The sequence below is a fragment of the Pangasianodon hypophthalmus genome, chromosome 5 (assembly GCF_027358585.1).
Source record: "Pangasianodon hypophthalmus isolate fPanHyp1 chromosome 5, fPanHyp1.pri, whole genome shotgun sequence".
Lineage (NCBI taxonomy): Eukaryota > Metazoa > Chordata > Actinopteri > Siluriformes > Pangasiidae > Pangasianodon > Pangasianodon hypophthalmus.
In genome coordinates this window covers 9,443,339-9,548,019 of record NC_069714.1, presented here as the reverse complement: position 1 = coordinate 9,548,019, position 104,681 = coordinate 9,443,339, and the positions used below count along the sequence as shown (strand labels likewise).

The 104,681-nt window shown below is 39.0% G+C and overlaps 4 protein-coding genes and 1 long non-coding RNA gene across 11 annotated transcripts; 2 read left to right on the top strand and 3 right to left on the bottom strand.

Annotated features, from left to right (window-relative positions):
- Positions 1 to 946: 946 nt before the first annotated feature.
- On the bottom strand, positions 947 to 4,394 carry hpxa (hemopexin a). The gene is made up of 10 exons (XM_026912493.3): positions 4,259 to 4,394; positions 3,948 to 3,970; positions 3,430 to 3,702; positions 3,010 to 3,164; positions 2,720 to 2,873; positions 2,380 to 2,592; positions 2,190 to 2,291; positions 1,906 to 2,030; positions 1,625 to 1,784; positions 947 to 1,525 (listed from the first exon to the last, which is right to left on the bottom strand). Exons 1-10 carry the CDS (start codon positions 4,321 to 4,323, stop codon positions 1,293 to 1,295), a joined length of 1,503 nt encoding a protein of 500 aa, XP_026768294.1. The 5' UTR covers positions 4,324 to 4,394; the 3' UTR covers positions 947 to 1,292.
- Positions 4,395 to 12,217: 7,823 nt separating this feature from the next.
- On the bottom strand, positions 12,218 to 21,029 carry LOC128318401 (uncharacterized). The gene is made up of 3 exons (XR_008301787.1): positions 20,910 to 21,029; positions 18,359 to 18,458; positions 12,218 to 14,024 (listed from the first exon to the last, which is right to left on the bottom strand). It is a non-coding gene; the product is annotated as an uncharacterized LOC128318401 (long non-coding RNA).
- A 369-nt stretch (positions 21,030 to 21,398) lies between these two features.
- Positions 21,399 to 37,056, top strand: ankrd50l (ankyrin repeat domain 50-like). Of its 4 annotated transcripts, none has more exons than XM_034304425.2 (6): positions 21,399 to 21,533; positions 22,654 to 22,893; positions 23,200 to 23,908; positions 29,430 to 29,677; positions 30,890 to 34,492; positions 34,664 to 37,056. In XM_034304425.2, the coding sequence occupies exons 3-5, from the start codon at positions 23,475 to 23,477 to the stop codon at positions 34,489 to 34,491; spliced, it is 4,284 nt and encodes a 1,427-aa protein (XP_034160316.2). In that variant the 5' UTR covers positions 21,399 to 21,533; positions 22,654 to 22,893; positions 23,200 to 23,474; the 3' UTR covers position 34,492; positions 34,664 to 37,056. The 4 variants fall into 4 exon arrangements, with proteins under 4 accessions (XP_034160316.2, XP_026768291.3, XP_034160315.2 ...); XM_026912490.3 differs by lacking the exon at positions 21,399 to 21,533 and adding an exon at positions 21,541 to 21,677; XM_034304424.2 differs by lacking the exon at positions 21,399 to 21,533 and adding an exon at positions 21,593 to 22,160.
- A 14,751-nt stretch (positions 37,057 to 51,807) lies between these two features.
- On the bottom strand, positions 51,808 to 84,230 carry fhip1b (FHF complex subunit HOOK interacting protein 1B). 4 transcript variants are annotated; one of them, XM_034304461.2, is made up of 14 exons: positions 83,896 to 84,230; positions 75,565 to 75,716; positions 68,141 to 68,605; positions 66,354 to 66,489; positions 65,764 to 66,026; positions 64,845 to 65,075; positions 62,387 to 62,632; positions 62,004 to 62,171; positions 61,742 to 61,821; positions 61,471 to 61,640; positions 57,639 to 58,997; positions 57,341 to 57,519; positions 56,069 to 56,231; positions 51,808 to 55,898 (listed from the first exon to the last, which is right to left on the bottom strand). In XM_034304461.2, the coding sequence occupies exons 3-14, from the start codon at positions 68,267 to 68,269 to the stop codon at positions 55,585 to 55,587; spliced, it is 3,438 nt and encodes a 1,145-aa protein (XP_034160352.2). In that variant the 5' UTR covers positions 68,270 to 68,605; positions 75,565 to 75,716; positions 83,896 to 84,230; the 3' UTR covers positions 51,808 to 55,584. The 4 variants fall into 4 exon arrangements, with proteins under 4 accessions (XP_034160352.2, XP_034160353.2, XP_034160354.2 ...); XM_034304462.2 differs by having other exon boundaries at positions 75,565 to 75,712; XM_034304463.2 differs by lacking the exon at positions 75,565 to 75,716.
- Positions 84,231 to 86,645: 2,415 nt separating this feature from the next.
- cnga4 (cyclic nucleotide gated channel subunit alpha 4) lies at positions 86,646 to 94,649 on the top strand. The gene is made up of 7 exons (XM_026913104.3): positions 86,646 to 86,906; positions 88,397 to 88,498; positions 88,746 to 88,852; positions 89,299 to 89,968; positions 90,092 to 90,251; positions 90,336 to 90,501; positions 92,773 to 94,649. The coding sequence occupies exons 1-7, from the start codon at positions 86,791 to 86,793 to the stop codon at positions 93,285 to 93,287; spliced, it is 1,836 nt and encodes a 611-aa protein (XP_026768905.1). The 5' UTR covers positions 86,646 to 86,790; the 3' UTR covers positions 93,288 to 94,649.
- Positions 94,650 to 104,681: the final 10,032 nt, after the last annotated feature.

Sequence of the window (104,681 nt, the reverse complement as noted above, 5' to 3'; positions counted from 1 at the left end):
TTCAAGAAGCTCCTTACCCTTCACCATGATTGCATTTTTTTTATACTCCAGTTTGTACTCTTTCCACCTCACAGCAATTTAGCATGGTGGTGCACAAAATTATACATATTCCAGTAATTTTCTTCTGCAATTTCCCTATAGCAGACACAGCATTTTACTCCCCTCATTCATTCATTCATTCATTCATAACCACTTCATAGCACTTCAACCAATTCATAACTTCATCCTAATCATGGTCATGGTGGATTCAACCTTTCCCAGGGTCAAACATTGGACCCAGGACCTGTGAGGTGTCAAAGCTACCCAGCTATGCCACCATGCCACCCTTCACCACTGTATACTGTACATTATTGTTACTGTGTAACAAGTCATATTTTATAGGCTCTAATCTACTCAATATTGGTGGATCCCAGCTGAGACAAATTTGCATTGATGGCAAAATAATGTGGTATCATGACTATAGGCCTTGTCAACAGTGTATTGTCAATATTCACTACATGGCCAAAATTATGTGGACACCTGACCATCACTTCCATATGTAGTTCTTCCCCAAACTGTTGTCACAAAGTTGGAAGCACACAAATGTCTAGAATATCTTTGTATGCTGTAGAATTACAGTTTCCCTTCACTGGAACTAAGAGGCCCAAACATTTTCCAGCATGACAATTCCCCTGTGCACAAACCGAGCTCCATGAAAACATGGTGTACCAAACTTATTTGAGTTACTCATTAGTCTAAACCTTTTTTAATTGTATTGCAGTCATCAGTGTAGTTCACTGTAAACTACTATCTGTTTCATCCTTCATCCTTCTAATTTTTAACACAGTTCTTCATATGTAGAACCTTCACCACACATCTATCTTTTGAAGCTAAGTTGCCATCTGTGTACAGCCCAAAGTCAAAACCTTTGGCATGTTATGTGGAATAAATAGTCAATAAAATGTACTTTATGGTTTTACTTTAGTTTATTCATCAGCCACAAAGTGCACAGGTGGTTTTCTATGTTTACAGATAGCACTGACAGACATAATAGCCTTGTTGTAGAGATATAGCTATTTGAAATAGCACACTTCACAGTGGCAAAAAAGAGGCATAGCTTAATTTGCAGTTTGTGGAATAAAGGCCAGGCTTAGTTAAACAGAGCACCAGAGGTAGGAAAATACATTTGAGGCCAGAGTGATAAAAGTGAGAGGAACACCACTACAGCCTGTTTAGTTTTTAACTTTGCATTATTCAGAGGATGGAAGGTGTGTGGTCCTCCTTTAGATGTGGTGCTATCTTCTCTCTGTCCCTCACACATGATGGTCACAGCCAAGCAGATCTTTGGCCACATCATGCTTCTCAGGCAGGATCCTGGCAGTAACGAATGTAGTAGGGCTCTCATAGTGGTAGTAATGGTCATCAATCACTACTGACACTCCATCTGCACCACACAATGCAGTATCAACATGCTTAAATGGGATAGGTTGTGCCTCTGTATGGGTAGGTGGGGTGGCGTCCAAGTTCACACCATATATTTTATCACCTGCAAATCAAAGACAACAGGGTTATGTCTAAATTATCAGACACATGGAAAACTACAAAATCATTTGATATTAGCATTGTATTGTTGTTGCTTTATTACCTTGGATGACATGAGCATTGTGCTCCTTAGGACAAATAAAGGCAGCATCTATATGACCCTCAAGGCCCAGTGCCTCTTTCACACTTTTGGGGTAACCATCTCGGAGTGTGTGAGCCTCTCCAGGTGTGTGTGATATATTGTAGATGTACACTTTGTCCCCCTGCAAGGAAACCAGCACATACCAAAAGGTAATTATCCCTACATTTTCTCTTTTTTCATACCAGTTACAAGCATGTTGGTTAGACAGCATGCTGTGAATGTCTGGTTTTATTAGCACTAACCTTGACTATGTGGATGTGATTTTCGTGGGAAAAGGCAGCATCGATATCATCATGTAGCTCTTTAAAGGCACTCTCAATAGTGCCAGCATGATATTTTCCATCAATTTTACTGAGATAGTGGTGGCCTGGTGAACAAGAATGAGAAAAGAATTTGAGAAAGCTTAAACCAGAATGTGGTTTTGTTCAGTTGTCTGGGGTTTGTTTCTGTTGAAGCCTGACTGAAACACAATAGTTTGAGATTTGTACCCATGTTATAAGTATTGCTGTGTACTGCACCCACTAACCTCTGAAAGCAAACACATCATGATCATCATCCTCAGTAATGGCATCCAGGTGCACATGGCTGCACTGCTCTCTCTCAATGTGTTGTTCCTCAGTCTTCTCGCCTAATACACAAGAGTATCATGCAATCAAAAACACCTTGAAATACAGTGCTTAGACACTGACTCTTTCATCCTCACGCTGTTCACTTACCATAATGGGGACAACTCATGAAGTATTCACGGGCCTCCTTTGGATATTTTCCATGAACCTCCCCGGTATTGGGGTTGAACTTGGAGAAATCGTGGCCATGGAGACAGTAATAGTGTCCCGTATAGCGGAAGGCAGCAGAGCAGTTGGGCATGCTTTTGAATTCTTTTTCATCGACTTTCTTGGTGTCAATGTCAAAGTGGTAGATTTCATGACCTGGTGTAAAAAGAAAGAGTATAGGTAATGGGTCATGGATTATAAATCAATTTAAATGTATCATTTAACAGGCTAATCCATTTAAAAACCTTTTAAAATTGTTTTATAATGCAGTTAAATGTCATACCCTTGAAAAAGACCACAGTGTTAGTGGGACAGTCAGGCTTGTGGCACTCAACTGCAGCATCCAAATGGTCCGGAATACCAGGGAATACCTCAGAGATGGTTTTTGGATATCCCTCTTCCAGCTTGTGATTTTCATAGCTGTAAACCTTGTCATCCTACAGAGACACAGAAAGTTTAATTTAAATAGCTTAAATATTGAAACTCAGTAAACCAAAGGGACAGATGGCACATATAAGAACCAATAGTTAGTACAACTGTACTAATATGCAAGTGAAAGTCAGTATAAAATACCAGGAAGAAATACAGGTGCTCATGGTGGTCAGGACTGTCCTCAGATGGCATGCGGAATGCTGCATCAACATGTCCCTGGAGATGGTCATCCAGCTCAGGGAAGGTCTTATTTGTAAGCTCACCGTCACCATGGAACCCCTTAAACACATGATCATCTGACAGCAAGCATCAGTGATCAAGGGTTAGCCATTCGCAGAGACCAAAAAAAGTTAAATTGTTATTGGTTTACAGTTGACAGCAATCACCATTTATATTAAAAAAAAACAAGAAGACATTACAAGCCATATTATATAACATCTTAAACATCAACATTCATATTAAATGTTTAGTATCCAAAAAAATTACCTCTGACAACCTATGGAGCTCTATTTGTTTTATTACAAAGGTCTCTCTGACATATTTTGATTATTTTTTACTCACCCTTAAAGAAGTAATGAACTCCTTCCTTGTTCTCAATTGCAGCATCAAACACCAATTCCTTGCAGCGATCAAAATGATGGTGGTCATCGCCATGTCCATTGTTGGAATGGGCGTGTCCATTGTTGGAATGGGCGGGTCCATTGTTGGAATGGGCATGTCCATTGTTAGAATGGGCGTGTCCATTGTTAGAATGGGCGTGTCCATTGTTGGAATGGGCGTGGTCATTGCCAGAATCGGCATCGTCATGGGCTTGGGCCCCAATTACCTTTTCATCTGAATCAAACAACAGTCTCTTATTTAATATTATATATTAATAAAACAATATTTTGCATATTTTATAGCAAATTTTAGCATATTTTATAATAATGCTTGTTTGTTGCTCTTGCGTTTGTACAATTAGTACATAGTATTAGTATTAATATGTAGACATAGAATTTCTACTGCAAAGCATACTGGGAATAACAAATTCTTTTCAGAAGTTTTCCCTGTGTGGCTGACTTGCTGAAACATTAACTCACCTTTAACCTGGTCATGATGATGCCTGGATACCAAGGATCAGAAGGAACAGGAAAGAAGGGAGAGGAGAAGGATGTTAGGTTATTCATGGTTAAAAAGTATGTGATATTTGAAATCTCAGTGGTTTTAATGCCAGTTTTCATTCAGGGACTATGTCAGCCATAAGCAGAAATTCAAAATGAGAAAGAATAATGCTGCAAATACAGATATTTACTGAATAAGAAAACAAAATGGCTGGCAAAAAGAAGAGAGATTCACATAGATGAGTTGAATAGCAAAAGAAGCTCTGGAGTGTACAGCAAGCAGCACTTACGAGGGAGCTGCCAGGCAGAGAGAGAGAGCCAGGCAGATGGTGAAGGTCTGGATGAGTAGTCTCATGGTTAAGAGGATCCTCGGGTTCCACTGCAGACACAGCTCAGCTGGAGGAGGTACCAAAGAACCTGCTACCCTCTAGCTTTTATAGCCAGTGTGAGAGAGGGCTGTCAGACGGGCAACTGTTTGCATTAATCAAACAGACGCCCACAGTTTGTACAGAGACTCCCCCATGCTCATGTAAGCACACACCTGATGTTCACTCCCATGTTCAGAAGTTGGTCAAGGTACACTGGATAGAGAGGAAGGAGGGTCAACATCATGAATTGAGCAATGTACTGTATATGCATATATGAGGGTTAGTGACTCGTCTCAGACTTGCTCTGCAATTCTGTATCTGCATGTTTTAGTTACTGATGAGATGCATAACATCAAACTTAAGAATTAATTCATCTCCATTAGTAATTATCAGTATGCACTGCCATTTGCAAGTTATATGCAAATATAGACAATATTTGTTTTAGTTTTTGAATGATGGGAGTTATGTTTTATTACAGTTTAATCACTATTAACAGGCCAAACAAAATGATACAGTTTAGCAATTAAGTAAGGAAAACTAAATCTTTGTGGAACTTATTAACTGCTTGCTCTCACATCCTAATGAGGTTCTAAATGAGTGTTTTAGTAAAGACAGTTGCACTTGGAGGGTTAACCTGTTAAGCCTATAGATAAAAGATTCACAATGCTAGTAATGCTGAAAATCATAAATATGTTGTGTGCTACAAGAACCTAATTAGAGTGATTTCAGCCTATTTCAAATAGAGTAGATCCAGTTCCAGTAAAATAAAGTAATTTCTCAATTTACTAAACATTAAATAATAAGCCATTCTTGAGTCATTTAAATGTATTCTTTGTTTAGATTTTCAAATTTTAGAGCATTTAAAATTAGGTTATTTAAACATTAATATAACTTCAGTGGTGGAACACTGGGTTCAAGGTGGGAATATACCTTCAATGGGACACCATTCCATAGCAAAGCACCATGCACATGCACATTCACTGGAGAACCCAGAGGAAACCCACACAGCTGTATGGAGAACATGCGAAACTTCACTCCAAACTCCACAAAGACAGTAACCTGAGTCCAGGATCAAACTGGGGGACTCTGGAGCTGTGAACTGGCAATGCTACCCACTGCATCACCATTCTACCTGTCATTTATATAAAATTATTATGATATGGAATGTTTAAAAAGTGGATTTGTATATACTAATCAGTTTTGATATTTGGTATATGTACCTTGTATCTACACTCATTTGCCAATAATTTAATTTCCCAATTATTTGCCAGGCTCATTATAAAGCACAATTGCCATGCTGTTAGTTGCATAGTTACTAACGTTGGCCTGTTGGGGTGACAAACTGCTTAGCATCAGGAAGTAATTGGGGGCAGTCGTGGCCTAATGGTTAGAGACTCAGACTTGCAACCCGAAGGTGAACCTGAAGGTTGTGGGTTCAGGTCTCAGGTCTGGCAGGGATTGTAGGTGGGGGGAGTGAATGACCAGCGCTCTCTCCCACCCTCAATACCACGACTGAGGTGAGACCCTTGAGCAAGGCACCGAACCCCCAAACTGCTCCCCGGGCACCGCAGCAAAAGGCTGCCCACTGCTCCGGGTGTGTGTTCACGGTGTGTGTGTGTTCACTACTGTGTGTGCACTTGGATGGGTTAAATACAGAGCACAAATTCCTAGTATGGGTCACCATACTTGGCCACACTTCACTTCACTTCACTTACATCTATGAGGTAGGGTTTTACCTGATAAAAGCCTTAATTCTTGTAGATACAAGATGGGTGCTCCTAATTAACTAGCATGAAATAAGTAGCTTTACATGCTTTGTTTTTTGGCTGATATACTAATAAGTGTGAAATTTGGGGTAAGGCCTCATGCTAAGAGATGTTGACTGGGTTAAAATAGGTTCTGGGATAAAAGTTATTTAACAAAAATCTTGCTGTGATTCATATTACATGTTCTTAGCTTTCTAAGTCTAAAATCAGTTATTGTATCATGATTTTTGTGATACAGTAACTATGATACAATATCTGTACTATGATACAATTGTGATACAATAACTGTTAGTCTAAGAACTGAAAAATGTAATGCACTTACGTACAATATCTTTGTGAACTGCATCTATAAATGGAAATAATAAAAATGTATTACAGATGATATTATCCAACTGGTATGGTTCAGAGTATTCAGAAGATATTGCTCTTTAGTGCTGAGATAGTTACATAGCGTATCGCTAAAGAAAGAAAGAAAGACTGCTGATTCTGGTAATGATCAACAGATTAAATAGAGAGTATTCTCTGGTATTCTGTTTGGTTAATTTTTTTCCCCTCTTTTTCTCCTCATATGAAGGCTCATCATGTAATAATTTAATGAATCATTTTAAACATTTTTCTCTCTGTAGCATATAATATGACATTTGGCATAACATGCACAACTTAGGGCTGACAAAAGCATAATGTTGCATTCAAAGTTGGTAATTATTTTTAATTATATATTATGAATGCATTTTTCCTTTTTATTGTTGTTATTCTATAAATATACACAAAGCTCAAAAGTAATGGAGATACCTTCGCCCCAAATCCTGCAGATTGGATTATTTAAACTTTTACAGTCTTTCTTATTAATTTTTAAGCTACTTTTTGCTTTTTTTTCCAAGGGGTTAGCTTTTGTTCAGACTACTCTCTGTAGCACTTTATTATTCACCATGTATTATATGGGTAAAGCTTGCCATCTGTCTCTTCTAATACAGATCCTTGTTAAGAAATACTTTTGTTACAGGCTCAACCCCTAGTTTTTCTAGCAGAATAGTAATTTTAGGAGCACTTTAAGTGCACATTTTGGGAGTAGAGCATGAATAAACCATGATGACTATGACTCCTTACTAAATTTAGAACTTCTAAAGCATATTACTTTAGGAATAATATAGAGATTCATCTGATAAGTGAACATATCATTAGTCCTAAGGTCAACATGGTTAATGTCTTCTCTGTGAAGCTCAAAAAATCTTCTATTTTCTCATTGGTCAGCTCTTCACAAATGGGGATTTTTTTCATTGCATGCAATGATTAGGCAGCAGTGCTTTTCTCTGCCTGAATGCAACAGGACCAGCACAGAGCATTTCCAGTGTGGAGTCCAGGTGGACAGTTTGGCATGATAATGCACAATATAAAAATAAATAAATGTACAGTTTAATAAATTAATTACACAAGATTATACACCTAAATTAGTGTATATGGTTGAAATAGCTTATTATAACAATTATAGGCTCATAGCTAAGACCATACACAGGACAGAGCACTTCTCTCTAAAGACTCAATTTGATTATGCAAACTATTTCAACTTCTTAAACATGGCTTATCTTAAGATTGCCTTATTTTAATTTTAGTTCTTTCTTGACTATGACAAAATTGTAACCACATCTGCTAATGTGGATTATTGAGATTTAAAACATTGAATGGATCCATCCATTCATTTTCCAATACCACTTATCCTATATAGGGTTGCAGGGGAGCCTGGAGCCTATCTCAGGGAAATCAGGGCACAAGGTGGGGAACACCCCGTATGGAGTGCCAACCCATCGCAGGGCACAATCGCACACATTCACTCACTACAAACAATTTGGAAATGCCAATCAGCCTACAATGGGGGAGGAAACCAGAGTACCTGGAGGAAACTCCTGAAGCATAGGGATAACATGCAAACTCCATGCACACAGGGCGGAGATGGGATTCGAACCCCCAACCCCCCAGGTGCGAGGCAACAGTACTAGCCACTTAGCCACTGTGCTCCTGAATGGATCCATAAAAGCATAAAATTCTGCTAATAATGCTATTTTAAAAAAAAAGCAGAAAAAGACTTTGCTGAGATTGAAAATATACTGTTAAAGTGATTAATCATAAAGTATACATTTAATAATTTCATTCATTATAAGGTATACATTTAATAATTTAAAGGCCATACATTGAATATGACCAGCATACATCATCAGCTGCAAAAGAATGCTTGGACATCACTTTTATTGAATTTAATGGCAGTAAGCACACATTTAATTGAAGCATCTTCCAACTTCAGGCAAGAAACTTTATCATTTTTAACTTACAAAAGAATTGGATTTACATTACATTTACTATGCTTTGAAAGTACAGTGGAAGAAAATGAAGATCAATTTAAGAAAAAAAAATATGTGAAGGGACTGGTTATTACAATTCATGAAAATAAGGTGAAGTTGAATTAAAAACAAATATCCTGCAAATAGAATTATACATGAAGATAAGGGGGAGAGATGCAATTGCCAGTGCAACCTTCATTAAAAAATACTATTTTTTTGTTATAGCTGCTTCTGCAATATCTAAAAGATTTATTTCTAAATATGTACTTATTTACTTATTGCATGTGATTCAAAATCCTGATGTTTCAACTGTAGGGACATCTGGATGATCTTCCTCCATTATTGGTGAATCTGGGCAAATTTTTCATGCTCTTCCTGGAATGCATCTTTCAAACAGCAAACATTCGCTGTGAATGTGAGCCTGACTGGAGCGTTGTTCTTCAGGGGTTGCTGGTTGTAAGTATGGTGTGAACAAAAAGTTCTACTGAACATACTACCTTAAGGTTATGAGCGCTTGAAGACAAGGTCTTTGGGTGATGACCCAGATGAAGGTTTGTGCTCTAAAATTATTATTAAATGAGCATTTGTCTAGCTGATGATGCCCAAAATTTCTCAGTGACGTAGTGCATCCATGCCTCTTGTTTGGCAAACAACATTGAACGTAAATATTTAATTTAAATTATGAGATGTTACCCTAGATTAGTCAAAATCTAGGACCGCATCTATCACTGACTCAAAAAGTGATTTAGTGTTTGTCTAGTTAAAATGGCATTTAAATATATGACTGTCCGAGCTGAACTTTTACGTCATTCCTTTAGATCATTCATAACCCTGTTGTTGCTAAGTCTAGCTACTTTTTTCATGTTTGAAAATGGGATCGAACTCAAGCAAATAGACTTCTGACAGACTGACAGGTAGTTAAGGTAATTAATATTTACAGCATGCATCAAGTTACACAATTAAAAAAGTGCTAAAATAAATAATAAGTACAGCAGTGGCAGAATCAGTCACAGTCCTGAACACCACAGTAAAAAAAATAAATAAATAAAAATAAAAAAACAAGAAAAAAGCAAGCTATATATGTACATTGTCTATTTAAAATATCAGGCTACTTTGCAAACATTTGCTTCTTAGCTAGGCTAACATTACCTAGCCTTGCATAGCTATAGCTCCAGTTTAATCTTGTTGCACTTACCCTGCTTCTCTAAAATAATTGAAGCTATGCTATTTTTTCAAAACAAAATAATGGAATAAATGAAAGATGGAAAAATTAGCCAGACATGATTCCTTTGCTGCTTCAGGTAAATGCTTTTGGAGCCTAGTATTACAATAAAGTTAATGATTTACTGTGATATTACAGTATAGTCACCTCAGTGTTACTGCGTTATACAGTGAGGTCTTTTGATACAGTATAATCAGATAGTTCTGTAAATATGTTCCCAGAATACACTCGGGTTACAGTATCAAAATGTAAACAGATTTAAACCATTTATTTTATTAATGAAATGTAATAAATTCTTTACAGTGTACATATAATCATGAACCCTATTTGAGCACTGACTATCTGAGGAATTGGAAACCTTCCAATGTAATGGAAAACATTACAAAGTCTTCTAAGGTGAAAAACCTTTTTCAGATTAGAAAGCTAAACAAAAGAATAAAAAGAATTGCAATGAAAATCAGAGGAAATGCATGACTGTGCATGTCCTGTTCATGCCAGGACAATGTAATTAATGTTTCTGGCTTGATGATACGACTTCATTTTAATTGCTGCAAAAATATTTGCAATATGAGTATGAACAAAATGATTACATGCAAATGCACACTACATTACACACCATCATTTGTGTTATCCTTTGCACTGTAAATCAGCTAATATTTTAGATGAACCTTTTAGCTATTAATATCTCATTTATACATGTTTACATTTTCTGAAAATAATCTCTCTAACCTTAACTAAGAATAAATATGGGTATGGCTTTAGAAGATGAGTTTATGATATGAACTCACTTTGAGTCAGTGACCGTGCGGACCCCTCCTGAGGAGAAGCCAAGGCCACACACCTGCTGCCAGATCTACTGGCCTATGAACCCTGCCTTCTGTGCAACAACGCAATATTCGGAGCAGTGTCAGGTCCCCAACAGCTGCATACCTCATGAACCTAACTTTAAGATAAAAAAAAAAAAGAGGTCATTCTTGCTTCAGTTCACTTTGCCTTTTACAGATGTTTTATTTTGCAACTCTTTCCTCTATAAATATTGAAGCTGATAATTTCCTGCACAGTTGTATGAATTAAGATTGAGCTGATTCATTGCATACCTGCATTATTATCAGTGTTCTATTATTAATTAATTAAATAATAATAAAATATTTCTTATTATTATGTTTTTTATATTTCCATTCCAAGGTTTTTTAACAGTGCAAAATGCATGACTGGAATAATTAACACATATTACTTCATGGAAATGCAATAAGAGTTTCATTAAATGTTGTACTGACTGCTTATCTTGGCATACATATCTGTACCCTTCATCTGCTTGCATAGGATTGCACAATATTTTTTGTTGCAACAAGCGAAGAACCGCTAATGAACACTACATAGGACTAGTTATATATTAGACTAGGTTGTCTTTGTCTGTCATTCCCCGGAGAACCCTTTACCCCAATCCCGTCCTATGCAAGGTCACCAGACGTATGCTTAGGTTCTGTTTTTTTAATGATGTTTTTTAAAAATCATTTTCTCAGGCATTGCAATATTTAATTATATTGTGTTCTTCTATTTGCAAGACAGATTTTTTGCCTCTTAAAATTCTATCCATGCAAACTGCTCATGAGTGCACACAATAGAAAGATTATAAGAGGCTAGGGTAAGAGAAGATATAAAAGAGATTATATAAAAGAGGATTCATTTATTTCAAATGCATTTATGTTGCAGGGAACAGTTAACTAATATGTTCCTGACTATTAGAAATGTGTGCAGGCTCTGTAACTGGTGGGAACAGACCCATTGCTGCAAAATATTTGAGCTAATCAATGTGGAGTTCATATTAAAAGAGAGGCAGATATAGTGATGGTAAGCATATATGTTAAGTTTGTGACCCAAATGTAAACAAAACTAAACAGAAAAGCAGAAACCAGGCTTACTAATAAGGTAAGACAAGGATTGGATAATAAACTGAATCTGATAGATAGATAGATAGATAGATAGATAGATAGATAGATAGATTTTTTACTTTGATGTATATGTGACACCTTCTGTCAGGTTACAAATTATGTAAAATATTTGGGTTAGTCAGGTCTTTTATTATTCAATACTAGTAGTAGCCATGTATCCGCTCTCTTGTACAAAACCTCAGATTAATTGTTTAAAGATGATGCTCTCAGGTTTTCTGTATAGGAAACATCTAATGCTTGGGTGTAACTCTAATCTCACAATAATTCCGACCTTCATTCTTTCCTAAGTTGTTTCAGAATTTTAACGCCCTCTTACACTATTAGATGGAGACTTTTAACTGCTTCCTTTGCTAATCAGTCAGAAATTACTAAGCTATTAGATCTCTCTGAAGATTTTAATCTGGAGAACTTCCACTATTAAAGGAAGATATTATACCCTGTTTTCTCATGTATTGATTGCTCTACAGGTATTAGGACAGTGTCTGACCAATTAGTGTGACTATCCACCCTCCCTATAATGCTTTTCAGCAGACCTGGGCGGCTAAACTGATCTGATAAGCAGTCCTCAATAGGTGAACCTGGATTACTTCTCATTTACCTAAAGAAAGGGTAAGTGGGAGCTAATAAGGGGTTAATGGGGACATTACTGTGGAAAAAAAACAACATTTATTCAAAATAATGAAGGAGTCCTATCAAGGCTTATACTCCTCAGAATTCCTTTTTAAGATGTAAGAAGGTATTTCATAAACAAAGTGCAACTTCCTATCTTATACAGAGTCTTAATGGATAAAATGTTCTCCATGAGTCCAGGACATTTGACATGCCTAGATTCAGCCAGCCTATCATTGGCAGTCATACAAGATGATTAAACAGAGTGAATGTTGCTAATTTAAGCATTTATTTCTTGAAAGAATCAGAATTATTAGATAATTGGTATTATTAACCTTATCTACCAATAGAATAAGACTGGTTTGAAATTAGCTTGAAATTAGTAAAAAAAAAAAAAAAAAAAAACTAGAAATAGGTTTAATAATCTTATATTTGGTTTATTGTAATCATTTATTGAATAGGAAATATTAGATAAATATGATTATATTCAATAGGGTTTGAATATGCTAAGATGTCATTTTTTGCAGTGTGAGCTTGTTAGACAGTATGTGCCTTTTACTTGTGAGGACTGTACACAGATGATAATCTGTTGTGCCTTTTAATGAAATGTGCCTTTTAGTGCCAAAGTCTGGCTCAATTTAACCTACAAAATCCTCTTTGATAAATCTAAATCCATGCTATCAGGCAAAGTTTACATTGTCACACTAACAAAATTTGCATTTTAAATGGTCTAAGATGGATTAAAATACCAATTAATCTCAACAAATTCTGAACACTGAACTGCATCCATGATCAATAGTGTGAAAAGAGACCTTAAAATCTGGAACGACCTTCCACTCTTACTGCATGGCAGCATAGATTTTTAAGTGTATTCTTCCTGACTCTTCTATCTTCTTTATATGCTATCTCTTTGGCTGTGCAAAAAAAAAAATGGAAAAAAAATGCTGCAGATATAGAGCATTGATAGCGATCCCTATCAATGTTCAGTGGCAGAAAACCCAAAGAGACCTTGCAGACACTGTTTGTTGTGGGAGGGAATCTTGCTGTGCCAAATATTCTATTTGTTAATAGGGTCTGGTGATATTCCATGTGATAGATAAGACACTTGGGACTGAACTTTCAATGTATTATAGTTCAGAGGAGGAAAATTCCACTTGACTACACACTGTAAAAATGTGCAAAGGAAAAATTCGAGAAAGAGGAAAAACGTCAGCAAAAATCACCAGCTTAAAAAATAATTAAAAGCAGGGAAAGACTAGCAAGCTGTTATTGGTGACTTAGACATTTATTTCATAATTATTATCTGTGTGCAATATTATTATTTGATACGTAACATTTTCTTGCAAATCTTTTGGCTTGAGAATTTTTTGTGCACAAAATTATCTACACAAAATTCTCATATCTCTTTCCTCCACTCACCTATTTGTCTACAAGTTTATATTTAAATTTAGATTTAATTCCATTAGGGTTCTAAAGGCCTGAATGTTCTGGTAAAGTGTGTCAGGGTTACTGGTGTCTGATTTTGGAGGCAAAATAGACGCAGTATCTAAAGATGCTGAAGGCTTAACCACTTTGGGTGATCCATAAAACCCAATCCACAAGTGGTTACCTGCCATTTATATGGATATGATTTAATTCAGATCACACAGAAATGTGTCCAACTGTGACTGTGTGTTTCTCACCGCACTCTCATGTTTGCTTGTCACACCAGAGTCTCCATGGTGATCTAGCACAAGGACCACGATGAAACATTGCTGCCTTCTACTGGCCAATAGGTGAAATGGCACTGGGATCACTAGCAACATTCTACTGGGCAATCATAGAATTACTGAATCAGAGAGAGAGAGAGAGAGAGAGAGAGAGAGCATGCCTTGAACATGGTTACTGCATCTCACTATAATTTACCCTGTTACTAGGAAACACAAAATATACACAAAAGGCATGACAAATAAATTCATTTATGAAAATAAACTGACTCTGATAAGAATAAACTTTTGAGTAGAATAGCATACAAGAAATATCATAATAATTCTGAGATATCAGAGAATGGACCTATAGATGGCACCATGACCACTATGTAAACATTCTCCTACATTTACACCGTTCTTTATGCTAATGATACACAGAATTTAATTATGACAGTGAATAATTGCACCGAATAATGACAATTAATGGCTTATGCACTCAGTCGTGCTCTGCATATGACACAGACAAATAAACCTTACAAAATTAGCTCATATATCCTCCCAAAAATACAGGTGCCCAGGAGGGTTTAGTAGTCTGTTACCTGCAGAATAAAACCATTTGAAATATGTCTAATCAAACTATGATGGTCAAAAATGGAAGCTTATGCAACTTATCAGATAAGTTAGTATTTCCACCATTTTATAAAGTGGTTTGGTCTACTGTGCTGTCACAGTAACACTCACTGTAACTTCAGTTCAAAGCTATTTACAGATATTGCTATTATACATGGTGTATGAGCGTATGTATATGTTGTATGTGTGTGTGTATATATATATACACACACACACACACACATACATACTTACATACATACATACATACATACATACATTTGTATCATTACCCAGTTAGAGAACTCATTACAGTCAGCTAGTGACCGATGGGAGGTGTTTGTATGTTTCCAGGGTGTAGCCTTACACCTATTAAATGTCAAAATCTATAGACACTACAAAGATTAAAAATTAACATAAAACATATTCTGGTTTAAAAAGAGAGTTGGTAGAATATGTTTTAGCTATAATCACAGCCTATAGATGAAAAAAAGATTAATTAAAAATTGCATTTACTTTAATGCAATTAGCAGGTAGCAGACTTGAAAATGTCTGTTGGAGTGCTATTGTGAATACTTCGTGAGGGAGCTGTGAGATAGAGTCAGACAGATGGTCTGGGTGAACAGGCTCGCCCAGGCTCACACAGTCAGAAGGATCATTTGGAAGGACAACTAATCTATATACAGAAGCACTATTCCTTTTATACACACTTCCAGACCATATAAAGTGTGTGTGGGCAAAGGGGACACATATCAGCCTGTGCATATGGTAATGGAAACATTTGAGCATGACACACACAAGTAACATATACAGTAAATAACCTTCAATACACAATACACATATTGTGGACAGGAATAGCAACAAATTGCATTTTCTGTGTGTGTGTGTGTGTGTGTGTATACACTACTGTGCAAAGGTCTTAGGCACATGCAAAGAAATGCTGTAGAGCAAAGATGCCTTCAAAAAGAATGAAATTAAATGTTTCTACATTAAAAAAATACTATAAAGAGCAGTAAACAGTAATAAACAATCAATATTTGGCTTGACGACCCTTTGCTTTAAAAAAGAATTAGTAGTCTCAGGTATAATTTGTGCAGTTTTATAAGGAAATTAGCTGGTAGGTTTTACTGAGCATCTTGCAGAACCAGCCACAGCTCTTCTGGAGACTTTAACTGTCACACTTGCTTCTATTTTTGCAGCAAAACCCAGAAGGCTTCACGTAATATGCTGCTTTCTTTACTGACATAAAAACATTCTTCTGTAACATTTAATTTTGTGCTGGAAAATTAATGTTTGGAAATCTAAAATGTTTTTGCACTGACTCGATAATGTAGAAGTCATAAAATAAAAATATGTAACATAATTTGTAAAGACTTTTGCATAGTACTGTATACTGTATTTATAACACACACACACACACACACATAGATATATACACAGTGCAATCGGAAAGTATTCACAGCGCTTCACTTTTTCCACATTTTGTTATGTTACAGCCTTATTCCAAAATGGATTAAATTCATTATTTTCCTCAAAATTCTACAAGCAATACCCCATAATGACAATGTGAAAGAAGTTTGTTTAAAATCTTTGCAAATTTATTAAAAATAAAAAAAGCCAAAAAAAAAACCCTTGTACGTAAGTATTCACAGCCTTTGCCATGACACTCAAAATTGAGCTCAGGTGCATCCTGTTTCCACTGATCATCCTTGAGATGTTTCTGCAACTTGATTGGAGTCCACCTGTAGTAAATTCAGTTGATTGGACATGATTTGGAAAGGCACACACCTGTCTATATAAGGTCCCACAGGTTAACAGTGCATGTCAGAGCACAAACCAAGCCAGGAAGTCCAAGGAATTGTCTGTAGACCTCCGAGACAGGATTGTATCGAGGCACAGATCTGGGGAAGGGTACAGAAAAATTTCTGCAGCATTGAAGGTCCCAATGAGCACAGTGGCCTACATCAACCGTACACCTACTGTTCCTAGAGTGGGCTGCCCGGCCAAACTGAGCGATCGGGGAGAAAGGCCTTAGTCAGGGAGGTGACCAAGAACCCGATGGTCACTCTGACAGAGCTCCAGCAGAACAACCATCTCTGCAGTACTCCACCAAACAGGCCTGTATGGTAGGGTGGCCAGACAGAAGCCACTCCTCAGTAAAAGGCACACGGTGGCTGCCTGGAGTTTGCCAAAAGGCACCTGAAGGACTCTCAGACCATGAAACGAAATTCTCTGGTCTGATGAAACAAAGATTGAACTCTTTGGCCTGAATAGCAAGCGTCATGTCTGGAGGAAACCAGGCACCGCTCATCACCTGGCCAATACCATCCCTACAGTGAAGCATGGTGGTGGCAGCATCATGCTGTGGGGATGTTTTTCAGCGGCAGGAACTGGGAGACTAGTCAGGATTGAGGGAAAGATGAATGCAGCAATGTACAGAGACATCCTTGATGAAAACCTGCTCCGCTCTGGACCTCAGACTGGGGCGAAGGTTCATCTTCGAACAGGACAACAACCCTAAGCACACAGCCAAGATAACAAAGGAGTGGCTACAGTACAACTCTGTGAATGTCCTTGAGTGGCCCAGCCAGAGCTCAGACTTGAACCCGATTGAACATCTCTGGAGAGATCTGAAAATGGCTGTGCACCGACGCTCCTCATCCAACCTGATGGAGCTTGAGAGGTCCTGCAAAGAAGAATGGGAGAAACTGCCCAAAAATAGGTGTGCCAAGCTTGTAGCATCATACTCAAAAAGACTTGAGGCTGTTATTGCTGCCAAAGGTGCTTCAACAAAGTATTGAGCAAAGGCTGTGAATACTTATGTACAAGGGGTTTTTTGTGTTTTTTATTTTTAATACATTTGCAAAGATTTCAAACAAACTTCTTTCACGTTGTCATTATGGGGTATTGTTTGTAGAATTTTGAGGAAAATAATGAATTTAATCCATTTTGGAATAAGGCTGTAACATAACAAAATGTGGAAAAAGTGAAGCGCTGTGAATACTTTCCGGATGCACAAACCTACCAGCAGGGGTTATGGAGGTTTCATTGTCTAACACTTATTAATCCAATGGGAGGTTTTGCAGAAAATAAAACCAACCAGTAGGGAGACAGTTGGCAGAGGCAGCCAGTGATTACAGCCATAATTATGCTTACATTATTCTTAAATTACCTTTCAGTACCATTTTTATGACCAGGAGGACTAGGCAGTATAAAGAGATAAAGAGTATGTAAAACGCCCACACAGGAAATCACAACACTTCAGTTATAAAGTATATCTAACTAATCAACCACTTTATTATCCTAATGTACAGACTTCACTGAGTAGTCTTTGTGATCTGCATTTATGTAGTGCTCATTTGTTTCTTTTTAAAATTATAATTCTGAAATAATATGAAAACAATCATCTGAAAAAAATGCAGTAATTTCTTACTCAAATGATATAGTATCTAACCTTAATACAATATAAACATACAAATAAATTAGTGAAGGACATACTATTAGATTACTATTACTATTAGGTGCTACTGAATTATTCGAAAGTAGTGCTTGTTTCTCACAGCTCTTGCAGCATGATTGCACCAATCAGCATTCACTCACAACAGCAACCTTTTCATGTTTGATAAACTTTGGATCCACTGTATTTACACAGCCTTGTGTTTCACAGTGAGACCACAGAGACTGACTCTCTCCCTCCATAACAGGCTGGTATGATTAAAATTTTACCAGCAACAGGTAATAAAATGTTAAGCAAACCAGAACAGCAATGAAAACTTCAACTGTATCTACCATAAAACTGCAAATAAAAATAATATAATTAGAGGTTAGACATGAGCTACTGACCTGCTGCATTAGCAGGTGAGTTTGTTGTCAGGAAGCCGGAAGCCAAATGCTATTAGGTTTTCCCTGCATTAGCTTATTCATTGAGTTCCTGTCGCAAGTGCTGCAGACACACAGACACAGAGGATTTCCCTCCAAACAGGACAAAGCCATTGTTAGAATTTTGTTGCTATCACATATGCAAAATCTTTTTAGGATTTTTAAGACTAAGCAATCAGATAACCAGTCAAACCACATACTGCTCAGTTTGTTTCGCTGATTGCCCTCACAATTACTATGCTGTAATGGACATATACTGAAGATATCATGATTCTTGTATTCTTCAACTGGCATCGTCAGTTCTGAATGATAGGAAACATTCAAAAATCCATCTTTTCATTACCTACTATACAGCTCTCTAAAATCATCTAATGTATTATGGATCATTTAACAGACATTTAACTAAACTCCATTATTTTAAATGCTCCCCCGAGACCTGTGATTATATGTCATTTGTGACTAAATGTCAACACTCTTCTTATGGTGTAGCCCAGTCTCAACCTATGACATATTGTGTGTTCTGTGATGCTTTTCTGCTCAGAATGGTTGTAAAGAGTTATTTTGTTACCACAGACCTCCTGTCAGCTCAAACCAGTCTGGCCATTCTCCTCTCACCTTTATCATCAACAAGGCATTCCACCTGCAGTATTACAACTCACCAGATTTTCCCTCCACACCATTCTATGTAAATGCTAGAGACTGTTGTGTGTGAAAATCCCAGAAGTTTCTGAAGTAACAGTCACCGAGATCACAATATTCCCCATTCTGATGTTTGTGACATTAACTGAAGTTCTTGACATGTTTCTGCATGAGTTGATAGATAGATAGATAGATAGATAGATAGATAGATAGATAGATAGATAGATAGATACTTTTGTGAACTTTGCTCACCCAGTACATTTTAAATCAGCATTCTTTATATTCTAATCCAAAATTTTTTCAAGTCATAAGTGATGTAGTTTTGCAATATGGCTTAAAGTAATCAATTAAAACTTCTTCAACAAATCTAAACTCTAACAGATCTGACAACAAGAATGTGGAGGTGAATGATCCCTTGATGAATTTAATTATAAAAGTATACATTTTGTGGCTGTTTGTAGGTCTATGCAATCACAATGTCTTGCACCCAAAAGGAGGGGAAAACCCATAAGCTCTTGTTGTTCAAAAACTGACACTGAAACATAAAAACATATGACCTATCTATCACCACAAATAACTATCTGTTATTATATGTTTTGTATTTGGTCATAATGTATGGTAGCTGGCTATTAGCATGCAAGCTATCATCAGATCTATTACCTGCCATTAGTTAGCTTTAGTTAATGCCACCCCTAATTTACCAACAAAAAGCAAAATCAGTATGTGGTTTAAAGTACAACTTTCTTTCTTATAGTAAGTAGGTAAGTTTTATTTAGAAAGCACATTTAAAACAACTTTCATTGACCAAAGTGATTTACATTGAATAAAATGATGAAAGACATAAAATACAGTACATTGCTTTCATCTATTTTTGTCTTACCTGTCCAAGTAAAGCACCTGGTGCCTGTTTCGAGGTCTCTCTCTACTTTCAAAGCTTTCCATTGATCAAATGTAATAGTTTTTCTTTCTGAGGCATTGCACCTCTTTTTAGAAGTACTGAACTGAGGCACCCATCACCCGAACCCCAATAATCCCTACCTGGTAATTCCACACCAATATTGATAATTATACACATTTCCTAAATGGTCACTGGTCAACGTCTACTGACACATTATTCCTTGAAGAAAATGCAATACAGTCATGTCTGAGGTCAGATTATACCAATCCAGTCACAATAATATATTCAAGATAGACAGACAGACAGACAGACACACACAAACACTTCCAGAATTATCTACTCAATTTATTGTTCTTATTTGTTCCTAATTCTGTTTGCTGTCCCAGTCCTGCTGTCCCACTGTCACAGTCAATGAAACAAAACATCGTATAAACAACTAAATAACCTGGATAGAGTATTCCTAGAAAGAAAAGGAAAGAATATAATGATTATTTAATAACAACTAATTACTAGATGGATTGCTCGTGAATAACCAAACATTGACTCAAACACAGATTTAATAAATAAATATATTAAAAAAAAATAAATAAAATTAATATATTGCACTCACTGGCCAACAGGACATTTGTACTATCTCAAAGAAAAAGGGCAGGGATTAAGAAAAAGTAAAGTGTGAAGAAAAACGTAAATGTTTATGATCCATGGTTTTTTGTTGATGATGTGACTGCAACAGCAAGATGAATTCTATGTACCAGAAGCATTATGACTGCTCAACCAAATGACAAACCCAAAGGACAATCATTTATAGACAGGTAACTATTTTGTTGAGGAACTAAACAGTGTGCATGTTGATGAGAGAGATCAGAGGAGAATGCTCAGTCTGGTTCGATTGAACAGGACGTCTACAGTAACTCAAATAACCACTCTTTACAGCTGTGGTGAACTGAAAAACATGTCAAAATGTACAACACATCAAACCTTGAGGAAGACGGTCTATATCAGCAGAAGACCACATCAGGTTCCACAGGAATCTGAGGCTACAGTGGGCACAGGCTCACTGAAACTGGACAGGTGAAGATCAGGTGATGTTTTCCCATTGTTCTTCCAGTGTATCTGCATGATTTTATGCATTGACTGGATAACTGCATGAACGAGGAGGGTAACTGGTTATTTAAGTGGCCAGTGAGTGTATATACTGTCCTGAAGCTGTACAACCATCCTTAGAAAAAAAAATTACAGTGGCTGAATGGAGAACTCTATTATTGGGTTATTATAAGAAAACAAGATCCGTTTATTCTAGGGGGTTTCGCCATTTGAGATGTTGCCGCCTGAATATTGGGGTATGAGCAGCTCTATAAATAAATGGAGAATTGGTCTGAGAAATCAAAGTTAGTCGATGGAGCACTACTGGGTGATCTGATCTCGGACGGTGCATAGGTGCGAGCGGTCATAGTCAATGCGGAAGCACCAGTGTCGGCGGTGTGATGAACGCGTGGGAAACTTTGGAGGATGGATTATATACATATATATATAACAATTCGCTTCAACCTGCTGGACTGATGCGGATTCCTCGAGTTGACGGAAGCACGAGGTGGAGTTAAGGTGAAAGCTTGGAGAGATAAAAATGCAAACGCGCTTTCATATACGGCAATAACCCAATCTGGTGACTGTAATAAGCGGAACAAGACATGGACCGAAAAGCAGGGCGAGACCGCCGGCGATTCCTAGCGGCGCATTGTGATGACGGTACAATGTTTCATTCACACAGCGTCACGATCAAGCGTTTTAATTTTATGAATGATTTCAAGCAGCCAGTTCATGTCGATCTGATTGAGTTCTCCAGTTTGTGCTTGTGTGTTTATGTGCATGGCTGGTAGCTCGTGTAATCCGCCAGGGTCCAGTGTATCTGGATATGGATCAGCCAGTGGTGGAAAGCAGAAAAATTAGAGGATGAACGCTTCCACGTGTCTTTCCTCTAACTTAAAAGTGGAGAACGTTTAGTCGTTTCGTTTATACTAGATAAACTGTATCACTGGTATGTCAGTTTATCCTATTTGTATCCCGATGTTGAATTTTTAGTTGTAAAGATAAGGATGTGGAAAATGAAATGTAAATACTTGTAGCTCTTGCACATTGTGTCGGATTAGTGATGGTAAATGACGTGTCTGGTGGGCGTGGTTACGACGCACGTGCAGGTATTGCGGATAGGTGCGTCTGGATCCAGGAAGCGTGCGTTTACATTTTTTTTTCTTTGATATGTACCTACAGCTGTTGTTGCCTGTGAGCAAATTTATAATTTACGTTACATAGTTCTTGAGTAATGTAACCCTTATTTTTTGTAAATGAGCAGCATATAGACTGCGTGATTTAGGCATGTGTAGTAGCCTGTGCTTGAGTGTGAGAGCAGGCTTTCAATAGTTGCAGCAAGGAATCTGCTTGGCTGTTCAGTGGAAACACCTTTCTGTTTTATGGCCTCTGGTGAATTGTAAGCATGTGAGATATATTTAGAGCAAAGATTTGCAGGCCTTCCTCGCTTCCTCTTCTGATGCAAGCGGGAGAAAAAGGGAAAGATGGAAGCTATGCCCTGCCTATCTGAAGAAACTTTGACCCCAAAACAAGTCTCTCTCTCTCTCTCTCTCTCTCTCTCTCTCTCTCTCTCTCTCTGTCTCTGTCTCTCTCTCTCTCTCTCTCGCCCATGCTTCTTCATGTCCTGACATGCCAGGAACTGGAGGGGAGGAGATACAGGAGAACAAGAAAAACCGGTGAGCAGCTGTGAGGCAGAGAGAGTGTGTGAAAGGAGAAGAGTCCAGTCATGTCAGCATAACCCCAGAGACCTGGTAGGAGGAAAGAAGGAGACCTGCTGACCTGGTGGAAACCAGTTTAAAAAAAAAGAAATTGGAAACTGCTTGGAGCACATTAAAAAGGAAGGGAAAATGGATGCTTAGACAGTATCTGTGATCAAGTAAGAGCTTGTGCCTTCTTTCATTTTTTTAAATTCTCGTTCATTCTCTTAGTTCATTTCATTTCTTAGTTCAGTTCAAGCCAGCTTAATTGATGTGACTATTTCAAGGTAATCCTTTCTTGTTGATCGTGTGGAGGTTTCAGCTTGGAGTGAGACATTACTTTGATTCATCTTTAGAAAATGAAACTATTTTCATATATCTGAGAAATGGAGACAGCTGTAATAATCTAATATGAAGGAAGCAGGCTACTGTACAAGGCCATCAAGATTTATTTGTCTTTTTGTCTATTTTTATCCTTTTAACAGGAACCATGACAAACTGAGCCCTAACTAAAGCAGAATTCAAATGCACCTGCAGCCAGACACCATCTGAGGACACATTTTCAAATCTTCATTCCTGGAAAAAAAATTTCACTATATGAGTTCAACACAATTCAACACTGTGTGATCATCGATACAAATGACAAAAAGATGAACTGAGATATGTTTGGATTTTTTTTCCTTTGGACTATCCATTGTGCAGTGTGTTGTAGTATGGAGAAAGGTCCATCCACAGGCCTGACACCTTTTTACTGGGCCAGATGAGGGGCTGCAGGCCAAGTTTGCTGCAGGGCCGGCGATTCCACTGTCGGGAATGGGCCCTGGAGAAGGTGAAGAGATACCTGGAGGCAAGAAATCAGGTCAAAGGGGTGCAGGACTCATCCCATCCCCCATTGGGTGTCTTGGTGATAGGGGGGCCTGGAACAGGTAAGACTGCCTTCTGCACAGAGCTGGTCTGGCCCCAATCAGAAGCAGGAAGAGCATTTGGGCTGGCATCACGGTGTCTGGCTTGGCACTATTGTCAACGGGAAGATGCAGACAGTCTAGAGGTTTGGAGGTTTGTGCTGGGCCTGGTGGAGCAGCTGCGTAAGAGTCCTCTACTGCCAAACTATGGCAACCTGTTGGCCAACCCTGCTATTGCTACCAGCCTAGAGCCTCTTCACTGCCAACGTGACCCAGATGACACCTTTAAAAGGTGAGTGCTTCAAATCTGTGTTCTGTATCTCTTTCATAGTGCTTCAGGTATAGATGTAGAAATGGAAAAATGACACAAAATCCATCACTTATTTGAAGCCTGTATCAATGGAGAAATTAGCTTCTTTAGGTTTGTGTATTTTGTAAGCACATGAAACTTTCATGGAGTCATCCACTTTTATTACACATTACATATTGACATTTTTTACTTTGAAGCTCTGATACCTCTTTTTTTACTCTGCATTTCATGTTGGCCATGTTGTCTGCTTTTTGAAGATCCTTTACTATTTTCTGTGTGCTGTTCTTTTATGTGTTGCTCTCTCCTCTAACAAGCCCTGTCATTTCTCTTGCTCCATCTGACATGCAGTGCCTGTTAGCCATGCCAATGAAATCGCACTTTAAAGACCTCCTTAATATTACTTAATTGTAACCAGACAGTTTGTCATGTCCACATACAGATCATAGTCTGCTTTAGTCGTTATCAAGGTTTTAGATTTTTGCTTAAAAAGCATGCGAGTTTTTTTAGTAGATATTTCATTTATTGGTGATTTGATCAAACTTTAGTTGCATTAGTCTTAAACCACACCTGCTAGGTCTCAGTGACATGTTTCTTTAATTTTCACATTTCACAAAGAAATTAAATCTTGATTCTTATTTGCATCTTGACAGCTGTTTTTGTTTTCGCTGAAGTGCAATGAAGCACTATCCTATTCTGTGGCAATTTGTCAGTGCATCTGGGCTTAATCCTGATTGTACTCCCTTTTTCCCTTGTCTCTTCTCTGGCACCAAGCCATTATGTGATACCCCGTTGAATGGCATTCTTTATGTCAAAGACAGGAAAGGGGTGATTGTTCTGCTTCTGTGGCACTTACATTTATTTGTTTATTCCCTTTAAAGTAATAATGCTGTCTATTCACAGCCGTCACAATAGGCTTTGGAAGGCATGAATGGCAGTTGCTTTTTACGACCCTTTTAGGGGGAAAACATAAGACTGAAAAAATGTGTCCCTACTGTGTCAAGTTGGGTCTAGTTGGTGAGGTCGCCACCGCCATGGGTCTGTCACTTTTCTTCTATTCTTTCACTCTGTTTCTTGCTTGGTATTTAGCAAGCTTTTGCACGTTGCTACAATTAGATTTCCCTGTTTGCTGATGTCAGAGCTGAGGTTCTCACATTCTACACACTCCTCACACCACCATTTACAAACTGCTGAGGTATTTTTTGTAGCACATAAACATGAGTGTGTGTGTGTGTACATATAAATGTAGAAAGAGAATAGTTCAGTGGAGAACTATCTGAAGGTGTGTAAACTGGGCTTCCTGGGGGTGTAGCTACTAACCCTGTTAATATAGATTTCAAAAACACTTGGAGTGTTCCATACCAGAAACAGAGATCAGAGTGACTCTAGGCCAGTTACTGTGGCAAGTTACGATGTGAGCTAACCTGCTAGGTGGCAAGTTTACTTAAAATAAACCAGGTTTTAATCTTCAGAAATCGGCTCAACTTGCACTTAACAGTTGTCAGAAAGGGCATGCCCTTTAATGTAGAGGATTCAGTTGACATTGATGCTTCGATTATTCAGAGTTTTTTACGCCTATTAGACCTGATTAGTTATTCTCATTTAAGAACTAATATTTTAAATGCCTTCATTTATTTAAATAAAATTACTTTTCGTCACCCTCATATTCATTACATGCATTTACTGACACTGGAAAAATGTTTTCTTATATTGGTAATGTTAAGCATAGTTTTTTTTTTTTGTTTTTTTTTTTGCAAATCAGCTGTTGGACAATATTAAACATGCTATGCACTCGAACAGTTTCTGTATTTATTTTTTTAATTATTTCCACACTGAATCATGGGTTTGTTAAATAAAAAAATATATGTAAAGTCTTCAGTCAGTGAGTAATTTAATATCATTTATAATCATGCCATATTTCAGGATTTTCAAATGTAAACAAGGGACATTATGTAAATCTAAACACAGCATTAACATGTAGGTAATAATAAATTATTAGATTTTATATAGTGAAATATAGTGCAGTTCTACTATTCCTGACTTAATAGGGATGGGTAACAATATGTGAGCTCACCCATGTCATTAATAACGTTGAAGGCAAATGGCCAAGCTCAATCCATGATCATGGATTTGACTTAAAGAATTATACTGGGTCCATATTGTGCAATACATTTCAAAGTCTATCTTAATGTAAAGTAAAAGGTTTCCCCCCATGTATGTACAATGTAGTAAAAAAATTTAATTTGCTTCTTTCTTAGAAACAGAGTGAATTCTGTTTGCCTTCTGTGATGATCCCTCCCTTGAACCTGAACCTGCCCCACTGCAGGACTAGAGTTAGTGTTGAGTGGCTAAAATCAGTTCATGTTACAAATAAAGACTGAAGATTTCAATCTTGGTTCGGGATTTTGGTTCAAGACATGATAAGCAGCTAGGAAGAGGTTAAACCTGAGGTTCAAAAAGCCTATAGTAATTCTGTCCTCTGATGCAGCCAGCACAGTCCTCTTACCTTCATCCTATAATGAAAATACATAATATATTATGTGGGCTGCTTAAAGTCATTGGATAAAATCAAGGCAAAAATAACAAATCTGGTAGGGTCCAATGTGGCAAGCAGTTTCACGCAGGCAATGACACCATCACTGTGGAAGGATGGTGGTTAGATTTTGCCCAGGTAGATTATTTGTTCTAGTAGTTTTACTTACTGGGCGTCTAAGCTCTGAATCCCTTCAGTTCAACAATGGCAAAGATTGCATGTACCTCCTGGGAGGTGGTTGGTCATCAGTGAAAGGATATCCACTGCTTTATGACCATGCTAGCTACTCTGCTTATGCAATGGTGTGATGACACCCCCACGAATATCAGGGCCTTATTTTTCTTGCTGTTGTCTACAGATGGAAATAAAGATTAACATAGGCCTGCTATTAGGTTCCAATTAGGGAAATGGTGCAACTGTATCTTCATAAAATGTGGATTCAGCTATTTTATCTGCATTTTTCATTTTTAATTTGCTGTTAAATTCTTTTATAATTCTCTTGGACTGTTAAATGTGTTGTTGCAAAACATTAGTTTAGGCCATTAGGTCATATACACTCACTGAGCACTTTATTAAGAACACCTGTACACCTACTTTCATGCAATTATTGATAATTGAGTCTGTTTTGAGAGCAAAGGGAGGCCCTACCCAGTATTACTATGGTGTTCCTAATAAAGTGCTCAGTGGGTGTAATTGTATTAAATGCTGAATTAGGTTTATACAACTTTATAAACATTCACTTGCTCGGCATTTCTTTACTACTCAACAAAACATGATGGTTTCATAGTCTGCATATTCAGACCTCAGTATTTTACACTCTGGGTAGCTTTTAATTTGGCAAATGGTGGCCTAACATTCAGACATTTCTGAAACTTTGTGTCTACATAGGTTAGAACCAATGTATGAAAAATCAATGATGTGAACAAGAAAACCTCTAATATTAATTATATTAGTATATGTATGGACTCTTACTATGCTGTTTTCCAGGTTACATAGGTTTAAGATATAAAGATAAAGGTGTGTTTAAGAGGTTTGGCCACGTTGACTGTAAACTACATTCAAACTGCAGGCAAAATTGATGAGATCTGAAATTTTCAAATGAATGTTCCGTTTTTCCTTTATTCTCCTTTATCAGTTAAGGTATGCAAGATCTCTCCTAAACACTGCACATTGGCTGATTAAGCCAGTCTTTAGCCCCTGCTGAACCAATGCCCAGATGGTCATCCTCTTGAGGAGTGCACCTGATCCTTACAAGGATCAAGGTTCACCCATGTTCCAGTGTCCTCAGCCATGTGTAACCTCATCATCAAAGTGCACACCCTAGTGATAAGCACTTGCCAAGCTCTTTGAATGAGAGCATCAGTTTTTTTTTATCATAACTTGTCAATTATTGTGCACAATGTAAACTTGAAAGCATTTTGGACCAAACAAAAGTTCTAGTGTCCTGTCAGATCTGCATATAACTCTATTATGGTATAGCAATTCAGTATAGTGTAAACTGTTTTTAGGAGATAAACCCATCCTAGCCTAGTTTGTTCCTCCCCAGCAGCTTGTGAAGATGAATGGCAAGGATTGACTGGAGTGAACCCACATGATTGCAAGGATTTCACTGAATGGTAATTATTATGATTCAGCAGCACATTTGTTAATTTTGCCAAGTAATTTGTGATAACTCATGAATTACTCAAATTAAAGGCTGACATCTTTAAATGTGCTTGTAATTCAGTAGTTTAAGTATGTCAGAGTTAGTTGTGTGATTAAGAGCGCTGCTGTATATGAGAATATTGAACTTTGATCGAAGTGTCTGCTGTCTAGTTTAAGAGCAGCATGCTCATGGGTGCTGTGCCAACATCTTACAATCCTCTAGTATGCATGAAGACACAGGAAATCTCTGAGCTTCCATAGCACTGACTCACCATGCCACATGAGCCACACCTCAGGCCAGAAAAGAGGAGGATGAGACAAGTGTGGGGAGTGTGAAAGAAAGAGGCGGATGTGGACTGAGAAATGGTGTTAAAGTGAAAGGAAGGCTGTTTTCCCAGTTCAGTTCCTGGTGGTTCTCTTCCTGCCCTGACATGATTTTCATTCTCGTATAGTGGCATATCTTTTATTTGTTCCTGTTCTTGTAATCATTAAAAGCACTTTTCTTGGTTTTTTCCCCCCCTCCCTTGCTTCATTACCCACTCTGTCTCTGTTTTTGTCCCTTCCCTTGTTTTCCCCTGATGCTTCCATTTCCTCCCCTGCTTTATTTCCTCCCCTGCTTATGCTGTGTTCCAAAATCGGATGTGGGAAGTTGATATGTCTGACTTACTGATTACAAAAGGTTCCAGTGCTTGCATCTTGAAAAGATAATATATAGACTGTGAAAATGGCTGAGGTTGAGAAGCTAGTTTTTCTTCTGCAGCTAGGTTTCATGATTCACGTGTCTCCTGAACCATTACAGGTTATATTATCATTAACTTTGCCTCAAACAAATGCATTTTATTAAGCTGAAATTACCTTAAGACAAGGGTTTAACATTAATGATGTACCTCTTCCTGCCTGCCATAATGGTAATGTGATGTCACATCATCTCTTGTTGAATTCAAGGTTGTTTAAGTTAACAAGGTTAATAATTTGCACTTTTCCTTGCAGGTGGTTGAAAATTCCTAATTTCCAAGTGGCAAAGAATGCAGCATTAGGCCTCCACTTCCTTCTCACTCTTTGTTCTCTCTTCTCCAATTTTTTTTTTTTTTTTTTTTTTCAACACCCACATTCTTAATTAAATACAAATGTGTTATGTGAGATTACTAAAGATGCAGTAAACAATTCAGGACTTACATGAGGGATTGGTTTGTGGCTCAGCATAAGAGTAATAAAAATGCAGTAAATGTAAGCAGTGTCTGTATATATGGAAACAATTAATTAAAAAAGATTAGAAAAATTAGAAAATTCTATATTTTTATATGCCCCCCCTTCTCTTGTTTCTATCAGGGCAGTTTTGGAGACCCTGCTCTCCTTACCATCTCCATCTCAGAGTGTTTACATAGTGGTAGATTCTCTCGATTCTGGCTATGGTGGGACTGTTGGAGTTGCTGAAGGTCTGACAACAGGGACTACGGGTACTCAGAGTACATCTATAGCGGAGCTTCTCCTCAGGCACCACCAGTATTTGCCACCCTGGATTCTCCTGGTCTGTTCTGCCCGCAGACAGAATAAGGCTGTGTGCAAGATGTTCTCAGGTATGCACACCTGTACACACTTGGTAGTATCATAGCAATTTTCAAACAGACAGTGAGGCATGGCATGGCAGTAACTAAGTACGAGTGCTGAATTTGGTAACCCTTCTCGCCCAGATATCATGAGAGTCAAGCTAGGACATATGGATGGAGCTAAAAAAAAATTGAGCAGAACATCAAGTGGTCGAACCCAATCGACCAATCGAGTGACAAGTGACTTTCTAACAAAGTTTCATTCTCATTTGAAATATTCTTTTGTTGGAAGAAACATTTGAACTTTATTATACTCTTTAATGTTTCTGAATTATTTTGTTTATTTTTCAACAGTAATATTTTGTGGTGTTCTATTCTAACTTGATTTTACATATGTCCTACCCATAATCTCAGTAAAGTCTGCCATTTTGTGCCATGCATACATAGTCTGAAATGACATTTGAAATTCAGCCATATAAAATGCATTACTTCTTATAATTTTATTGTATTTTAACCGCATCTGATAAAGTTTGCACTTTTATTTTCAGTTAATGTTACAGTATTGGCACACTGGTTTATATTGTTTGGGTGTGCATGCTATTGCCATTAAAACAAACTTTCTGTGTCTAATGCTTGTTGTATAAAAGACCCATAGCAATGTCATGCATATTTTAAATTAAAATAAATTTTGAAGTTACTTCAACATCCATTTTTGTATTTTATATTTTAAGTAGTATTTTACTGAACATATCTGTCACACCACCATTTGATAACAGACAGCTCCTCCAAATTTCATGGGTATTTTTATGTGATGGGAAACCCACACATACACGCAGACAGGATACGAAGTGTCCTAGGCTGGTCTTTGTTGGCAAACCACACTGGGCCACAATGTTCAATGGAAAAGTGCGATTTGTGTTTTTACTGGTTTAAAAAACCAATTAGCTGAAAATGCATAATACTGCACTACTTTGTTTTGCTCCTCCCAGCGCAACCTACATATGTCTTTATGTACATTTCTTCTTTGCTGGCATATTCCATCCTTATCTGAACCATGCATTTATTAAAACAGGCATTTCTTTAGTAATTAAGCATGGACTTTACATTCGTAGTAATTCTGTCACAGAAAGAACTGTAAGAAAACACAGCATGTAGCCTGGAAATCTTTCATCATTCATCTGTCCACATCTTCTCTTTGTCCTTTTTCCATCACATCAAATCTATCTCATCTTTGCTGTGCAGGGTTTCGAAAGCTGTGTCTAGATGACTTGCGGAAACCTGTGGCTGTACGGGATGTTCAGCATTATATTCTGCGGAGGCTAGATCAGGAGGGGACACTGCGGCGGCAGCTCACACCAGAGACAGCTGACATGCTTAACTTGCTGCATATCAAGAGTGGTGGCTGCTTTCTCTTCCTTGAGCGAGTGCTGGATGGTGTAGCAAGTGGTTTAGTAGGGCTCAGAGAAATCCGGGACATTCCAGGTACACTTAACGGCCTCTATCTATGGCTCTGTCAGCGGCTTTTCCCCCGTAGACTCTTTGTCCATGTTAGGCCCTTGCTTAACATTATTCTTGCCTCCCCACAACCCCTAAATCTTGAGGAACTCTTCACTGCTGCAAGAACTAGGGATGCTTGCCTGGTACATGAGGACTTTCAGTCACAAATGCATGCTCTGACACCACTGATAGTAGATGGGCCAGAGGGGAGTAAGCTCTTGTTCCATGGTAGTTTTGCAGAGTGGTTAACTGATGTGAAGTACTGTACACAGAAGTTTCTGTGCAGTACTAAAGATGGTCATCTTTCACTTGCCATGTCCCTGTCATTGAGATCTAAAAGCCTTAACACAGAAGGGGTATGCCAAATGGGCCACCACCTCCTCAGCAGTGGAATACATTCAGGTGAGCCAGCACTGCTGGCACTATGGATGCTTTGGACTGGGGTTCCCACTCTTGGCAGTGGTAGGAGGTTCACTTCTGCTGCTGTATCTCAACCTCCTTTTCCTCCGCAAACACCTGTGCTGGTTCAACAGGATGTGTTACAGCTTCTGATGAAAAGTGGTGTGTACCCCCCCACCTGTTCCCCAGAGAATGGTCCTAATGTGGGTGTACATTGTGTGGGTAAAGGGAGAGCAATAGTGAGAAGGGCACTGCAAAGAGAGGACTCTGTACGAGCACTTTTGGATAGTGGGGTTAATGTAAACAGGACAGATCCATCAGATGGACGAACTCTGCTTTCTACTGCAGCCCACACAGGGCTTGTAGATATAACTGCACTACTACTGTGTCGTGGAGCAGACCCTTCTCTAAGTGACAACCAGGGACAGACACCACTAACACTTGCAGCCAGGCAGGGCCATGTGGGAGTACTTCAGGTTCTGCTGGACTGGATTCAGGAACAAGGGTGTGAAACTGTTCGAACATTGCTGGAGCATGCAGACAGTGAAGGATGGACTGCTCTGAGAGCAGCCTCATGGGGTGGTCATAAGGAAGCAGTGAGGATGCTTCTAGAGGCAGGAGCAGAGGTAGATGGTTGTGATCCAGAAGGGCGTACTGCTTTACGAGCTGCTGCCTGGGGGGGTCATGAGGAGATCTTGCTGATTCTCCTTGGCCATGGTGCTAAAGTTGATAGCATGGACCATGAAGGCCGTACTCCACTCATCGCTGCTGCCTACATGGGGCATAAGGAGGCAGTAGAGATATTGCTGGATGCTGGAGCAGAAGTGGATCTGGCAGATGGGGATGGACGTACTGCACTCTCAGTGGCTGCGATGTGTGTGCCATCAGCAGCAGGCGGGACAGGACATGGAGAGGTTGTGAGCCTGTTGCTGGAAAGGGGTGCTGATCCAGAGCATAAGGACAAAGATGGGATGACACCTTTACTCCTTGCCTCCTATGAGGGACATGAGGAAGTGGTAGAGCTCCTCTTGGAGGCTGGGGCTGATGTGGATGAGAGTGCTGGAACTTACCCTTCTGCTATCACACCTCTTCTTGCAGCTGCAGCCATGGGCCATGCAGGCACAGTGAACCGCTTGCTATTTTGGGGGGCCGCCGTAGATGGTATTGATGGGGAGGGCCGCACAGCACTCTGCTTAGCTGCCGCTAAGGGCAACGTAGAAGTTGTGCGAGCCCTGTTGGACCGGGGCCTGGATGAGAATCACAAAGATGATTTGGGCTGGACACCCCTTCACACAGCTGCCTGTGAGGGCCACAAGAGTATTTGTATTGTACTCACAGAGCAAGGTAGTATGGCTAGAGTTGGTGAACTGGACGTGGAGGGCCGGACTCCACTCATTCTGGCAGCACAGGAAGGTCACTGCAGTACGGTTAGACTCCTGCTTGACCGTAAATCACCTATTGATCATCGAGGGTATGATGGACACTCTGCCCTCAGTGCAGCTGCCCTGCAAGGGCATGGGGAGGTGGTGGAACTGCTCTTGAGACGGGGAGCTGACAGTGATGTTCGAGATGCAGAAGGAAGACCTCTTCTGTACTTACTAATTCTGGAAGGCTGTTTGGATATAGCCACCTTACTCATAGAGAAAGGGGGTGTTCCACTAGAATCAAGAGATGTAGAGGGCCGTACAGCACTACATGTAGCAGCTTGGCAAGGTGACATAGATGGTATTGAGCTGTTGCTCAAACATGGTGCAGACCCTAATGCATTGGACACAGAGGGTCGACCACCACTGCACTCTGTGGCATGGAGAGGGCACATGGGTGCTGGCAAATTGCTCCTCAGAGCTAGGGGCATAAAAGTTGATCTGGCTTGCAAAAAGCAAGGTGCCACAGCACTCAGTATTGCAGCTCAGGAAGGACACACTGAAATTGTGGCCATGCTTTTGGAAAATGGTGCTCAACCAGACCTTGTGGATCACTATGGCCGCAGTCCAATAAAAGTTGCAGGAAAGAGAGGTAATTTCAGCATTGTTCGCCTACTAGAGAGCTATGGTGCAAAGCCATTCCTTGGACTCCTACCTTCACTCTGTGAAACGCCAGGCTCCTCCCATTCCTCCATACTGAAAACTCAGGTTTCCATCTGCTCTGCAGAGGGGTCTGGAAATGGTGGCCCCGCCACTTCCTCCACCTCATCAAACTCTTTGTCAGCCTCTTGCTCACCTGCTTCTACAGCTGAGAGATTCCATTCAGTGCCTGGTTCTCAGACATCTTCCTCCACATGTCACTCTCTGGCCACGGTGCAGACTGTGCCTGCAGACACCTTAAGCTTCACACAGCAGATTCAGCAGCACTCACTACCCCGCTGCCGCAGTCGGCCATCCACCTTACCTCTACATGGCTCAAACCCTTCTAGCCTACAGAGAAGTACTGCAAGAAACAAGCAGAAAGCAGTTTCCAAAGATAACCCTACCCATGCACAATGCATGATCCTTGGACTACAGGACACACATGTTCCCCTTAAAGGCCTTGGGGCTCTACAAACTGCTGACTACATCTTGAAGCCCAAAACCCCTCACTTAATTGAGAATGAGCTAGATAACAGTCCCCTGAAATTTGGAAGTTGCAAGTGGAACTCAGTAATGTTGTCCCTAGGGTTGACACCAAACCAAGAGGGGGCTATTAGACAGCCAATAAATAGAGACAGTCCACCTTTGGGCTATCCCCCCCTTCATCTTCAGTCCCATGCACAAAAAGAGAGTTGGGATGGCTTTAAAAAAACAATTTCCCCAACCTTTGACCTCTCAACCATCTCTCCACATGGTGCCTTACTAGAGGAATCTGTGTTCATCACAACCACAGACCCTCAGCTTAACCTCAAACAGGCCATTAAATTGCAGTTTGAGGGGCCAACCAGTGCAGCACTTTACAAGCGGGAAACACCACTCTAAGGTAAGGGCATGTGTTAGTTTTTATATGAGTTTATAAAGATAATTTTAATGTGAATGTGAAAGATTAACAGATTCAGAGTAATTACTAAGTAAAGCGTAAGAGACACTTTGCTCTCCACAGTCTACTAGGAGAGAATGTCTGGAATGCTAATGACAACTTTGTCTGTTGTAGGCAACCCGTGATAATTAGGAGCTCAAGGAGGAGAGGGTGCTATGGAGAATTGCTGCATATAAGTCACTCAGGGTAGTGGAGAACCGTATATGAGATGAGGCCAGCAGACCAACCACACAATATTGTTTGACTTCCTTAAAAATATTGTGAGGTGGGGTTAAGGAGCAGCAAAGGAGAGGCAAAGAACTAATGGACTTCAAAAGGTCTGTGCTGTGTACTTTCTGGATATTTTTATGGCTAGTCACAATGGACAACTGCTAGCTCCCCCTCACTCAACCACACAATTACAGGAAATATTCTTACAAAGAAACACAAAATGGGAATATGGCTGCTTGCAGGAAAATGTTATTACATATGTGATCAAAGAACACCATAAAACGGAAGGCATGCCTCATATACAGTAAAGATTTTTTTTTATTTGCACACATACAGAAGGGAGTTAAATAGTGGATGTCAAGTGGCCCAAGGCAGAGCTTGCATAGCATATTCATAGTATATTCATAGTACAGTGTGTCTCATAGGTCCAGCATCATAGGGGTCATTTTTAGAAAACATGATATATCTGAACATGGAAGAACAATTACTCATAGCAAATCAAAGATAATATATTGGGACAGTTCTATAATTAAAAGCATTGGTTAGCTGTTTTTTGTATTTTTTCTATGATGCTGGACGCATGAGACACCCTGTATAACAAAGCACCTTTTAAAGCATTCTTTTTTTCCCCTTTTTGCAAAATAATGTGCACAGTGACAGAGAAGACCATTCATTCATCTAGAATGCAGCCCAGCATTCTGGTAGTCAAAAGAACACTTGCAAAAAAAAAAAAAAAAAAAAAAAAAAAAAAACCAACAAAAAACCCTCACGCATCAACACTTCAACAAAAATACCATAACCATTTTTAACTGTCCCTGTGAGTATTTTGCATCCTTCTTAGGAAATGTTTAGGTCATCAGTGATAGTTGTGTCTTAAGCCTGATGTTACCATGCTATGTTTTAGTATATTTATGTTTGTTTCATTGTACTCATTGTGATTGATATTCTTTTTTGTGTAAACAGTGAATCAACAGACTGCTCAGCCAATAATTTTGCAATATTTAAAAGCAGGTTGTATTACATGGATTAAAAGAAATGATGGATTTAGGGAGATATTACAATTGGAAAGAGAAGGAAAAGGGGAAAGGTGCCAAAAATCTGGATAATGGCAGGAGTCATGAATATATGAGAGAGAAGTTCCAAGAAAAAATAAAGGATTTTAAACTTTGCTAGATGTAATATACTTTGTTTTTATTATGTCACAGCGTAAATAGATTCTTTATTTAATATTACAACTTTCATTATTCATCTTAATGGCTAATGCTAATAATTGTTTATAAGGATTTACTTTTTAGTGACATTCCATCACAGACTTTGTTATGCACTGTGACAAACTTGCAGCTAAAGAGCAAGAACTTCTTTATGTCTCTCTCTCACACATACACGCAAACACAACGGGGTCAGTTGTTTTTTTTTTTTTTTTTTTTTTTGGTCAGTTCAAAATTGGGGTCAGTACAAAAATGTTTTGTCACTTAAAATGTGCACAAAAAAGTGTCTTATGTGTCTTATGTCCTAATATTCTGTAGTGCCTCTATGTGTACATAAAAGCCTTTACTATAAATTTTAGCTTTAACTGTGCAAAACTTTTCAATGTTTGCTTAGTTTTTCTTCTGTGTCCCTGTATTCTTTTTCAGTATGTGTGAAAATTTCATACATTCTTCCGAGAGCTTTTATTTTTGTTTGAAGATACATTGTGACACATTCTCTTAACTCGGTGAAGACTGTTTTATTGCCTCTCCAAAGCTTGTTACTTCAAAAAAAAATCCCCTAAAGCAAATAGGGCAAACAAGTCAAAATGCCACCTACACACACGTCAAGACATATACAGCTTAGAAACAGATGTCCACAGATATATGCAAATTGTACACAAACTTTTAACTATGTGTTATAACTATTATACTTCTGGTCCACTAATTTGATTGGATGAGCAGTGTTCCAAGATTAAGCCTATATTTAGTATAACTGGGAAGTATCACACATTGCATCATTCTGCTCGTCTGTGTTTGCCACATAAAATTCCAATTCTAGCAACACTGAAACTGTTATTACATTAGAGGTAGCTACATCAGCAGACATAGCAAACAATACAATTTTCATGAAATATAATTTTTGATTTAAAATATGAATGCCCTTCTGATGAAGATGATAAGGAAGAAAGGAAGCCATTTTCACCAGAAGCACCTTTAATGAAATGTACTAATCAATGTGAACTAGCTAGCTAATGGGCCATAAAGTAAGTGTAGCTTCTTTGGGATCTATTTCTGCTAGTGGAGCAAAAATAAACAAAACATTTGTCATATTGTGTCCAAAATGTCGGTTACTCTATTTTAATTTCTTGTTTACATAACTGTTGTATAAAAGCAATATTGCACTCACAATCATGTAGTTATATTGAATATCAGCACAGCTATGATTAGCTATGGCACTCAGCCTGCAGCCTTGTACCTACGGCCAAATCACAGTCATGACGATATTAAGTATGACTGCACACTTGCTCGTGTGATATTGCTTAAATTTAATACAAAACACCCACAGCATCCACTGTTTCAAAGACACATTCATTGTTTGACAAAACTCCTCCTTTCTATACAGTGTATTAAGTATATAAATATACTAAAAGAATTTAAGACAGTACAAACACACATAAAAACAACTGCCATCTCACATGTCCCAAAAATGCATATTTTTAAGGCAGATAATTGCAGACCATATTGGTCTTGCTATGAGCATTCGTCTTTAATCAAAATTAAGTTGCACTATGGGTACTGTAATGCAATTGGAAATTCCTGCATAGGACACTTTTTTGAAATAATTTTATGTGCATTAGGTAACCGATCTATACAAAAATTTGGGAAATTTGCTATATGCATATTCATTGAATTTTTAAAAAATGATTTTAATTTGTTTAGTCAACGAGGTCTGTGTAGCATCTTGTCTAGTTGCTGGCCACTGTCTTCCCTTGCTTAGCTGAATACATGTAACTTTGTCTATGCAACAAACTTGCAATTATCATAATGCAGACAATTGTTTGTCTGAATGCCACTTTTCACAACATTATTATAGAAGTAATTAAGTTGGTTTATAGCTATAAGGGTTTAGCAGCCCAGGAATATTATCATGGCATTTTATATAGTATATTGAAGTGTTGCTGTGGGCAATTTGTCAGCTCACCTCTAACAGCTCTATCAGTGGAAAGTGGCCACCATAAAACCAAAGCTAACCGGATATTATTTGGCCACTCTCAGCACAGTCTCACACTGACAGTGTAGGTGCATAGTATTATGTGTGGTGTTGGTATGAGTATATCAAACTCAGCAACATTTCTGTTTTTTTTGTTTTGTTTTTTTTTAACAAACAAAAACACCTGAACTCCTGCGTTGCGATACTGTCCACCAACGAAAATATTCGTCTAACAGTAGTCCTGTAAACAGAAATTGACAACCACTAATGAAGAAATAGAGGACATGCACTGTAATGAGCTTTTCTCTTCTGTCAAGTATATTTAACTTCCCAAAACAATTCAAGGTAGAACAGGATAATCTGGTTTCTGTGCAGCCTTTGTCCACAAGCTAACAGTTTTCTATGGGAGAGTTCATCTACCTGTATTTTCTCACACTTACACCCTTATCTCAAATAGTGTGAAAGCCTCTCTAATACACTGTGAACCTGGTATTTGTTTGGGATAGGTAACTGTGTGAAACTGACATTTCTGTTAAAGGTCAGTACACAGGAGGTGAGAGAAATTGTAGAAACATGAGTTGGATTAAACTGAATTTTAAAGTACAACACTAAAAGTAAACTATAATGGAGATATTGCTTTATTTTAAAAAACTTAAGAAATTACTACAAATATTTTAGCACAGGCAAATGGATCTAATTGCTTTGTCACTGGTAGTCACTGTGTATTTGTTGTCACAAATCATTAGATATGTCATTTTCAATAAAGCTTCCACCCTTCCTGCTTTAATGGGAACTTGCAAGACTAAAAAGTCTACGTCTAAATGCATAAAATGCATCAGAGAAACAGCAGTGTGTATATATGTGTGTGAGAGTGTCTGTATGCTGGTTAGTCATCATCTCCTGCTCTCAGTAGGAGGTTTTCAGTTTTTCAGCAAAACTAATATTCTACAGCTTGCAGGGAAACATTCCAGAGTAGTTTGAGACCTAGCTGAGGTTTTGGAGACACTTCTCAAGATTCCACAATCCTTCCTAAGAGTGTCATAGATTACGAAGACTCACCCATGACAAACTACATTCCTGTAATTGTGCAAACCTGACAGACAGAGAATATTAAACACTCCATGTTGTTGTCAAATTCCTTTTTTTCAGACTGTAACTAAATGTGCTCGTACACCATCACCATCACCACCCACCCCACCCCCACACTTCCTGAAGAATGTGTCTGTTTTTTATTGAGGAGAATTGCTTATGTTGCACTGCCCCATTAAAACACCACATCAATAAACAATTTTCCTCCCACCCCAATGCACTGTTACCTTATGTTTTAACACTGTTTGAGGAACTCTGTCGGAGGTGATCAAAGATCAAAAGGGGGGGGACATCTATAAAGATTTTAAAAGACCAAATAAAGCATAACTATAGCAAATGATATTCTACCACATCATAAATTACACCATTTATGACCAGACTTACATTTATCAATTTATTTAATAATTATATAATAATCATGCATAATGAAAGAAAATTTAACACAATAAAATACAGTTGAAACAATTTGAACTTTTAGTTGAAAGTGAAATAAACTTAGATTTCAATCTAAATTCTAGCTACAAAAGCAAGATAATATATTGGAATGATATTTACACTTACGCAGTACACGCAACAACTTGTAATCAGTTTGTACAACAGTGTAAGTGAAACAATGTGGATGGAAACAGAGGAAGTTGGGCAGCTGTACAGCTTGTACAGCTCAATAAAAACATTTTTCTTTTGTGTGTATATATGGGTATCATTACAAACACTATGTCATGCAAGGACAGATCGCAAGTTATGGCATCTTTGTAGAATATGAGTTTAAATAAAGTTCACAGTGTATAGAATGTGCAGTTGTGTGGTTTCATTGAAGTTTATGTATCACTTACAGGCATGAGTGGGGAAAAAACAATGATGGTGTGTAAAACAGTATTTAGGCTGCATAGCCTTGTGCGTTGCTGTATGATTTCCCAATGTAATATTATTTTAAAAAATGACAACATATATACAGTTAAATGTCAGTCAGAATTATTTTTAACACAATAAACTTAGTAGCCAGGGCCTTTTATTTGGTTTGAAGTAATTATTTATTTGTAATGATATATCTTGATGCAGTGGTGCATGCTGTCTGACACCACTAAGAACCCACTGGGTAGCAAGGCAAGCCCTCGGGGGCTGTTTAGTCCCTCAGTAACCATTATTCTGCCGATCCCTTCAGGTGGGTATAGCACCACACGATGCTGCTCTGCCCAATCTGCTACTAGCACTGCTCCATTGCTGTCAATGCAGAGTCCCCAGGGGCTGGTGAGGACAGGTCCCATGCTAGAACAAACTCCAAGGATGCGTAGCATATTCCAGTCAGGTCCCAAAACCTTCACACAGGGCTCTCGACCTGTCTCACTGCCCCGCTCAGACACTGCCACAAGACCAGTGTGTAGACACGCGGTCACTAGGTAAGGTCTGTGGAATCCAGTTACTACTGTTCGCTCCAACCTTGAGCCAGTTTTTGGCTCAAGTCTCAGGGAAGTTAATGTGCCTTTACGAATATCTGCAACAAGGAACTCATCCTTTTGTGTTACTGTCACTCCCCTGGGTGCTTCCAGCTCATCTCGTGGCACCCCTGCAATATAAGGTCCCCCTCCAAAGGTTTGGAGGAGGCGTCCATGTCGATTAAAGATGAGGAGGGCTCGTTCGGCTGCACAGCTCAGGGCAATGAGACCTTTGGAATTAACAGCCACATCAAAGTAATTGCGGCAGCATCTTGATGAGCCTCCAAGGTCATTACTTGGGGAAGTCACTTGCTGAAAAACATTGCCATACTGATCAATTACCTGAACACGGGCATTCCCACAATCCACCACAAAAAGCTGACCCTGAGGTGTAGCATGGACACCACTTGGCAGAGTAAAGTCTGCACGTCCTGAGCCCTGTTTACCAAATTGTCGAACAAGACACATTTCCTCTGCTGCCAATTTCTGAGCACCCTCCTCAAATTCCGGTAGGGCTGGTTCACTTCTATCTCCCCAGAGCCTGACCCCATCCTTGCGCTTCGGCCCACTGTGCCGGTTTAGCCTATCTTGAGAGGACCCATCAATGACTGACATAGACAGCGAACGTGAAACTCCCCAAGAACGGCTTTTATGTTGCGGGTGTTCTTTTTGTGAATGGTTTCCATGACTGGGGCAAAATTTAGTCTGTGATGCTGAGGACTGCTGGTGCCTACTGACCTTCCACTTGCTTGATTGGTCTTTTCGATTGATGAGTGGAGAAGAAAGCTCACCACTGGATCTAAAGAGTCTATGATTTGCAGTGGTATGGTTTCTAGGAGAGCTGACAATGAAAGTGTATCCAGAATCAACACTCTCAGCAGGAGAAAGAGCACGGTTGCATCCATGGTCATCTAAGGATGTAGTAAGGTGAGACAAAGGACAGTCATGTGACAGCAGATCCTGGCAACTGTGGCTAGATTTGGGATCTCTATGGCTCCTGGTGTATGGCATTGAGCAATAGCTAATTTGAGATCTTCCCTTGAAGGAGTTTTGGTGCTGCCTATCTGTCTTTGGATCTTCACAATGAAAATTGCATAAGAATGGACCTCTCTGTTGCTTATAGTCTCTTTCTGGGGATGGAGATTCCAGCTGATTCCTTGCTGCTTCTGAAGCAAGAGGTTGAATTGATCCATTTTGCTGATACACAAATTCTTCTCCTTCTGACTCCATGTTGCTAAGCAATGCTGGTACAGCCAGGAAAAGCTCATCTCCTTTGGATTCAGATGTGGGTGATTCACATTCTTCCTCCTGTGATGATTCATGCTCACTGGGGACCAGCTTTGGGTGCCTGTGGCCCATATGTACTGACAGTGGTTTCACATCTTCACCCGATTCTTCATCACTTTGGGCTGACAGTTTGATTTTTCGGACAGATCTCTGGCTCCTACAACTATTTGAGGAAATAAGGACTTGACTATGTCCAGGCCCTGCTCCATCAGGCATGCTCCTACCTCCTTTTCCTGGCTCTGTCCATTTATCACACTGCCCTCCTGAAGCATGAAGGGAACACATCTGTCCCTGTAACCCACAGGCACCAACAGGGAAATTAACAGCGTGGTCCTGAACACTGATCTCACCAAATGTGACAGCTTTTGGTTGGGCACTGGGCTTGAAAGACACACGTTTCAAAGCAAGTGAAATCTCCCATGGCTGAAGAAGCTCTGCAACACTCTTAAGAAGCAAATCATGCTTCTGGTCTACTTCACTCCCACCTTTGTCTCCAATTGCATTTTTTTCATTACTTTTTTTTATTTGATCTCGTAACAGACAGATTTTGTGCAGGCGCTGATCTATAAGTGCTTGTCCAACTCGGATAGCTGCTGCATTGTCCCTTTGCAGCTGCTCCAGTCTGCGCTGTAGATCCCGATGATCCTGCTCCACTCTCTCCAGCAGGCGACGTTCCTCCCTTTGTGCTCCCAGCAGAGCACGTTCTACTCCTCGGCCCACTACCTCGGCCTCAGCTGCCTGCCTCTCTCGAAGCCGCCTGAGCTCTGTCTCACTAACTGCTAAATCACAGAGGGCCTGTGTAGCCCAACAGGGCAAGGGGAGGGAGGACACCATGGTACAATGTTTTTGGTTCTCTGGACTTTCTGAATCTGACTGTTCCACTGGGCTAAGCAAGGATAGTAGAGAGGTACTAGGGGAAGCCTTGCTGCTTAATGGATACACAGGAAACATCACTGCACCGAATTCAGAAGGACATTTGTGACTGTGAGACTGTGATGTGTGATGTGATGGCTTCTAATTAGAAGGCATTCTTTCCTCAGGGACCTGCATAAAATATCAAGGGAAAAGGGCATTAAGTTATAAATTCCATAATTATATAAAAAAGAGTTTAATACATAATACATACAATATTAAATCTGTTCTGGCACCTAGGTAGTGGAATGAACTTCCACTAGATGTCTGAACAGCTGAGTCATTGGCATTCTTCAAACAACATCAAAAGATCTACCTCTTCTTGAATTACTTAAATTAGCACTTTAAAAAAATTGTGTTTTCTGTGTGCTTTTCTTACTATATTACTGCCCCAACAGAGTTTTTTTAGACTGATAGTATTCTTAGTCTGTGACCTAGTGAACCATTATCAGGATGTTTTTTGATAGAGATGTCAAAGCACTTCAGAAAGTCGTCTACCAAATGCCGTAAATGTAAATGTAAATGTAAACGAAAAAATGGCAGAAAACTTCTACTATACTACATATCATCTTACCACTTCAGTCTAGTGTCAGTAAAACAGTGACAAATGACATTAAGAGCTACACTACATTGTTGTTTGTGGACACCCGACCATCAATCCCATATGTGAGCCTTCCCCAAACTGTTGCAACAAAGTTGGAAGCATACAATTGCATAGGATATCTTTACAATTTCTTTACAATTTTACAATTTCCCATCACAGAAACTAAGAGGTCCAAACCTGTTCCAGTATGACAATGCCCATGTGCACAAAGTAAAGTCCATGAAGACATGGTTTGCCAAGGTTGAAGTGGAAGAACTTGAATGGACTGCACAGAGCCCTGACCTCAACCCCACTGAACACCTTTGGGATGAACTAGAACACCAACTGCGCAGCAGGCCTCCTTGCCCAACAATAGTGCCACACCTCACTAATGCTCTTGAGGCTGAATGGGCAAAATCCTCACAGTCACGCTCCAAAATCTAGTGGAAAGCATTCCCAGAAGATTGGAGAATATTATAACAGCAAAGGGGGACTAAATCTGGAATGTTCAAAAAGCACATATGAGTGTTATGTTCGCGTGTCCACAAACCTTTGGCCATATAGCGTATATAGTGGATGTTAAACCTGCATTCTCCTATGTGCGGCATTGGACTTAGCTTAACTCTGAATATAAACTGCATATTTTAATAATACAGTTGTTCACATGATCCCATTAATATTTATCTAGGACCATATTTGACAGAACTATGCCCAAGCATTTCAGAAACACAATATATTTTTAGTTACTTCTATCTTTTTCAAAGTGGTGCTCTCGGAAGTTGATAGCTAATTAATGCTAAGTACATTCCCAACACCTCCATCCCCATTTTTGTCTTATAGATAGTAACGCAAATGAGCAAATCATCTACTGATGGTGTTGCTTGTTGCCATACAATACACTGATAATGAAAATTCTAGAATAGTCTACCTCTGAAATTTAATTCAGCGTGGAGAGCATATGCTAGTCATGGCACACAACTGAGGAACAAACAGTAGGAAGGGGTACTGATGGACTGACAGATGGTTAGCTGAGTATAAGACACGGATAATGTGACACACTGTGATAGAGTTCATTTCAAACAGAGATGGAGAAACAAGGAGAGGGAATATAAGATATAGTCACAGTATTTAAAAAGCACTGAATATTTTATTAGCATTTCAAATGAAGAGATGCAGGAGAAGGAGGTAGTGATGGGTATATCAGAGAGAGAGAGAGAGAGAGAGAGAGTGTGTAGGAGGAGGAGAACGAAAAGTCAACCTGTCATTTCAAAACACACACACACACACCTCCTGATATCACCCATCAGTATGGAAATCTTGTATTAATATATTGTAATGAAAAACACAGCTTAAGGAAAGTTATGACCACAAAGAAAAGTTTTCTATATCTTTGGGAAATGTCATGCAATATTCAGGCAATTTAAAATGCTTTTAATTCCACCAATTACAAGTGCATGTAATCTTTAACGGGTGTATTATTGGTATTTTAATGAGATTGTACTGACACATTTGAATTGATAACATATTTTTCATTTACATTGTATCATTGTATGTCATAATCCTAACTGTCCATATTGCACTCTAATTTAAATAATTAATTTAAGTGCTTCTAAATAAATGCTTTTCTACTGTTTATTTGTGTAATCATTTAAAATATAAGCTAACGTATTGTTGATGAACAATCATAAATTGATCAACAATTGTGACCCAGACCAAGGCCTAACTGTACCAAAACCATGCAATTTGTGTATTTTATTACAATGTCTTATGTGTCTGTATTTGTAGTCACATGTATATCAGTCCTGAATCGACAGTGTGTTGAATTTCCATTAGATATACCTTACATTCTAAATTATACAAAAGGAGATCAAGTATCCATTACATTTTAAATTATACATGAGAGGTTAATACTGTTACAGTTGTAAATAAGCCTTCAGCATTTTAGGAGGAGAACATAGTCTATGTTACCAGAAAGAAACATGCATACTTAAAGTGTCATGAAAGAAAAGCAAGTGACTGACAAAAAATTCTGAAAGTTCTCAAATTCTTTGCTGCTAGCACGTAAGCAGGAGTAAAACATTTAACAACACTAAATTTGTTATCACCATACCAATAATATATTACCTCATGGAATGCATAACAGTGTACTGTGAATGAGCTCCTACATTTTGTTACATAACAATAATAGAAAACAAAACATGTAAGTTTACTTCTCAGTTAAAAGTTTTATTTCAATATGTTTTGATTATTTAATTTATAAGCACATGTTTTTTTAAAGAATATACAGTAGTGCTGAAGCACATTGTTTTGTAAATTTATAAAGAGAAAATTAAATTTCTCTTACCTGTGTTTGTAGGTACCTGTGCATCTCTCTCTCTCTCTCTCTCTCTCACTCACTCACTCACTCTCTCTCCTTTAGCATTCTGGGCATCCTGCTGTTGCTAAGAGACTAAAAAAAATTGAGCTCTAATTTGACATGAAAAACTCAAGGCCAGCTGCCAGTAGATCACATTTTTTGGAAGGAAAATAGGCTATACAGCATTTTTTTTCTTTGCCAAAACAGATTTGGTTGGTTTGTACTAATTGTGCTGTATGTAGTTAATGATTATACTGGTATTTAATACAAAATTTTCATATTCTTCTTTCAACTATTTAAATAGCATGTAAATAGTGAAAGGTGAGCAGCTAAACCTAATTTAATAACCTAATGGGATATTATGTGATCATGCACTAGAGGGTTAATCGAGTATCAAGTACAAGTATCACAGATGTTACTTTTGATCAGAAAAATGGTCTAATACTGCATGTGTAGATATGAAGAAAAAAATAAAATTTGTATCAGTTCTAATGTCACCCATTTGTGTCCTCTGAACAGCTTTTAGTTTCACAGTTATAATATTATCCCATCCATTCTTCCTGACATTTATGCTAGATCACTGGGTAATTTTTTTTGACCCCTCTCTTGGATCTCTCTGTTATATATCATACCCTATTTTCTTCTTTTTAAAAAAAATCTATTAATTTTACCCTATGTGTAATATAATGTTGGAGTATACACCTAAATTTCATTTATAATTTCTTGGAAGGGTGGTGCGGTGGCTCAGCAGGTAGTGTTGCCACCTCACAGGTCCAGGGCTCGATTCTGAGCTTGGGTTACTGTCTGAGTGTCATGTTCGGGTGTTACTGTCTGAGTGTCATGTTCTTGTGTTGTCAACATGGGTCTCCTCCCATAAAATATAGGTATTTTTCTTTTTTCCCCCACATTCAGAAACCCTGAGGGATGTAAACTATAAGTTTCCTGGAGAGGTCTTTTATCAGCTGGTGTCTACTTTTGTTCTTGATGATGAAGTACAGTGGAAAGAAACAGCACAGAATCCACTGACATTATAAAAGCTTTACTGCTGCTGATTATCTTTCCCACAGTAAGAGAAGCCACTTTTACTTACCTACCCAAATCTTGCTTACATACTGCAAGCAGGTAGAAAGTGCAGTGGCAGACTGAGATGCTGTTAGTCATGACTAGTACTAGTACTATCAGCCAAGACAGCCTGAAACAGCTTGAAACAGCTGAAAACATTTGGCAATGTGAATGGAACAAGGTGAGGGTTCGACTGAAAAACAAGGTGAGAGTTCGATTGAATTTACCAGCTACCGTCAGGTCCATAAGTATTTGGACAGTGACACAGTTTTCGTAATGTTGCCTCTGTACATCACCACAGTGGATTTGAAATGAAGCAATCAAGATGTGATTGAAGTGTAGACTTTCAGCTTTAATTCAAGGGGGTTAACAAAATATTGCATTAACCGTTTAGGAATTTCAGCATTTTTTAGAGATTCCTTTTTTTTCACAGGCTCAAAAGCAATTGGAGAAACTAACAATCATAAATATTATGATTATTTTTTAATACTTTAAATCCTTTGCAGTAAATGACTCCCTGAAGTCTGGAAACCATGGACATCACCAAATGCTGAGTTTCCTCCCTTGAGATGCTTTGCCATGCCTTTACTGCAGCTGCCTTCAGTTGCTGCTTGTTTGTGGGTCTTTCTGCCTTAGTTTTGTCTTCAGTAAGTGAAAAGCAGCTCTATTGGGTTGTGGTCAGGTGACTGACTCGGCCATTTAAGAACATTCCATTTCCAAGCTCCTGGGTTGCTTTCACAGTACATTTTGTGTCATTATCCATCTGTACTGTGAAGCGCTGTCCTATCAGTTTTGTAGCATTTGACTGAATCTGAGCAGAGAGTATGGCTCTATACACTTAAGAATTCATCCTGCTACTTCTGTCAGCAGACACATCATCAATAAACACCAGTGACCCAGTTGCATTGGCAGCCATACATGCCCATGCCATAACACTGCCTCCACCATGTTTGACAGATGATGTGGTATTCATTGGATCTTGAGTCCTTCCTTTCCTTCTCCATATTCTTCTCTTCCCATCATTCTGGTACAAGTTAATCTTGCATCAGAACTGGTCAGGCTTTTTTTTTAGAGTTTTTTTTTTCCTAATCCGGTAAGTGTTACCAGTGGATTGTATCTTGCGGTAAACCTTCTGTGTTTACATTCATGAAGGCGTCTCTTGAGTGTAGACTTTGACAGTGATACACCTACCTCCTTGAGAATGTACTTGACTTGGCTAGATGTTGTGAAGGAGTTTTTCTTCAACAAGGAAAGAACTCTGCATTCATCCACTTTAGTTGTTTTCCATGGTCTTCCAGGCCTTTTGGTGTTGCCGAGCTTGCAAGTGCATTCCTTCTTTTTAAGAATGTACTAAATTGTTGATTTGGCCACTCCTAAAGTTTCTGCTATATCTCTGGTAGGTCTGTTTTATTTGTTCAGCCTAATGATGGCCTCCTTCACTTGCACTGACACCTCTTTGCACCGCATATTAAGAGTTCCCATGAACAGCTACCAAATGCAAATTCAACACTTGGAATCAACTCCAGACATTTTATCTCCTTAATTTGTCATGAAATAAGGAGGAAACATGCCACATCTGGCCATTAAACTGCTTAACAGTCAATCGTCCAATTACTTTTGAGCCCGTGAAAATGGAGGGACTATGTAAAAAAAATGGCTGTAATTCCTAAACGGTTAATGCAATATTTTTGTTAAACCCCTTGAATTAAAGCTGAAATCCAGCTTCATCTCAAATCCATTGTGAAGTGAAGTGACTTGTGGTGGATTTCTCCACTAATAGTTGCATTTTTTAGTTGAATATCAGTATTGCAATCCAAGTCAACAAGGTATTAAATATTATATGGTTTTTTCCACTATCTCACTGCTGATGGTCTCGAAGCTGTTTTGCCAAAATGTGACTGCCATATCGTATCTCTAGGAGGCTCATCTGTTCCAACCAGTGTCTGTAAATGTGTGGTCTACCCACGTGAAAAGTCTGCAGGTTCTTCCCTTTATGGCAACTTCACAAACTTATTCACCCCAGTAGCCCCACCATGGCCTCTGATACATTTGATAACAGCCTCCAGGGAAAGGAACCAGTGCACTGTGACTTTCTGTACATTTGAGGCCAAAAGTTTACTTGGCTGAAGACATTCAAACTCAATTTTTCACACACTCCACACCTTTCATGTTACCATACATTTCCTGGTTACTAAATTCTACTTTATTTCCATAAAAAGTCATTTGAAAATAAGTTAAGGGACAGACTTAGTTCAGCTTTTATTAACTGTATCAGATTTTCAGTGGGTCAAAGGTTTACATACACTTTGTTAGCATTTGCTGGCATTGCCTTTTAATTGCTTGAACTTGAATCAAACTCCTGGTCTAGCCTTCCACAAGCTTCTCACAATACTTTGTTGAAATTTTTGCCCATTACTTCTGACATAACTGGTGTAACTCAGTCAGGTTTGTGGGCCTCCTTGCTCAGACATGCTTTTGCAGTTCAGTCCACAAATTTTCTTTGGGATTTACGTCAGGACTTAGGTGATGGCCACTCCAACCCTTTCACTTTGTTGTATATAAGGCATTTTGTTACAAATTTGGACATATGCTTAGGATGTCCTGCAAGACCTAGTTGTGGCCAGGTTTTACCGTTCTGGTTGATGTCTTGAGGTGTTGCTTCAGTTTTTCTAGATAATCCTCCTTCCTCATGATGCCATCTTTTTTTCTGAAGTGCACCAGTCCCTTTTCCAGCAAAACACCCCCACGACATGATGCTGCCACCCCCATGCTTCACAGTTGGGATGGCATTCTTTGGATTAAAAGCCTCACCCCTTTTCCATACACAGAAAAAGTGCTGATACATAGCACTGATCATTATGGTCTAACAGTTACATTTTTATCAGTTTCATCTGACCAGAGAACACTCCTCCAAAGGCTGGTCATCACCTACAGACTTCAGTCTGGCTTTTTTATGCCAGTCTTGGAGTAGGGGCTTTTTCTTTTGCTTGACAGACTTTCAGGCCATGGCAATGCATTACTCTCTGGTGGATGCATTTTTACCTGATACCTCCAACTCCTTCACCAGTTCCTTTATTGTTGCCTTGGGGTTCAGTTGAACCTTTCAGACCAAAGTTTGTTTATCCCTGGGAGTTAACTTAGCCTCTTTCGGAGTTAGCCTCTTTCCTGAACAAGGAATATAGCCACAGATGCACTCCCAATTAACTCCTAAGTATGAGAACCGTCCAATCAAATCTTCTAAGAGTCAATCATTTTTTTCTGGAATCTTTTATTTTTGTTTACAGAGACAGTCAACTTGATGTATGTAAACTTATGACCTACTGGAATTCTGATATAGGGAATTAAATCTGAAATAAATCTGTCTCCAATCAATTGTTTTAAAATGATCTCTGATGTGAACAAAGCAGATACCCTAATTGACTTGATAAAGGAAATGTATGGGAACAGGAAATGTGTGGTAACTGAGATTCAATACCTTTAGCCTAAGTGTATGTAAACTTTCGGCCTCAACTGTATAAGGAAATTTACAATAGGATGAGGCATGTGTTTGTAGTTGAGAGGCAATTTCAGAGCAATTGCCTTTATGGTTAATGTCCAAAATTAGGTCTATAGATTTTTATGCTCCAGTTAATAAAGTGTTTGATAACTGGAGTATTGTAGCAAAGAAATTTAACATGAGACATGCAAGTAGACTTCCACAGATCCATCACTGAAAGTAGGTCATGGTTCAATTTGTGTGTGTGGGGAAAACCCTAAGGAGTGATTCAAAATCAAGAAATCACATTCACCCTGTCTGCAAGTTCAAGCTACAACCAACACAACATACCTAATTCTGATAACAAGACCCACACGTCATGCATGCTTCCTGCAGATGAGGGATTTCTATAGTGAGTCAGTGCTGCCTCTGAGGGACAGTCTAATGTGGTTCGACATGCTCTACTCCTTCAGCTGCAGGTTGCAGCTACTGGGTCGATTGAACAGGGCTGAGGTGTGTCTTGGGCTGAATACAACCGACTGGTTACAGGAAATCTGTCTGAGCTCAGGGTCATGGGTCTGCTTTCTTAGTTTGGTGAGTGATATAGAGATAAGAGCTTTCTTTGGGATTAAACACAATAGTCAGGACCTTTAACAGATTAATCAAGAATTACTCCAACAAGAGAGGTTTGTATACAAGTACTAAAACAGGTAAACTGTTGCAGATGTGCTAGTATTTTCATCTTCCTGCCTGCACTGCTTGCATCTCATTTATTTTTCTCCAAAAGGAAATCTGAAACTGCTTTCAACTCAATAAGTAACGAACTTTGACACATTCTGGTTTGGGCCAGAGCCATGACCTTAAAATCATGCTCGAAAATGGCTGGTGCTTTTGTTCTGGGAAACACCTCTCAGTTTTTTCTCCCCATCACCATGAATGAATTCTACAAGAGCAGTAGATATACAATATTCAACAGAACAATGTAATTAAACTCTGTTCATGTGGGCAGGCAAATCACAAATACCATATTTATCCTTTTTAATCTCCCATCCCAACAAAAAGCTTCTGTTTACACAGACAAAGACCATAGAAATTATTTGAGGAAAGTGCTAAGGCAGGATTACAGTGCTGGAGTGTCCACTTAAGTTTGATACTTCTGTCCATTTTCATCCCAGCATTTTCAGCTGGTCACTTGTCCACACTATCTCAGCTGAGTTCAGTGCTGTGCTTGTTCAGCGGTCAGGAGGACAATCAAGAAGAGGTGCTGAGCTCCTCAATACAGATGGGACAAAAACAAGCCCTACTGCCACAGCATTTAAGATGGCAGAGGGAAAACAAAGGATGATTCTTTGGGAGTGGGGGGTGGAACAAAAATATATATATTACATTACATTTTATCATTTTATATATATATATATATATATATATATATATATATATATATATATATATATATATATATATATATATATATATATATATATATAGACAGTCAGCAAGCAATGCATAATTTTGTGTGCTGTATGCCATGAAATTATGGTATGCAATATGAGGCACTGACTGTTTTTCCTAAATATTACGGATGTCTGAACTGAAACACAAAAACAAGACAACAACAACAGCACACACAACAAAAACAGCAAGCTTAAATGAAGACCAAGACATCATAGGTATTGCTAAGTAAAACATTTATAAATTAATTTAAAAAAACATTCCCTTTTAGTGTTTTACAGATTTTAAAGTGTAACCATTGATTTCCCCTATTGAGATCAACTGTACTCATCAGGATTTATATAGAAAAATATTTCTGGCAACATTCATCATTTTACATTTGTTTCCATACAGTTCTGTGAATTGTCAAAGAAAAGGGGGGCTTGGTGAATCTCCCCAAGTTTAAGTGTTATTGTGTGTACACAAAAGCTGAACTGTTTCAGACTAAGAGCAACAGGAGCAGGTTTGCATAGATAACAAGCCGCAAACACATCAACAGCACTTCACCATTTAAAGGAAAAACAGCCAAGATAAGAAAAAGAATGAAATTAACAATAATTAATGACTGTAAATCAACTTCAAAATCCTTTATGGGTTCCACCGAATTTACACACACAAATTTCCCTATTTCCTATAGCCAGCAACTGAGATCAAGCAATTACTTTGTCAAAAGCTTCATTACTCTAGTATATATATATATATATATATATATATATATATATATATATATATATATATATATATATATATATATATATATATTTATTTATTTATTTAGTTTAAGTCAGTTTTAAAATATTGATTATATTCTAGAGGTCCAACCTCCTGGAACCATGTGTACTGGAGTAAGCTCTACTGTCTCTGAAGTTGAAACATAAAACAGTGGCATAGCTTATCAAACACACTTTTTCAGGGTATGAACACAAAAGTGCCCCGTTCGCATAATCTTTTTTTTTTTTTTAAGCTCTAACCAACAGTAAAAACACCAGAGGGGCCAGTAACCTGTTTACTAGGCAATACTTGGCACCATAGCTCCTGATGTTGTTCCTAAAACAGCTATTTAATATTCACCTCTCCACTTTAATACATGCCTTACATGCTTACAGAAACCACAGCCAAGGGCATAACATCACTCGTAAAAAAAATTTTAGCTTCTGTCAACAACTCGGAGCACCTTTAATGTGACTACTCAGTAAGAGCCTGGCATATTGACACATTTCAGAAACCCTGAACAAAAACTTTAGAGCAGGTAATATTTTTAGATGAATATTTAAACATAGGCCACATTGCCACCACCTGAAACAAATAAACACAAAATGTGACACTGGTGCTTAAGTAAACATATGAAAGATGTTCTGCTCTTAAAACAACCACAAATAAAACTCCTGATTGAAATGACACTTAAATATTCTCTGGAAAGCAAAAACTCTAATGGAATTATTCAAAGTCTGAGCAAAGAAAAGCTTGCTTGTAATGGATAGCAATAGGGCAGATGGCTAGGTGGGGTCAAATGGATGGATTGATAGATAAGTGGCACTGAGTCCAAGCTGCAACGTTTACATCCATCTTCTTAATTTAACCAGCATTTTCTGCATTTTTATATACACATACAACGATTGAAAATGAAATGTGATTGAATTTACAGGTCTAAAACAAAAATTGTCACTTTTTTTTTTGAATGGAACCGCACTATAACGTGATTTGGTACATTAAAACAAATGTATAGAACATTAAAGTATAGAAAGTGACATTGTCTCTATGGCTGTGAATAATTTGGAAATAATCAAGGTAGATTTCACAAAAATTGCCTGCACAAAAACAAAGTGTCAGTACATATTTAAAAAAAAATAATTAAAAAAAAATTGAGAGAACAAACCACCCACACATACACTATTTTCACAATGAATACTAAAGTCTCCTGGGGAAAAAAAAAATCCAAAATAAACTAAAACTAAACCATACAATGAACTTACTGACTGCTGCAACACTGAGATGGCTTCTCTTTCTCTGAACTTGGCACATTCCCTGCACAGGCTGGAACTCGCCTAAAACCTGACAGTCTCGTCATCTACAAAACAGGCCACCAGGGAAACTAAATGGCCCACTTATTCAAAAACTAAATGGAGCACCATAAAGAGCCAGTAAAGGATCAGTGCCTTTTCAAAAATCAAATTCTCCTGTTGCAATGATCATCCTCCTCCTGTTGTTATTCTCTATCCAGTCAATTTCCTGTGCCATTTCACACAGTATCTCATGACCACCTCCAGTCAGAGAGAATACTCAATCTGCTGTACTTGGAATAAAATATAATTTGACAATAGGAAAATAAAAAGTGGAGCATACAGTTCACTATTGTGGTATGCTCTTCCAGTGACCTCTTTTTAACCCTCTGAGATGATGTGTCTAGGAACAGATGCTTTGAGATGATCATGCTTGACTGGTCAACTCTCCAAGTTTCCCCATATAGTTGAACTAATCACTTAAACAGTGGATAATGTGAGATACATTACTGACATTCCGCCTGGGGTTTACAATTGGGTTTAAACATTATTTGTTGTTATTTAGTATCATCTAGCTTTGTAGTATATCTTCAAGCTACAGAATTTTAACATGTCACAATTTTGCATCCCTGTGCTGGTTATGTCCTTTTAATGTCCCTTCACTAAAATACTCAGCAAACATGATGCAAATACATCAAATACAATCTTTGGGAACCCCTATGGAAATCAATCATGAAAGATGGCAATTTATTTGAACGCCAGTAAAATGCAGTGTACCAAGCTGTACACATTTAGTTTTGTGTTTAAAAAAATAAATAAATAAGTAAGTAACCGATATTACTGTATAGAACATAATTTTTAAGAGTGCTATTATATTTAAATGTACCTTGCTACAAACACGAGTAATGTGCATTAGTTAGGCCATGAAGTTCTTTGCATTAGCTAGCGAGTGGGGTAAGACGATGGAAAGGCATGTTTACAAAAAAAAAAAAAATTTGGCTGCAGTATCTTTTCAAGAACAGGCTACGGCACACACACGACCATCTTCTACTATAAATAACAAAGCTATGTTTTACCTGGCAACTCATGTGCTCCATTTCAAATACTCCATCTCAATACGCAACAAATGCACCCAAGATTTCAGTGAGTAAAATATTGTATAATTCACAAGAGCTAACTGGCCAGTGCTCCTTATTAGTTCTGCAAATGTAGCTTTTATGACAGAATTTTTTTTTTCTTTTTATAAAAAGGAGAAATAACATTCTCTTATAGATGTATATTTTAACTTATTCACACCAACCCTGTTTTAAAAACTGTATTTCTACTTGGGCAAGACCCAAAAATATTTATACTTTAAGGGTAGGTGCTGCATGAGTTCACTGGCATGTTGTCTTTTTCCTCACTTTGTTTGGATAAATGGGGTTGTACATGGGAATTGTTTAGGCCAGCTTTCAAGGCCCTTATTATGGTTATTGACAATCAAGCCACATTATGAAAATCATTTCCCTATATAAATCTACACAACTAACAGAAATATGCAAGTTTTATGGAGCTTTGTTTAAATTTTTTTCAGTAGATTCTTTGAATAGAATTACTCGGTACAGACCTAATAATATAAAAAGATCACAGCAGCATGCCTCTTACATTAAAAAAAAACAAAAACAAAAAGATATGTAGCGAAATAACACCAAAGTTTTGCTTTAGGGAGTGCCTGTGTACAGCCATGTTAAAGCATACAAGTCGCTCTGAGCATACTGTGTAAAAACATTATACACATATTTTATATAGAATATATACAAGATTTATATGGACAATGTTCTAAAGCTTTAACAATGAAGCTCTTACATATCCTGTACAGTTTTAAAAAATTATTATAAACATGTAATTACACCTATCCTCGCGCGCTTGTTTTTTAAATTCCTTTTAAAAACTAAGAGAAGATTGGGCACAGTGTCTATCACTCCTCAGTGCCCTGGCTGGGTGGGAAGGGCATGGCCACTGCATGCTCCTGTGCCAAAGCTGCCAGCTCCTTGAGAAACTCAGAGAAGATGACAGCACAGTATACCGTGTTCTTTACCCGCAGCGCCTCTGCCTGTTTCTCAAGACTGGAAGTCCCGGTCCCGGCCACCACGCCACGGAACAAAGCACTGTGCAGAGAATGGCCACCGTCCCTCACGTGTGCCAGAGCTGCCTGCGCTGCGTGGCGTGCTCGCGTTGGACTGTTAGTATGCCTCAGGATCAGCTCACCCAGTGATGGCTTCCGACTCTTCACTATAAGAGAAAGACATGCACTTATGTAAGGTAAAAATTTAACCTGATCAGCCAGGCATGATTGAATTTCCAAAAGGGAAGGCAGACATTTCCTTTAATTTGACCTTTTCACACTGTGTTATGAATAGAACCACTATTTTTTTTTTTCCATTTCTTGTTCTCTCACTAACCCATTGAGTCTGATCGGCGGAGAGGGGGTACTCCTGTGGCCGAATCTGTCCAGTCTAGTTTGCCTCGTGTGACAAGGAAGCGCCGAGCCTTCCTCAGCATAGCTGGAAAGTCCTCGTGCACTGCAGCAAATGCTTCAATACGATTCTTTACAGATCCAAGCACCTGGAAAAAGTGAAAAATAAAGGAAGGTGACATCAAATTAAAGCAAAACACTGTCCAGCAACAAAGCCCAAAACATCAATGTTTTAGCTGCTGTATATTCACATGGAAAAAAAAAGCTTTGATTGCTTTAAGTAGAACAAAATGTATAAAATGGTTTTAATCAGAATAAAAAAATATATATATTCTTGTTTTTTTCTAATATTTTCTATTTCTAAACACAATCCCAGAAGAGCTGCTATCAAAAACCAATTGATTGCTGAGCTGAAGAATTGCACAAGTAAATAAATAAATAAAAGTTAAGCTTAGGATGGAGTTGACCTTGTTGCTATATGACACTGTGCAAAGCAGCCCTGTACATCAGCCAATCACTTTCAGTAGTCAGTGCTGAAAAATTACACAGCACTATAGCACAAATAGTCAGGGTTATTTATTGTTTGATTTTTAAACTTGTGGATTATATTTAAAGTAAAAGATAGTCAGGTAAACAGCAACTTGGTGACTTGGGGTCCTCTGCACTAACCCTTTTTGCAGGTTTCATGCCTACTTTCAGCATTAAAATCCATCTGTGAATTACTCTTAGAAAAAACATTAAGAGTCTTAATATTAGAAATAATGCACCCATTTTGAAGTGTTTAGGAGAAACAGGCCAGTTAGGAGCTACATTTAGCCTTAAAATTCTTAAGAATATTCAATGAGTTTGAAGATTTTGGATAAAAGTAAAATGCAGAATTCACTACAGGAAACAAACCGTAATATTCTTCATGCACTGTCTTAGAGCATATGAAATAATAGATTGAAGGCTATTAAAAGTACCACTGAACTAGACTTTTGAAAATATCATTCTTGACTGAAGATGTATGAATCTTAGGTATTCAAATGTCACATTCACTTCATTTGATTTGAATCTGAAACATCATGTAACAATACAACATTCACAAGATTTGGATTACAATTTGTTCACAAATTCAGGTGGTTTCTTGCTGAAATTAACAGTAGTTTGACATTCACTTACTTAAATGTGTTTTTAAGGAACACACAATTAGTTGAAATGTCACTTTGTTGTGCTGTTTGGTTATTAAGACAGTTTCTTGTGTCCAGTAAAGTCATACCTGTATGAGAGACTTGACACTAGGCTGGAACACCATATTTGTGTTAAGAAGGAAGGAGCGGAGGAGAGGCTGAGGGTAGCAGGCAAGCTGAAAGACAATGCCGGTCAGCAGAATGTTCACATACAAAGAATTTTGCATCATGTTCTCCAGCTTTGAAAAGAGCACCGTCAAAAAGGGACCTGTGGACACAAAGTGGACGCAGTGGAAGATTTGTTTAATTCAAGTCAATCTGTTTTCTAGGTGTTGACAATTCTTAACCACGTAACTTAACACATACATACAAATCTCCAATAGTTACCTATGTATGGTTGTGCTTGAGGTTGTCCAAGGGGTCGTGCTGGGCTAAACATGGATGGGGTGGAGCTTTCAGGCTTTGATTCTTCAGCTCCCTGCTCAGTCTCCAATGAAGGGCACTCCTCATCTGTCCGGTTTGGATCAGGGGGATTAGATAAGGGATCTTGTATGAACTCATCAGTGCTTCGTTTGTGAACTCTCCTTCCCTTTACTCGCTCTTCTAGTTCTCTTAGCTCTTGGTGGAATGCTTCTATGCTGATGCCCTTGCCATTGGAGTCTTCGGACAGTGGTTCAGATGGTGCTTGTTCTAGCAGCTCATCAATCAGGCTTTCGACCGACTCCAGCCCAGGGCTGCTGCAGCTTGTGGCGATGAAAGTTTCAGTTGAGCTCAAGGCTGGAGTAGATCTTTGTCCTTCACTGGAGTTACACTCCTGGGATGAGGACTGCAAGTTAGCTGGGCATGGCTGTGGTTGTGGAAGCGCAGTAGATTGCACCTGAGATGGTTTCGTCACCAAACTATACTCTCCCTGCAAAGGAAGACTGGATTCTGTAGATACAATACCCACCCTTCCATTCACGTTTAATTCTTCCACTCTTCCGTTAGCGTCTGCATCTCTCTTTACCTTCTTCACCTCCATTCCTCTATCAGACATATCAACACATTCATCTGCCTGTCCAGTGCCGTTATAGAGTGCTCGATGTGGAACTGTGTGGGGTTGGCGACCTGCAGGTTCTCCTGGCCCTAATGGGGGAACTGCTGATGAGGACAATAATGATGATGATGATGATGATGATGGCTGCAGAGAGACAGAACTGGGCAATAGGCTGCGTTTCTTGCTGCGAGGTGTGAGGCTGATGCAGTTCTTACTGATTGTTACATCCCACTCTCCACTGTTTCGATCTGAGCTGCTCCATTCTGCACGTGCTGCTGCCACTATGGCTGCCCTTTGCTGGATGTCTTTAAGCCCACTTTGCTGCATGGAGAAGTGTTCAGGCACCATATTGAGAGATGGGTTGGATGTGGGAGGCTGTGGTGGAGGTGGTACCGAGTTGGGGGAAGGGTTTTCTCCGTCATAAGGGGCTGACCAGTCCCGACAGGCCCATGAGCAGAGCTCAATGCCCCGCCGTGCATCTCTGAGGTACTCCAGATAACCAGACTCAGCTTCTAAAGCATCTGGAGGCTGATGCATCGGGCTGTGAGGAGATGGTGTGGAAATGCTGCCCCGAGGAGAGGAGGGAGTGTTGTCAGAAGCAGCATTGGAGGATGGGTTGCCTGTGTTTTGCTGCCGAATGAAGAGAGCCAAGCGGGATGGAGTGCTGGGCTTGGCGTGAATGGGAGACTCTGAAGTGGGGCTACCTAACACTACAATAAAAATAAGGAATGTGATGTTTTAATGAGAGACACTGCTTATAATGATAAACAGATAACTGTACAAGTCATTTTACAGTCAGTGGTCACAGACAGCAAAGTATTCTTGAGTGGTAAAGAGCATTCCAGTATAAACCAGACACTACAAAGTGAAGTGATGTATTTTCCTTAATATGTAAATTAAGCTGCATGGCGGTACGGATGTAGAGAGCAAGTGTTAATACTACTTTACCCCCGATTCAGACAGAACACGAAAAGTAAGTCACTTTAGCAGTGTTTTTGAGACTTTAAAAATTAGCATCCATAATAATCCCCAGACACAGACCTATAACCCCACCAGATGCACCGCTGCAGTTGATGTGAAGACTGATTATTATGCCTGCTGATTTGAAATGCACAAAAATGAAATGGATGGCTGGTTTATGTTTTCAGCAGTGCCTGTGATCTAAAAGTGTTATCCCGACCAATTACACTCACAACATTGGGGCTAATGACAAATAAATTATACTTTCTAATAAGATATTAAAAGCTTGAACAATTTTTGCACAAATTTACCACCACCACCTCTTGATTATTTGTTAAAAAACAGTGGTGTCCAAACTCTTGTTGGAGGCCTAATGAAGAATAAAATGTGCAGTCATGGGCCACACACTCTCTGTAATAATAAAAATTACCACCACTAGCACTGCACTTTCTTTCAAGTTACCAACTCAATACATGGGTTTTAAGCATATTCTATTGAATATTTAAGAGCACTCTGTAAATAAGTATTTAGGAGCTTTTACTCACTAGTTAATAATTCTAATGGGAATAGTGATGCGCCTGGAACTGAAGAATTGCTGTCAAATCAAGTGCAAGTCTCACAGAGATTCGAAGCACACTGCAAAGGTGGCTGTCTTAGATCTCAATCGGCTCTTGTTTAACCTCTGTGAAGTTGGCACCCCATATGAATAAATTGTCACCAAAACTATACCATTCGTTTGTGCTGTGTTTATGCTGATTTGTGCCGCAAAAACGAACGTTTGTGCTGGTTTGGCGTTCAAGATATTAAACATTCTTTTTTTGGCTGTGTGACGTCACTCTCCACCCCATGTCGTCCAAATCGTATCAAATTGGTGCCGTTCGTTTGTACTCGATTTGTGCCGGTTTGTGCCATTAAAACAAACCCTGTAATTACTTTCCTTCCCGAAATATAACAAGAAGAATTTTGGGAGCAGTGACGTCACTCTCCAACCATGTCGTTTAAATCACCCAAAACAGGTGGCGTGCGTTTGTGCTCGAATTGTGCCGGTTTGTGCTGTTAAAAGAAACGTGGTTACAAGGAATTTTCTTAAATATAACAAACGACTAACCTTCCTTCAGGTGCCGTTAGTCTATAAAGTCTGACATACCTCAAAATCTCTGGAGGACACAGATGGCAACGCAAGGTGCTGTCCATTCATCTGGTACAAACATATCTAGTACGTTTGTGCTCGTGTGGTGCTGCTATTAACGTTTATTCTTTTTTTTTAAGGTATGGAAAGCTTTTATTGCCATTGCCGTAATCAAGCTCAAATCCATAACATAAAAGGTCTGTATGTGTCATGTGTATCACTTGTGTGAAAGTGTATGTACTACTTGTGTGCACTATTGAGCACAAACGAACGGCACCAATTTGATATGATTTGGACGACATGGGGTGGAGAGTGACGTCACACAGCCAAAAAAAAGTATGTTTAATATCTTGAACGCCAAACCAGCACAAATGTTCGTTTTTGTGGCACAAATCAGCACAAACGAATGGTATAGTTTTGGTGACAATTTATTTATATGGGGTGCCAACTTCACAGAGGTTCTTGTTTAGTGTCACTACAGAAAACATGTACATATATATAAAGCCAAATATTTAACAGCAGAGCTGTGTCTGTGGTATCAGTTCTCTCAATACATAAAATTCAATTCATTTCATAATGTCTCTTAACATTATACGCTTTCATTACAGTGACTGACTCAGGACAAACAAGACAGGGACTCATTCCTCCGAACTCAGTGAAAACATATTCATTTTGCCAGCATACCTGAAATCTTCTGCTTACGCTTTCTATTTTTCATTTCTTTGTTGTCACCATGACTAGCCCAAAGCTTGATGACATTAATGCAGGCATGTAAAATTAAAGTTTTGAGTATGTTGAAAAGGAGCAGATGTTTCTGAGTCATTTACATGATAGTGCCACCAAGTGTTCAAACCAGAAACCTCCTTTTTTTTTTTTTTAATTTTAATAGTGGTCCAACTTTTACTTTATTTCTAAAATACCTAGTGGGCAACTTAAAAATGGCATTGGGCACCAAATAGACTGCAAACTGTAGTTTGGATACCCCTGCAGTGTATACCATGAATATATTGTTGGCATCTGACATTTGGAGAACAATCTTGGCTATAGTTCCCACCCCTATTTTTGATTAAGCCTTGTTTAGCATGTGTGCTTACCCTTGCCCCAGAAGGCAGGTTCCTCCTCCTTTTCATTACAGGCTGCTGCCGTGATTCTGCAGCATTCTGGGATGAGAGACAGGAACTTATCAGCTGATTTGCCATAGAGGTCAGTCTCTCTGACTGCACGCCGCTGACTCAGCATCACATGTGTGCAAGGCAGCAGATACCTAAACATGAAACGGCAAATTAATGACTACACTGCGTTGAAAGCATATTCAGGATTTAAGAGGAATGTAGGTAATTGCATATGTGTGGCACAGACACACACCTGAGAACGAGCTGGAGCATGAGGTCTTCACAGTTGAGGGAGAGCAAAGTCTTGAAGAGACTGAGAGAGACCATGCACAGCTACAGAGTGATAGAAGAAAAGAAATTTACTACACACTGCCACCCTATCTTAAAGCTACATGAAGGCATTGCTGGTTCCAGAGGTAACTGGACAGCTGTACAGGAAACAGATACAGAGTTCCTCTCCCAGGGGAAAAGAAAACCAGACAGATTTGCCAGACTTCCCAGAGGCCCAGACCTACCCGTGAGTTGCTGCTGATGCGTGTGAGCAGGGTATCGAGGATTGTGTCATTGTCATGACGATGCAGCAATATGAAGCGGAGAAAGGTCTTGAGGAGGGACTTCTCTGTGACACTGCGTAGAAAAAGGTCCAGATATGCCGTACTTGCTATCATTTCATCCACAGATGACTGGATTGAATAAGGATGGACAGAGATGAAAACAGAATTATAATATTATACTTCATAGCAATGGCAGTCAGTAACTAGTGCTATTACAATCCCCTCAGTTCTTTGACCATAATTAATATCAGACACGTCACACATGTAGACAGTGTACAAAGTACAATGTCAATTCTTAAGCAGTACATTTTCAGTGGGGTGTCCAGCACTAAGAACTGTCTCACCTTGTGCAGGGCAGGACCCATGACTGGTACCAGGAAGCCATTGTGGAGGTAGTCAATAAGCTGGTAGCGGACGAGTGGGTGTGCCACCTGTACCACGGCATTACAGAACTCTAAACTGTTCATGAAGAGGACCAAAGAGGACACGCCCATCCAGTCCTCCCTCTGCAGTGCATGCCAGTCATCATCACGCACCTCAATCTTCCGCGGCAGAGAGGAATAGAGTGCGCTCAGGCCCGTTGCTAGTACCTAGGGCATGGAGTTATAGATTAAACTTTCCAGTTCAGCTAGTTCTGGTGCTGAGACCGAGACTGGTGTGCGGTAATGAGACCGAAACTGGTGTACATGATGATCAAATGATCCTTTCATTTTACCATAAGTAGATTAGATTATATGCAGTTTGCACCTACTTTCCAAATACATGCAGGTAGGCAGATACGTTAGCTACGGTAAATAGCCCCTAAGTGTGAATGAGAGTGTGAATGGGTGTGCATGGTGGCCTGCGATGAACAGGGGACCCGTTCAGGGTTAATTCTCCTGTTTTGTGCCCCGTGTTACTGGGAAAGGCTTCGGATCCACCATAACCCTGATCAGGGTAAAGTGGTTACTGAAGATGAAGATTAGGTTACAAATATAGAGATGGGCAGTGTTTGCCTGTGTCAGCTTAGGATCATAAATCAGGTTGAGATCTGTAAATGTCTATAAATGTTGTCTGGCCTTTACCAAAAATAAAGGATATGATTATTAAACATGGAATGTCTGCTTCTGAATAACCTGTTACCATAACCTGAATAGTCTGTAGACTATGAATAAAGACTACTAAAAGGATAGAAAGAGTATTTGCAGTCATATTTCTAAATTTGTATTTCTTAATTATTACAAATGACATTTAAATAACATTAAATATTACAGACACTTTTACACAATCAGTAGGTTTGTTTCCTTCAGTGGCATCGGAAAGAAATCTTTAAATGCAGTTTTCCCCCTTTTCAATGTTGGGGTTATAGATACAGTACATGCAAACAAAAAACATTTCTGTTCAGGAAAACTTATGGTTTTTAGAACATTATACATACAGTCATCCAAAAGTATTGGAACAGCACGGACAATTCTGTTGTTTTTGCTATACACTGAAGACATTTGGGTTTGCGATCAAAAGATGAATATGATTCAATAGATCAGTATTTCAGCTTTCATTTCCTGATATTTACATCATCGTTAAACAACTTAGAACATGGCACAGTTGGGTAACCACCAAAGGTGCCATGTTCTAAGTTGTTTAACGATGATATAAATCGTCAGTTGCACGTCCCTAGCTTGCAATAACTGCATCAAGACGGTGACCCACTGACATCACCAAACTGTTGCATTCTTCTTTTGTGATGCTTTTCCAGGCTTGTACTGCAGTTTCTTTTGGTTGTTTGTTTTGGGGGGTTTCTCCCTTCAGTCTCCTCTTCAGGAGGTGAAATGCATGCTCAGTTGGGTTAAAGTCTGGTGATTGACTTGGCCAGTCTAAAACCTTCCACTTTTCTTCCACTGATGAAGTCCTTTGTTATGTTGGCTATGTGCATTGGGTCATTGTCTTGCTGCATGATGAAGTTCCTCCTAATTAGATTGGATACATTTCTCTGTAAATTGGCAGAATGTTTCTGTAGACTTCTGAATTCATTCTGCTGCTACCATCCTGAGTGACATCATCAATAAAGATTAGTGAGTCTGTTCTAGAAGCAGCCATGCAAGCTCAAGCCATGACACTACCTCCACCGTACTGGACAGATGGACTCATATATTTTGGATCGTGACTCATATGTCATGGATCACTTTGGCCTTTCCATCACTTTGGAAGAGGTTAGTCTTGGTTCCAGACCTTCTGTGGCTCATCTCAGTATCTTTGGTAATTCCAATCTGGCCTTCTGACTCTTACTGCTGATGAGTGGTTCACATCTTGTGGTATGGCCTCTATATTTCTGCACTCAAAGTCTTCTTCGAATGCTGGATTGTGATACCTCCACCCCTGCCCTTTGGAAGTTGCTGGTAATGTCACTGACTGTTGTTTTTGGTTTTTCTTCACAGCTCTCTCAATGTTTCTGTCATCAACTGCAGTTGTTTTCCTTGGCTGACCTATTCAAAAGGTGCCATGTTTAACACATCTAGATATAAATATCAGGAAACGAAAGCTGAAATTCTGATCTATCATCTCACATTCGTCTTTTGATCTCAAACCAAATGTCTTCAGAGTATAGCAAAAACAAAAGAATTGGCCTTGCCATTCCAAAATGTTCTGAGGGCACTGTATGAGAAATATCAGAATTTCACTACATGAAGGGTTTTCTCGTGTCGCTACTCGTTTCCTATAGCGAAGAAAATAAAGTTGGCATGAATAAGCTTTACAATCAGACAATCATTACACCATCTCCCTCCACATTCTTTTTTTCCCCCAGACACACACACACACACCTACCGGACAGAAGTAGGAGTTCTCAGTGATGTAGCGCGCCACGGCGTGGTTGCTGGCCGAGGTAGCCATGACCAAAAGCAAGGCATCACGAGCTTGTTGTCCCAGAACTCCATCTCGATGGATAAATGGTACCAGCAAAGAGAAGATCAGCAGGTTTGTGGGACCCTGCTGTATTGTACCACACCTAAACAACAGCTCCAACACAGCAGGCTGCCTTGCCATGGACACACAAACCTAAGACACACACACACAAGAATTTACTTGAAGCAATCCCAAACAAATGAATCAAACAGGAGAAACTGAGCTATACTCCAGCTGTAACCTTATTGATCCATGCTATTTGTTCACTTTACAACAACACAATTATTACATTTATTTTAAATACTCAATAAGACTTATCTTTATCACAATTATTAGGTAAATAAATAATATTTACAATCACGGATGTGTAAGAATGTAAATGATTTCACCTTGAAACTAAAAGGTTAAAATGACCAGAGCATAATTTCTGTAACAAATAAATAATTATATATAAGTTATTTTATTTTCATTACAGAAATCTGTGTTGTTACACCTTAGTAAAAATTCACTACGGGCAACTGTGACCCAAACAAAACATATCTTTGTAAAACAAAAAAGCACTTTGCTTTTCGCAGGATTCTGAAATGTTTCGGTATTTTACTTTCTATAAAGACACAAGACACTGGAATTGTAAGGTTTTATCTGACAATTTTGGCAGAAATCAGTTATGTTATGAATTCACTGAAGATATGTGACAGGTTTCACATTAAAATTGCCTTATATATATATGCATATATATATATATATATATATATATATATATATATATATATATATATATATATATATATATATATATATGCAAAGGTTTAACCAAATATAAAACCAAACATACACACACCTGGTTGAGCAGCAGTACGAGGCTGGCCTCCAGGTTAGGGGGACAGCCGAACTGAGGGTCTACACAAGCTCCCAGCAGAATGAGCAGTGGCTGGAGCACGGCGCTGTTCTGTAGCAAGGGCTGATGGGATTGGCCAATCAGCATTTCGAACAGCTTCAGCAGAGCTGTTTGGCTGTCAGGGTCCAGACCACGGCGCACATGCCACTGTACCAGTCGCTCCAGGATGTTTTCAGACACCACCAGCTCCAGAATAGGGCCCAAAGCTGAGGAGGAGATGTAATGATAGCAACACTGTTATTGGGCTTGAGTTTAATCCACGGTTTACGCAGTTCCTGTTGACACTTTTTATCAGTTAATTTTATAGTCATTGCATAGTTCCTGTGTTTTAATATTGTGTTTTATTTCTTGACGAAAGCTAAGTGGGAAATAAAAAAAATCCTCTCCTCTGAGACATTTCCAAGGATGAAACATGTCACTTGTTCTTTAGCACCTACTCAGCTGAGTTCACAGTATAAAACACTTCACATATCACAGATGTGCTCCATGGCCTACACATGGCATTTGGCAAGTTAAAGTGGGTTATTCTGAACCTGGTGGATCACTGTCGCCCCCTGCTGGTCTTTCCTCTGCCAGTAGACACAGCATTTGATCAGTGTGATTCCTCACTGCTGTCAAATCATCAGCTCCCCCAGCCACAGAGTCCCTCTGCTCCAATACCCACGACACCTGTGAATGTGGATGAGACAAAGAATGAGAAAAGATGAGAAAAACGGCAGCACTGTTGAATGCCTCGGACTGTTATAAAATACAATGGTTGCCCATAATTATATATATGTGTATGTATGTGTGTGTGTGTGTATACATATATACATACATAGACACACACACATATAAATATATATGTATGTGTGTGTGTGTGTGTCTGTGTGTATATATATATATATATATATATATATATATATATATATATATATATATATATATATATATATTTCATTTGAAACAGTGTCTTTTTTCACTAGTGTTTCATGAGAACATGAAAAAATTAAGTATATTATTTAACAGCCTTGGAACACAAAAAGAGCACAAACACTCATATAATATCATGGTGACCATATAATGGACACAAGTTAACAGAGAAGGGTGTTTCCCAGCCCAGTTCTCACAGAATCCCAGATGCTCTACATTTTTGTCCTGTCTCAGCTCCCAACACATTTGAACCAAGCACAGATGAAATGTCTGGCACAGTCCAGCCATGCTTGGATGAACAGGATATGTTCCTGGATCAGCATACTTTTGTTGTTCCTGGAACATTTTTAACTAATCACTGCCATCTGATGTCAGCATTGTGTGCCTCCTACTTCCCCAAATGGCTTTAATGACTTTAAACGGTTTTACTTAATCTATGAACTGAAATGCTGAGGCACATAATAGATTTAGTCTGAAAGCCGACTACTGCATCTGAAGAGATTTTGGAACTCTCTTGGCTTCAGGTGAGGGAAGAACACTGATGATATGAGACGTCCTATTCGAGAAAAATCACATTTATGGTTATGCTGATGGAAGAGAGGAACAATGCTTAACTGGGTGGCTAGAAAAAAGTGATATAAAGACATGGCCAGGACCACATGTATAGCAACGTATGTCCTTTTTACTCTAAGAATATACACTAAGACTATACAGACAATTCACAGTCTAGTTCTGAGCCTGGCTCTTACACTCAAACACACACACCCACACAAGGCCTGTCACGATAATTACATTATCGACTTATCATACGATACATGAACATGACCTCGATCATTTCCTCTAACCTCGATATTGCCCATTGTGATTACATGCATGTTTGTTTACATAAGAATGAATGTCACCAACATTTCAGCCACACTGCTTCTGTCCTCTCGCCTGCTCTAGGGCTGTCAAATTAAAATTCGAACTTTGAATATTCGTCGAACTTAAGATAAAAATGCACATTCGAATGCAAAAACTGTGTGCATTTGAATTTCAGATGTGTAGCAAGCACTAGCACCAATTTTAATTAAAACATACTGTTGAAGAAATGACATGCAAGATATTAACAATGCACTAACAATGTTTTTTGAAGAAGAAAATTCTAGAAAATAGTTCTAGTGTTTCAGTAATCCAGTCATAGTCAGTAATGTCATTGATTGACCTGCTTAAGCTCCGTGAGCTGAACAGTGAATTGAAAACATACACACATACACATATGAAATTAGTCAGACATGTACACAACATAAAGGCAATATTACAGCCTGCTTCTGGTTCGCCATTGGCCACATATTTTGTAGTAAGTGCTTGAGTGGGCAGAAATTGCAACTAGAAACAGCAGTTGTGTGTGTTTGTGTGCATGTATCACCTGTCTCCAATGGTTCTCAAACACCATTAGGCATGTCTCGGGGTCGGCAGTGCATGGGCTAGATGGGGCAACGTTCCTACTGTTCCGCCCATCTGGACCCCTGGGTGTTATACGACTCAGCCAGCTCATCTTAGCTTCTCGGCCTAAGGTCAAAATTCTTGAGGTGGGGCTCTTCCAGGACAGAGGGAAAGATCAGAGGAGAGAAAGGGAGGGGAGAAAGAGAAGGAAGGGAAAAGAAGAGAGGAGAGGAGAGGGAAAGAGGGGAAGGAAGGGAGCAAGTAATACAAAACAACCAAAGACAGAGTGTGTACAGGTGCACAAGAGAGAATGGGAGGTGAGAGCATAAAAAGGACGGAGTCCCGCTGGCGTCCTCAGCAAGGGTTGTCAGGGTAACAGGGCAGTCAGAATGTGGGACTGAGACAGGTCAGCAATGTCATCCAGTCTGTAGCCGACACCACTCCATACCTGCAGGGACAGAGAAAGAGTGAGTCAGTTAGTGATGATGTGTGCTGCACACCTGCAATGCAACAGTAAATACAGAACAGGAGAAGAAAGACAGAGGAGATGAACACACACCCCCACACAACACGTAATTCATATCCACTCTCTTTGCTGATCAAAGCTCTTCTGCTGATTCGCGTCTCTTCATCTCCCAAAGTTACAGTCCTGCCTATTGGAATGTGATTACCCCAAATCTGCTGTCCCCCAAACATGTCTTTTCACTCATCTTACTCTACTAGGTTCTTGCTTTAGTCCCTTGGTTTTTTATTATTTGCAAGTTAATTATTTTGCACGAGTTTCTCTCGTGACCCCATCTGTAAATCGAGCGACCCCACGTGGGGCTGGCACCCCTAGTTTGGGAACCCTGTTCTAATAAGATGCCAGCTCCTCTGCTTTTCTTAAACAAATGTTGCAAACCTAGTGACAATTTTTGCTCTTTAACCATCAGCTTACTCAAATTAATTTTCCTGAAAAGGTTTAATTAGAAGCTTAAGTTCCCTTATGGAAAGCAAGCCATCTCGCTATGTGACGTTCCAGGAAGTTTTTGTAATGGCAGGGTGGAGTCCACGGAAAAGTTTAAACAGAGGAACTCTAACTGCTGGCATGTCTTTAGAATATTAAGGTTCAAAGCACGAGTGTGTTTTTTAAGACATCAATGTCAGACAAAAAGGTTTGTTTGTTTTTTTTGTATTCTCTTTAATCTTATTTAAATCAAGTCATGCCTTATTTGTAGCTCCACAAAGGAAAGTTTTAGACTGGCACACAAAATGACAAGCAAGCGAGATCTGAAGTTAGGAGTGATATTATTTTAGCAGCATTTCTACTTAATCTTATAAATAGTTTATAAATAGAACATAGTTTTTTAAATTCCATAACAAGTAACGTCCCATGAATCCCACCCCAAAAATCCAGAAAACTTCCTGGAACATCACATGACAAGATGGCTTGCTTCCCAAAAAGGAACTCACTCACCCCAAAGGAGGGAGTCATGCCAAGAGAACCACAAGGCAGGAGGGCTGAAAGGGTATAAGAGGCCTGCACTGAGTCTCAAAGCACAAGACAATCCATGATCTGTCCATCATGACTATGCAGCTAACAGTGAGACTGACACTATCAGAGCAAAAAGCAAAGCATCCTAGGTACAGAATGTGCAGTTCTATGCAGTCTCAGAGGATGGTAGTGTAGTAACATGTGATAGTAATTTCTTCCCAGAATTGTCTAACATTTTTAGAGATTTCATGACTAGAAAAGCATGAAACTAACAACTGGAAGGGCCAACAAAACAGCACTGAATCTGCCTCCATTCTAACATCTGTAACATTTTACACTCCTTGCACCTGAAGACACTGAAGACTCCTTATTCCTTAGAAAGCAAAGCAGACTGACAGCAGACTACTGTTCATCAGTGTAATTACAGATCAGCAAGGTCACTGCACTACAACAGAAGCCAGAGAGATCAAATCTGCTCTGAATTTTATCTGGTCTGGCTATCTGTAACAATATAAAGAACATTTCCTGCTTAACTGCTAGCAGCAGCAAAAGAAATTGTCTAGCAGTTGGTCTAACCGAGCAAAAATCATCTGGTCTGAAAAAGACCATTTGCACCAAAACACTTTGCAGTGTCTGTTGAGGGAAAAAAATGTTTATACCTGCTATAACTTAAGCACAGGGATTGACTTATTTAGTGAACATTCCACAACATCAAATGTACCTCCAAGAGGACAAAAATTCTAACGTGGTGTGCATTAATAAATACAGTTGAAATTGCATTGCAAATGCAACTGGTATAAGCAGAAAAATACACTTCTGCCTGTTATAAATTTCACCTCATGCATCACATTACCTCACCATTTCTCTATAAAATAATACTTTGTCATGCTTTATTTCTTAAGTTTAGGCATTTTTTTCCTAAACTAATAATAAACTTTTATTTTAAAAATTTAGTAACTAAATTATTAAAATGTCGAAATATTTTATTATACGATGGAATTATTTTTTTAAAAAAAACGCTCAAAATGAGCACTTATAAGTGATGATAATAATTTCACAATGTTATTCAAAATGTAATGTCCTTGCTGGCAGCATCTGAGCGTCCTCGTTCAAACTTAACACTTTACAACTGCTGTTTGAAATCCATTCCAAAGGAAAGGACACTGCAGATAGCGAAGAGTTAAACAAGAGCTCACGAGAGGCCACCAAAAGATTCTGCATCATTTAAATTTGCAGGCAACTGCACAAATCAAATTAGAGCAATGGCAGCTGAGTTGATATAATTCTGCACTACTGACTGGACAGCTGAAGGAGTGGCTGATGTCCTGAGCAAGTCCATTCTTAACCTTCAAAAAACACTAAAAGAATTTCATGTTATGGATTTATAATTTTTGAGAAGTATATAAATTTGACAACATTCACGGAATATTCCAGATTCCACTGCTAAATAAATAAACGCATATTCATCTCATTCTTAAAACGACGGGAATCATTCAGAAAAACATTTTGTAACGTGGGTTCTTCACTGTGTGGATTAATCTCAACGGCTGCGAGAGCAAACACAACACGCATTCAGTGAGAATTCAAGGCTGTGTTCCAAACAGGTGCACTAAACATTACAGACACCAATAGTGTACTGACATACAGTTTAGCATAGTAGTACATGGCTTGGGATGAGGTGCCCTGCTGTCATTCTAGTAGTACAGAAGAATTGAGAGAATAAAAACATTTACTGTGTAAATCAACATGACTGTGACATTTACTGAGTATTAGTTAAAAGAGCTAAACGTCTAACCTTCAGCTAAAGCTGGTCTTTAAGCTTCTGTCAGCTGGCTAGCTCACTGCGAGTGCCTGATCAAGCAGCAGTGCTCGAGAATCGCCAACCTGATGTGATTGTCATCATTTGTCGAATCATAAACAGCACATAACCTACAGAATCATCACAATGTTAGTTAGCTATCTAAAATATGAGTTCAGGTCACAGGGGATAGGATTGCTCGGATGTAATCTCACAATGACCACAGTGCCTTTAAGCTACGCGCAGCTCCATGGCTGTAGTAATCCAGTCCGCTAACTCTAACTAGCTAGCTAAAATACAGTGGATGAAATACACACAGACTGAAACACAGCCAAATTTTAAGTTTAAAAAAAAAAAAAACAACAACACAGAAACACACTCAAATAATTATCCACTAGCTGGCTATGATTATTTGGCTAAACAAGTTTACAACTGGGTAACAAAAACACCACAACAATGAATACGCTGACTATCATTCACTAACTTCCCACCAAATTAGAGACCAAATAAATGCCTTACCTGTTTTTATTTAAGAAAATAATGACAACATATTCAGGGGTGAGTTGTGTCCATAGCCTATTGATGCTGCATTGCATACTCCGTAACTATACATTGTGTCCTTTGTATAGAATTTTAAATTTAGCAAGAATTTTATTAAATTAACCCAATAGAAAACAAAATTATAAACTGTAAAACATAGTTGACGAAATTCTTAAAAACAGTGAAGAACTCTGAATGCAACAGACTTGAACTGCATAATGTACATATACAATTTCAAACAGATATTGGACAGCAGCACTGAGTGGAGGTTCTGAATGGGTTTGCCAGAGTGCGCTTTGGTTTCTCAGTTTCCGGTTGATGTAAAACAAATGTAAAACAGGACAAATTTACAGCTGGAACCTGTCACCGGCCTACAGCAATGAAAAGGGAGAAAGATGACAGACCTGCTGGGACACTGGGTAGAAATTTTATATGTGAACAATCAGTCCACAATACCCAATTCTGATGCAACATGAGCTACAACACTGATTCCCATGGTTTTTATTCTAAACCTGCAATGAATTAACACATTTTTGGGAATGAAAATGGCCTGGCTACATGATCACTTTACTAAGAAGAGAGATCATTTGGCAAATGTTACAAGTCACACAAAGTAGTGGTCTTTGACAGTAATAGCAATATCTTTTTTTGCACGGTTAAATTTCTAGTCTAAATGAGCACTGTTAATATATTAGCACACATGAACATGACCAGTGTCCGTGAAGTACGATTTCTTTTTCCAGTCTTCAACTGTCCAGTTTCAGTGAGTCTGTGCCCATGATGGCATCAGATTCTTGTTCTTGGCTGACAGGAGTGGAACCTGATGCGGTCTTCTGCTGTTGTAGCTCATCCACCTCAAGGTTTGATGTGTTGTGTGTTTTAAGATGCTTTTCTGCTCACCGTGGTTGTAAAGAGTGCTTATTTGAGTTACTATAGACTTCCAGTCAGCTCAAACCAGTCTGGTCTTTCTCCTCTGATCTCTCTCTCAACAAGGTGTTTCAGCCAGCAGACCCTCTGCTCACTGGATGTTTTTTGTTTTTCGCACCATTCTGTGTAAACTCTAGAGACTGCTGTGTGTGAAAATCCCAGGAGATCAGCAGTTTCTGAAATACTCAAACCAGCCCATCTGGCACCAACAACCATGCCACAGTTAGTTATAGAGATCACATTTTTTCCCCCGTTCTGATGTTTGATGTGAACATTAACTGAAGCTTTTGACCTGTATCTGCATGATTTTATGCACTGTGCTGCTGCCACATGATTGAATGATTGATAACTGCATAAAGGTGCAGGTGTACAGGTGTTCATATTAAAGTGGACACTGAGTGCATGATGCTTTTGTATGCCGTAGTATTAAGAATTCCCTTCATTGGAAAGTGAGGTCCATAAAGACATGGTTTGTCAAGTTCGATGTGGAAGAACTCAAGTGGCCTGCACAGAGCCCTGACCTCAATGAACACAGCTGGGATGAATTGGAATGACAGCCGCGCATCAGGCCTCCTCACCCGACATCAGCGTCCAACCTCTTGCGCTCTTGTGGCTGAATGAGTACAACCCCCGACAGCCACACTGGAGGTTATTATATTAGCAAAGGGGGGACAACTCACTATTAATGCCCATGGTATTAGAATGGGACATCCAATACTCAGGTGTACACATACTTCTGGCCATATAGTGTATCAGTTTTATCTGTTCTGCCCTGATTTGTTCAATTCCAGCTAGAAAATTTTAAAATAAAACCAAAATAAATACTCACTAGGGGTGTAATAATAAACAAAATTCAAAGCCAATACAACTTCAGTATGATGCTGCCTTGATACAAAACTTTTTTCAATACAGTTGATAAGATAAGCATTGCCTGAATATGTGCCTTAGATTTCCATTTTCAAAACGTAATAATGACACAGTGATAATGTGATCCACTCAGACTTTTAGCAGCATATATACAAAACGAAAGCTTTGCTAAGGTGAAGCCTCCTGATTTGGGATAAAGAGGAAACTACTTTTTCAGAGGAGGAAGTGTGGGCTTGATTAAGTTTAAATGTAAAATGTTTTCACCTCAGTAATATAAGCTATAAGCATTGTTTTATAATGAATAGCCTCCTTCATTATGCAGAGTGTTGAATATATTGCTCGATAAACAGACATGTCAAATCGAAAGCCTCGTATCAAACGAAATTTTACAACGTGTACTGTATCGTTATATCCACTGGCTGTCTTGCAAACGTGTGTGCAAAAGGTGTGTGGATTCAATTCCAAAGCTTTGGGGTTGACTTAGCTTTCAATGCCTGGAATTGCACTCAATCACACAGACCACAAACAAAATGATACAAATTGAAATATTACTTACTACATGAAAACATAATTTAGAATTTACACTCACTGAGCACTTTATTAGGAATGCTATACTAATCCTGGGTAGGGCCTCATTCTGCTCTCAAAACAGCTTTTCTGATCACCACAATTGAGTGGTTATCTGAGTTACTGTGGCCTTTCTGTCAGCTCGACCCTGTCTGGCCATTCTCTGTTGATCTCTCTCATCAACAAGGCGTTTCTGTCCATAAAACTGCCACTTACTGGATGTTTTTTCTTTATTGTACCATTCTGAGTAAACTCTAGAGACTCAGCAGGTCAGTTGAGTACAGAAGTACTCAAACCAGTCTGTCTGGCACCAACAATAATGCCATGGTCAAAATCACTGAGATCACATTCTTTCCCCATTCTGATGGTTGATGTGAACATTACGCGAAGCTGCTGGCCCTTATCTGCATGATTTTATGCATTTCACTGCTGCCACATGACTGGCTGATTAGATAGTTGCATGAATAGGTAGGTGTACAGGTGTTCAGTGAGTGTATGTCATGAGACCAACAGTGTAGTGTAATGTAAAATGTTTCCATGCATAGAGGAGGTTTACTCTGTTGTAATATGCTTCACCATTGCCATCAAATTTGTTTTTAGTCTAAATGAAGTGACAGCAAGCCACAGCATTTAACTAATCAATAATGAAATCAGAAATTTTTATAATCGATTTTTATCAGTACTAATTATTAGTTGTTGCAGCACTAACTTGTAATTTTACTACTAGCTATATTTTTAAATTAGGCTGCCCATTCAAGTTTATACCCTAATAGGGGACAAGTTAGAGAAGAATCACAAGTGTGTTCCACCACAATTTCTGTTTTCAAATGAATGTTTCCAATCAGACAATGTGATTTTAGTCAAACAGACAACAATAAAAATGTTCATTTTCACATAGCACGCCTTGCTGTTTACTACCCGCCTCCTTGTTTGATAGACAGCTAAGATCCTTCTGTGGAAAGCTCGGGGCTTTATAAAGGTCACTTCGGTCAGCTCTCAGAAATTTAGCAAGCCCTTCAAGCACCTTGTTATTGGAATAAAATTCCTCACGTATGATGTACAGAATGTTTCCTCAACAGAACTTTGTGAGGGAAACACTTTACCAAATAGAGATTAAATGCAGCCCTAAATGTTTTAAGTCAACATGCTTGTTAGCAGTGTACTGTACATGCTTCCAGCAGTGCATGCTGAAAATGCAGCATCATGTTTAATGTTTAAGACGTACAACTCCTACCTGTAGCACAGTGTATCCTAGAAAGCTAATGCTTCATATTTCCTGTGATAGAGAGGGAGATCTTTCTGGTAGAAAATCCTCCTGATACTTCTGGGATAGAGTTTCACACAGCACACTCTTCCCACCTTCCACAGCTCCTGTTCACAGTCTGTCTGGAAGAGAACAATAAGACTAACTATACATTTTGCTGAAGGTATTCAGCACATCCAAGTTATGGCTCCATTCACACTAATATAAAAGAAGCAGCTTTTGTTCGCACCAGTGGTAAGCCCGTTGAGCTTATGTGCCTCTTAAAGACCTCCTTGTGGCAAGTGTCTAGGACTCAATTGGATATCGTTCTTGGCAAAGACATACTTCTGGCCATCAGTTCGGGTTTTGTTAATAGCTGTGGAAAAACTTTTACTACGCTCTGGATTTTCCCAGAAATCTATGATGTTACCAAAATTGTATTTGACATATGGCTTATATTTTAAGAATCACTTGGATTGCTCTGTGGAGTACATCTGATGTAACATTAGACACCTTTTGGCACAGAAATCAAGGATACATGGTTAAAGCATTCTGGGCTGATGGTAATGATTAATGGTCAGACCTAAACTTTCTGCGGATACAGATGCGGTACTAATACTATCTGTGGATTATCTGCGTAGTAGTACCGATATTACCAAGCGCCCCTACAAAACTTTATTTAAAAGTTTATTCTTTTAACTTACAGGAGCCTAAATGATATTCAAAGACCTGCTTCTGCATATTTAAGATCAGCACTTCCCCATCCAGTCCTCAGGAACCTCTCAGATGGTCCATATTTTTCCTATATTTGAGCTACATTTCAATATGGCTGAATCATGGCTAAACACATTACATGACTGTTAATAACAGGTATTACCTGACCTAGCATGCAGCAAAAATAAAACTGTAATAATCATCATGATTTTCAGACATAGGTTAAACTTAATCATAGTTTGAAGCAAGGTTAAGTCAGGGCCAGACAGACGCAGACACAAAGACAGATGGAGAGAGGAAAGAAGAGAGAAAAACAGAGCAACTATAACCTAACCAAATCAGCGCAGTTACATATGCTACCATTAACTAGCTAAATTTAATGATGGAGAATCTATGTTTAAATTTTAAGTTTAAAGTGATAGTTTGGTCACAGACTGAGAGAATTTGTTTACATAACTTAATTTTTCCCCAAACACAGTTTAATCAACAAGACCGTATGATCAACAATACACATTATGTCTGAAATGTACTTCTTTAACACTGCAGCTAAAAGACTAGTGTTGTATTAAAATTTTGGGTGAAGCAGGGGTGGACATATAATAAATCAGTCAGCTAGACAGTGAGAATGTGCAAGTTCCAGTGTGATTGACCAGTCCCCACTATTGGTTGCCCAGAAACCTAACTAACTAAGATAAAAAAAAAATAATAAAAAAAAAACACAGTGTAATGCAATAATGTATGACAAGCTAGTTAAGTGCGTTAATACAGACCAAGGGAAACAGATATACGAATACTCATTTGCGACCTCGACCTCTATATGGCCAAAAGTATGTGGACACCTGACAATCACAAAGTGTTGGTCCAAACTGTTGCCACAAAGTTGAAAACACACAATTGTCTAGAATGTCTTTGTATGCTGTAGTATTACAATTTCCCTTCAGTGGAACTAAGAGACCTAAATTTGTTCCAGCATGACAATGCCCCTGTGCACAAAGCGAGCTCCATGTAGACATGATTTACCAAGGTTGGAGAGGAAGAACCTGATGTGGCCTGCACAGAGCCCCAACCTCAACCCCACTGAACACCTCTGGGATGAACTGGAACTCAGACTGCTCCCCAGGCCTCCTCGTCTGATATCAGTGCCTGACTTCATTAATGCTCTTGTAGCTGAATGGACAAATCCCCACAGCCACGCTCCAAAATCTAATGGAAAGCCTTCCCAGAAGAGTGGAGGGTATTATAACAGCAAAGGGGAAATAAATCTCGAACGGGAGGTTCAAAAAGCACCTGGACACCCGGCCAAAAGAACCTGGACACAAACCTTTGGCCATCTAGTGTATATGTCATCTGTGCAGGTTATTTAATCTACCGTTCTACCATTAGCCAGGTCGCGTCTCCGCCGATGTGCTTAGTGTAGCAGGCAGTGGGATTCAGAAGCATGATCTATAGATACATCACTGAGTACAGTGCATTACAGTTAAACATACACACCAAATGAAAGTTATTGTTTTGCAAAAGTCAACAGGATATAGGGTTTATATTTGATCAGTGCTTGTTGTACTTACTTGTACTACTGCCAGGCAAGAACAAGTAAAGAATTAACAACCCAGACATGAAGTCTGTTTGTCCCGGCTGCCTGGGCTTCTAATTTATCCAACCCTCATTGAAGCATCCCCAATAATATCATGCGCGTTCATTATTGCAGCATATTGAATTACAGACTGTATTACGCAGGCGAGGCTGAAGTACAGATACTGAGGATATGCAGACAGTTTAAATAAATACACACAGTTGTACTATACTGAAACAGAATCTGCTCTGTGTGACTTGCAGGTAAAAGCAGAGCACTCAACTCTTTGAGTTGCAGTCATTTCTTTATTGAACTGTAAAACCACAAAACCACAGAAAGTCAACTACTGCTTTATTAGCATGACCTTTTCAAATAAAAACAAAACACACACACACACACACAAAACCCTAATCCATTACAAAATGGAGTATCTTAATGGTAGGTAAAGGCAGCATTTCCAGCAAATCTGAGTACTGAATAATGTTACCCTAATAAGATGTCCATCACTAAAAGTAACCACAGCTGCAATAAAATATTTAAAAAATAAACAATATCCAGCTGAGTCTGAGTGAATCGTACAAAGGCTGCATTGACAAGATTGGTCGCTGTTGTCAACCTCAGTATAGCTTAAATGCTCAGAATAACAGTGTTATCTATAACTGTTGTGAACTCTTCACATCTAACATTCACTGACAGAGTTACTGGAGCAGCCTTGATTTTGTCTGATTATCTGAAGTTTTGCTTTCTTGTGCAGTTCACTTCCTGCTCAGTGCTGCGTTCTGTATCATGACTTGACATGCGCTGAATAATTCAGAGTTAAGCGTTTTACAGTCAGGGTTTGCCACTCCTCACAGAAACACACAGAGGAATGCTGCACATGCAGAAATGTACCATCTGTTTGGTTTACTGGTTTGGGTTAATTTTGTTGATCACACAGTGACTGAGAAAGCCCTGAAAGCCTCTGTACTGATGTATTTCGGGCTCTATAGTCAGGGCATCCAAGACAGAGTAGATGATCTGTCCATATAAACACAGTTGCACAGGCATGAAGTGCTAGCGTGATCTACCAATAACTCCTCAACTGTATTATAATATACCCAGAGGTATTGTTTACATAAAACTATTTCTAATAAGTATCTATAAAAGGGTACTATCATTTTGGAAAGTGTGCCATTAAAGACAACCAACTACTCAACACCCTACCAAGATATAACAGACCTATATGCAGCTAAATTTAAATCGGAATACAGATTTGAAAATAAAAAAAAAAAATCCTTAGGTTTCTCAAGTTTAAAGTGTGTAACACATATATTACTATATATGTACAAAACGAACTATAGGCTAATGTTTGTAAAGCAATCTACAGATCTGTGAATAGCTTCTAAATCAGAAAGGAGGCAAAAGTTCAGAGAAGGATGTTTCTTGCAAAGTCATTTCAGCTCTCAGGTCATAATGAATCATTAGCCAGAGGTGTGATAATATCAGGTCATTGCAGAATCTGGAGTTGACCATGTCACACTACAGCCTCATACAGACCACAGCGCAGGCTACTGGCTCAGAGTCAGGAAAGGTTACGGGCAACAATGACGTGTTTTGGGATAGCGTGTTTGTCATGAAGGCTTTGGCTATTTTCTGCTAGTGGCCTGCTTTTGCAGTGGCACAGTGGCTGCAAAGGAGGAGGAACTTCCAACAACATAGTGTACATCATACACAAGAGCTGACCCTGTAATTATGGAAATGGAGGAACGTTGTAAAGAATATGGCAAAAGAAAAACCCTTTTAAAACTGTAAGGGAGCTCCTTCTTGTCAGTACCCTAGGTTAAAGCTTAGAGATGGCACAATACCACTTACCAAAACTGAAACCTTGAGTATCAACCAATAAATGAAACACTTCACAGTTAAAATCATTCACAAAAAATCACTTACTTTATAAATATAATAAAGTAAAAATATATTAATAAAATCAATCATAACCAAAAAAAAAAAAGGGCTATTCATATGTAAACATTTCCAGTTCCAAAAAGTACATTTCTTTTCCAAATCCAATTTCAATCTTTGCCATTTGTTACAGGATCTGATATGTTTTCGATGATATCCGATCCACCATTTTTTGCTGGTATTGGCCTGGATAACGATACTGGGTATCAGATTGTTGATAGTTGTAGTTAAAGGCAAAGGAAAAAGAGCAAGTGATTGTAATAACTGCAGGTCACATTCCACAAGTCATTAAGTGATCAAAGTCCAGTCAGCTGCACAATTTAAAAAAGGTTCAGCAGTTGCAAAAGGCAAAAATGACTCCTACTACTTGGCCTCTTGTGCGTTTGTGTGTGTGTGTGTGTGTGTTAAACTTTATGACAGATCCATCTAGAACAGCCAGTGCTTCATTGTGTGGTTTTGGTTTTAAAAGCATTATGTGCAGGTTTTATGGCACACAGCTATTACACTCCAAAAGGAACCAAAGCCATTATGAACTGCAGGGCTCCAACATGACTCACCATGAGCCTCGCTCTCAACACTAGCCTCACGCTGCATGTAGCAGAAGATGCAAAATGAATTTGCAAAAGGCTTGCGTGGCAGAGTGGTGATAGAGAGAGACATGCACTTTAGCCTGAGTTACCAAGTTGCTCAGCTTCCCCTTAGGCACGGTCGAGAACTGTCGGGTGTAACATACAAACAAGGCAAAGGCGTCCACCCGTCCTTACTCATCTTTGCTTACTCACTGACAGCGCTCAAGTTCTGACTTGACTTGCTCAGAGGGAAGGGAGGGAACTAGTTTAGAAATAATGAATTTGACTCTGAAAGGACTAAAACTACTTGTGGACCAATCATACAGAAAATAAACAGTACAAATATAGAACTAGTGGCAGTCCATTAAACACTCTGCATTTCGCCTGCATGTGGACATCACCTTAGTGGCATAGGTGTCTGCAAAAGAAATTATAAAATATTCAGAATATCAAAAGGAACGAAGGTATCAAATAAGACGAGCTTGGCGTCCGACGTTTGTTTATATTGTTTTGCACTGAAGCCAAGGGATTAATGTAGTTACAGAGTAACTGAATTCCACTTTCACTCACTCATTCACTCACTCACTCAGACCACTTTATCCAGGTCTGGGTCGTGGCAGATCTGGAGCCTATCCCAGGAACACTGTGTGTCAGGCGAGAATACTGAAATCCCAGGTGATCACAGGGCACCATGCTTACGTTCCCATCTAGAGGCCATTCATCTTAGCTAATCTACTTACTGGCATGTTCTTGGGAGAAAAGAAGAAACCAGAGATCCCAGAGGAAACCCGCACGCGCGTGAGGAGAACACGTACAGTAATCTGAGCTCAGGACTGAACCAGGGACCCTGGAACTGTCAGGCGGTACCCGCTACACCACCATGAACTTATTTTTTCCATAAACATGCATCTGCACACAGTGAATATATGCGTCAAGCAGTATCCATTCCTTAAATATAGCTATGCAGACTTGCCAATGTGGTTTAGGATACAGTATGTCTTTACAAATATGAGCAAAATGTCACAGTATAACTGAACGCTGTAGCGTCATAGGTGCAGAGATCTTGGACAACCAGAATCACTTTTTTCGCCTCAGTGTAGTTTCCGTATTATTCCGCCACCTCTCAATGTTTGAGAATTGTATAGACATATGAAATTTATTTATGCAGATAATAAGGTAGTTCCACTGTTTAATTTATAGATACAAACTATCCCTTTATGTATTATTATTTCTCAGAACTGTTTATTTAGCATTTAGAAAGAATGACTCATGTTGCTTGTAGCAAGTATTTGCACATTTGGGAATGTCATTCATTCATTCATTAATCTTTAGTAAAAGCACTAGGAACACTGGGCGTAAGGCAGGAATACACCATGAATGGGACACCTGTCCACCGCAGGGCACCGTGCACACACACACAAACACCTAGGGACAATTTAGTGTAGCCAATCCACCTACTGGCATGCTTTTGAGAGGGGAGAGGAAACTGTTGAACCTAGAGAAAACCCACAAAGACACATGAAGAACATGCAATGCTCCACATGAACAGTAAGCCAAGCATTGGATTAAAGTGTTGACCCTGTTGCTATGAGGCACCAGGCTACCGCTGTGCCACCATGCTGTCCGGTTTTAGTATGTATTTACGCAAAATATTTTGGGTGCCATAGACAGTTCTTAGCTACCTAGCTGAGTTTCGTGGCTCCAGAAGCAAACACTTCTTAGCTGATCCAATACTACTGAAGTATGAGTGGGGTGCAGTTTTTATTTTCCACTGAAATATCACAAAAATAAATACAAAGCTGGCTTCAGGGCGGCCTTGCTGTTAGGAAAGTCAATACACTGGCAGGATAAACAGAATTTAACTCAGGTAGTTTGAAAGAACACCTGTAAGAACGAGTGTCGAATCTGTGGCCAAGCTACAGGCATTACACCTGGCGTTGTAATGGCCAAATGTTTCTGTTTTACAGACTAAAGTTCTAGTTGTACAGGACAGTAGTTCTTGCCAAATGTCTGAGAGTGTCTTCACAAACATCAGCATGGTTGTCACACTAAAAACACTTCATATTAGTACAAAGTGACTCCTTTGACGTTTATTATCATATCCGCTTGTTGTAGAGCTTGTGGCTTGATCATTAATAGGTCACATGACCATAACTTGTATGTAGGCTAAACCCATGCTATGAACCCAGTAACGTACCTAAAACCTTTCCCCCCCCCCAATATTAGGTCTCTAACAGTAATGTGGGTTCGACATTTAAATTCTTTTTTTTTAAACTCTTTGAGCTCACTCCCCATTACCTGCACATTGTCTTGAAGCTCTGCCCTCAGAAACTTACGTGGTCAATAGAGTGTCTATAAAATGACTGACATGAGACACGTCCAAACACAAACAAGCATTCCACACTGGAAATCCTTTTTCCATACAGACTTTCTCAGCGACTTTATAAACTTTTGCTTGACACAGCTTAATCCATTGCCTTTTAGTTTTTTTTATTAAAACATGTTCTACATATCTTCCAGATTATTTGTACAAGTAAGGAATAAAAAAAACTGTTGCATCTTTAAACAGAGTCTATATTTTGTTCCTCCTGGTGCATCTTTATACTGAATCTAAAAACAATAAACCTGTTTTCCCCCAGATTATAACAGAATCTTTACCAAAACCTTTACCAGTATCTTAATCTATATATAATTACCTTTACCGAAGATGAAATACAGCGTAGTCTTTTCACACATGGACGTTCTGAGTGATTCAGACAATAATACAATCCCAGAGACAAACCATTAATAATAATAATAATAATAATAATAATAACAATAATACATTATCCTACCTCTTCATGTAAAACTAATCCGATCCAAATAGGGTTTAATAGGTAATAGCATGTTTTCACTTGTACAATTGCACGGATGTGCTTGATTATTATTATTATTATTATCATTATTATTATTTTAATAACAGGATGACTGAACTTAGATCACTTTACTGACTCAAGGAATGTGACCTGCAAATATAATCTCTCTAGTCCTCTGTTTCTGGGGCAGTACAGTACAGTACAGTACAGTACAGTACAGTAGAGCTGCACAAGTGTTTGTGTTACACACTGTTAGAATAGCTTGGTATAAACACCACACACACACACACACACACACACACACACACACACACCCTTGTCCTCAGGAATTCCTGGTTACATTTTGCTGTTTCATAGGCACCCTGAGGAAGGGGCAGTTGGACACAGGCAGGGCCAGCTAGCTCCACACACTCTTAGCCTCTCCAGGCTGGAGTAAGGTTAGCTAGCAGTAGCACAGTGACGATGAGTAAACACTTTCCATTCAGCTGACGCTCTTGATTGCTGTCAGGCACCACAGGGCTGTTAGCTAACATTAGCTTCCTCTGAGGCTCAGCTGGACTATGGGGCTAATTAAAAGAAAAGCCAGCCAGTTAACAAGTCTCATAAGCTCAACTGAATCCACTGTTGACCCGAAACTTATCAGTAAACCCACATTTGTCTAAAAAATAACACTCACCTTCCTGATTACAGCTGTTTTCCTCGCAGCCAGGCTCACTGCTCACTGGAGGTGCCAATAATATTGAAGAAATAACTGTTAGCTAGTCTTGGCTCTGCAGTTAGCCACAGCCAAGCGGCTCAGCTCTTCACTATCGACACGAATAACACCTAACGAAAGAGGAAGACAACATCAGAAACGCCAGTGGTTTCCCTCCAGCACGATTCGCTTTCTCTTTCCGTCTTCTGCAGCAGCACAGGGACTGTCCTCGACCATCAAATCTGTGAGAGCTCAATCCCTTTCCCCTTTCGCAGCCATCTTCTTTCTCGAGTTCCTCCGTTGCATTATTTTTCCTCACCCGTTCTCTGACAAATCCCGCCTCCTGCTCTGGGATTGGTTAATAGTTCGTGCTCATGACTAATCCACCAATCGGAACGAGGAGTCATCCCTCGCGCAAGAGGCAAGGGCCGGTCCGAATGCAGGTGGGAAAATAAATAAGGCTCCTCAAGCACACACCCACACGCAAGGGGACGAGGTGACGTCTGGAACCGCTGCTCATGCACCGATAAACAAGACCTGCCTCTGTCCTACACAGTGGGGACAGGGAAATTGAATTCCTAGTTCATTTTATATAACAATATTATAAAAAAAAAAAAAAGAAGATATTATTGAAAAAAAAAAACATCTTCAGCGTGAAGGCTTGTCAGAAAACACCTGAGACTCCTCCCATAAATGTGAAATAAACGACTCCTTACAGCTTACAGCACACAATTTACTAAAGTACACAAATTGTCTTTAAAATGTGTTTAAAATGTATTCTAATATTTTAATGAAGTGAAAAAAGTGTGAAAATTGGTTGTTTTATGTACATTATGTACATTCCACGCATCGTATTAGCAGATTAGCAGCCTGAGCTAACTGTGCTAGCTACAAATACTCCACAGAAGCACCACCAAATACCTATATATCTTTATATCTTCTTCGAGCTAGATAAACACAAACTAACTAACAAACTAATCAGTATGAAAATTAGTTGTTTGATTTACAGGTAACATGCCAGGCTTCGTATCAGCTATTAGCAGATGAGCAACGGCAGCTAACCGTACTGGTTACAAACCCTCTCCAGAGACATCAGTGATCTCTGCTATTTTCTTCCAAGCTTTATTTTTCTTTGTAATGTCTCTACAAACATTTAAGGAGAGGTCATATACTGTATAATAGGATAAGGTGAAACCACAGTTATAAGTTTTTGTTTTCCATTTTTCATTTTTCATTTTCCATTCAAGCAGAACATAGGAACTAATTGCAGGTAGGAACTAAAGTTGTGAGAAGGGAACTAAATAGAAAAGTAATGGTCATCTGTTGCTTTGTTGCTCGCTAGTGTGAATGTGTGAAGTCCCTGTGATTGAGTTGTCATTATAGAAATGATAAGGTATTAGAACAAGCATATTATATAAACCTGTGCCTTACAGGTGGAAATGCTGCCAAGAGTATTGAACTACTATAGAATTAATTACCACCTTCTGATATTACAGATTCAATCAGATTCATTTTATATATGTATGTATATATAATAAAAACTTTGCCTAACTGCCACACACACACACACACACACACACACACATATATATATATATATATATATATATATATATATATATATATATATATATATATATATATATATATGTAATATATTTATTACATTATTATACATTATAGAATTTCACTAGTACCAAAAGTTTTTTTTTTTTTTGCTGTTGTAAATTTGTTACATATCCTGCTGCCTCTCTGTATTTTTCACTGCCCTACTTTATTTCTGTGATACAAATAAATTGTTAAGCACGCTGCTGCCTGGTGGAGATGAACATGACAGGTAGAGCAACGAGGAATTCTCTGCATGCCATTCTCGCCAAGCAGAGACAGGGTGCTGTAAAACAGGGGAAGGTGATTATGATTCAGAGGGACTTAAGGAGTGGGGGCAAAATTTCTACTAGTAAAATAGCATCTTAAATTGCAGGATGACGCAATTGCACTGCACCAAGATATGCCTTGTCAGGTCATTCTTACCCACAGCAATAAGACCACTGTGGTTCACTGCACCGTTTTCACTATATACTACCTACTACAAAGCTTATATTTATAATTATGCATCTGACTTGTACATTTGTTTTTGCTGTCTTGTAATCCGTACTTTTGTAACCGTTTAAATTATTCTTATTTTATATGCTTGTTATTTTAAATGTATTTTTTATTTTTTAACAAATTGAGCCAGTTTTATAATAAAAAAAAAACCTGGTATTGTAAATTATCCATCTGTCTATCTATGTCCACTGTAACCTTGTTTTTAATCCTACATTTTTATTCTGACATCATTAGCCTATTAAATCACACAACAAACTTGTTTTTGCATAAATGCTTCTCTCCTAAAACTGTAAATCTAAATCTGTAGCTCGACTAAGACTCAACATTCAATTTTATTTCAGTTATAGAATAATACAGACTTAAATATGAGGCAAGCATTTCAAATTAATTATTTCCGTGTCCGTACATCTTATTCTTCACTTTCTGGTTACCTCTTGTGAGTTTTTGGCCATTTTTACTGTGTCAGTAAGACACCTCGTACCCCTGAGTCCCTCCAGGGAGACATCACTGCAGCAACCAGCATCACCTTCCTCCTGCACTGCACAGGTTGATCTGCTTGTTACTATGAAGATAGGGTTATGAGGCCAAACAAAGCGTAGGCTGAGGCACACACAAACACACACACACACAAACACACACACACACACACACTGACTGGTTTATGGATGAAGGAAAATCATTACATGTGTGTTTTTCCGCTAATATAAGGAGTCAGGGATCATGCCCAACTACTGTTTATTAACTGTTTATTAACTACTGTTAAAAGCTACAATGAATCGCTGGACTAAACTTCTTAGCTTGCATCGCACACAAAAAGATGGTGAAGCACAAGCAGCAAAAGCAGGAGGACAGAAAGAAGAGAAGAAGGAACAGAAAACAAAAGTGAAGTGAGTGTTTCTTTGATAGTTTTACATATATACAAACCATACAGAAGAAATTTGTCTCATAACTGACCAATGTGTCTACCAGTATCCATCAATAAGAATCAAGCCATGAACATCAGTATATGAATGACTGCAATGCTTTGTACAAATATACACATAAATGCTTTTTTTCCCTTCACAAATATCTCTTGTTTTGAATGATACTGTATTTTCTTTAAAAGGCTTTACAGTACTGCTAGATTATACTGTATCAAAGGAGTTTACTGTGTAACTCATATAACATATTGACTATATTGTAATTACAAAGCAAAACAGTATCATTAACTTTACTGTAAAGCTAGATATGGTAAATGCATTTACCTGAAGCAGCAAAGGTCATCTGGCTAATTATTTTGTCATCATAAGTTTGATTAAAAAAAAACAAAAAAAAAACCATAGTTTCAATTATTTTAGCAAAGCAGGATAAGCACAACAATTGTAAAACCGGATGTACAGCTAGGCAACATTAGGTTAGCCTAGCTAAGTAGCTAATGTTTGGTAGCTAGCCAGATATTTAAAATAGATAACTCATATTGCTTTTTTTTTTTTTTTTCCCTCTAATATTCAGGAGTATGACCCCATGTAAACAGTAAGGACTGCTTTAAAAACACATTTTTATCAAATTGTTTTGTTAGGAGTTTTTAGGTTTTTTCCCCAAAATTATTTAAGATTTATATTTGGCAATAGTTAAACAACAGTATAACTACTATAAAATTGCCAGGGGTGGACTATTTTGAACTCCATCTAATTTGAATAAGCATGCTGAGGTAAGTTTAGCTAATTTGCTAACTTTAACTAGCTATATTTAACTAAGTGGGCCTGTTTTCTTTGCTGATGTTAGGTTAGACTAGCATCAATTCTAGTAGCTAACATAATTGGCTAGGCAGCAAGTCAAATTCTATCTAATGATAAATATTGCAAACTTACAGAGATTGAATGATGTTTTCAGGCAAAATGGTGTAGTTGCTTTAAAACATAAAATCAAACCGTTTTAGATAAATAATAAAAGTCGACATTGACACTGACTTAATTTCATTTTACTTTTTAATACTTGAGTATTAAAATAGTAAAGTAGACACCCTTTTTTTGCTTTCACTTGAGTACATTTCTTGCCTGGATACTTTTTAATTGAGTAAGATTTGTATCTATACTTTCACTCAGCACTTTGTCCTTCCCTGAAATTTGTAGTGGTGTTTTTACAGTAATGTACTGTTACCAATATGTAGCCCTGTAAAACATAGTTTTGCACTCTATTTAAAAACACATTACAATACTATGTAAACAAATATTACAGTTACAATACTGTTAAAATTAATCACAGTAACTCCTTGGCAACGATGCAGACAGTGAGATACTGTAAATTTAAGGGTCTTTTTTTTTGACCAGTTGGTTCTACAATGGATTGAGACTACCAGCAACACACTATAATCTCTCTCTCTTTCTGTCTCGCTCAGCTGGAGGGACTGGGTGATTGATCCCTCTGAAGAGTTTTACTATGGCTGGTTGCAGGTCATGATCTTTCCCATCATCTACAACTGGGTTGTTATTATCCTCAGGTAGGAGGTTTTACGATGTTAATTAAAGCCAGAACAGGTCCTTACTAATACTTAATGGCACGGATACATGAATAACAAACAGCCTGTCCGGAAATAACAAGCATGTACTTTTCAAAGCATTCAAAGATTTAAATGATATTAAGATTTATTCAGTAAGGGTGAAGAAACCATGTCAGATATCACTACAAATACGCAGAGGTCTTACTATGTCTGTAATTAACTTAAACCTTTGTTAATATTGTTTAAGGGTCTGTTTTTATGAAGTTGACCAGACATTTCAGGCCGTGTGGTACACCTTAGACTACATCTCTGATCTGGTCTTTGTGGCTGACATATTCATCAAGGTCCGAACTGGTAAGTGTAATAATTTCAGCTTCGTTATTAAATGTTGCTACCATTTAAATTTATATAGGTATGGCCCATTTTTGTTATGGCAGTGTTCACATACAAATCAGCTGTTGTCATATCAAAGCTTTATATGTGTTTTATCCTAAAAGAAAGAGTTTTTAAAAACTGATCTTTGAATCCCACTGCATGAGTGGCACTGCACGAGTTTCCATGCTCCTAACACACCAGATTTAACACAGATTAAAAAGTCATTCATTCATGAGCTAAAATTAGGTGTGTTGCTGGAGGAAAACTGCATAGTTTTATTCCAGAATCAGGATATGGAAACAATAATGAAAGTGAACTAAAGCTATCTTGCCAAAATTCATCACTTTCTTTTGAGAGACAGAACTGCCAAGGAGGAAAAAAATTAAATGGGTAATTTATGTATTTCTCTTCTCTATTGTCCACAGGGTTTTTGGAGCAGGGCAGCCTAGTGCGAGATATGTCACGGCTAAAAAAACGCTACCTGCACTCCTCTCAGTTCTTGTGGGATGTGCTGTCACAGCTGCCCACTGATCTGCTCTATTTGAATGATTTTGTCAAGACTCCTGTGGTGCGGATAAACCGGTTCCTTCGCTCACCTCGCCTCTCTGAGGCCTTAGACCGCATGGAGACACGTACCTCCTACCCCAACATATTCCGCATATCAAAACTAATGATCCTCATCTTTATCCTCATCCACTGGAATGCATGCCTCTATTTTGCCCTCTCAAAACATATTGGCTTTGGAACTGATGAGTGGGTCTACCCTGACATAACAGACAGTGAGTTTAATTCCACACGCCGTCAGTACTTCTACTCCTTCTGGTTTTCCACTCTGATCCTCACCACAGTGGGAGACACTCCTCAGCCATGTCGTGAAGAGGAGTTCCTCTTCATGATTGCTGACCTGTTGATTGCAGTGCTAGTGTTTGCTTCTGTGGTGGGAAGCGTAGGGAATGTAATAATGAACCTGCGTGACAGGGACAATGTCTTTTTCCCCAATCACGAGCTGGTAAAAAGCTACTTGCGCAGCCGGCGAATCAGCAAAGCACTCCACAACCGTGTCAACACCTGGTACCAACATCTCCATATCAACAAGTGAGTCTTATTGCTGTTATGAAAAACTTATTCACCCATCTACTTAACTCATTCAGCTATACTGTGTACATATTCTGCACACCAGAAAAACTTTGGTAGCCATTTAGCTCTGCTCTGAAACAGGAAGATCACCCAGGAAAATGAAATCCTCCAGCAGCTACCAGTCACACTGCAGACAGCCATTGCTGTGAGCGTGCACCTACCCACTCTATCCAAGGTTACCATCTTCCAGAACTGTGAGAGCAGCCTGCTGGAGGAACTGGTGCTCAAGCTCACCCCACAGGTCAAAATTTAAAGCTCACAGTAAAAGAAATTAGAAGCTAAAATTATGCTGTGTAGTACAGTGCTTTTTATTCCATTCGTGCAGGTCTACAGCCCTGGAGAGTATGTGTGTAGGAAAGGTGATGTAGGGCATGAGATGTACATCATTAAAGAGGGGAAGTTGGCTGTGGTGGCAGATGATGGTGTCACTCAGTTTGCTGTACTGGGTGAAGGCAACTTCTTTGGAGAGATCAGCATCCTCAACATAAAAGGTAGGAACATCTAATGGTATGACAAACATGTGCGTGTCTCATGTGCAGTGTGTCAAATGTACTTTATAGTTGTTGACTACAAGATGAAACTTTATTGATCAAAAAACAACCAAACTACACTTGAAAAATTTAGAGCCACACATATATACACTCATGGAGCACTTTATTAGGAACACTATTTTAATACTTGGTAGGTCCTCCTTTTGCTCTCAAAACAGCCTCAATTCTTTGTGGCAAGGATTCCACAAGATGTTGGAAACATTCCTTTGAGATTCTGGTCCATGTAGAAACGACTGCATCATGAAAGTCCTGCAGATTTTTTAGGTGCACTTTCATTCTGTGAATTTCCCGTTCTGCCACATCCCAAAAGTGTTCTATTGGATTCAGATCCGGTGACTGTGAAGGCCGCTGAAGAACACTGAACTCATTCTCATGTTCATGAAACCAGTTTGAGATGACTTTTGCTTTGTGACCTGGTGCATTATCATGCTGGAAGTAGCCGTTAGAAGATGGGTAAATTGTGGCCATGAAGGGATGGTCAGCAACAACACTCAAATAAGCTGTGGCATTCAAGTGGTGATTGATTGGTATCCCAGTGTGTCCAGTGTGTGCCAAGAAAACATTCCCCACGCCATTACACCACCTCCACCAGCCTGGACTGTTGACACAAGGCAGGTTGGGTCGAAGGATTCATGCTGTTGGCTCCAAATTCTGACCCTACCATCTGTGTGCCTCAGAAGAAATCGAGATTCATCAGACCAGGCTACGTTTTTCCAGTCTTCAACTATCCAACTTGGTCTGTCCACTGCAGCTTCAGCTTTCTGTTCTTGGCTTGCAGAAGTGGAACCCAACATGATCTTCTGTTGTTGTAGCCCATCGGCCTCAAAATTCAACGTGTTGTGCATTCTGAGATGCTTTTCTGATCACCACAATTGTACAGAGTGGTTATCTGAGTTACTGTAGCCTTTCTGTCAGCTTGAACCAGTCTGGCCATTCTCAATTGATCTCTCTCATCAACTAGGTGTTTCTGTCCATAGCACTGCCGCTCACTGGATGTTTTTTCTTTATTGCACCATTCTGAGTAAACTCTAGAGACTGTTGTGCATGAAAATCCCAAGAGATCAGCAGGTCAGTTGAGTACAGAAATCCTCAAACCAGCCCATCTGGCAACAACATTCATGCCATGGTCAAAATCACTGAGATCACATTTTTCCCCATTCTCCTGGTTAACGACCATTATCTGAAGCTGTTGGCCTGTATCTGCATGATTTTTTGCATTGCACTGCTACCACACGATTGGCTGATTAGATAATTGTATGAATGAATAGGTGCACAGGTGTTCTAATAAAGTGTTTTGTGAGTGTATAACAGTAAAAACTACATATGGATAAGTGGTAAATAAGTAAAATGTAGACCATTAAAAGAAAGTAGCCCTTCCTGTGAACCTCTCTCAAAATGCAGCACTTGAACTTCATCAACCAGAATTAGAATTACAATTACATTGTGAGTTATGGGCAAATGAGACCAAAATCACCTTTTTGGTAATGCCTACCATCAGCATGTTTAGCTCTTGTCAAAACAGATGGCATCAGGAATTCTGATAAATACCAGGATATTTCAGTCCAAAACCTGGTTGCCAGATTGGAAAAAGACCAGAGGTCAGCAGCCATGTTTGCCTTGCCACAGATTCTCAATCAGATTGAGGTCTGGGCTTTGACCAGGTCATTCTAACATATTCTAATAAGTTCTGGGTTTTGAACTACTCAAGTGTAGTTTTGGCAGTATTGTAGTAGTGTACTAAAGGTGTTCAGTGGGGTTGAGGTAGTGTTCTAGACTAGAACAGATTTTCTTCTAGTATTTGACTCCATCCATCAAATCTGACCAGTTTCCCAGTCACTGTTGAAGAAAAGCATCCCCACAACATGATGCTTCCACCACCATGATACACTGTGGGAACAGTGTTCTCAGGGTGATGAATAGTGTTGGGTTTCTGTCAAAAGTTGCGCTTTGTGCTAATTCCAAAACATTTTATTCTGGTCTTATGATTCTGTAACAAATTATTTATAAATTTTTGTAACATTATGGGCTATTTTGTGTGGATTCATGATATAAAATCCCAATTAAGTCCATTTCAGTTCCCGGTTGTAACACTATAAAATATGGAAAAGTTCATGGTGGGTGAACACTTGTGCAAGGCACTGTAGATAATTAATTTAATTAAGAACAAATTATACTATATCCTATGACATTGCTTCATTTTACACCACCTAGGCAACAAATCAGGTAATCGGCGCACAGCCAACATCTGCAGCATTGGTTACTCCGACCTTTTCAGCCTGTCCAAGGAGGACCTGACAGAGACTCTGTCTGAGTTCCCAGCTGCCAAGCGCCTTTTGGAGGAAAAGGGACGCCAGATCCTCACCAAGATGGGAATGTTAGAGATTTCAGATGAAGGCGAGGAGGAAAAGGAGAAGATGGAGGACAAAGTGGTGCGCATCGATTCTAGCCTGGAGACACTACAGACCAAGTTGGCACGGTTGATGGTTGAACTGGAATCTAGCGTCCGCAAGATGATGAGTCGTGTGGAGCAGCTGGAACTGCAGACCGATGGCTGGGAGGGCATTGTGGCAGAGGGGGCTGGGAGCGAAACTGAGGATGACCCCGAGAGAATGAGGGAGGTTGGGGATGGTGAGGGAGAGCAAGAGGAGGAACCACAAGGAGAGAGGGGTGAGGGGGATGGAGGGGAGGAAGATAAGGTTAAGGAGAAAGAGGTAAAACAGAAGTGAGGATAGCAATATACTGAGGAAAATGAAAAGAAGACATGTATTAAGACAGGCAGATAGAAGCAGGATAAAATATATAAATTATTTACTGGCTATTTCACCAGATGATGTCAAGTCAATAGATTAGAAAAGAGGAATGTCCCACAAGAAAATTGACACTTCCTCTGTTGAGATCCAAGACACTTACTGATGTTATACAGATAAAGCAAAACAGTGCAGCTACAAAGCTTCTCATTATGATGCTTAAAATATCCTGCCAAATGTATCCACCTCTATTCAACACAAGGTGGCAGCAGCTGAGCATGAGCGCACAGGCAGTGACATTCAAGTCATGATACAGATAATTCCCTCTTGAGTAAGTGCAGTTGATATGACCTGTGAATTGGCACTATACTGTAAAGTCACTATGTGTGAATGCACTAAGTACCATGTCAGCATAATCTAAAGACCTAATTAGATTACAGTGTCAGATTAATCTTAAACCTAATTAACTGCACTAGTGTCTTAAAATGACTGTGGATTTTTTTTTTTTGCCGATTCCCTAGAATTCTCTTTTAAACATCAATCTGATAAAGTAAGTCCAGTGCAAAGAAAAACAGAAAACAATTAAATATTGAAAAACCTTTTTATGTTAATAAAAATGGTCAAATGTTTGGAAATTTGATGCAGATCCTATCCCAGGAACAATGGGAGCAAGGCAGAGATCACCCGGCAGGTGACGACATAATATAATTGCAAACACAAACATGACACTGACTGTGTCATGCTTGTGTTTGACTGCAATAGTCAATATTTTTTCAATATTTTTCATTTCTTACTAGTATGAATTATGTGGAAAATTATGTAGAAATGTTTAAAAAAAAAGTTTAAGCCATTGTCTCAGAACATGTGTATTATCTATGTTTGAATCTATGAAATGTTTGTTTATATTAGAATTGGCCTCTTGTCAGTCATTTTATAGACCCCCTCCCCCCCCCAACCCTCTTCACAACCTCCTAAATCATTATGAGGAGAAGTTGCATGTTTATACTGTTGTAAACTTGTCTGTCAAGCAGTAGATTATTTGAGTGAGCTTGAAAGTGATATCTTGACAGTTCTTGCTACTGGTAATTCTAGTTAGCATGGTAACTCTATTTGAACCACTGTAAGTGTGGGGGCGGGGCTTTGTGTACATGGGTGGAAATAGGGGTGGGCTCAATGAGTCAGAAAAATCTTGCAAATCTTATTCAACTCCACCCATTTTACACTCAATGTTTTTTTTTGTTTGTTTGTTGTTTGCACCATTCTGTGTAGAGACTGTTGTCACATGATTGGCTGATTGGATGACTGCATAAATGAGCAGGTGTACAGGTATTCCTATTAAAGTGGACGGTGAGTGTATGTCAGCCTATTTGAAAGATGTTGTTCTTTTTAATTCTTTTCAGTTATTTAAATTAAGCAATCTATTATCTATTATTAAATCTATTTCTTTCTTTCTTTATTTAATTCTTTATTTATATACACTATATGGCCAAAAGTATGTGGACACCTGACAATCACACACATATGTGGTTCTTCCCCAAACTGTTGCCACAAAGTTGGAAGCACACAATTGTACAGAATGTCTTTGTGTGCTGTAGCATTACAATTTCCCTTCACTGGAACTAATATCATACCTGATTCCGCATGACAATGCTCCTGTGCACAAAGCGAGCTCCATGAAGACGTGGTTTGCCAAGCTTGGTGTAGAAGAACTTAAGTGACCTGCACAGAGCCCTGACCTCAACCCCTCTGGACACCTTTGGGATGAACTGGAAAGCAAACGGCACCCCGGGTCTCCTCGCCCTACATCAGTGCCTGACCTCACTGATGCTTTTGTCGCTGAATGGGCAAATCCCCACAGCCACGCTCCATAATCTAATGGAAAGCCTTCCCAGATGTTGTCGTCTGCCAAAGATAGACGGAGAATTCACTATATTTTATACTTGAAAGAATAGGGCTGAAGTAATTATTGACGTCTCTATTTGTAACTCTCAATAGTGTAATTTTTCATGCATTGAGCAAGTTTGGTCTCAAGGCGTCAACTTCATTTGGTCCAAAGGATTTGGCTGTCGCCTGAGCTCATTTGAATAATTGATGTTGCCCTCCAATAAGAATTCGTCATGGGTTACATCCATTTACTGTGCTTAATTGGACAGCGGGTTCACGCGGCTTGTCATGGCGGCTGGGCCACGGTGAGGGGAGCAGATGGCGATTTAATAGCCATGGGGTTAACACAGAGTCCCATTTTACGGCTCCCTTTGGCCATTTTAGCTGAAATGTGGGTGTGATTATATTTTATTTAGCATTAACTTTAATCTGAGGCTTTACTCTATGGTAAGCACTAGCCTACAATAGAGTAAACTTATTCCTGTACTTTATTATTTGTAGCAGTTTCCACCTTTGACACATTTCAGAGCCCATGGGTTGTCTTTACTGGAAAACCCCGTAAGTTCCTTCAGAAACTTCCCTCATTATAGCAGCACCTGTGATGGATGAATCTCATTGAAAACTAGAAAAGGAAACATCTAAATCTAAATATTCTATTGTGATTGTAAGTTAAACTGAGATTTGAGAGTAAATGGGGCAGGTGTGGGAATTCTCCAATATGAGCTGCACCCCATCACATATTACAACAATCTGCTCAAAAAAGCCCATCTGTTCTGAATTGTGTGTTTATAAACGAAATTACTGTGATATTGCAATCCTGCTCTTGTTCGCTGTGTGAATGTGTTAGACTGAACGCTGACCATGCTGCACTTGGTGACTGATTAGATGAGATCATAACATCCAAGCAGATGAGCATTGCCATTAAAAATATAACAGCATGATTAGAATCACTTTGTAGAGAGACAGGCAGATTTCCACAGAAAGAAACTTTTGATGTGTGAAAAAGTTATTATATTAGTTTTTATGAAAGCAGCTACTGCCCTTGTACATGACAGGAACAAGATCTATCCTGACAGACTTTAGATGAAGTGGCATGGCAGTGTTCCTAAGATATTTCTGCTTGCCATGTCTTTGCTCCCAACTGAATATGCAGAGAGCTGGCTCAGGTGGTCGGCGTGGAGCCTCAGATTGTCAATTTAAAGAAGAATGTCTCAGAAATGGCAAGAGGAATGCAGCGGAAATAGGATCGGGTGAGGATTCCAAACGAGCTCTGCCTAGAGCCGCTGCTCTGTATAATGCTGCCCGCTCCTGTATCAAACTAATAAATTACAGTCCATCCCTTCCATAACAGCAGCGTAAGAGAGACTAACTCGGAGGGAAAGAGACATTGTGATTTAGAACCCAGATGTGACCCTGGGTTACCTAGCAACAGGTTAAACCCAGAAAAACATAGAGAGATAGAGATGACCTCTATATCTAAATGCAGTGTAATGGGTCATGGACTGTGAAAAATTGAAACTATTTACTGGTGTTATATTATACAGTGCTACTCGGAACTCGCTTTACACAAACATACTACTTGAGATTAACAGAAAAGAAACATATTCTGTATCTCAGATATTTCAATTATAATATTTAAATATTCTGTAACAGCGTACTCTGGGGACGTGTACAATAATACAGTATTAACCTCAGCAAGCTTGCTGTAATATATATCAAAGTATGTTATTATCATACACTGTACGTGTCAATTTCCTTTATAAATCATACTAACATTGTATTTTTAAAACACTGTGTAGATTTTTACTTTTATTAGGTATGCAAATGTATACCTTGTTACACCTTGTTTGAATGAAGTTCTACAAAAAATAATTGTAAGAATATCAATTGACAAAGATTGATTGTGATATCTATTGTTAAAGGAATTATCCTATTCGCCTGTAGTAATCTCTTCTATAAAATGTTTAAGGCAGATTATTTAAAGGTAGTCATTATTATTAATCTCCACATGCTCATTCTAGATTGTTGCTTAAAATAGCTCTCTATGAATCTGGCCTACAAACAGACCAATTCTAGCTGATTTCATGGTGTGCTTGGGTTTATTATCATACTGAAAGTTCCACCTGCGCCCTAGCAGAGCTTCCAGCCCGAGAGAAGCCGGGTTTTTGCCAGAATGTCCTAATACACACTCAATGGCCACTTTATTAGACGCATCTTTCCAGAACTGGGTAGAACTTGATCTTATCTCCAGCCTGAATTCTTCACAATAATGGCCATTTTTCAGGGCCTGAAAATTTCCTTTAGGGATTTTGGTCCTAGTGAAACTTTCAGTAGGTGAAGCTGCTTCTGAGAGTTCTGAGAGAAGCTGCTTCTGAGAAACCACCATGTCTGGCACCAAAAAGCATGCCATGCTTCAAAGTCTCTTAGATCATTCATTTTAGAAATTCCAGTGACTCTAGAAAGTTGTAGGCATTTGGTTATTTTAACTAATGTGCAGGTTTTTTTTTTATCTTATCAAATCCAATTGAAAGTTTCTGAAGCCAGCATGATAAGCCAGCATGATGAAGCCTAAAGGTTTTTTTTTTTTTTTGCTTTGTCCCTTATAAAGACTTTTTTGTAAAGCTCTACAATGGAGTGTTTCCCTTCCCTTTTAGGAAGCTAAGAAACGTTATTCCGAATTAATCCAACCCTTAAGGAGCCCTTGTTTCTAAGAATGTACTTCCAGTGGTAACAACATGGCCGCAAACAATACATGTACCACATGAGAAGGGTCGTTTTTGCAGTAGGTTAGCTATCATTCATTCCCTCACTGTACCACCTCTGGTTAACTATCAGTTCACCATAATTGTGTTTGTATTTGTATGTGATGACTGATGAATTTCACATGGTACCTCTTTTTAAACCCTAGTGCAACACAAAGTCATTAATAATTTTTTTTAACAGGGCAGTTCAATGATGCAGTGTTGCCACTTCACTGCTCCAGGGTCCCCTGTTTGATCCTGAACTCAGGTTAATGTCTGTGTGGAGTTTTCTCTGGTTTCTCCAGTTTCCTCCCACCTTCCAAACACATGCCAGTAGGTGGATCGGCTATGCTAAATTGCCCCTTGGCATGAATGAGTGTGTGAATGTGTTTGTGCTTGGTGCCCTGCGATGATCTGGCATCCCATCCAGATTATTCCCAGTGTCCCTGGAATAGGCTCTGGATTGTTCCAGAGTGGTTGTTTCAACATAAAACTTAGCAACCTAGTATTTTCACACACATTTAAGAATAAAGGATAGATCAGTGTTTGTGCTAGTAATTTCATACTTCATCTTTATCAAGAAGGAATATATGTCATTCGGTCCAATATGTCACTTTGCTTTTAGAATATTTTGTGTCTCTAAACAAAATTTCATCAGACATTTTACAGACCCGTGTGTTTATAATATGAACATGTATTTGTGAGCGAGTGAGTGATGCTCATGCGCCTGTGCATGTGTGCTGTTTTGCAATGGACAAACATGCAGCCATATTCTCAAGAGGGACTTTTCATGCCCTGACATGCTTTAGCGCAACTCTTTCCCCCTCTCTCTCTTTCTTCTTCCCTCTTGTTCTCTCTCTATCTTAAGTGGCTCACACCAGGTTTCACTTTATATTCTGCGTTCAGCTAATTTACACTTCACTACTCTCCCTAGGTGTTATCCTAATCATTGTCACCTTGGTGACCTGAGCTTCTGAAAGCCTCAGAGGCCACAAGACAACAGATGACTGGCAAACACACATACATGCCCACGTGCACACATATACACGTTAGATTGCAGCATATGTTTTGAAGATGCTGAGGTGTATCCCACAGGACCTTTCATGAGCAAAAGGATTTTTGGAGGTTACCTTATTGGAATTAGAGCTGTCTGCAACCACAGAGTGCATGTTCTCTGAAATGGGTAATTTTAAAACTCATTGCATCAAGGAATGGCTTCATCCATCTCTTGATAACTCATCTAGATGATATACACACAAGCTGCATCTAATCAAGCTCACACTAACCCACTGATAGGCACAGTGTGGTGGAAAGGGGGAGAAAGAAAGAGAGAGAGAAACTCATTTAAAGGAAGAATCCATCATCATGGGGCTTGTCACTTTTCATTAGGGAGTGGCTAGTGGTCTGGGAGTGGCTTGGGGGAGGAAATTTTGTTGTTTTGTTGGAAGAGTGGCAGCAAGAATTAGAGAGAGAGAGAGAGAGAGAGAGAGAGAGAGAGAGAGAGAGAGAAACGGTCTGATGGAAGCTGTGTTACAATGACAGACCTCCTCAGGTCAAACACTCGTACCTCATACCCATGTGTCTATTTCACTCAGATCACACAAACACACACACACGCACACACACACACACACACACACACACACACACACACACACACACACAGCCGACAGATGTGATGAAAATGATATATCACCTGTATTATAGTAAGACAGCAGTATTGATAGAGTAGACCTCATGGTCACCCTATACCAAAAACCCAATGTCCAGGTAATAATTAACAAATTAAATAGTAGTGTAAATATCAGGACAATTTTACAGAAGTCTGACAATAATAGATCAGAGTAGAAATTCCAGCACAGTTATATTTTATTTTGCATAAAAGGGAATATCAGCAGTACCAAGATTGTAAATGAGAAATAAAACTAAAAACAAAAAATTGCAAGATAAAAATATAAATATATGAATATGTAACAAAATCAAATATGTAGAACATTAGTCAAGTTAAAGTCCAAGTTAAAGATAAAGTAAGTAGTACAAAACATTAGTCTAAACTGCAAAAAAACAAACAACAAACAAAAAAACCTGCTTTATCTCTGGAATAAACCTGATTTCTGAAAACTGAAACTGAAAACTGATTTCTTGCTCTGTTGGCTTTAGGTGTTAGCAACTGATACATCGTACCTCTGCACCATGTGACAGGATATTTTGTGGAAATTAAAAAGTTAACTCGTCAAATTAATTTCCATGAGCTTATATTGGAAAATTCTGCCCTCCAAGATGGTGACAGTAGTGACATAACAGGACTGGCCCAATGAAGCAACTATCTGTGGGTTCATGTGCACCTCTATTATATTTGAAAAGGACATTTTGTAGTTCTCTCTGTGGTGCTGAGATAGACCTGATACACAGTTGTGTGCGTGTAGATACTGTGGCTATTTTTTTTTCATTCAGAACTGTGTGTACAAGAAGATTCCATATGACCAGCTCACTCCTGTGGTATTCGAATTAAAATGTTGTGATACCTGAGTTTATATTTCATGGCGCTTTATAAATGTTTAAAAATTTGGATTGTGGTTGATTCTCTCTTTAATTACAGAGTATATCTGGTCTTATAGAGGCTTTTCTTAGCAATTTAACAAGGAACGGAAAATGTAGATTTTCCGGACTGTGTTCCAAACAGTGTTTACTAGTATTACCTTTAAGCTCAATGTCAATAAAAAAGTGCCATGTCAGTACTGGGAAATGGCTTTTAACATGTTGTCATTCTTATTTTTATTAATAAGCCCTCTGTACAGATGCTTCCCAAAACACTGAGAAACCCCACATTCAGAAAGCAGCAGAGGAGGAGAGAATAACAAAAGACCAGAATGCTTGTTAGAGAAAAACAGATGGCCTTTAAACTCAATGGAGACCCCAAGGGAAAGCATATAGAACCACTATTTACACTTCAGATGTGTGTGTGTGTGTGTGTGTGTGTGAAAGTGAGAAAAATCAAGTGTGTTTAGGGGTATTCTTTTCACGAATATATATCTATAACCTCTGTCACACACATTCCCAATCACACATCATTGAGTAATGAAATATCCATTCTGACATGTTGTATTGTTTCTATCTTGTTTTCTCTGCCTCAGTTATTTATATTCCAAATATTGTTTACGATCAGTACAACCACTGACCAGTAATCCCTCCCCTCCGCACGTGTTTCTCTAGGGGTCCCTCACAGGTGCAACATTGGCCCCTGGCACACAACCTTATACTGGCACTCATCATCACTATGACAGACACACACACGCACAGACACACACACACGCCCCCTCGGCTCAGCTGATCTCCACCTGAGCCCGCTGCAGTGAAGAGAGAGGGAGGGAGAGAGGGGCTGTGACCTAAACTCGCTCTCCACAGTACCTCATTCTCTCTCTTTCCTGCTTTGTTGTTTTGCATATGACTGTGTGTGTGTATGCCTGCTCATGAGTATGGTATGTATTAATGCTTAAATATAATACAATAACATGATTTTTCGTACATCATGGTACACATTCATTTCAAGAAGGACAACATAAAAAGCCACTCACTAGGATCAGTGTATGGCCGATATCAGCAAAGTATGCTGGATCGAATATTGGAGAAAAAAAAACAGGACTCAATGCAATCCTGTACCAAATGGAAAAGATTGGAATTGGATTTGGAAGAGATTTCTTTTAAACTGGTAATGCGTACATGTAAAGAGACATGACTGTATTTTTTTGATAGGATTGATTTTATTAGATTTATACTTGTTAAAAGGATCATTCTTATTCTTATCATTCAGCTGAACAAAATACTGCAGAGATGCTACAGAAGATTTTTTCTGATTTTCTTCCCACTCTGATACAAACGAAGCAACCTGGTTATAAAATTGTCAGAAATTTCACTGTCACATCTGGAAATCACATTATTTTCTAGTGTTTTTATTGGCACCAGTAAGAATAACGTTAACTTAGCAGTATATTGTCCCAGCCTTAGTGTGTGTGTGTGTGTGTGTGTGTGTGTGCAAGGGCTGGTGTGTCCAGAAGGACCGAGCTCAGGTGTGTGGTGCTGATGAGCTTCAGCTGGGCAGTAATGGGTGCTGTCCAGTGCTGAGGTCACACTCGTCCAGCTGCGGTTGGAGGAGCCCCGTGTTCTCCTTCTGTTCCCTCACACTAAGAGTAAGAGATGCGCACCTTCTGCAATTGTTTAATGATGTGTCCGGGCCACGTGTGAGTCCACTGTGGTTATAAAACTGTAAACGGTAAGTAAGATGAATCATTGATCATACAGGAAAGATATGAGTAATTGGTAAATAGTTAGATTGTGCGCCTCACCCTTAATACCAGGAACCCAAGTGCTGTCTGATTTAAAATGCAAACCCCAAATAAGAGAGTGGATAAGGATTAGAGGAATTTTTACAAAAAACAAAAGTCATGTCATCAGATAGTACAGCTGAAAAGGCCAATACATGAAATATTCATGTTAAATCTGGACTCTGAGAAAGGCCGCATACGCTCCATGTTGTTTGGTCCATATGTTACACATCTGTGTGTGTGCCGAGTGCACGCGTGCGCATTTATGTTTGTTAAAAGGCCATGCGTCATGGTATAGCATGGCAGGAGGGATTTTTATTGATTTAGTACTTAAGCTGAATTAAGCTGTGAAAGAGTTTTCCATCAATCAAGATGTCACAACACAAATCGATAGTCGTGATTCAAGCAGCCTCCCTTTCAACTGAGAGCACAAGCCACATTAAACCTCACACACACACACACACACACACACACAGCTGTCATGTTAGTGCATGCTGGTAGTCAGCGTTGTGCTAGCTGTCCTGTAACAGCACGCAGAGAGGATAGATAGAGCTCAATCTGTTAAAATCAGTGTACAAGTGAAGGATGTTGGGGGACTGAAGGTGGGGTGAGACATTATTAAAATATTATTAAACTATCACCCAAGTTACAGGGAAAATGATGGGTGTGCATGATTTTTCATGATGCACACACAATGCGGATTATGATCATAAAGACTAATTAACTGTTTATATCCTTTCCTGCATTGTCTATTAGGGATTAGAAGTTGTTCTAAAAACAGAAATATTTTACATTCCTGCTCCTGAATTCCACACCCCGTTCTTTAGATGGAAAGACAGTCTAGACAGGAATTTAGGTTTATTGAGAAAACGTATAGGTTTAGGCTATACTTTCTTGAATGACACCGGAACAGAAAAAATAATGTTATTGACCAGTTAAGCACGGAAATAACATTTCTACTCTGGAACAATTTAGAGTGAGTTTGTTTACACTTTTGATTACATTCAAATGACAAATTTTGTTGCTCAGCTTTTGTTTTTATTCCCTGTTGGCTGTCCTGCTAACCCTATGCACCCCCCCCCCCCTCCCCCCCCCCCCCCCACCTCTTTTGTGTGTCTCCGTTTCACTTCTCACAACCATCCACTGTTGCAGGGTGAGGCATCCTGCTTACACTTACATCCATCTCTCCATCCACACATCCATCTTCCTATCCTCCCAGCACTATTAGCCAGCTGCCTCACAATACACACACACTCACACATGCACACACACACACACAGAGAGAGAGAGAGAAAGAGAGAGAGAGAGCTTAATTCTGTCAGTAAATTCTTTGCCCCTTTCCCATACTGTTGCCCAGTGAGTAGCACAGGGGGTGGGGGTAGATATCTCAGGACACCATATGCTCCTTTCTCACATCTGATTCCTACATAATGTGTGTGTATGTCATCATGGGAGGAGGGAGTGATTGTGTGCTAATGTGTGGCGTGTGTTGCTGACATCTGGGAAAATGTTTTTATGAAGAAAGAGGATTTTCATGCGTGAATTCTGCTGGCACAAATACTAGAGGAATATGTCAACACACTTCATGACTGTTGACATCGTGTTGTTTGGGTGAACAAATAAATCAAATCTAACCAATCAGATGTGGTATCACTCTGGGTCAAAATTCTGCCTCAGTTGTAGCGAACTAACAAGTAATTTAAAACCATTACACACCATGAACACCCCCAAGAAGAGACTCTAATTTCAAAAATATTAATCATACGCTTTTAGTGAACATGAAAAACATCTTTTTTACTGTTTTTATTTCTAGCTATTAACCTTTATGGCCATGAATGCACACACACACACACACACACACACTTCCATAATTATCTATGTATTTTACATAGTGTCATCATGAGTCCTAGTATACCACGTTCCACCAAAGATCACCCAAAACTCACTGGCTTCATCTTTCTGAAAATTTTTTAGAAATGACATTTAAATTTAACAAAATATACAGATGTTATCACCAACTGCTCCTTACAAGATCCAACCCACATCAAAACAAAATACAGACTACAACTGATACAAAAGCCTCATACTGAAAATAATGTCATGTCATAGCCTTGCAGTTTTTTTTTTAATATATTTACTCAGCAATTTTAAGAACATCACAGCCTATGAAAATGTTTAGCAATGCATCCTGTTTCTTTGTGATTGCTTATACACATTTCAGGAAAGAAGGTGTCTGCTCTTTAAGGCTGAAAGACCTTTTTCAAATCTTCATACATTGTGAGCAAAATAAAATGCTGTTTGCAAACCATCATCTCATTGAAATGAAATATTCATGTCAAAATATTTGTCATTTTTTAATATTTTTAGGTAATACTCAGTTGAGAAGACAACTCTGTGTGTGTGTGTGTGTGTGTGTGTGTGTGTGT

Coding starts and splice junctions, on each gene's coding strand:
- hpxa (XM_026912493.3), bottom strand. CDS start 4,323: ATGAGACTACTCATCCAGACCTTCACCATCTGCCTGGCTCTCTCTCTC. Junction 2,031..2,189: donor TGATGTGTTTGCTTTCAGAG/GTTAGTGGGTGC, acceptor CTTGTTCACCAG/GCCACCACTATCTCAGTAAA. Junction 1,785..1,905: donor ATCACATCCACATAGTCAAG/GTTAGTGCTAAT, acceptor GTTTCCTTGCAG/GGGGACAAAGTGTACATCTA.
- ankrd50l (XM_034304425.2), top strand. CDS start 23,475: ATGAGGGGCTGCAGGCCAAGTTTGCTGCAGGGCCGGCGATTCCACTGT. Junction 23,909..29,429: donor CCAGATGACACCTTTAAAAG/GTGAGTGCTTCA, acceptor TGTTTCTATCAG/GGCAGTTTTGGAGACCCTGC. Junction 29,678..30,889: donor TGTGTGCAAGATGTTCTCAG/GTATGCACACCT, acceptor TTTGCTGTGCAG/GGTTTCGAAAGCTGTGTCTA.
- fhip1b (XM_034304461.2), bottom strand. CDS start 68,269: ATGAGCTGGCTGAGTCGTATAACACCCAGGGGTCCAGATGGGCGGAAC. Junction 62,633..64,844: donor AGAACTCCTACTTCTGTCCG/GTAGGTGTGTGT, acceptor TCCATGCCCTAG/GTACTAGCAACGGGCCTGAG. Junction 55,899..56,068: donor CCGCCGATCAGACTCAATGG/GTTAGTGAGAGA, acceptor TTTCTCTTATAG/TGAAGAGTCGGAAGCCATCA.
- cnga4 (XM_026913104.3), top strand. CDS start 86,791: ATGAATCGCTGGACTAAACTTCTTAGCTTGCATCGCACACAAAAAGAT. Junction 88,499..88,745: donor TGGGTTGTTATTATCCTCAG/GTAGGAGGTTTT, acceptor ATATTGTTTAAG/GGTCTGTTTTTATGAAGTTG. Junction 90,252..90,335: donor TGCTCAAGCTCACCCCACAG/GTCAAAATTTAA, acceptor CCATTCGTGCAG/GTCTACAGCCCTGGAGAGTA.